Genomic DNA, 139,074 nt, shown 5'->3' with positions numbered 1-139,074 from the left:
TAGCAAAGTTTCCTCTTAGGAGAGAAAAAGGAGGAAAAGTGGGTGGAAAATCACACAAATATTGACACTCAGATTCTGATGAGTCTTTTAAATATGAAGGTAAGAAAGATCTACGAAGGTCATGTATGAACTATACACGGTAGTGGGGTCCTATTATTTTCACGGGATAACTGCTGGGGATGAGAGACTGTACCCCCAAGTCATCACAACCGAGGATTAGAATTTGGTGCACCAGCCCGCCATATATAGAATGAGTAGTATGCATATATCCTATGCAAAGCATTCAACCTAACAGAAGGAGTTACAGCAATTACCTGAATGAGATGGTTGCCCTGGAAGCCCCTTTTAAATAGAAGTAGGTTTAAGCTGTGTCAGATGTAGTTCTATGTTGACTGACGATTCACAGGTCTTTGGATGCAGAGTATAGGTACAGATCTTAACAGATAAAGTCAACCCTGAATGCAATAAACTGAAATGGATAGAACATCACTGTGGTTTAAATTAATAATTTGTTGAAAGTCTGGTTTTGCTTATGTTTCAAGCTTTTGACTCTGCCTCCCCTTTTGCCTTTGAAGTTAAGGTTCATTGTACACTGATCTTTGTTTTCTCCCAAGTACTTTTATCCTCTGCCCCAGGCCATCCCATGTACATGGGAGGAGACCTGTGCAAAAGACTTTTTTAAAATCTCTCCTTAAAATTAACTTCTGCTATGAATCTTTTGAGCAATGGTATGCTGTTACCACTTGCTGTGCTGCATATGGCATTTGCCTTGTTGCTCCTTGCTTTTCCCACCACATGTACATTTATTTTTGGCTCAAGCTCTGCCCTGTAAGAATAAAGGAGCCTGATGTGCCAGAAGGTGTTACTGTGGTGAGACCAGCTTTGCTTCTGTAGGCCTCTGCAGCTGCCTGGGGATGTAAAAGCAGAAGGTGCTTGGGAAAGTGGTGTTTCAGGGCAAAGACAGGCCTCTGAGGTGTTGTTGGGACAGTGACTCCACCAGTTCCTTTTATGATATTGGAGAACAAAAATGAATTGATGTCAGATCCTGAGAATTTCCCACCCTGGTGTCTGATTCTCTCTGTACTTCACTTTCTAAAGACTTGTTTTATTTGGCCTGTTTGGACTATAGTGTAGCTCATGCAGTAGTTTGTATGTAGATGTATGGATAGTCTTGTGGCATAACATCTATTGGCAGTCCATACCCTGCTGAATTAAACCTGTGCTCTGGAGAGACCAATCCAGGATTAGGCACTGTGAGCAAAAGTCTTTTCTCACAGCAGTGGAGCTAGTGCCGCCGAGCTGTTACATCCACACATCACTGCTTGGGGATATTAAGCTGACTCCAAGAGTAGTACAGATGTTTAGCAAGGTGTTGCGCATTTCCAGAGCCAACGTCACCTCTACCAGCTCAGGAATGTCTGCATTTTGTTGCTGCACACCAGAGACATGGCCTCAGATTCCTATGGGCAGAATTCACTTTCAGTCTGTAACTCTCTGTGAGCAAACTTTGGACATAAAAGCGAGCGTTGCAGGCAGAAGACAAAGATGTCAAAGACCACCCACTGAAACGAATGACCTGGCTCTGGCCTGGGCCCCAGGATTACATCATCCTCCCAAGCTGAACATGGCAATTACTTTGTGATGCCTACCCACAACAGAAGAAAAAGCCAAAAGGTTATGTGTTCTTGGGATCTGATGAAAAAAGAAACAATAAGTGCAGTGATTTTAAAAGTAGGCACAGTGCATTTATCCAAATTGGACAAATCAGGGTACTAAGACTTGCTTGCTTTTGCAAGAATGCCTCCAGCTAATGACTACCAGCCATTGGGATCAGTTTTGTGTCTTGTCCAAAATACAATGTGTTGAACAATCATACCATGGGCCGCCTCCGCCCTCTGTCTGGGTTGGCCCACTGCCACTGTCTTCAGTTGTACAGTGCCAGCTCATACCAGCTGGGACTCTAGACTATCATTTGCTTATTCATCAGATTCCAAGGGAAAAATATAAATACTACTTAGCTCTCTTACTGCTCCCTACAGAAAAACTGAGGGGTCTCATCTTCATTTAAATAGAAGGGAAAAGTCAAATATTGTTAAAGGTAAAGTCTCGAAATTTTGGTGTCTCAAGTAAAAGGGCAAAAAGCTGATGTTGTCCCACTAAAATTGATAGGAACATTATCACTGACTGGTGGATGTAGGATGAATCCCCAAACTGAAATAAAGGCCCTTTATGAAAGTAGAATAGTTTTCAGAGGAATTCAGCATTTCATTGCTTCTAAGAGTGTTAGCAATATATTATTTTTGTGATTGTAAATGAAGGCAGCAGCCAGTTTGGGTCCTTACCATATACAGAAATATCTGTTGAAAGAACTTGCAAAATGCTCAGCCTTTCTCAAAAGCAGTTGCTTTGTAGTGGAAGAGCTGTGGCCAGAAGCAGAAAGCAGCACCCTCTACTATTGCCCCTGCACTGCCCAGGAAGCCACATTGAGTCTCCGGTTGGTTAGACTGCCTGCCGGGGTCCCAGCACAGCCAAGAGCAGTCTTACAACACTGTACCATTCAGAGGCTCCGACTCTGAACTGGGACTTTGCTGGCATTTAGCCATGCCAGGACAGCTAGAGGAATCCTAGCCTAGACTTCCATCGAGTAATTTCTCTATTCCAGCTTTTCCACCAGTTGGCTGTATCATTTGAGCTTACAGAACAAAAATGTTGTATACTGTATACATCAGTCAAAAGCATAGCACAGAATATCTTTTGTCCCAGGTTGCAAGCAAGTTTTAAGTTGTTTTTCATGCTACTTACTTAGATGGATAAAAATCTTACCCTTCAGGAGAACAAAACCAGAGCAAAGTCACTGTATACCCGAGCAGATGTAGGTAAATATGAGTCTGCTTTGTGTTGCGCAATGATTTAGTGCCATCTACAGTGTGAAACGGGTCTCAAAGACCAAAAGCTGTCAGAGGCTTAAATTACACGCAAAGCAAAACAGCATGCACAAAAAATTACCTTATGATTTTAAAACAAATAAATTATAAAAAGCCAGAAGAAATTAAATTAAAAGCTTGGTGTGTATTAAAATAGCAACAGAAGATTTAATGTTGTTCAGTAAGATTTGTGCTTTTGAATAGGCTTGATTCCAACATAGATTGATGTATTCATATATTATGTTGGGTTTTTTTTCCCAGCTCATTTATTTTTGCTATTGTTGATCAAACTGAGCTTGAAGTAAATGACAAATTAAAAAGTCACCTGGTGCCCTTCTTAATAAGGTTTACACAACAGCATGCCATACCTTCTCTGGGTCCCCTGGTGTCATTGGTATGACTTACCTAGACTGCAGGAGGAGAGAATCAGGCCTCTGTTAAGTAAATTCCGTTTTGCGGAGTTTTCCTTGTTAGTGCAGTCATTCAAAACCTAGAAGCATGTCGCCCTTTTTGAAGTGCTGTGTTCTTGACCAAAGCACAAGAACATTTTATTGCCCTGAACTTGTCCACCTAGGAAGTTCTCTCCATTATCTCCTCTCTTATGTGCTTTGTTCAGGCAGTAAATCAAAAGGTGTTTTTTTTTATTTTTCCACATGATAAACTGAATCATTCACTCATTTCTCCCCTTGTACAGTCTCGCAGTGAGAGGGCTGAGCCTAGTTGCTCTTCAGCCTTTATATGTCATAAATACAATTTGGGATGGAGAATGAGTTTCTGATAATTGGATATGAACTCATCCTAAACTCTTACACAAATTGGCAGTCGGGCTCTGAGTCGTTGCAAGGGCAGCTTCCCAAGTTCTGCAGTACCTGAGTGCCCAAGTGGAACCTCTGAGAGACACTGATAGAGAATGACTTTTCTATTTGCCATTAATGATATTTCTAAAATTAAATGGATTTGAGATTACGAATTGAAGCCGCAGGCTCTGATCTCAAGATCCCTCACAACCTTCCTCACTGCTCTCCTCTCTCTCCTCTTCTTTGCTTGTATTCCTCCTCAGTATTTACTAGTCTTTGCAATTAGATCCATTGTTTTCTTATGTCAGTGATATTATATTTATTGTTCCTAGGGTAATACACTGACAAAATGAAGAACGTATTTTCTCCTTGTGTATACACACTCTGCAGAGCAGGCTTATTAAATGTTGAAGCAATACTTGCAGTAATATGACACACCAGCCTTTCTTTCTGGCAAATTCATAAACAATTAGAAATACCAGTTTTCGTGTATTAGTAGGGACATTGCTAGGTCCATGCAGAGAGCCCACACCAATCGCGAAAGCCTCGTTGATGCCATCAAACGTCAGTACTTAACCAAGGTATCTTTGTTAGGAGCACAGCCACTCTTAAAAGTCGGTAGAGGAAGACAGGCATCTGCGTGGTAGATTCAGATCTTAGGTGCACATTGGTAGGACGGGAAGATCTATACAATGAAGAAATCAAAAACAACAATAGAAGGAATCTATGGTGTCCACACTCCTAACTTGGATACCTCAATAAAGTCTGGCGGATGAACTCACTGGAGACTGGAGTTGCGAGGAAGGACGCTACTTTTTTTTTTCAGAATAAAAATAGGTGTAGAATTATGAACAAGAAATTTATTAAAATAAGGATTTTGTTAAAGAAATGCCTGCCTTCAGTTTTTCTTCTGCACAGAAACAACCTGTAGGATATCAAATACTGGGTAAATGCTTAAGGCAAAAGGATGTCTATAGTTAGCTTGTAAAAGGTTTGTTTATTCAAAATGTAATGATGACTTGAGTGTTATTAAGCCTGCTTTGGCAATGCTCTTGAGCAACATGTATTCTGGATTATAAACGTGCAGCATCCGATTCCAGCATTTGGTTCCTTTCTCTTACATACTTGTGTGATTCAGGAGCAATTTCACTGAAGTTAATGAGCTTTTTCGCTTTAAAACGGGAGTGAGGCTCAGCTCTGCAGTCCTCCGGCGGCAGCGTTTGCACTGGAAAGTCCCAAAAAGCCCAGGTCGTGGCTCGACGAGACCCAGGTTGCCCTGTGTGTAGGGGTACTGTGCTCATGTTTAGGATTTTGCTAGCAGTCAGTTTGGCCAAGTCCCATTGCTGCATTCAGGAAAACCACTTCCAGCCTTTTTTCCCCACAGTGCTTCTAAGAGCCTGTGCAGTTTAAACATGCATTCCAATAAGGTTCAGAACAAAAAGGTCATGAATTTATGTTAAAACACATCTAGATTGTATCTATCCTAGAAACAGACATTAGAATAGTTTCTATTTGCAAACTGGGAAGTGTGTTGTTCTGTATCTGAAGAAGTGGGTAAGAGGAGAATCACCACCATATTTCTATATTCTACTATGCTTGTTATTGGTCTGCAATTTATGGAAAAATAGAATATTCCTCATATCAGGCACATTTATAACTATGAAGTGTATTTAATTTTACTGAAGGCAGGTTTTCTGATGTTTCCAAGCAGTAGAAATGGAATTGGTTTTCTTCCAAATATAAAACCTATGGCAAGAAAGTTACAACATTAGAAATTGGCCCTGCTATAATTTTTCTCATTAAAATAAATTTAAAAAAAAACCTTCCAAAAAACCAAGGTTATTGTGGTTACTTCTTTTTCAAACTAGATACTTAAGTTTCACCATAGTTCTACTGGTTAAATACCACCATCAGTACAACTGTCCTAAATTTACATTGCTGTAAGACTTCTGTTTTGAATTCCTCTGTATCTTGATGCATCTTTAGTCTTTTACGACAGTGATAGTTCAGAAACTAGTTCACTCTGACTGAAATGTTTTCATCTGTGAAAAAGCAAAGACAATCAGAAATAGTCTTTCAAAGATAATATCAAGGGTTTTATTTGTGAAAGTATTACTATAGATAGACCAGAAAAAAAAAAGTGGTTCAAAATTCTCTCCCCAATGATGTCATTGTTCATTACATTTTATCAGGACTGAAAAAACTGTAGATCTGTAGATTAGTGATAAGGAGTCCTGAAGACTAATTTTCCGAGATGTCGCAACGTGTCGTAGTTCGGTATGTAATCTAATAAAGCATTTCACCTACTGCAGAATAGGCGAGGTGGCTGTAGCATGTTGCGATTTCAAACTAGAATGATGTGACTGTTGTGTGCAACCTGCAGGCCAAGGGAGGAGAGATGGTCTGGAGGGTGTCCATCTTCCACTCAGCTGGGGACACTGCCTTTTCTGGCTCTTGCATGGGGTTCTCGCACAAGCCTGGAGAATCTAGGTGATCTTTCTGTGTCATAATTTCCTGACAGTAAGCAATAGCGACCTTTCCATTCTCTTTAAAATAAAGATTTCCATTTCAGTGTACAAGGAGGGTTAAAAATTCTCTGTGCCACAGGCTTGGTTTCCTCTGAAACTGAGTACCATGGAAAATACAAACCAGCATTAACCTCCTGTACGCCCACCTCAACTTTTTAAATAAAATAAACAAGCGGTCTCGTGCTGACATAAAACTGCTCAAACAGCCTTACACTGTTATCTACAATTTTCCCCTGGGAGCAGATGAGGGAGACAATGAACTACAACATCAGAAGGTCGGTGCTGTCACTGCGTACGTTAATTGAAAGTGCTTTGCTCTGGCACTGACGGGGATGTTATAACCTGTATCACTGTAGCAGTGGCTAGAGAATCTGCCCTCTCGGCTAAGATGTGAGGCAATGGTACTAGCTGATGAACATACAAGAAGGGATCTCAGTAACTCACAATTAAATGATTCCAGTGGTAGCAGTCTAAAGAGCAAACACTCTTCAAAGCAGAGCTCTGAAAGAGAGAAAGAGCAAGGAACCATCCTGTGGGATCCGAAATGTTGGGAAAAATACAGAATGTATTTTTAAGGTAGCAGAGAAGAAGCAAGCTGCTGGATAAACTGTGCCAGGAGAGCTTTGAAATCCTCCTGCCGCCCTGAAGGGACCAATACCAAACCTAGGAACAGCAAAAGGCTTTTCAAATCTAAATTTAATGTGAGAAAACGCCTAGTGTTCAGAAGCAGCATATAAGTAGTGTCTGGAGGGCTGGAAATGCAAGTATAGGTGAAGCTGGAGCAGGCTAAGCATCCCCATCTTAGTATATGGGTACTAAGAGACATAGAGTGAGGAGCAAAAAGGCCAGAGCTGAGCCAAGAACAGCTGAGCCTTTTTGGGGGGAGTTTGACAAATACAGTTCACTGCTGTGTAAAAATACATGGTCTGGCTGTAAATGCCAGGGTGCAGCACTACTGTGAGCAGAGGGCCATGGCAATGGGGAAGATTGGCTTGGACTTTACAGCTGAGTAGCTGGAAGGTTTGCTAGAAGAATAAGATTATGTCTCATTTTCTAGTGAATGTGCAGAAAGCTGGAAAATAATTGCCAAGCATGGTAAGATTAACAAGAGCCACTGTTGCTGTTGTCGGACAGTGTTTGATTTCATTTTAATACAAGAATTCATGCTAGTGAAGTCTGTGCAGATGATAGCCAGAAGATGAAAGGAGAATCTCGGTAGAACTTTATGAAGTTTCTAATTCCTCACAGCTGTAGAGAGAAATAAAGTTCACGTAGAAAGCATGAAATCCAAAAGCTAAATACCTGAAAACAAATAGAAGAACCTGAAAACTGTTATTTTAAAATATCATATATCTAGGACGATGTCCTGGTGTTAGATGGTCTGTCTCAGGAAGTTTGGTTGCTTAGGGTTATCTACTGCAAGTTTAGCTACTATTGCCACAGCTGATGAATGCAAATCAGTCTTTTGCTCTCTAGTTACTTTAAACGCCTCTCAAACATACTTATTTCTGGACAAATTCTGTACTTGTTACAGCCAGGTAGGATATTTAGTGAACGAGGAGGATTTACAGGAAAAAAAACTTGTTTTCTCTTCCTCCATAAAATTGGGCAAGTAAATTTACCGAGATAACAAAACCACAGAACTGGTAAAATACATGCCAGACATGTCTGTTTAATCACTGATCCACTATTGTTTGTTTGTGTAGACCACTAACTCTTTGCTCTTCACACCTTGCTAACGTATTCTGCACGTTGTCAAAAACCCTCAAGCTGAGGCTCTCACCACCACCACGACGTTGCAGGCTGTCTTGGAAGTGAGCTTGGAGGATGTACTGACGAGAAGCCTAGAAAAAGATGCCATAGTTGTTTGCTTCAGGCTTTTGGTAATTAAAGGCAGAAGAAAGCACAGAAGAAATTAATGAAATGACTGCCAGATGTCTGATTGCTATTGGTGAAAGCTGCCTAGTTATAAACCAGGCCCAGTCTGCAAGTTGAGTTGCTAAATTAGCATGGTGGTGGTCCTGGGCTAATAGCTCCTGAGCTTGGGCTTAGCACTACAGCACCATAACTCTCCAGTATCCATCCAGCTCTGCAAGCCGAGGAGTGGACACATCCCTCTCTGCGCCTGCCCAGCTACTTCTGTTTTTAAGTAATCTCCTACCAGTAATGCTAACATTTTTCTTCCTTTGTCTGTCACCCTGTCACACATTCTGCTTTGATGCTGGACCCAGGCAGGTGGCTTGACCTTACCTGATCCTCTGTCCCTGCTGTGGCTGGCTGCTCTCCCAGCAGGCTGCTTCACAGCTGCTTTGTACACCCGGATTACCGATGTTTTGGGTGGGATGTGGAGGAAGGAGATATTCTCTGCAGTGGGGGGCAGGGAAGTATTTTAGTTGAGGTACTGGTCATTTACTGGTCAGACCATTTTGTGGATGAAAGTGGTAAGTGAACTGCAAGTGTGGGCAAATGGGAATTTCAGAATGTATAACTGGGGGTGCAAATAATTTGTGTGGAGAGGCACATGCATATGAATACAGGGAAGAGAAGACGGTTAAGGCTCTAGTAGATGGGAGGACAGACACTTTTCTCCATTTTGCCTCACTACCATCAGCAGAGACAGACTCCTCCCATCTGCTGGGCTCAGCAGCATCACTCCGTGAGCCGGTGGGAGGTGGCTGCATCATCCCAAGGTGCTCCATTCCCAGAGAGCAGGAACATACACACACTCCTCCTGGTGCTGACCCAAGGACAGCAGCTACCCAGTATATTTTGGTTTGTATTGGTGCTTCTTGCACCCAACTTAAAAATGAAGTGACTTGACTGTCAAGCAGAAGGACTCCTTGCCTTCATTGAGAAGAATTCAGCATCCTACAGGCTTTGAGCAATAGAAAATAGCAAAGGACTGGGAAGCTCCTCGCAGCAGTAGTTACTGGCTGGTCAGGATACCCCAGCCGTGCTCTCCCCTCACTGGGATAAAACGATGGGTCCTATAGTGCGCCACGGATCCCAACTCTTCCGCTTCAGGTCTGCCGGTTGGAGCAGCCGCCGCATCCGCAGCTCCCCACCTGAGGAAAAAGTGGGACTGGTGGTGAGTTCTGTCTTTGTGCCCTCACTTTTCCTCTCCTCACCCACAGCTTGGCTGTGAGCCCCAGTCTTCTCAGGAAGAGCTTCCTCTTGCTGTTCTTTCCCGTATAGACAATATAGGTTTTCTTCAACACAACTAGAAGCCAGCCCTTCCCAGGAACTCCCCTCCACTCCTCGTAGAAGTTCATCTCTTCCCACCTCCTAGATGGCAAATTTGTTCCTGAGAGGAAGGGAATGCTCTCACAGCATTCTATAGAGACATGCGTCACAAATTCCCATTTCTCTGGAGTGCTCTTTTAATGAGCTTTGATTATACTCCCCAGCACAAGTGCTCTACTATGTGATTATAGAAGACACATAACTAAACTTTTAGCAGGAACTCTCTCCTCTATTATATCAGCTCACACTGTTAGTTGAATACCCAAAGTTCTTGTATATGATTAGTGGTGAGCTGCACCACTGTAACTATTAAGAAAATAATACTGTTTCTATAAAGACTTTATTCATAAAAAGCTTAAGAAATAGGCACAAAATGTACTGACTACGTAGGAAAATGAGAAATTTGCTATCTCTTTTAATGTGTCTTTTAAATGTGGCTATGCATGGCATGGAGTAAGATAATTTTTTTCCAACTGCCATGGATTACTGGTGCTTCTAGTCCAAACGTGTAAAATAATCCTCTGTGGATTATTTTTCCTTTAGAATCTGTCACGTTTCTGGGATTATAGCTGCAGAAGTTCTATAATATCACATAATTTGGTTGGCAATAGACTGCTTACCCTGGGAGCATTCCAGTTTGTTTAGCTTTTTTTAACCTTATTTCCTTTAATTTAGGAGACAATCATTGGATTCTCAGTATTTTCACTAGCAGTTCTTGGACCGGCTGGATGGTTCCTGTGCCACCTTTCAAGCTATAAAAAGAAATAGAAAACATCCCTTCAAAATTAAGGTCGGGAGGCTGCAATAATCTGTAATACTCCTAACTTGGACTCTCTTGAAAGGGAGATCACAGGGGCTTGAGGGCCAGTTTTTAAAACAAAATGATTGAACCATGAGTTCAGGTTTTCTGTATGTCACATTGCTTCCATATGGAAAAAAAAAAAAGTCCAGATAGATGGAGTATATGGCTAACTGAAGCTCACACACTGTCGTCAGTCCTGTGGGACAGGTCCCAGGTCAGAAAGCTTTTGCAGGTAGTGTAGAACTGGACCCAGATATAAATGGTGTAGTGATGCAAAATAGTGGTAGGTCTACTCCTCCATTTTCTGATGCAGTTGGGCCAGTCTGCATGGACCCGTCTGAATCTGTCATCAGGTACCATCAAAACTTTAAACTAAATAAATGGGAGAAAATACAGAAAAAAAAAATTTATAGTACTTTCATTTATACTCATCAGAGTAAAAAATACAGAGTAAAAAATACAGAATATTAACCTTTTGTGATGCTTAAGTAGTAGTTGTGATGCTTAACTATTAGTAGAATATGATTTATAATTATACAAAAAACCCAAGAATTTAAGATTATTTTCTTGAAAGTTTATCGTTAACCTTTACTTGTGTTCTTTTGATGTGTTCCCCCACCTAATCTACTTTTCCACCAGAATAAATGTTTTTCTGCAGGTCATGATTGTCAGATATTTCAATTTATTTTCCATTTTTAGATTAAAATTTGTGACATTTGAGAGATTTTCCCATGGTTGCTATTTGTAATGAATGCTATGATAAATACTTTGAAGTCTAGACTGTATCTGAAATAAGTACAATAAATAATACTTGTTATGCCATGTTATATGTGTTATAAAGGAATGTCTTCTAATGATTTCATGTCTGTCTTCAAAAAATGCAGAATATTAACCTTCTGTGATGCTTAAGTAGTAGTTGTGATACTTAAGTATTAGTAGTACATGATTTGTAATTCCATCAAATAATTTGTAATGCCTAAGATCAAAACAGATTCTGAAAGTAGGGCTGTGAATGTGTAAAAGTGTCCGTTCTTGCTGTACTTCTAAAGTATGATTTTCAAATAAATTGTCTGAGTTCCCTTCAGTCTCTTAACCACAACCAAAGTTTTCAGAGTGAGAACAGAGGCACCCTGATTGTTTCAAGAAAGTGGTATTGGTTTATTTTTTCCAAAAAACTATAGCTTTGTCACTGAATTGAACAGCCTGATCTGAAAGCCCGGTTACCTATGTGGAAAGTTTCCCACAGATTTTGAGGAGTTTTGGATAGGCGCCTACATTCCTGGTATCCAGAGAACAACTCATGCCAGTAACTGAAATGTAGCTGGGCAAATACTCTGTGAAACTCTGCTCCTGCACACCGTGAGCACATCCACTGAAAGCAATAAGGCTGTTTTGCAGAATCTTTTGTAAAAACCGGTTTTGAACATTTCAGTGTGCCTGCTTGTCCTGCATCTGATTTTGTCATCCATCTCTCACCTAGTAATAACTAAATAAATCAGTAAGATATGACATTTCAGTTGTTGTACTTCTCCTCTTAAATTATGGCAATAAATAATAAGATTGCCTGGTTATAATGCGTACTCGGGGTATATGAGTGAAGCACTGAGAAGTGTACTCGATGAAATGCAGTAAAAAAGTCATTTGGTGTTTAATATCTGGCAATATAGATATATAGGGATGTTTATATTGAAGCAGGGATAGTTTGTAGAAACTACTTACCTAAAGGACTATTTGAAATGCAAATGTTTTTCATAAATACTATTTTTTTTCAGATTTCCAGTCCACTTGAAGCATTTCTTCCTAAAAGTAATATGGATTACATTTTACAGGTGTTTTAAAATACTGTTGTTTTCATGTAGCTCTCTTTACTGATGGATTGCAAATGGATCTTTAACCCTGAGACTGGAAGCTCTGGGGAATGTGGTGCACAGAAAACCAAGATGTAAAGGACGGAAGCCAGGTCATTGCAGGCACCTTTATTGCTGTTAGTGTGATATGAGTGAGCTAATAAGCTTTACCAAGTGCAAGAGTTTTTATTTTCTGGCCTAAACCAGCCAGAGTTCAGCCAGGGCTGGGCTGATAAATGCAGCCAGTGGTGCCTGGGGCCCCAGCTCCACCAGCTGGTTTTTCTGAGGCTTCCTGCAGTTCCTGGAGCCGTTTGGTCAAAATGGTTGGCGAGTTAGGCATGTCAGCAGCAACGACCCTACTTGCAGCCCAATGGGTACCACAGTGCCAGGGCTCCCTGTTAGCTCAGGGCTCCCCGAGCGGTGCTGAGCTTTGCGTGCAGGCATCAGCAGAGCCCTTTGCAAAGACAGGCAAGAGCCACCCTCCTGTAATTCTACAGATGGGGAATACCAAACATGAAACGCCTGCCTGAGATCAGGCAGGAGGCTAGGAGGAGGTGGAAACCGACTGTTGGAGGAAGGTTCTCTGCTGTGTTTCTCATCGTGTATCTACATCAATGGTTTGCATTTCTTGCAGATGTGCCAAAGCTGGCTTTAAGCTGGCTACAGGTAGCAGCACAGGTAACACATATATGCCTAAGTGCAAGTGGCTGAAGCTTGTCCTTCCACAGTAACATAAGTAACGGCCATTCCAGCTAAGGCAAAAGGGCTTGTATTGAATTAAACTTCGGAGTATTTACATGGTTTGTGATTAATAGTTACATGCCGCAGTACCTATTTATGTTAAAATACTCATTATAGCTCTGAGTATGTAGAAGGAGAAGTGGCCATGGTGCCTTTCAGCCACTATATTGCCTCTTCTCAAGAGTGGATGCTCTGGTTGAGCTCACAATTTAAGAGACCTAGTAGTATTCAGCTTATGGCCCATACACACACTGGGTCTGCAAAAAGTAGCTGGGGAATACTAACCAATTGTCAGTAGGCTTAAATTTGCTACAGATAGGGCAACACATCCACTTGACAATTTGTAAGGGTCTGCAGATGAGAAAAATATCAACATTCCTGTGTAAAGTGCAGCAGCTTTCCTACAGGCTGCTCTAAGGGTGCCCTGGTTCTGTCAATTTAGTTCACTTTGTGTTTCACACCAAGGATCCAGCCTCTGATAGTCCACACTGCAGTTCATCTTACATAGCTCCTGGACTCCTAGGTGGAGCAAACCAATTTGGAGGAGAGACTAGCTAGCTTACTGGCTGCTAGGAAGGTAGCCTTCAAGCACGTGAGCAAGGTCGGTCAACTTTAGTTGTTACTGAGCCAGGACCTGTGGCCCGGCATGGGTCACAAACATGGTACACACGCAGTAAAATGCCAAGGACCTTAGTACTGTTGCATGTTGTGTGCTTTCTCCTCACCTCCTTCATGGAAAATCTCATGCCTTCTTTTGCTCGCTGTGACTGTTTTTGCACAGCAGAGGCCTTTCCCAAACATTTTTACTTCGGTGTAGAAATATTAAAGCAAAATAAAAATTTCTTGTCTTCCATGTTCACGTCTTAGCCTTTGCGACATGATAGGTTTAAGAAGGCAGTTTTTTGACACCTATCATTCTAATTCCTAAAACATTACTAACACTATAACGTGCTTTTACTTTAGCCGTGTAGGTAGTTGGTATAGTCAATTCTGCACAAGTCTGAGATTAAAGGTAACAAAAACATTCAGGTTATTGGGGGGAGTTCTAATTCAGCCAGGGTGATGCTAATTTTCACAAACATGGCATGGTAGCTGTCACAAATACTGTGCTTCTTCGAGCTAGTAAAGCCAGTCTCTGATTTTATAATAGTCCTAGTACATGCTCATCAGGTTTGTGCTAGTTCTCTATGCAGGTCACCATTTCTTTCTCAAAACTCCACTGCTATGGCAACAAATTAAGTATTTTGTTCACTTAGAGACTAATGAGATTACTCTAGAAGAGAAATTGAGGGCATTTATCAGAGGGGTTTTTTTACAGTGACAGATACTGACAAATGTAATAATAAGGCTAACGTCTACAGAGTTAATTGAAGTCATTGTCAGAATAAGAAGAAAATTACAGATTTGTAAATACAACCAAATAACTACTGTATTTCCTAATGATGTTTTTTTCCCTAAAATCTTAATTATTCTAAATTGGGGAAGGAAAGAATAAATATTAACATCACAAGCTGGCTACTCTGTTGGGATCACAGTACTAGCAATGAGACTCAGAGCTCTTTACTGCTCAGTCTCTCACTTTAAATCAACCCAAGCCAGTGATGACTGAAAGGCATTTGTCACATGCCAGATGGCATAACTGATATGGGTTGGTGGCTTCAGCCAAACTTCTGATCACACCATAATCTCTTCTGCCATGACTGCCAACATCTATTATTCTATTCTATTCTATTCTATTCTATTCTATTCTATTCTATTCTATTCTATTCTATTCTATTCTATTCTATTCTTCTGTTCTGTTTTGTTCTGTTCTGTTCTAATTCTATTCCATTCCATTCTATCCTATTCTATTCTCTACCCTATCCTAATTTCTATCCTACTGTACTCTATACTTTCCTCCTCAGAACAGCTACACTCCTGTCCTGCCACAGCAAAGTCCCGTTGATTTTTTTTATGTACATACTGCTGTATGATAGTAACACCAAAGGCAAGTTAGGAAGTTTTCCTTGCATTTTTGTCTCAGCACAGACTGGATATTCTTCTCCTGGGAAGAAATTATTTTCCTGCAGACTATCAGCACAAGACTATACAAGCTGTCAGTAATACTGTGTTACTTTTGTGCATAGAAATTATTATCTGTGAGCAAGAAGAGGTGCTTTTCCTGTTCACTGTCTCTTAGCTGATGCTGGTTAACCCAGGTGTCTGAGCCCTGAGGAACAGCTCCAGAAATCATCCTGTGTCAACCAGAATACATGCTGTAGCATATCTGAGTGCAGCCTAATGGTTCAGTTTAATCCCAGATAGACATTTTCCTCAAGCGATTATCTATTTGACCATCATTCATGAGATTAATGCTTATAGAGAGCAAAGATTTAGGGACAAATTAAATTTAATGGGGTCTAACTATTGCTGTCAAATGCACATGTCTGAGCCTGAGGGACTCTTTCTGCTGTTTGAATCTGACAGGGAGGAGATCAGTCCCTCCATAGGTCCTGTTCAGGGGCTCCAGTCCCGTACCAAGCACCTTGCGTCTGGGTTAGGTTAGCCTGGGGGTAGCGGTAGATACCCAGAGAGCAACATGTGGATTGAGAAGTCCTGAGTGCCAGAGAAGCTCACCCTCTCCTGCCACTGCTCCAGCTGACTTGTTATGTTTGGCTTTTCTTACTGGGATTACCGCTGGCTCATCAGTCAGACTCTGCTCTCCCTTGCCTCCTTCATATCATGGCAGAGCCTTCAATTCAGATATAAGCCTATAGTGATTAAAGCAAGAGTTTGAGACATTCCAAGCATTTTCCCAGCTCTGCTGCATGGTTAAAATCCCTATCACAATGCAGTTAATGATAAGCTCCTGCCAGAAATTGTGAGCATGTTTCAAAAAAGAGAGACATTAGCTTAAAATAAAGTAAGTTGAAAGTTGGCTGGTTTTTAGTTGTTTTATGGTTTGTTTTTTTTTTTTTTTTAAACTTACAAAGCATTTAGGTCCTTGCCTCTCATTTAGACATTGAAATCTTCATTTATTTCAAACATTGTTTATATTGCATTTGAGTCTCTGAATGTGTCAGGCAAGAACTAACTTTTATTTAAAATTCAAATACAGACTCATGTAATTACCTGACTGTGGAAGCTGAGCCTTTAAGGAAAACACCATGGGAATGTATCAAGAGTTGGTAACAGTGAACATCTCTGTATACAAACATGTGCATACATGGGCAGAAAATTTTTTTATGTATGTATACATTCACTTTAATTTATGAACAATGTAAGAAATTTTCTGTACATGATTCAAGGTAGGAGAGCTTAGGATTTTGTATTTTTCAGAAAGGATTACCTTTCTAAAAGTAGATTTGTTAATGCTTGGGGATTAAAAACAAATAAACAATATTAGATTTTGTGTCTCTGTTCAGAGCTGAATACTTGAAAATGTAATTCAAGGTGACAACAGTCACATGAATAGTGAGTTCAGCTCTGGGTGACTTCTTTTCTTCTTACAGTATATTTCATTAATTTATTCTTAAATTATGTTGTAATTGCAATTCACACTGTTATGGCAGACAAAGTTTAGTTAAAAACCAGCACAAACCACACAGTATGCTCCCCATCCCTTTCAAACCTTATCTACCTTATCCTGCAAAACCCACGGCAGAAGGAAATACGAGAATTTTGTCTCTTCAGTCAGTGAAATAGAGAATGTGGTTTATAACTAATTCCTCTGTAAGAGGTAGGTATATTTTGTAGCTCTCTTGAATATACTTTTTCACCTTAATATCCAGACATCCAGCTGACTCATTTTCCAGGATCACCTCCTTCAAGCACTAGAATGGTCTCTCCCAACATGGCGGAAGTCAAGCACAGGTCACAGGAGGCTTGCATGGATGAACAAAGTGTTCCTGACAAAAGTCAAACATAAAAAGGAAGTGTACAAGAGGTGAAAGCAGGAGCAGGTGACCTATGAGGAACATAGAAACACTGGCCGAGTGTGCAGGGATGGGGTTAGGAAAAGCAAGGCCTGCCAGGAATTGAATCTGTTGAGGGAACATGAAAAGCAATGCGAAGGGATTCTACAGGGACATCAGCAGCAAAAGGAAGGCTAGGGAAAATGTGGGTCCATTGCTGAATGGGGCAGGGGACCTGCTGATGAAGGACATGAAAAAGGCTGAAGTGCTCAATGATGTCTTCTTTACTTTGGTCTTTGCTGGTAGGACCTGCCTTCAGCCAGGCCCCTGAGGCCAGTGGGAGATCGTGGAACAAGGAAGACTTAGAAGACTTACCTGTCAGTAGAGGACGATCAGGTACGGGAACATTTAAACAAACCAGACGTACACAAGTCCACGGGACGTGGTAGGATGCACACACAAGTGCTGAGGGAGTTGGCCAATGTCATTGTAAGACTGCTTTTGATTATTTTTAAAAGTCCAAGGCAACTGGGAGACAGTCCTGAGAAACAGAAGAAAGCAAATGTCACTCCTGTTTTCAAGAAGCACAAGCAGGAGGATCCAGGAAACTATAGGCCAGTCAGCCTCACCTTGATCCCTGGGAAGATGATGGAGCAAATAATCCTGGAAACCAATTCCAAACACATTAAGGACAAGAAGGTGTGTTGTAGAAGTCACTTTTTAACTCAGATAAGAATCCAAAGACCTGTTGAAGCCTGAGACTGCAAGCTGTGAACTTTCACCTAGGTATGCTGATTGTGTGCTGAAGTCTTACTTAGCCACATGAAGGAAGGCCCTGAAACCGGTGCAACCCAGGAAGATAAGGAAGGTAAGGGAGCTGAAACCACCGGCAGAAGCTGCAACTATTCAAGATAAGAAAAGGAATGTCCTGCCTGGAGACTGGGAAAGGATCCAATGAGGAACAAGAAGACCCCAGACCCAAATATTACTATTGGACCAAACCCTCGTGTGAGGGGAGGGGAACTTAGACTGTAAGGGTATAATTGCCCAGGGATTTCTTTGTTCGGGGTCCCTCTCCGGAGGCACCCAGCTCGAGCTGCTCTTCACCGCTGTACCGCTCAATAAATTCCCCTGGCGCACATCATGTCGGAGGCTCTGCTTCGGGGAAACCTAGGGTCGAGCCTGAGGGGAGAGGAAGCGCCCGAGGGTGAGCGCGTGTGTGCGAGTGAAGAGCCGAAAAGGGGCGCGCGTCAGCTCAGTGGAGCTGCCCGCTGCGGAGGGACCCCGGTCCGAGCAGTGAAAGTCTGGGGTGGTGTGCGCGACTCCCTGAATGGTGTGTGAATGCTCAGGCGGCTGCTGCTCCTTTAACAGGTGATTGGGAGTAGTCGGTGTGGATTTACAAAGGGAAAATCATGCCTGACCAACCTGATAGCCTTCTATGACAAAAAGACTAACTTGGTGGATGAGGGGAGAGCAGTAGATGTTTATCTTTACTTTAGCAAGACTTGCATCACTGTTTCCCATAACATCAGCTTTAACAAGCTGATGAAGTATGGACTAGATAAGTTGACAATGATGTGAATTGAGAAGTGGCCAAACAAACTGCCAGGCTCAAAGGGTTGTGATCAGTGGCACAAAGTCCAGCTGGAAACCAGTCACTAATGCTGTACTGCAGGGGTCAATACTGGGGCCAGTACTGTTCCACATCTTTGTCAGTGACCCGGATGATGGGAAACCCTCTGCAAATATGCAGATGGCACAAAACTGGGAGGAGCAGTGGATACACTAGATGGTTGTGCCGCCGTTCAGATGGATCTTGAGAGGCAGGAGAAATGGGCCAACAGGAATCTCATGAAGTTCAACAGATGAAAATTCAAGTCCTGCACCTCAGGAGGAATAACCTAAGCACCAGTACAGGTTAGGGGCTGACCAGCTGGAAAGCAGCTCTGCAGAGAAGGACCTGGGGGTCCTGGTAGACACCAAGTTGACTGTGAGTTAGCAACGAGCCTTTGTAGCAAAAAGGCCAACAGGATCCTGGGCTGCACTAGGAAGAGGATGGCCAGCTGGTCAAGGGAGGTCATTATTTCCCTCTACCCAGCACTGGTGGGACCCCATCTGGAGTGCTGTGTCTTGTTCTGGGCTCACCACTACAAGAAAGATACAGACATATTGGAGTGAGTCAAGGGAAGGGCTAGATGATGAAGAGACTGGAGCATCTGTCATATGAGGAGAGGCTGAGAGAGCTGGGATTGCTTAGCCTCAGCAAGAAAAGGCCTGGGGGGGGGTGTCTTGTCAATGTGTGTGAACAGCTGACGGGAGGGAGTAAGAAGACGGAGCCAGACTTTTCTCAGTGGCACTCAGTGACAGGACAGCGGCAATGGGCACAAACTGAAATACAGGAAATTCCACTTAAATGTAAGAAAAAACTTTTCTACTGTGAGGATGGTCAAACCTTGGAACAGGTTGCTTAGAGAGGTTGTGGGGTCTCCATCCTTGCAGATATTCAAAACCTGACTGGACATGGCCCTGAGCAATCTGCTCTAGTTGACCTTGCTTTGAGCAGGGAAGTTGGAGTAGACAAGCTCCAGAGGTTCCTTCCATCCTCAGTGATTCTATGATTCTGTGAAATTTCCACTCATGAACTCAGAAAAGTACCATTTGTTCTTTTTGGTTTTCATCAGTTGGTATGTAAGTTTTCCATTCCCCATTCATTTCTTGTTAAAAATACGTCTTGCATTAATGACTTCTGGACTTTCAGATGCCTGTAGCTTTTATGTGTTCTCTTAACTGAGTGCATGCAGAGGTAAAAAGCATACGGACATAAACCTTAGCTGCTTAAATATGTTTCTAGTGGAGCACTGTACCCATTTTATTTGGCAAATTCATGAGGCTCTTGCTGAGAAATGGTGACTTCTATTCAGCACAGAGACTTGAGAAATTAATTCCCAGAGTGCCATGTTCCTTTATTTGCTCCTTTATGACATTTGTTCACAATTTAAAGCACAAGTCTCTGTACTTAATTAACAAACTAGGCAAATCTATCCGATTGTTTGACCAAATAACAGATGACTTGTATCAGGATTTATTTGGGGCTCAGGCATTGTTCAGGCATGCAGAAGGATTCATAATCAATAAATTGCTTTCTATATACCTGAATTGCATGCTGAACTGTATAGGACCTTGTTGAGTAAATGCAGGCATAGCTGCAATTTTCAAGCACTTAAACCAAAGAAGAAATTTTACCTGAGAAATGGAATTCATATTTTCCCAGTGTATTCCTGCTTTATCAACCTGAGTGTTTTTAGTAGACTCACCACTGCAGTATGTGAACACTTGGTATATTTTAAAGGATACCTATGGGAGCTCAGTTCCTCTCAGTGCACAGTTCCCTAGTGTTCTGTAATGAGCAATAAAGCAATTCAGATTGATTTGTTGCATCAACAGACAGAAATTCAAGATAAAGACGAGACCTGCCTTCAACAGCTTATTTCAGTGAGGTCTGAAAGCCATTTGTCTGTATTTTCGTCACTTATGTTCTATGTTGTGAGACCTAGGGTTGGGGGAAGTGGGGCTTGTAGCCCCACATGACATCCCTGGGCACTTCATTAAATTAAATAAATAGAAAAACTCTCACTGACTTCCGTAGGATCGGATAGCACATGTCAGTTTCTAATAAAAAAATAAACTTAAATGTTTACTCTTAAATGTTTAAATGTAAAAGAGTAAACTTAAATGTTCAGGCAGCAACCTATGGGATCTTGCAGTGAGCCCAACAGGAAGAAGGAGCAAATCACATATGGGAATGGGCCAGTGCTGTTTGCTTTTGTGAAGAAGTACTGCTCAAGGAAATGGAGGCGACTCCTCTCCCAGTTAACTCATGCCTTTCAGTTGCTGATCAGTCCCACTATAGCAATTTCAGCTTGTTCTGCTAGCCAGTGGTAGTGGTTTAAGTTGGCTCCTCTCTCTCTTTGGGGCTGGCAAGCAGCAGGGAGTGTGGAAAGAACTATTGCCTCAAGGAAATGCATTAAGAGCTCTATTTTGGACGTAATTAAGTGGTGTTGGAGAAACATTGCGCATTCCGTATTTTTAGAAGATTGCTTTGAGAGAAAAAGCCAGCCTGTTAAATGCCAGTGAACAGCATCTGCCCCATCACCGCAGTTCCCGGCATGGAATGTGCATCATCCCCAAATCAGGGCAGCAGTAATTTGGATGCACTACCTTGCATGATGAATAATAAAACATACCTATTTTCCTCCACCTCCACAGCACGGCTGTCTCTGGCTGCCGCAGGCCTACTCGTCTAACGCAGCCCAGCCTTTTGAGGAGAGTATGTTGCAACTGGCTTTTTATCTATAAACATCAAGGCTCCCATGCCCTGGCTGATGAAATACTACTGCTTCCACATACCATTCTCAGAAGCGCAAGGATGTGAAAACCCGTTGTGGAAAGTTTCAGAGAAGAGACTCATAGCTAGCTGTTCATTTCTGAGACCTGGTAAGGCCAGGGCAGGACACTGGGGAAGCTGACAGGGCACGTAGTGGTAAAACAATTTCTCTTGGAGAAAATGAATAGCGATTTAAATTATGTTTTTATTACTGTACTCCCACCACGACTGGTCCTTCCATCCCGCTTTTGTCCGACGGCGCCTGGGGCAGTAACCACAGCTGGGAACTGGTGACAGAGAGGGGACGTCAGGGCTGGGCTCAGCCCTCCGCTGCCCGGGGCAGGGCAGGGCAGGGCAGGGCCGTCCCCGAGGCGCTTGGCACACCACGGCCACAAGCGGGGACACTCGGCCCCAGGCGCCTGGCTGAGGTGCACAGCGGCAGCCCAGGGGGCCGAGGGGAGGAGAAGCAGTGAAAGAAACAACATTCCTGTTTCAAGCAAAGAACAGAACGGAGTGTACAGACACAGCCCACGAACAGCCCCTGACAGGACTGCCGCCATCGCTGGCTCCCCCTCTCGCACACCCCCGCAGCGGCAGGGCGGCGGCCGGGCCCGCGCACCACCGGCCCCCTCGGCAGCCCCAAACACCCTCGAAGCCCCGGGGGGCACCGCCGGGGGCCGGGGCGGGGCGGGGGGAGGCCGTCAAAATCTTCCGGCCCGGCAGCTGCCGGCCCAGCGCTGCGGCAAGCGCGGTGCTTCGGCAGGATAACGTCCCGGCCTGGGGCGGGTGCTTCAGGGCTGCCGGGGGCGGGCGGGCGGGCCTGCCGCCGCCTCATCCCTTGGGAGGCCGCCCCCGCTCCGCAGCGGGCCCCGGGCGCCAGACGCGCTTTCCCTTTAAGAGTCCGTTCCCGCCCAGCCCCGCCCGCCCGCCGCTCCCCGGCCCGCAGCCCTGCGGCAGCGGCACCGGCGCTGAGGCGAAGCGGTCGCCGTCGCCTTCACCGCGGCCGGGGGCAGGCGCTCCGCGGCGGCTGAGGGGCAGAGCGGGGCGGCAGCATGTCCACCAAGGCGGAGCAGTGTGAGTGGCGGGGCCAGGCGCCGCGGGCCGGGGCCTGTCCGAGGGGAGCGGGGGGCGGGCGGGCGGCCGGGGGCGCCTTCCCGCCGATGGCGCTGCCTTGCTGCCGGCTGTCAGTCGCCCCGGCGGGGCAGCGCCGCCCGGCCTCCCCGCGTTGTGTGGCGTCCGCGTAGCAGGTGGTGCGGGGGGGGGGCTGCCCGCATTCTGGCTCTTTCTGTCTCAGCCGCCGCCGAGCGGTTGGCGGCGGCGGCCCTCGGGGCACCTCCCGCCTCGGGGCCGTCTCCCGCCGGCGCGGTGGCCCTTCTGGAGAGGCGGCGTGCTTGTGCAAAGGCAGCGCCGGGGCCCTGAGGGGATGAAATGAGGGATCAGGGGATGTGAGTTAAGACGGAGACCGCCGGCTTGGCCCTCGCCCCCCCGGCGTGAGGGTCCAGCCTGCCTCGTCTGCCGGTGCTGCGCCCTGTCCCACAGGAGGTACCCACCTGAGAGCTGGAGATCCGACTGTAGAGACCAGAGGTGACCCATGCGTTGCCATCTTGAAGGTGGTCTTGCTGTGAGATAGAGAAGGGAGGTGTGCTGTCATTCTTGCCCGTGCTGCTCACCTTTTGAGTGAAGGTAGGCTGGGCGTTACTGTCTTGCCTACACGCTGCCTGCCACAGCCCGCAGAGGCTCCCAGCAGGAGCCCCCGGGCGCTGACACCCCTGCCCGGGGCCTGGCCTGCCTCCTCGCAGCCGCCGGCGTTTTAACCACCGTTTTAACCACCATGTCGGCTGGATCGGATCGGAGCAAGATCAGATGACATGGTGGTTGGGACGTCAGCGGCTGGGCCATGCTAGTGTTCCCCACTGTTGTCACTGCTGATAACAACTGGTGTGTCTGCAAGAGCCCTGGTGGGAGGCTAAAAGAAAAATACCAAGGTCGTCGAGCTTGTCGCCCATATCAAAGCTGCTTTCTTTCCTGATACAGTGTCATGGTTGTGAGCCAGGCAGTCTGTGACCAGTAGGTTGGACTGATTGTTATGATGACATGATGTGATCTGACACTTCACGTGCTGAGACTTGCTGTCTCTTTCCTCCAGGTCACTGGGAAGGATCCTTGTATTTATATATGCCTGTGCTGAACTGATCTAAGGAAAATAATACTTGTATTTTTTTCCTTTAGGGTTTACTGCTTATTTACAGTGATGGATGATGTTGCTATTAAAGTAGTATGTGGATACTAATTTATTGCTGTAGGGATGCACTTCTGGCCTCATAGAGACACAATGTTCTGACTGTGCAACAGCCCTGAAGTGTGCAGTGTTTGGATCTGTACCGTTCTGTTCTTTCTGCCTTCCCCACCCCCCACCTGAGTTCTGTAATTGTTTCTTCTTTCTTGTGATACTTATAAATTGATTATGCTTCTTTCACACTGGCGTTTGGAAGAATTTCTGCGGCCTTTTGTCCCAACACTGCCTTTGGCATTTTCTTCCTTTTCTAGTCTGCCTTCTCTGTTCCTCCATTCCTAATGCTTTTGGTCTGCTCTGTTTGAGCTTCTCTTTCATATTTTCTCCTTGGCTGTTTTTTCTTTTCATCCTTTTGTACTGTTCAAGACACTGCATCTTGCCCTGCTATGTCCCCGTTGCTCTCTATTTTAAGATTCACTTGGGGTCCAGGTTTCAGATCTTTCCTCCTCCAAATGTTCTTTTTCATGATGCTTCAGGTAGAGTATTTGGTTAATGGACATATCCTGTGTGTTCTAACCTACTGAATGTATTTTGTTTACCAAGGTTGTTCCCCCGACTAGTTCTTATGGCATTACCAAATGTCTTTGTCTTTACATAACTTGAAGATTCCCTCACCTGCAGTTTTTGACAAATGGTGATGGACTCCGACAAGGATTATATTGATGTGCATACATCACTATTAGGCAAACCTTCAAACCCCAACTGTTGCTGTTGTTGCTTCTGCCCTCATTGACTGACAGGCAAGAACCAGAATGTCTCGGAAAGGAGTCAAGTCACAGGTCATAATGAATCCCGATGTACCAAGAACAGCAGCAAAACACTACAAATGAGGAAACAGACTGATCAGAACAGAAGAGGCACTGGTCTAAACATGATTCTGTGGCCACCCCACAGCTCTTTGACAGGTTGTATGAACAACAGGTAAAATGGTGGCAATCTGGGAAATCGTCTCGAGAAGCCTCCCTTTTTTGTGACCGCATGCATCTCGTATCTCATACCAGCAGCATTGACAGTGACTTTCATCATTTGACTCATCATGGCGTGCCTGAGGTGTTCTATTGTATTCAAAGAAAATTAGTTCTTTTTCACCTTAAATAGCAGTAACTGGTGTTTAGTTGTGGTAAGTAATGTCTTGGGAATGCCTGATGCCCACTGTAGTCTTCTCCAGGACAGTGGTGAAACCAAGACCATCTTTAAAGACTTCTAATGGTTTTACTCTTGATTCAGTCAATGCTCACAAGGGGGTTAGGGAGTTTAGTTAGGCCTGTGTAGATCCCAGAGAGGTATCCAGCAAAGCACTGTGGAATAACTTTTTTCTTTTTTTTTTCTTTTTTAAATTTGTTTTATGTGATGACCCTATGACAATGGCTAAGTACTTCCACAGAGTGACATCTCTTTTTGAAATGTATCTCTGGGTGCTCAGAAGCTCAGAAAATTGGGTCAGTCACACACTTCTGTATCTTGAAAGCTGGCAAAGTTTTGCACTAGGGCTTTCCTTCAGAAGGTTCTTTTTGTTCTGGGAGGCTGTGCTGAAATTGTCAGTGTTCTGGGAAACACAACTGAAAGGTGAGGTTAAAACCTTTAGCCTAAAGGTAATGTTACTATTTAGGCTTTCTAAATAAGTTTTCTGTTTGGTATTTTGCTAATACAACTGTATGACAATGCTGATTAACAGAAATAAATAGATTTAAAAAAAAAAAAGTGGTTCTAGATATCCTGTACGCTTTATTGAAAGTAAGTAGTGTAGAGAGGCAGACAGTTCTCTGAAATACATCTAGATCTGAGGCAGACAGTTCTCTGAAATACATCTAGACCTGAATTCTGACATCATCTTTGGCATTTTGTTAATCCAATTCACTTACAGATATCTGACAGTAAACCATGGCAGCCACAGTAAACTGTGCATCTTGCTGTGAACTGTTCTTTGTTGACTACTGTGAAATGTGGTCTGTTTTCTTCGCAAATATGCCTGGCTTTATACTCTTTTTTTTTTTTTTTTCCCCCCTTCCCCCAGCAAGAGAAAGTAGCATCACAAAATACATTTATGAAGTAATTCTTTTCTTAATCTAACCTAATCTAGATTAGTTTATATAGGGGTCTTCATGACAGTAAAAAAAACCCCAACCAAACAAAAAGTGTCTATCTTTAAATAATCTCATAAATTGACCTGCAAATCTGGGACTGAAACTGAGGTAGTGGGCAGAAAGAATGAGATGTGGGACGAGGAGAGCAAAACAGGTCTTGGACTGCTAAAATAAACTTCTGTAACCTGGAGTGAAACACATCATGACCAAATGTTACTACCCTGGTGGTTTTTGGGGGTGGGTAGGAAGCTAGTTATGGCTGGTCTCACAGAGACAGGGGCAGCCTACTGCAGAGCCCTGTTCATATGCCACAGGCCTATGTGGTGATCTGAAAGGCTCCGATCTTGCTCCTAGCTATACTGAGGCAATCTGAGTCCACGTGACAGAACTTCTGTTTTCACTTCTTTGGGGGGAAGAAAAGTAGTGCTTGATTTTAATTATCCATTAACATCACCTTAAAATAAATCTGTGAAGTAAACCACTTAAAAGTGAGGAAATACAATTAAAGTTGCTTCTGCATCATTAGTTTATTACTTTTGCATATGCATTATGACAGTGTCCCTAATTGCGTTTTTACTCCCTGTTTTCCCATAGATCTCAGCCCTATCCAGTCCTATGATGGGCTTTCTCCCTGTGATGAAGCAGGGTAATATCGTGAGGGGAGACTTTTGTCTGTAGAAGCTTCACTTGCTGCAGAAATTGGGAGGGCATGGTCAGTACAGCAGGAAGCAGGAGGAAGGATGATCATGATGAGGGTGCTGGAAGACTGGGTTTCTTGCCATGCAATTCAAGCAAACAGAGTTCTTTGCTTGATGATTATTTGAGTGTTCCTCATTTTACGGATAACTGACTTGAAATTGTCAAACCTCGTTTGTTGTGTGACTGAGCACTCACAGATGCTTTTGTTTACTGGACGTGAAAGTTCAGTACATACTGCTATCTATTCTGGCAAAGCGTCTCTCAATATCTCAAGCTGAGCCTCCAAGAGCAGTTGCAGACACTTTGCTCTTGGTGTCTGTCCTTCAGCCTTTTTCTGTAATATGGATACAATGTCACCCCTTCTCATTCAACTTGTCAATGATATAGACAGAAGTCAGAATGCTCATGAAATGTTCAGATACAGCAGCAGCGAGAGGCATAGGGGTGTCTCTTGGGAAGTTAGTGCCCTTCTGTTCAGCGGAGGACTTAATGGTATTCATTCTTTAATAAATGCCATTTGACAATGAGAATAAAAGAAAGTATTGACTAATTGCTTGTTTGGGAAGCACGATTTATCTTCTACGCTGAAGGAGCCCTGTAGGGGAAGAAGGTATATCTTGGTGTAGTGAAAGACTGTCATAATCCATATGCTCAAGGGCTGAAGTCATTCAGAAGAATCTTCCCTTTTAACTGCCTATTACACAGTCTTGGTGCACTTTTAACATGATTAAGAGTTCCCAGCCAGCTCTGCTTTCACTGAGGCTGTGTCTGCACAGAGTGACACTATGAACGACTGCTGAGCAGTGTAGCTGGAAGCGCAGTTGACCTGGTGCAGCCCTCTGCCACAGCCAACGCACTCTCTTTCTCAGCAGAATTGATTAGTCTGAGCAGAGCAAAAAAAGAGTTGAGAGTGTGCTCAGGTATCTCTGCATGAGACTGTCTTGTGCCATGTAGGCATTGTAAGGCATTGCAGCTATGGTGGGTAATCACTTTTTCCCAATACTCAACAAGGATCTCTATTAGAAAATAAACCCACTATTATTTCGAAAACAAACAGAAAAAAGGTTTCAATAAAGGTGTAGAGCTCCTGCTGCTCTTTGAAGTCCCCTCACCTGCTTGATCAGACTTCCTAAGACACTTAAATAAACAGTACAGCTCTTTTCATATCTTTAGTTCATTGTATAAAGTAAATATATGGCCTAAAGTAAATCACGTAAGCTCTCTCTGTCTTAGCTTATATCTCTGCTTTGGCTGTAAAAATATTTATCTGTCTCACATGAACCTCCTGTGATCCAATGACTCATTCATTATAAATGAATCTTGAGATCCTTAGAGACAGAGAAGGAGTGCAGGGTTGTTTGTTTTTTTTTTTTTTTCTGTTTATTGGTGTTGTTTTTTTAATTTGCTAGCATTAAGCTGGTCTAATACAGATGCAAGCATTCATTCTGTGCCTTGCCCTTGGCACTCTTGTGCTGGAGTGTTCAATTTATTCAGTCAAAATAGAAGGAATGTAGAGACTTTTCTGGTTTTTACAGTTTAGTTCTTAAATAAAAAAATAATCAGCAATGGTAGGAACAGATGTGATTCTGTCAAAGTCTGCAAAAAAACTAAATGAAAGTTTTTGTGTTTGTTTTTTGTCTTCTATGTAGTTGCTTCTAAAATCCGTTACCTTCAGGAATACCACAACCGGGTTCTCCACAACATTTACCCTGTGCCCTCTGGAACTGACATTGCAAATACTCTGAAATACTTTTCTCAGACGTTATTGAGGTAAGTTTTAACTAACGCTCTTGAAGAAAAAAAGAGCTAGAGAATTATAGGGGGTATTGATTGACTTTGAATTGATTGCAAGATTTAATGGGTCAATGCTCAGCCAAAAAGAGTCAGAGCATAATTTAAGAAAGGAATGGTATGAATTAATCTCTTCAGTGGCTGTTGCCCAATTTGCCCAGTTGAGCTGCTTATTGAGTGGCTGATTCTAAAATAAACTTGGTTGATTACACATTTGCTTGGCCCTCCTAAGTCTTAGCTGAACGCATAGACATGCTGAACTTGTGAAGAAAGGAGTTTGTGACCTGTAGAGTTTTAGATGTGTATACTCATGACCTCCTTGACAGTCCTGGTGCCTCAGGATCCTAGAGCAATGAGCCAGATGAGCAGAACTAGGTTCTTACTGTGCCGTAGTTCAGCTGGCTGTCAGGTTTGGGTTCTGGTTCAGTCCCTTATAACAATACGAGTAGACACAAAGTTTGTGTACAGATCTGGATTTGGATGGCAACAACAGGTTGGAATTGTTCTGACCTGGGGTTTTGATTTAGTCCAGTACTTAGTAATAATACATAGTACTAAGTACCATATGATTACAGAATACATTTTGATGATAGGATATGAAAAATTGTGAGACTTAATTAGGAATGACAGACGTTCCATAGTGCTACCTAGTGGATTCATATTTTCAAATTGTTTTTAAAATGGCTTTTGACAGTGAAGAGGTGATCTTGTCTGCCCGGGTTTTGGCTGGCACTAGTTTTCACATCCAGGAAAATGCAGTTAAAACTGCATTTCTATGCATAGCTTCCTGATCTATACATGGAAGGGTTGTCCCTGCTGTCAGAAGCTAGTTTGGAAATAGAGCTGTTAGCCTTATTTCATGAGGAAGCATTACAAAATACAATTAACCCATGTATTTGTACACATGCCCCTGATGATGTATACAAGTTGAGAAGCAAGAATTTAAACTTGAGAGAATGACAGTAGTTCATTCTAACATTCATTTAAAGCAGGTGGGATGTATCAAAATTCTTGACCTTGTTTATAAGAAGGAAAGATACATAGACGGAAATAGTCATGATCAGTGGAACACCTGTTCACTGCAGACTTAAAAACCTGTTTTGAAAATTTCAAGAGTAGAATTGTTTAACCACTGTGAAATTTGTTTCCCTCATCATTTAGAGTGTTGAAGAAACTTATGGCAACCAGTAGGGCTTTTTTTAAGATTAATAAATTAAATTTTGTCTTATTATATTGCAGCAGTGGGGGAAAAAAAGGTTCAAAGAGTCACTGAAAATACCTCTGAAATGTGGCTCTGTTCCCACATCAGGCTGTTCTGATGGATTATTTGCACAACACACACACTTAAATCACATTTAATTAAGGTTCTGTATGACGAAACAGCCTCTGCTTAAATGCTGTAGGCCTTTAAGCTGTTAAAGTGAGAAAGTTGAACTTGATTCTGAATTACCAAGTGCTATAATGAGATCCGTTTCTTTTTGGGAGGAAGTCCATTGGGACAGGATGGATTTAGAGTCTACTGCTTAAAGAAAGTGTCTTTATACCACCCTGTTGTCTTCATCTTTCTAAGCAGTACAGCTGCCATGTCCTGTGTGACAAATTCTTCACACTCGATGAGCAGTGATGTTTCTGGGCTTACTGAAAAAGCTTTATACTTACCAAATATGAGAGCAGATAAGAAAGCGGGGCAGCAATTGCACAATTGAGGAACACCATTTCTTTATTTCATGTTCAGAATGGGACTGAACCAAAATCCTCTTGTTGATAATGCTGAACTGCATGGGGCAGAAGTGATACTCATATCTGATATGCAGGTCTACACAAATGGCTTTGTCCTTCATCATCTGGGATCTGATCATCCTCAGAGCTAAAAGGGCACCAGAAATTGGAGCCAGAACTTGGATCTAAATTTAAGTGGACTGAGCTCTGATACTCAGCAAGATCAAATCCACGTTCTGAATCCCCGTAACTGGGGAATTTGAGCTGTGGGTCAAAGCCTGAGTGCTATGGTTGAACTAGTATAAGTTTATACACTTACTTACTGATACTAAGAAAGAAGCTGGATAAAAAAGCAAAACAAAACACACCCTGTATTTAAGTGTGGCAGATGGAAAGAAGGAAACTCCCACCCACTGTGTGCAGATCTCTGCAAGATTTACCCTAAAACTAAACAGACTGGTTAAGAACCTTTCTGAAGAGCGTGTTCAGAAATTTCTTTGAATATTTTGCATGCTGAGTCTTCTTTCTGCCTCCTACACTGAGACTCCATTGTGCAAGATTTAACATCAATGGTAGAAGTACATGGTGGAGAATAGTCTTTCTAGCTTGAGACAGAGCATATGCAATGAATTTGGGCTGCTAAGAGAATACTGATCAAACAGTAGCAAAAATGCCCATTGATTTCTGGAGATTTTGGATCTGGTCTTCAAAATAGTTCGCTTGTGATCATCTACTATTTTAGAATCACTTTAAAAAATATTTCCCAGTTTGATGTGTACTCTCTTTGCAGCTGAATTTTTTAGGATAAACATTTCTTGATGAACGTATGTAGTCAAAGGAATAATGGAGGAATAGTGATTAGTCAGAGAAATTCCATATGATGATTGGGTTTTACAGGTGTAGCTTTTACAGTTTATTATACTTTTTACCTATCTATTTTATGGACACGTTGACTGTGTTCTTTTCAGTGGGGCATGCCTGCTGTTTTGGATCACATTCATATCTGGTGTCATTCGGCTAGCTATAGTTGGATCACACAAGGGATTAATTTGCTCCTTTGCTCTGTACATAGCCTCAATAAATCACAAGCTCAGGGGTGGGGGGAACAGATGTGGAATGGCTGAAAAAATTAAATTCCTTATTTCTATGAACAAACATCACATAAAATCACCGTACACAATGCATAGCACATTGGTTCATTTAGTTCTTCCTTAATTTTCTCTTTGGGCAAAAGCATTTCTTTACATTACAGCATGAATTTGTTTCATGCCCTGCTCATTTTCAGTGTTTTCTCCCTCATTTGAGGAATGATCTAAGACTTAATAAACATCTTGCAGAACAGCTCATTCTTTCATATTTTCTTGGAGAAAATTCTCCATATGTATTTCTACGGAAAATGTCTTACATAATGAATAGTTATAAATGCCCAGTGGCTAATTAATGGTCAAGCTTCTTTTTCTGCCTTGGCGAGATGCAATTCTCTTGTAGGCATTTTAGGAAACCTTTCCTGGAAGGCAGTAATTTTGGGATAGATTTGCAGCAAAGATGTACCAATCTTGAAACAAGCCCTAATAGCTTTCTCACTTGTCATGGCGCAAGTTCCGTATGGAGTTACGATCTGCAGACACTGCAAGTTCTCAGTACTTGAACAGAAACAGGAGCAAACTGCAATTATTGTATCTTGGTTTTAGGGGACTTCCTAGATTTTTAGTTTTGACTCTTCTGTTTATTGCTTTTAAAACGCATGGGTCAGGCAAAAGCCTGGGTATGAAAGTTGGTTTTTTTTTTTTCTAAATTTGGCATGGTTGCAGCTGGAATTTAGATACGGTCTTGTTGCTGTTCCTGAAGTGAACAGAAGGATGCCCCAACCAAGATACAACACGCTGTGCTTTGGCCTCTAATCCATAGACGGGCCGTAGCTCAGTGTTTAAAGGAAGGGAAGCCTATAGTGTAAGTTCTCCATCACTGCCTTACACTTTCCAAAGCAAGGATTAATTAATAAAGTAATATCCTTTCTGGAAATAACCATGCTCGAGGTGATGTGTTGGCAAGTAAAGGGATGGGTAATTGGTATCATCTCTTGGTAGACAGGGAAGGAATAGAATTTAGTACCTTCATATCTTTAAACATGAGCTGCAAAGTATGGCAAATGAACATCAAGCAAATTAAAACGAATCACCACTCTGATCACTTGTTTTTAAAGTCATGCTAGATCTTAGGCGATTTTCTGATACAATTTCATAAACACTGTCATGACAGTCACCACGTTTTCTTGTACTGGACATTGGGTAACAGAAACCAAAATAATCTGCCAAATATGTAAGGCAGAATAAAAAAGGAAAAAAAGAAAAAGTCTGTAGTTTCTTAAAATAGCCTATATCTGTCATCTCTGACTGCAAGTGTGATGTGATAGTAGCCACTTGGCATAGAACTGTGCTTGTAGAAGTGTTTTATATATATAGCAAATGAATGACACCTTCTCTTATAAGCACCTTAGCAAGAGTTTAGCTTACTTGTGTGAATTGTTGAATTGATTTGTGAGGTAAGATAGATCTGTGCTAAGGTGATTATACGATAGGGATTTCTGTACTGTTAAAGAGGACAGAGGTTTCCAGAAGTGCTCCCTCTTGACATAACTCTGCTCTTCATTAGTCAGTGGAAATTTTAATGCCGCTGACTTGTCTTTTATAAGTTTTAACACTGACTTTGGGAACAGAGTTAAACCAACAGCAACTGCTTTTGGAAATCCCAACCACTGAGAGGTACAAAACGTGCTTTAAAAATAAAAGCATTGTGTGTGGTTTAATATATTTAAAAGGTGTATTATATTTTATAGGCACATATGAAGATTATGAGCTAACCCTATAATTGCCTGATAACTAAAATATAACACTGCTTAAGTGACAATTTATTTCTATTTAAAATAGTGTTTTTTTTTTTTTATAAATTAGATTAACATGTTTATAACCATGTTTACAACATTCTTAAAAAAACATAACAAGCTGGTTGACGTATAGCCTCTATTTTGATTCCCACTAAATCCTTTTTATTTTTTGAAATTATCTCTCCTTTAGTTTATAGTGAGTTTTGTTGAATAATAACGTAAGTAACAGCAGGAATGTATGGTAACATACTGTCTGATCTGCAGTTACATAATTGGTCTTGCTTGCTTAGCCCTTAGATTTTTTGAAAGTAACTATTTACCCAAGGAGTGTTTGTATTCATAAAGTAAAATGTTTCCTCCCTAAACATGGGCAAAATTAAAAACACACATAAACAACCATTATCATTAGCTCACAAACATATGCTAAAGACCATCTACTATATATTATTTTATAACTTTTCCAAATGTAGTTTAGTTAACATTTTAGAAATATTATATTATTTCTAAATCCATGTGCCTGTTTAAACTTCATTATCTCAAATGATACTGAGTGAGTGGTCATGAAACAGTATCATAAAATACATACAGACATTATTTTAATGCAATAAACATGTGATTTTTAAGACTATCTTAACAAACACACATGTTTATTCTTTGCTAAAACATGTTTCTGCAAGTGCCACACCTATATTTTGCATGTTTTCAGTCAGTTGGTTCAAACGATTATAGGGGGGGAAAAATAAATTTCTCAAAATCCTCAAAATGTCAGAGCAAAATACCAGCCTATTTTGACACAGCTATTTTTCCATAGCAAACACTTTTAATTCTCAGAATTTTTCTTAACTGTGAAACATGGGTAGGGCACTGAAACATGCATTTTTATATTTTTGCTCCTTATGAACCAGATAACACATGAGATGCAATGAAATTTTCCTAGATGATAATTTTTAATTCTCTTACTTTGAAGCATGAAAGTGAATCGTTGCTAGATTTGTAGACACACTGGTTTCGGTAGCGATTGCATCTTATGTGGGATGTATCTGGTGTTTTATTATTTGTTTTATAGTGTCATTTCAATGTAATGTGCTGTTCTTTGTGTCTTTGTTGTCTCTTTTTTTTCTTTGTCCCCCCAACAGCATTTTGTCCCGCACAGGGAAGAAGGAGAATCAAGATGCCTCCAATTTGACAGTGCCCATGACCATGTGTCTTTTTCCTGTGCCATTCCCACTCACCCCATCTCTAAGACCACAGGTCAGTTCCATCAACCCTACTGTTACTCGCTCCCTCCTTTACAGCGTCCTGCGAGATGCTCCATCTGAACGTGGCCAGCAAAGTCGTGATGCTCAGTTATCAGACTACCCATCTTTGGACTATCAAGGACTTTACGTGACACTGGTGACACTGCTGGATCTAGTTCCCTTGCTACAACATGGTCAACATGGTAAGCAGGCCCTTGAACCCTTCCAGTACACTTAACGCCAGTGCTGTGAATCCATGAATGATGCATAAATGCATTAGAAGAGATGGGCCTAAACTGACCTGGATCTGGAATTCAAATCTCCTGGGATGCGTTTATATCCAAGTGTTTGGTTTGACTTTCTTAAATAAAATACGTTTTTTTGCTAACTGGATTTGGGTTTGAATTCTGCAGTTGTCTGATTTTTAGTGATATGCTGGTGGTATGTAACTAAAATACAACAGTATGTAACAAAAATAATACAGATGGGTCTAAAAAAACCTGGATTTTGAATTTGAATCTGCTGGGATATCTTCAGACTGGTCTTTTTGGGGTGGCTCTTTAAAAAGGCACAAATTGCTTGCAAATGTATATCTGGCCTATAACGAATATGCAGATTGAGTGTTTTGGTGAAGGTCCATCTCTAAATAGAACATGGTATGCATTTAATTGAAGAAAAAACCATGGTAATGGTGATCTGAGATGGCTTTAAAATATTCCTGGGTAAAAAGATAGCAATATCTCTGTCCGACTTACAGAAAAGCAGTATTTTCATATGTTTGAATTAGTTAATCACAAGATTTTTTTGTGACTGTGTTGTATTTATATTGTTTTCCCTCAAGTTCTGCATAATGTCTGGCTTATTAGTCTGTGGCTTTCCATAGTGGGATTCAGGAGCCCAGTGTTCTCCCTATGTTCCATAAGAGAAATACTAATTTTCACCATGGTATGAGGGTGCATTACTTATATGGTTCAGTATAGGAAGATTGTTGCCAATCTGTTACACTGCTGAAGTTCTTTAGGAGGAAAGTTGTTTCTGTTAAATGCTGAATTCCTTTTGAGTTGGCAGCAGCATGTTTTGACTCAAAGACGACTGCACTAGGAAATGGTATGATCTTGCAAGAGGGGGACTCCTAGCAAATTATAGAATCGCCGACTTAACTTCAATTTCTGGAAATGGTGGAGTTAATTATCAAAGCAATCTTTTTCTGAATAGATAACATGGTGATAATTAACAACCAATGGAGACCTGTAAAGAACAAATAACACTGAGCAAACATGATTTCCTTTTATGGCAGCACAATGGCTCTCCTGGCGGGGTTTTCCTGTCCTTAGTCAGGCTTTTGTTGCTGTGTCACTTGACATCCTAATAGGCAATCTGGGACATATGGTCCCCACTTGAGTGAGGAAAACACTGCAGGAGTAATTACCAGTGGCTCTTGTCAGCTGGAAGGGTATACCAAGTGGGAATCTTACAGGAGTCTGTGCTGGGTCTAGTGTTATTAAATATTTTAATTTTTTTACTTGTCTGATAGAAATGAGAGAGCACTTTGATTTGCAGGGGTTATCAAGATGGTGAATAGCATGTCCTTTGTGTGAAAGATATCCAATTCAAACCAATTTTGGCAAATTGCATTCTGTTTTGAAACATCTTCAAAGGAGAAACGTAAAATACTATGTTTAAGCAGGAGAAATCAAAGGCAGAAATGAAATGGGGAAATACTAGCTTGAAAGCTGTACTGGAGAGATCTGGGTGTTACAGTAGATCAGAGGCAGACCATAAGTCACTAATGTATTAATATTATTCTAGTAATATGTAAACAGGTGTTTTGTGTATGAGACACCCAGAGCATTTTGTTTATCATTCAAGTAGCCCTAGCAAGGCCTCAGCTGGAGATGGACAAATTTGCAAAAATAATTTGAAATTTGAAAATTTGTCCATCTGGCTTCAAGAAAGACATGGACCATTTGGGAGGAGTCCAGGAAAAAGAGATAAGAATGATTTGAGATCTAGAAAATGTGAACAGTGAGGAAAAATGGAAAGAATTTGGTTTGTCTAGCTTAGAGAAAAATGGAAGGGAGAAATGGTTATCATATACTAATACGTAAAGGTAGCTGCGAGGACAAGTAAACTAAACCAAACTGTTTGTGGTTACAGTTGATCAGGAGAAGAAGTTATAGGCTTAAACTGCAGCAATGGAAATTAAAAAAAAAAAAAACACAACCTTTTTATGATAAAGATGGTTAAGCACTAGGATGAATTGCCGGGAGGAGGAGTGAACTGTCTTGCAGACGTTTAAGAACAGTTTAGATAAATATCTGCCAAGTTCACTTAGTTGATTTGATTGACTCATGTTTGGGGCAAGGGGAGGTCACTTGCTATTTTCTGTGGTTCTGTGTACAGCGAATTACATTTTGCAATACAACTTGTTGTTTATTTCTCCCTCAGCTTAGCCTTTGATTAAAATAAACATACTTTTTTTTATCAGAACAATCAATGTTGTTTGGGTAAGTACAACTGGTGTGCTAGGCGGTCCTGAGCTTTGGTCCAATCAGATTATAAAAAAACTCTCAATGCTTAGCTGGTAAATATGTATTGCAAGAGAGAAACACTCTCTAGCATTAAAGGTCTGGTTAGACCCTTGCATAGAAGACTTGCCAGGAACACTGGAATGGAGTGCTAATTTTAATTCTTACTGTGGCTCATAATGTTTACAGCTACAGATCTCTGAGCCCTTTACAGAGGCAGTTTTACATCATCCTGGTTGTACAGATGAGACTGAAAGCCTGTGTAACATACTTAAGGTTACAGAGTGAATAACAAAAGGAGTCCCTGTCATGCAGGGGAAAGGCCTTATGATGTATTGGGATCATCACACAGGTTCAAACTTGGGGTTCATTGAGTGCTGTAACCTTTCTCAGAGGGCTATCGGCCCCAGCTCAATTCCTCATTTGAAAGAGGGTATAAAGATGCCACAGTGCCCAGATACACAATAGCCTATCCCTCCCCTTGGATCTTACAGTGTTGCAAATGTCTTAAGTATCCCTTCCAAACAGTTGTAGTATAATTAATTAGAGCAAGTAAGTATGGAAATTCTTGATAAATATTCCTTTCCTTTTAAGCCTTGGCCATTTTTGGCCTTAATGGCTTCTCAGGAAAAGAAGACCCATAGTTTAATCACATGTTGTTTGAAAAATACAGTGATGCTTCCTGTAGTCTCTATGTGGGGGGTACTTTGCAGCTCTCTTGAGGGTAATTAAGATCAAAATCTTATTTTTCTATGGCTGATAAAGACTAGAATGCTTTTCGCAAAAGCAGGCCTTTCAATACCAAAGTGCATATAAAATTCTGATAACATCTCTGCTTAAATGCAGGCCACTCTATGTTAATCACTGTATGATTAAAATCAACATTGATGTTAATCAATGATTTTACTGACTGTAGTATTTGTATTCCCTCCAAACTCTTCTGAGTACTGTTGAGCAGCTGTTTCCTCTGTTTTAGGAGAGGCTTAAAAATGATGGGTGAAGTCTCGTCTATAGTGATTAACTTCCCAAATTACTTTGAGGGGAATTTAAATGTAATTTTTTAAATAGTTTTGTGAACTAAAAAGTACATAATCATAATTATTTTTCCATTCTAATTATTCTGTATTTATTTCATTTTATTCAACAGATCTTGGGCAATCAATTTTTTACACTACTACATGCTTACTTCCTTTTCTCAATGATGATATTTTGAGTACTTTACCCTATACAATGATTTCAACACTAGCTACCTTTCCTCCATTTCTGCACAAGGATATTATAGAGTATCTCAGCACATCTTTTCTACCTATGGCTATATGTAAGTAGAACTCATTCTAGTATTGTTATGTCTCAGAAAACATGGTGCACTGCTATAGTAGTATCAGACTGTAGGAGTCAAAAGTTTGATCTGTCATAGAATTGTGACGGGACATCAATCTACTGTGTGTATATATGTAAAGTAATTCCATGTGATTATATTTCAAAGGGAAATAACTCTATAATTTTTATTTATTTATTATGCTCTGCTACTGTGTGAATTCTTCCTTCATTCAAAGGGTGAAGTTTAGCTTCTTCAAGAAATACACTGTTTTCAGACTCTTAGAACTTTCAGTGCCAGCAGTGGGAGTTTTGAATACAGAATCAATGGACAAACTGCTCCTGAAACAAAAGATGGTTAGTTGCAATAGCAACATGCGTGACTTTTGCATCTGGACTAAATCTGGATGTACAAGAATGACTCTTCTCAATGTAATGATGTGATGAATTTCTGATTTTTCTCCCTCCCTCTCTTCTCGGCATTTTCTCTTTAAGTTCTGTACTAAATAGCTGTGCCTGTAATGTCTCCAATCCATAAGTGTTAAGACTGAGTCTGACAGTGCCTGCCCTTTTTTATCTTTCTTTCTTTTTTCTTTCCCCCCTCGAGGGTGTCACATGATTACATAATTTCATAATCCCTGCAGAATGTGAATCCTGAGGTGTGTTCTGAATACTTGTCTATGTACCTGATAAAAATCTTGATGGAATTTCAGTAGCAGTGAGAAATTTAACCATGTTCTGCAGATGGAAGCATTAGGATCAATATTAAACGTCAGTTTTAACCAGCAAGCCTTTTACTGTGCGGGTAAACACTGGAACCATTTGCCAGAGAGACTGCAGATTCTCCATCCTAGCAGATGCTCAAAACACAACTGGACAAGGTCCTGAGTACCTGCTCTAGTTGGCCTTTCTTTGAACAGGGCGGTTGGACAAGACGATCTCCAGAGGTCCCTTCTAACATCCACCATCCCGTGATTCTGTGAGAATGTCTCCTTCTTATCTATATTCCAGACCTTTATGGAAAAACATGAACAACTTTGTACAGAGATCAACACGGATGTCATTTAAGCATATAGAAGATGATGTTAGAACATGCGAAGAAGCATGGTCCAGTGTGTTGAGATTAAGATTTTATGAAAATTTATCAGCTACATTTTCTGGCTCTTCCAGTCAATGATCTTGGAGAAATCCCTTAACTCTTCTGTACCTCAGTTTCCCCATGTAAAATAGTCCCTTGTAAGACATTGCCATGATGTTACCTTTGACAGGTCTAATAACCATATGCAAATGAAAACCGCTAAGATATATTTCATACATATGTGCAATAGGTCCTCTTTGGGTTAAGACCAGAATGTTGCATTAAACTCCTTTTTCTTCCGTCACTGTTACCTGTTAAAGAACAGCTGATTTAGGTGACTTACCCTTTCCTGTTTATCTTCAGATTTGTAAAACTTCTCCAAAACAACTGATTGAGCCAAACCCTTGGCTTACTTAAATAAATACTATTCCCCAACTGCCCTTGGCGGAGATTGCATCCATGTAGAGCGTGGGAGCAACCTTTGTCATGCTGCCTTTTTCCTGAAACAGTTTTGGTTAGATCTCTCTATGAAACCAGTCTGCTGCTCTTTGAATTTGGCTTCTAGTACTGTGCCCTACTTTTCTGCTGATGGCCAGATTTTAATTGCCAGGTTAGAGCTGCTGAGCATTTTGCAATTTAAATCCATACAAATAGACCTTGCTGTAATAATTTGGGGGCTCTTAGATGTGTGGATGAGATCCAAAAAAGAATGAATAAAGTGCAATAAAAAGTCTTTCCCCACCGGGAATGATCTTGCCCTTTACAAGATGAGTGCAGAACCTTTCCTTCCCCTAGTGTTCAGCTTTGACTCAAACCGAAAGGGAGAATGCCAGAGATTGTGTAAGCAGCTGGAGAGCCAGATGGGAGGGATGAAAGCATCTCACTGAACTGGTAGCGACCGTTCTGTGCTTCTGTCCCAAATGCGTGGTGTTTGGGTCCCAGCAGTCAGGCTTGGGAAGGTACTGTGAGTGAGGATGGGGAAGATATATGCCACATCTCTGTGTAGGAGGTTGTCTTCAAAGCCATATTGCCATGTTATAGTTCAGCAAATAAACAGCTACACTCTGCAGGGTTTTTCCAAGTATACCATTTAATAGTAACCACTTCGTAGGAGACCAGAAGGAACTCTAGCCACTTTATGTGCAAAGTCAAAGCTACAACAGCGTAGCTACACTTCAGTGCTACTGTTTATCGTTATCTTAAGGGGACTCATTTTTCCGGTATGTAGCTATAACTTGAGCTCATACCATGTGGTCCCTGAGAAGTAATCCGTGCCATACGCCAACAACCAGCAGCTACCACCAGCCCCAACCGTTCACCAGTATACCTCAACAGCAGGCTTTCCATTTTTTCTTGTTTTTTTACCCTCCACTTCCTCCTTACCTTTTCCTACAATCCAAGCCCCAGGTGCACTTGACTCTACAAGTGACATTGTTTTGACCAGTCTGGGGGTTCCGAAGTAGAGTGCCTGAGAAGATTGCTGTCTTTGGTTAATGCAGCTCTGAGAATGAAATCTTACTGATCTGGAAAACCAGGTGTGAGCTCTGTGAAGCAATACAATATTCTTAGTCATCTTTCTCTTCCAGCAGAAAAGGGGTTTCACCCCCTCTAATACAGAACGTTTCTGGTTTTTTAGTTTTGTTTTTTTTTTAATGACATGGTACCTTAGGAATTTTATTTACATCAGTTGGAATCAGTTACATGCTATTCTTACCTAATTTTCCTTGTTACACAATAGAAAATGTTTTCTTTTTTTTTTTTTTTCCTTTCTTTCAAGTGGGATCCTCAAAAAGGGAAGGTGTTCCAGCACATGTCAATCTATCTGCATCATCAATGCTAATGATTGCGATGCAGTACACGTCAAACCCGGGTATGTGTAAACATGCAACATGGTATCATTCTCTCTAAAACTAAGTACTGTGTCAAATGCAATCAGAAAAGTTCAGATGATGGGAAAAATCTGTCTCACCATCCAACACAGGATGAAAAATAAGTGATTTTAGTCAAAACTGGAATTTCTGAGCATCATGCTTGAAGTAATCATTATATAGATAAGAGATCTCATTGTGATGAAGAAATAGAGTTTGGCCCAGGATTGGAGACTCTGATCTACTCTTGCTTGATATCAGAAAATAGAGTTGATGTACAACATCAGTGTTGGAGAGAAATCACCACTAACTTTGACTATAGAAATTCATAGTAACAGTTTGTCTTATACTATGATTCACATCCCACCAAGTTCACAACTGATACTATTTTTTAAAGAAGACAGGTAATGCTGGCTGAAGGCTCAACAGAACTATAATGAATTTAAATGTAATTACAAGTATTTAAACACAAGGCCATTGTCTCTCACTGTGGGGCAGTCCCAGTTAAATCAGTGGGATCACATAACCAAATCAAAGCAAAATTTAACGTGAGGGAGCTGTTACATTACATGATGGTCACCTATCTCCCGTTTTACGTAGATGGGTAAATGGTGTGTGTGTGGAGGAACCCCACTCTGCAGTATGTGCGTGAGAAGTGTCACATCATGCTAATGTAGTTCACAGCAGTAAATAAAAGCAGCACACCATTTTTAAAAGCTACTTGCACAAGTTAGATTTTTTTCATGAAATGTTCTGGTTTTGTTTGTGAATTCTATGTTCCAGCCATCTGAGGAAAATGTTGCCCTGTGGTTTTTGAGAAGTCAGACATGTAAAGTAGTTCATTTGGCTCTCATGTTTGATGCAGAGTGGCTCCCATAGCCTTTGGTATATGCAAGAATAATGTATTGTTACATGTGACTTCCATTACTGCCTCAAGATGAATGATATGATACCCATTTACAGCTTTACATTGTGCCAGAGGGACAAAGTTTAAGTGAATTAGCAGGTATTCTTAAACTAGATGTGTTTGAAAAAGATCTCTGTTGCTGTGCAAAAAGCTATACACTCATAATACTGATTATCTTACTGCATTCCTTGACAGAAACAAGTTACTAATATTTACGTTCTAACCTTTTGTGATGACTCTCAGGGCAATGATTCTTCAGCAAACCCTTTGAAATAAAAAGTAATTAAATGAGATAAAGAGTTTTGGACAGACAAAGCAAAGCCAATCGGCTAATTACATCACTTCTGTAACTTGAGTTTCCATTTCAGTATTATGTCGATACTGTCTTTTCTCTCTCAGTGTATCACTGCCAATTATTGGAATGCCTCATGAAATATAAGCAAGAAGTATGGAAAGTAAGTTTATGATCATATCTATTTTGTGGAAATAACTGTATTTGGATAGTAATGAAAACCAGATGGTTTGAAAATTGAACCGACTGTGTGCCAAGAAGTTATAAATGATCTTTATATCCAATCCTCCTTCTGGATTATGGAGAGGAAGGTCCTTCTGATTTTTAGTTTACAGAAGCAGCTCCATATTTTGTAGAACAGAGCTCAGTTTCCTAAATACTGTGTGGTTGTGGCTCCATTTAACAGAAATTTTAATAATGACCAATCTTCTCAGTTCATGTAGGACTGAACTTTCATGAGGACTATTTGAGAGTATTGTCTTAGCCTGAATCTGATCTGGATCCAGTTATTTATCTATATTACACCTCTTTGCTCCATGGCTAGACAGAGGCTTCATTTGCTATATGTTAGTATACTATGTGGGGTGGGTGGTAGTTGTTGGATGCTCCCATCAAATGCAGAAGCCAATTGTGAACATGTTGTTGAAGTTAGTCATCTAATCTGCTTGTAAGAGCATACAAAGGATGTTTGGTAGGGCATGAAATGTGTATGTTTTGTGTGTTCAGGTATCTTTGAACACAAGTAATATATATTGAATTGTGGGTTTTTTACCTTGCGAAATAAACGTTTTGTATGTGTCTTTCCTTAGGATTTGCTATATGTGATAGCCTATGGACCATCTCAAGTTAAACCTCCAGCAGTACAAATGTTATTTCACTATTGGCCCAATTTAAAACCCCCTGGGGCAATCAGTGAGTACAGAGGACTGCAGTACACAGGTCAGTGCAGCTGTTTTTGAATATGCCAAAATAAATATAAATGAAATGATGAGAAGTGTGTTAATGTCACATGTTTACAGTCTGATGATGTATTTTGAAATCTTTTGTTTGATAAGTTGGTACTTTGATAAGTATATAAAATATCCATTTCTCTGTATTTTCAAAAGATGTTATGAAAATTAAAAACGGTGATCATGGCTAGTAAATATATTGTGTTACTCCCGATACGAACTAAACCAGAACAGAAGAAATAAATACAGTGTTCCAAATGGTCTGTGAAACTGCCGCCTCGGCCTCACAAGGGTTCTGGCTTATTTGTGCCAGCTGCTATCACTGCTGCTGTTGCTAAGACTCCTTACCTGGCTGTTACTGTCGAAAAAAGTCAGGTGATGTCAGGTGCAGTCAGTATAATGGATAGGTTCTCGACGTTGACTATATGGTGAAAATGAGAGACAAAGTCAGCAATGCAGCTGGAGCTGAGTCGGCGGATGGTTCAAAGTCCTCTGTCCTCCAGAGTCCCCAGTGATACTGATGGGATTGTGCTTCTATAGCTGGGACTGTCCAGCAGCAATTCATGACTTGCTTTTCCTGCTTGCCTGTCTCAACCTGTTTCAAATAATCTCTGTCATATGGGATATGTTTTGTTCACTTTTAAAATTTCTGGACCGGAATGAGACATTTTAAATAACAAAAATGAAGGATTGGAAGAGACCTTAGAAGACCCCCTAGACCAACTCAGGTACATCCTGAATGTTCCTGATACATGTGTGTCTTATCTGTTCTAAAGCCTTCCCTTGAAGGGTTGATAGATTTTCTTGACTTTTAAAGAAATCATTCTTCTTGTACTGCTGTGCATCGCTTCTTTCATGCAAGCAGGTCTGTAAACTAAGCGTGATATTCCATCTGAACCGTTACTAGCACTGGGTAGACTGGAAAAATTTTCCTATATATAAATTTTCTGTTAATATATCCCAGAATGCGATGAGTATTATCTGCAGTTGCATGGCATTTTGACTGGGGAGCATCCCGTATAGCATCCAAGTAATGCCACTTGAACATAATTTTGTTGTTTACTTCTTGTCATTACAAAACTAAGCCTCCTTCTGTGGCTGGACTATTTTTCCTTTATCATAGCTGTGTTTTCATTTTGCCTGGGAATGTTACTGAATTTACTCAGCTACTCCTACCGTCCTGCTCCTGGAGTGGAAGGATAATTAATTAATTCAAGGTGTTGGTGAGATCAGGAAGGGTCTACACCAGGGATGTCTGCATCTTACTTTTTCCATTTCTTCGCTGAGTTCATGGTTCATTTCATAATTATATCCCAAACAAGTCAGTAGGCATATATATTCTAGGTTGTTTATTTTAATTATTAGGCTTCCTGAGGAATGGCTAGGTCTTCTCTCGTATTTGTATAGTACTTAGTACAAGAGGATCTTGTTCTTAATTGATACCACTAGACACAAAGAATATAAATATATTTTCTCCATTTATTAATTAGCTGTGTTTTGGTTTTGCAGCCTGGAATCCTATTCATTGCCAGCACATTGAATGTCATAATGCGATTAACAAACCAGCTGTGAAGGTACTGCTGTTTATTCAGGGGTCAAACCCAACTATCTGGGGGAAGGGAGGTTGCACTTTAACCCCAGCCATATGCTCTGGTTGTGTGCAGGTGACCAAGAGCAGGAGCTAAGGGAACAGGAAAGCCTGTTGAGACCAAGGGGGCCAAGACTTTGTGAACATGTTCTTTGGCTGCCTAAAGCAAGATGGGATATTTCCTCCAACTACTGTGGGCCAAGTCTTGTTATTAAACATGAGGGTGGTTGCAGAGCACTTTATAAAATTCTAAGCTGGCTCCTGGCTAATCCATGTAAATATTTTCCTGAACACATATATGTGTGTAAATATGTGCACAAATAGTACTATATACAGGAAACATTGTGTCAATTACATAGGTACCTATTCACCTTGGTATCTTGACTGGGGTCATACAATGCACCTGATTGTGATCCTTCGCTTGGAACGTGTCCTAAAGCAAATAGCAACAGAGCTTTACTTACCTCTTCCACAGCCCTCTTTGAGGGAGGTAAATGATATCTTTCCTGTTTATACCCAGGTTAACAAAGTAAAATGGCTTGACCAGGATCATAGTGCAATTTGATGACAGACGCAAGAACAGCATCCCAAGTGCAGAGCATGCTACAGTTAGGTGTACTAATTAATTAGACTTGTATCTAGTTAAATATGTAGATACAGCCAATTTTCCTGGCCTGAATTCTTATACTAACGTAATTACATTGGCCAAACAATTCTTCAGTGAGCCTTTTCCACAGGCTGTGATACTGATAGGGCATAATGGTGACACCTATCTCACAAGTCCTGCAAGGGACCACTTTCCTGCCCACTCCAATCATTCTCCATGATCCCTTTTCATAGGAAAAAAAGCTGGAAGGTGCTGCTTCATGTTGCAGTGGTCACTAGATTCAGACTAATCACTGAGTAGAGCAAAATATCAATGAAACTTAGAGTTCCAAGCTTTGCAGATGAAATACCTGAATATTTTTGAATGATCTCTTAGCTTAACTTTGACAGAACCAGTCTTGATCATCACTCAGAAAAATGCAGCCTGTTGTCTCTTGGATAGATGAATGTAAATTTGGTTAACAAAGATGAGAAACATTCAAAGAGGCATTTGTCTTTATAAATAAGATCTTGCACTTGCATGGAGTAAAAAACATTTTGATTTAAGTGGTTAAGATATTATGCATACATACTACTGTTCAGCTTTTCCTTAAATAGTACAAAACACTTAAACAAATGTGTATGTAACTGGCTGTTAACTGTAACTGTAACTCTTTTCTGTAACTGGCTAATGTGGAAGGATAAAAGCTAATGCAAGACAAAGTTTGGACCTATGCTGCCAAGGGAACTCTGGGTCCATAGTCTTCGTTCTGTCACTGGAATTGTGCTGTATAGTTAACAACTATGATGACTGAAAATTAGATTTTGCTGGAAGAGGTGTTACTGAGTGAGAAAAATCTAGACTTTTACATTACCTTGTCCTAAGCAATGGATCCTCTGATTGTCTCTTTGGAAAAAAATAAAAAGTAAGTAAGTGTCATGACTATGCAATGTAAATGTGTAACACAAAATATACTTGTCTTTAAGAGAGTGATAATACTGATAATGAAATATGTTCTGTTGTCTTCCCATAAGCTCTCGTTTTCAGTTACATCCCTCTCTTTGTTAGAAATAATTTGAGATCCTGTACTGCCAGATGCTGAGTACCATCTTTCAGAATACTAAATGTTCTCAACACATATCAAAGCTGTGTTATATTGTATGTCCTAGCATTAATGTGTTGAACTTTCTCAGTGAACTTTAATGAACAGATGTGTTAATTCTTTTCCTTCTCTGTGTTTCAGATGTGCATTGACCCATCCTTGTCTGTGGCTTTGGGTGATAAGCCACCTCCCCTATATCTTTGTGAAGAATGCAGCCAGAGAATTGCAGGGTAGGTAAACTAAGAGCTGGAAAATGATCAGGTATAGTCAGACTCTAGAGTTCAGAACTCTGGAGTTATGTTTTATTTCAGTATGATTAGCATATAATTTATATAGATAACCCTGTTGACATATATGGAGCACACTAGCACTCAATATGAATAAGGATTACAGAAATTTACCCCACATGATAGGCATTTGCATTTAGCTTGAACAGTAGTGAGTTTTAAAGTTAAGATCTCTGAATGAGTGGGATGCATTGATTGTGATAGGGGAATCTTAGTAATTTACAAGCTTTTGCTTATGAAACATTTTTTCTCCTCATCCTTTAGCTGTCATTAAAAGCAGGACATTACAATGAAAACTCTTTCACAGAGACTTCATTACTTTTCTGTAACATGTATTTCAGATTATTCTCTAGGGTATACTGTGAAGCAACAGAGTAAAGAATTTAAATTGGTCCAGGCTTGTCCAGTACCTGGAAGGAATACAGCCTGAGATGAATTAACAGCACTTATTCTTCTTTTTCCTTTTGTTTTTATTTTTTAAAAATGGCTAATTTGGTTTGCATTACTTTACAAGATCTACTAACACTAGAGTTCCAATCATTAGTTCAAATGGACAAGGTTACAGGTAGTTCAGAAGCTACATGGGTTTTTTTGTCCCCAGTTTAAGACACATTTATATCACACCAACTGTAGGAAAAGCAATTACATCTCACCTTAGATTAGTCATCATTGATCTAAAACTGCAGGAAAAAGTAACTGAATTTGGTAGAAGCATAGCTTCTAATGAGACTCACAGAAAATGGTACTGGTACATCTTTTTTTTCCTATGTTCGTCTGTTTTTCTTCACTATCGTTTCTTAGCCATCAGACTTTCAGAGCACACGCTATTTTAATTTGATAAATATATACCTTAAAAGTAATTTTTTGAAAGCCTTGAACATGGTGGACCAACATCAGCAGAGTGGTAATTTGCAATAAGACAGGCACAACAAAGAGAGGTAATGTAAAGCAGCCTGCAATTTATAAAACCACATTTGTAAAAAAGCAGCTTCAGACTAATGTTAGTCCTACCACATTAATTTAGATGAATTTCCTCTGTGCAAAAATAAATGCATATATAAATAAAAAATGGAAAGCTAATTAGATATACAATTTTTATAGGGATCACAGTGAATGGTTGATTGATGTTCTTCTACCACAAGGTAAGAGGTATTTTAAGGGTAGGTACGAACTAATTGTAATTGTACAACCCTATGCTTACTGATACTTCTGCATAATGTATTACTTGAAATGCTGCATTCTATTCTAAAGGAATCTTTTAGAATTTTAAAGTAGCTTGTACTTAATACTGCTATGTTCTATAAGTACAATGAAAAATTGACTAATCCTCTATCTGAAATAGTATGCAACTCTTTATTTGTGAGGAAACAGGGACAATTGAACAGAATTTCAAATCTTGAAGCATCCACAGTTGGGGCCAAGTTTTTTAAAAGTTTTTGTGTCCCACACTGGTGTCCAACAGAAGGAGCTAGTTCTTCCAGTAACCTGGAGCTGATTCAAAAGCTCTTAAAGCTTCTGAAAATCTATTCTATGAACAGGAGGCTGTAAAGGATATCAGAAAAGGACATAAAATATTTTTCAACTATCCATTCATAGATCCAATCATTGTCCTTTGGCCAGTGAGAGAGCCTGGTATTCTATTATCTACCAGAATGCAGACAAAGCTTGTTGACAGACTAATCCAGAATTTTCTGGGTTTACAAGGACAGTGACGTATTCTCTAAAATAACCCTTTCAAGGACAGAACAAAGACACTCCCTCTCTCTTGGTTCTGCGAACTGAAAATTCTTAGGCAGTGGAGATTTTTTTGCTGTCTCCTTTTAGTTGAAATCTAATCCAGATGAGGAATGTTTTATTTACTTAAGGGAAGTACATCTTTTCACTCAGCCACCTATATTTACTGAATCAGATGTTGCCAGGGCAACAGACTGAACAGCTACTGCTTACAGGTTGAACCTGCAAACATTTTGCTATAGAGATATGGGCCACAGACATAGTGGCTGCTTCTACATTGTTCATCCATATTCACTAATCTTTCACCCTGCAAGCTTTCACAGGCAGTGTAGGCACATCTGAGCCATGTCTCCTACAGCATGCCACAGCAGTGTGCCTACAGTTGTACTTTCACAAGTCTGTCCGTGAGGCAGAAGCATAGGCAGAAGGTGGATGGGATGCAGAGCACACCACACAATGCACCAAGGCTGTTCTTTCATTTCAGTGTAGAAATAGCCAGTAGGCCTAAGTATACAGTGTCCTACCTCATGCAGTCCAACAGGCTTAGAGGTTTCAATAATATCTGGAATGTCAAGTTTAGCCTCAGAGACTTCCTTGCAGCAAGTCCATTTTCCCATGGCTGCCATAGTAAAACAGAAGGATCATCATTCTGTGTTGATGTTTTGTATGCCTTCCCCTTACAGCTGAAATTTCTGCTATATGTCAGAAGAAGGTAAGATTCAGCCATCTGTGTGATGGGGCATGATTTGATGTTGTGTGTAGTGTCATTCCATTACTATGTGGTGCGTTCTTTTTTGTACCATTCCAAATTTTCACAATTTATCCATGAATGCATTTGTTGGTGGATGGGAATGATTCAGCAGCAAGGTTTCTTTTTGTTAAAACTGCTGATGTTTGATTTGAGTTGTAGGTTTTTGTTGAAGTGGCAATTAGTAAACAATTCAATTATGCAGTTGAGCTCAGTTTTTATTCTATAACTCTGCTTATGAAGAATGTAGAGCAAGAGATTGATTTTAAATCTAAGTGTTTATATCTTCTCATCTCCTTGAAGCCTTGGATTAATCCTAAATTGGAAAAAAATCCTACTGTAAACTGTATATTTTTAAAAATAGATGGACTGAAAATCTTCAGTGCTTTGCTCTAAAAAGATGGCTGACAAAAAGAATCTGCTTGCAATACATACCAGCTAGTGTGTTTTAATAACATTTTAATAATGAGGAATACAGCGTATAACATACTCTAGATCTCATGTGGTAAAGAAAGCTTTTATGTTGGGCTGGATTACCAGGTGGCAAAAGTCAGGGTAGCACATATTTTGGAGGCATGGACGGTTACCTATGATAAGGTAGATCCTTACGTAGCGTAAACTGATGTGGCACAATTGATTACACTCCTAAGGATCTGCCTGTTGCTACACGTAACTTAGAAAGACATTCTGAAGTATAAGCAGGGGTTAAGAGAACTACTGTAAATTTTAGAGATTGCTCCAAGGTAGAAGGTTGAGGTTGATGACTTAAATGTTGGTTTGGTCTGCTCCAGAAGAAAAGCAACCGTGACATTTAAGTCCAGGCCCAGCATTTAGGCCTGAGCTCATCTTTCTGGAAGTTCAGTGACACTTGGCATCAGGAGTTAGTGTGCAGTTGTGCTTATATATAGTGATTTTGGAAAGGACCAATACTTGAGCCAGTTCCCCAGTGCTGACTCTCATCCCTGTTTTCAGTTCCACTTCCTGATACTCGTGGCCTGATAAAATCTTTTTTATTTTCCAGAACTGTAGTTCACATGTCAGAAGAGCTGTTGTCACATGCTTCTCAGCGGGCTGCTGTGGCCGCCATGGCAACAGGCCAGTGCGATATTGCAAAAGATGCCATTCGAATCATCACAGCAGTGAGGTTGGGGCAGCTGCAGAAACCCATCTTTATCAGACCTCACCACCCCCTATCAATACCCGGGAGTGTGGGGCAGAGGAACTTGTGTGTACTGTGGAAGCTGTGATCAGGTAATATGGCAGCTTATGAGGCATCAATATGTAAAGCAGCATCAGGCTTTCATGTAAATATTGCCTACAAATCTTGTGCAAGTTGATTTTAGTTTCACCAGGATAAGTTCAGAGCAGGGGCGCTGAACTCCTGCTGCATTAGCAGAGTACCGATCAGCTGTGAGTGTTGTCCTCATGAAAGAAATCAGCCTTGAATCTTTGAATTTGATGTTATTTTATTACTGTTCTCAGGAAAATAATGAATCAGATGCCTTAACCTCTAGTTATTCTTGATCAGATACCGGTATCCAGTGCAGGAAAGCTGCACTGACTGACCACAAGCTTGTTTTATAGCTTGCTGAAGGAAGCAGAGTTTCATGCTGAGCAGAGGGAGTATGAACTCAATCGCAGGAGGCAGATGGGCCTCTCCTCGTCCCATCACTCCCTGGACAACACAGACTTTGATAATAAAGATGATGACAAGCATGACCAACGCCTCCTGAGCCAGTTTGGAATCTGGTTCTTGGTAAGAAATTCCTGCTCTCTTCTCACTCCTCTTGCTTCCCTCTCCTTTTCTTTCTGAAGCCTTGATTTTATCTCTTTTTTCCTACTTGTCTTTAGTTGAGTACTTTTCTGATTTGTAAGCAAAAAGGAGTTCTGTGAAGCTGTCAGGCTTGGAGATTTCAGAACTAGTTTGGGTGGAGCTGCTCACTGCCTTCTGAGTCCTGTATAGAGTGTACAACAGAATTATTCACCCTCTCAGGTTTTTTATTGACTTTCTGTGTGCCATCGTCTTCTGCTCACAGGTGCCCCCTGCTGAGTGCCATTATTTTAACCTTAAAAGGCAATCCCCTAAAGATCTTTCACCTTCCATCTTTCAACATCACTCTCTGGAAACTCAGCTTTCTCTCTTACCTCTGAATAGGCTGGAGGAGTCTTAGCGGGCTCCTTTTCCTTCCTGCCTTCAAATTGGTAAAGTGGGATCAGTTCCAGTCATTGTACTGCAGCTAATTCACCCAGGGTGGGTTGACAGAGTGAAGCCTTGCTGGTTCTACCCCTCACAGTAGCTAGCAGAGATTATTCCAAAATAGCAGGGCTGCTGCTGGCTAGTTCGAGAGCAGGCCAGGCTGGAGCCTGATAGATCCTCAGAAATTGGGTTCTGCAATTCCCCTTAAGGAGAATTCTCCTTCTCAGGCTCTTTCCAATTCACCTTGAGCTCTCAGGCTCTCTCCTCCTCTGTCACCCAGTGACAAGTGGGGAATAGTAGGACCCCTCATCCATCATCTAAACAGAGATGGTGGCAGGTCTAGAATCCCATAATGCCAACAAAGCTGCTTTGCTCTTGCAAGGGACTACATGAGTAAGCTTATATTCTGCTGGTATCCTGTGGGTTTTGTTGTTTAATGTTCTTTTTGACTTAAAGCCTTTTATTTTTTTTATTTTTTTTTTTTATTGTGCCATATTCATCTATTCTGTTTCAAATGGTGTTTTGTAAAGACTGAAGGCCTACATTTCCAGAAGCAGAATTGAAGTCAGAACAGAACAGGTTTTGTTACACTGTACATGCCTCATCCTAGACACTGAGAGTCTATCTTTCTATGGTAGGGAGGGGGAGCTCACTGACTTCATTCTATTCTAATAAAATCTCTTGATCTCTCTCTAGTGAGTATTGGCAGAGATGACAGCACAGATTATGAGAAATAGTGGGTTGCTGTTTTCTTTCATAAAATGAATACCTTTCATCTAGAAACTGGACAGAGCTCAAGAGTTCCTATTAGAAAGGCTTCCAGCTGATACTGCCTTTGAGTTAACACTCAACTGAGACAAGCACCAGGAAGCAAACACCTTAACTTCAACCTGCAATGAAGTAGAACAATGAAGACTGTACTTTGAATTGGCAAGGGTGTTGTTAGCTGCCTCATCCCAAGAAAAAACATGGTGGAAAAGCACTTGTAAGATGGGTTCTGGTCTTCTCTGGGAAGCAGTGCTGTCAGCTGGTTCCCCAGAAATGACATGAATGTTTCTCCTTTGTTCACTTGCTGCAAGGCAGCAGTCACTGGTTTCAGGTTGCTAAGTGCTGAGAGTACAACTTGCACTAGGAAGTGGCAACAAACAGCTGATAGGTGGTTAAAGGAGCTTCCTAAATCTCCTGTCATCTGTTATTTTCCATTCTTTGGATTCAGGGCACCAACCTGACTTGAAACTGTCTCCTGTCCCCAGAAGATTCCAAGAGCTCAAATAGCAGGTAATTAAGGGCTTAGCAGTGTGCCTGCTCTGTGAACTGGGGTATAGACTTGGTCTCAGATTTGGGACAGTTTTACAGTGTAGACATAGTTTTAGAAAGAGAGAGTTTGGAGAAGGGGAGAAGAATACTAATTATTATGTGAGAATTTTTGAGGACTTAAAACTCATATTCCCACCCCAAGTGAGGACAAAACATCAAAACTGGAATCCTTTTACAAAGCAAAACTCACTTATTATATTAAGTAGACATCTTCTTTCAGACTTTTTGAAACTTTTCATTTGGTTTGTCTTTTTTCTTGTACATTTTATATATACGTGTGTATGTGTGTCATGTATTTTACCAGGCATTGCATTACCTTTTGAAATGAAAAGTCATTTTAAAGTTCAAACCAAAAGGTTTCAGTTCATCAAAGCATTCTGTATTGGTATTTTCAGTGTTGAAACTAAGAAACAAAAAATTCAGTGCTTGTGTTTTTTTTTCCCTCTTACTGTTATTTTCTGGTTTGGAAATGTTTTGTCAATTGCCCTGTGCCAAACTCTACTTAAAACTGATCAGCTCATTTGTCTTCTATGTAATCTGCATCCTCCTATCTTTGAGAATATGTAAAATATAGTAGGCAAACAATTTGCCACGTTTAATTCTAGAAATGAAACTTGATTTGTGTTTCTGTCTTCTAGGTGAGCCTTTGCACTCCGAGTGAGAATACACCTACGGAGAGTTTAGCAAGGCTGGTTAGCATGGTATTCCAGTGGTTTCACTCTACAGCTTACATGATGGACGATGAAGTTGGTAGCCTGGTTGAAAAGCTCAAACCCCAGTTTGTTACTAAATGGTTGAAGACTGTTTGTGATGTCCGATTTGATGTCATGGTTATGTGCCTCCTTCCTAAACCAATGGAGTTTGCCAGGGTAAGAATAATTTATCCGAAGGTTCCTTTATTTGCCACAGAGATTAAAGTCTTAAGTATAAAGACCATTTCTCCCCCAGCTCTGTCAAGGCAAAAGAAATCTCAGTGGTTGAGGGAGCAGTGGAGTTCAGGAACTTTTCATAGCATTTTTAGTTCTACTGTGTTAGAGAGCAGGGATTATTTACAGTAATATGAAGACGGGTTGGAAGAATATTATAGGTATTGAAAGATACTGTACATTTTTGATAGCTGCACATTTCCATTATGCTGCTGAAGCACCCAAGCATATCTTTAGACAAAGGTATCGTTTGCTCGCAGATATAAGCCTGTCCTTCACTAGTCTGCTTTACTCATGTTTCTCTGTTCTTTGCATATTTCATCTCTGCAGCTGTGAATTAAGGTTCATGAAATCACACAGTTGTAACTGAAAGGAGCTCTGAGAATACTGGTGCCCTATAGCTTCAGATACCTAATTTAGGTGACTCAGTTAAGAGATTAGTCTGCCATGGTTCGCCTTATTGTGGATGGAGAGAAAGAGACTTATCTGGAAGGTCATTCAGGGTGCCTAAGTGAGACCGTTGTTGGAATCGTTTCTAGAAAGAGTCAGAGTCTTTCTGTCCATTAATTATGCAGGACTTGCCACCTAACCTGGATAGTGAAGACAGGCAACAAAGTCGGGCATGTGACTATTCCTCTATAGAAAATAAAACATCAGCATGAAAATAGGAACTTTGTGAGGGGTTTAAGATTTTTTCTTCATTTATTACTGCCAGGTGTACCACGTGTTCTTTTGTAAGACTTTCATTTTGTGATCCTCTTATGTAAAATGTCCAGGGGACATGTTGGTTTTGTTTCCTAAAATTAAGTGGCTAGATTAGGAAAGGCCATAAAGACTTGACGAGATATATTACATCATCAGGGATGAAGTGTGCATCCGTAGATTTTTCATTACCTAATATGTGGGATTTGCTGTACGTGTGCAGACCAGCATGTGTATGTGTCTTACTCTGAACCATCGCTCTGAAGATACACCTGGCTGTGGAAGGGTTGGAGGGCAGCTGAGGAAATTTAAGAGGTGGATGGATGGATGAATTGAATGTTAGAACTGAAGAAAGGAGATCAGGGCTTTGAGACTAAAGGGGAAAGGAAGGACTGAACCTCATGCTGTAATCTGTTATGGATCTTTTTCTTGTCTTGGATCCAGCCCCTTTTTTTGATTTTTATTATCCCACTGCAATACTTCAGACTAGACTGACAACTTGCCAGATTTGCAAGGGTTCACTAGAACATGAAGACAAACAGCCATGAAATCAGCTGTGATGAATGGAGAAAAAAATAGTTTGTTGGCTGAGATTACCAGTAGTTGCTGCCAGAACAGCAGGCATCTCTAGAGCCATTAGCCAGGAACAGCAGATGTGAGCTGAGGTCAGTTAGAATAATTAATCTCTGTAGGCCAGTTACTTATTTACTTAGACATATATTTTTTGGCTTCCATCACTTAGAACCTTCCCTCAAAAAAACCTAAACCAAACAACCACAAAAGGACACCTGGTACAGACCAAGTTTTTAAAAATAAAGATGCAGCACTGTAACAAGTTGCCCAGAGCAAATAATTGAAGGTGCAAGTTTGACCAAACAAATCTGTCCCTTGCTGAGAACTGTAAACAATGAGAGGTTACTCTGCGTCATGGCCTGGAAGTGAGCAAACTTCAGCTAAATCTTGAACAGTGCTTTTATGTACTGTGGTCAAATGACAGAAGAAAAAAACAATGCAATCCCCATGGCTGAATTCTAAATTCAGGCTGGAAGGTGCTGATGATCACCCCCCACAATTTCTTGGCTGCAACACACTGAGCAAATTTATGGTGCTGGGCAAGTTACAGGGACTAGAAATACCATTCATCAGTATGATTCCTGGAAATACCCACAGGTTGGTGGATACTGGGACAAATCGTGTAGTGCTGTGACCCAATTAAAAGAAGGGCTGAATCGAATCCTTTGCTTGATTCCATACAATGTGATAAACCAGTCGGTGTGGGAATGTATCATGCCAGAATGGTTGGAAGCTATAAGGACAGAAGTGCCTGATAATCAACTGAAGGAGTTCCGGGAAGTGTTGAGGTATGTAGACATATGTAGGAACCATTCTATTGTTGCTTATGTTGATCATTGAGGCTTTTAGCACAATAAGATGGTGCCAGCAAATAAAAATGCCTGTGTGCAATAGACAGTACTGAGTGAATGCTTCTGAATTTTTTATGACTTATATTTAGACTAAAGCACTCGAGCTTTGGGAAAATTTCCTTCTATTGCTCCTGATATCCTCGAATCTGTATCAAGAGCAAACTACATGGATGCTTCTTTGATGTGAGCAAGGCACATTTTCAGTGGCTTCCTGCAGCATGGTGGAAGAAGCATCTTTCTTCTCCTGGCCAGCTGTTGATGAGAAATAGTGGGGATTGGTAGAGCTGGCACTGGAAGAGTGATGATTTGTATTGATTTACTTAATATCTTCCCCTGTTGAGCAAAGAAAACACCAGAATAAGAATGGTGGCTGTCTGAGTCATAATTTCATGTCTGCTGTATGCCTTTGACAATAAAACTTCACATTGCCTTTTAACTGATGAAAAGGCTCTGAAACTGACTGTAAGTTTATATTTGTAGGTATCGATGTAAACTTTTTTAGTGTAAACATGGAATAGTGGAGGAGTGGTGAGATAAGAAATGCTGGTAGTAAGATTGCCTTTTGACCAGTTTTCTGTTATATCTCACACAGTGTGTGCCATGGTAACTCAGTGACGCTGTATTTTTTTTTCTGCTTTTCAGCAAAATGTTTGACATTGAACTTTGTCCTCTCCCTTTCTCCATGGAGGAGATGTTTGGCTTCATTAGCTGTCGATTCACAGGGTATCCATCCTCTGTGCAAGAGCAAGCATTGCTTTGGCTGCATGTAAGTGTCCTCTCTTGACAAGTCATGCTGAAGCAGCTTATGATTTTGGAAAAGAAAAAAAAAAGGGGGTGGTGGGGGGGAAAGAAACCACTTTTCCAAGGATCATGGAACCTTTCTGCCCTTTGCGTAGCCCCAGTGTAAGGATGGTTGGTAGACAGATCCCGGGAAGCTTTATGTTACTAGGCCATCATGGGCAGTATAATGGAAGCCTGGAAATTCATTTTACCTTTGAATGTCAGTTGTGTCTTTAGGGCCATTCAGCTGTCTGACTTTTTGTCAGCAGTAGGTTTTAGTTTCTGCAGAATTTGATCTGTAGATTCCAAAATTAATTCCAGACTCCAGAAGCAGCTGTAGTTGTTCCTGCATACAAAGATCTGGATTAGACTAGCTCTGTACCCATCAAGCTTTCTGCTACTCTGGCCTTTTTGTGCTATATTTGCACACAAAGCTGGCATCCACCCAGTGTTCATATTCAAAAGCTACAGGGACAATCGTGTCAGCCGGGGGCAGTGAATTCAAAACGGTATAAAATCTTCCACAGCACCTCAGAATAATACCTGTATTCTTCATTATCACTTCTTTTCTGCTGAGGGTTATTTTGGTTAAGCCTCTGCAAAGACCAATTTACCTGATGACTGTATCAATTTTCAGGTATGCAGGGTTTTCAAATAAAGTATGAATTTTTTAGACAATTCTTGACCTAATAACAGTTAATGACAAGTATGAGTGAGCTCATATTTGTCTGAGTGTTGGTGAAAAAATAGATAATGAATATTCCCTTACTGATTTGCAGATAACTGTCCTGTCACTATGTTGACACCTGTAGGCAACCATTCTGACTAGGTTCTTAGAATTAATACAGGAATTCAGTTTTAAGTAATAATAAGTATAGTAAATAGTTATTCATCCAAGTATTGGTAATACTTTTGGTTTACAGAAATACTTTCCTGGAACAACCTCGCATCTCTGTCTGTTTGTGCATAAAACTGATCTCAAGGCACACCAAGTGGATGCCAACAAATATTTTGAAAATACCCTTTTTTTGCCAGTTCTCTTTTGCCCTGATTCTAACAGAAATCTAAGCTCACAGCTCACCTCATTGAATCCCAAAATTAAATGCATGGAGCTTGCTGAACTGAGGATCATATGATAAAGGTGCTTATAAAGTGGCGGGCATTTTTGGTCAAACTTGAAACTCATGCTTTTTTATTGTCTTTCCTCAGGTGTTATCTGAACTAGACATTGTTGTTCCTCTTCAGTTACTAATCAGCATGTTTTCTGATGGAGTTAATTCTGTAAAAGAGTTAGCAAATCAAAGAAAATCGAGAGTCAGTGAACTGGCAGGAAACCTTGCAGCTCGGAGGGTAACAGTTATTTATCCTGCTTATTTTTTTGCTTAGAACAGTTTTCCTGATAGAATGCATGTGAAGAATTAAAAACACTATAAATTTTGAAAATGGAAGAAAATTGGCATGACTTCTTCAGTTAATACCACTCTGTTACATGGTCAGTATAAAGATAATGCAGATAGGAACTGCAGAAAAACTGCAGTTTTTCCTTAGTGAACTGGTTTGTTTGGGCTACATTTGGAGTGTTCTTGGTATCTTTTCCAACCATTTTCATTCTCTGCACCTTCTACTAATAACCATCAACAACAAGTTGTTAGGGACAACTGGTCACCCAGAGTGAGCTTTTGTATTCTAGTGCAAATTTGGTGGGCCTAGGTGTGTTTTAGTAGGGTGACAGAGCAGAATTTATTTCTGTTGCCCTGCATTTTTCTTCCCCATCCAAGAGATGCAAAAATTTATCTAAAGTTGTCTGTCAAAGGCTTATGGTCTAGAAGAAAACTTGTACAAATCTGTAGGCACTACACATACTTGGACTGATGTGACTAACTTCCCAGTAATCTTGGACGAAGTGCTTCAAGGACAGCAGGAACAAGAGTGCTTGAAAGGTCAGATCTTTAGATTTAAGGAACTACACCATCTAGGCAGTTGATGATTCCTTACATGTGGTCTGCCTGTCTTCTGATGTAGCTCTGCAGAGAGCACTCCAACACCTAGCCGATGACCACTTTAAACTAAGCATAAAAAATGGACAAACTTACTGTCTGGTCTTTCAGGCCATAGCTGGCCTAAAAATAGACCTTATGTGTCATCTAACTGCAACACTTAGGGGTTCTCAGGGTGTTTAGGTGGCCAACTGTGGTGTGGACATAAATCAATACAGACATGCACATCTTGTTCCCATTGTGTCTAGTTCATTTCCAGCTACCTGTATCCTTGGTATAGCCTCACTTAGGCTGTTCTCTTGAGATAGCCTCCTTTATTAGCCTCCTACTATTGAAGTTCGTGTCCCTGGATCGTGGAGCGGATCATTGTAACCTGATGGCCACTTTACTGCCTGCACCAATTTTCTGTTTGGTTTATGATGTTAAAATTACTCCTTAGTAGGAATAAGATAATGGATGTCAGCCACTTATCTTAAGAGAATGTATAAATCTGTTCAGAATATGATTCCTGTACTTCTAGCATATTTTATCATTTAATGGCATTAAGGGACACGGGTAGATTTTGCAAAAACACTACAGAAGGGGACAGTAAAGCTGTCAAAGTTCTTGCCATTTTCTGCAATTTCGTATAGAATGAGATTGCTTAAATGCCTAACAGTCATTTGGACATGTTGATTCTCTATGTCTTCAGGTAAGCGTTGCTTCTGACCCTGGGCGCAGAGTTCAGCACAACATGCTGAGTCCTTTCCCAAGCCCCTTCCAGAGCCCATTTCGGAGTCCAATTGGTAGTCCTTTTCACAGCCCTTTCAAGAACTTTGGTCACCCCAGTGGAAAGACAATTGATTTTGACTGTGAAGATGATGAAATGAATCTTAATTGCTTCATTCTGATGTTTGATCTCATCTTGAAGCAGGTACTTGCAGAAGAAAAACACCCATATTGAGGGTACATTGGAGTTCCGTAGTCACTTTTGGCTCTCCTTTAATCCTGTATTGAGTCCTTTTCTGCAAAGGGACTGGCATGAAGTGTAAGGCATTTAAATCCTTCTACAGATGTCATCTGCCTTTACCCATATGGGAGTTATAGGTTCATGTTTAATGAAGAGAAGTTAGAAACCTCCACATTTGTGTTAGATAACTCATATGAGTGAAAGGAACTTCTCCTTGGAGATGTGTTTATTTCTACAGACTAGAAGCAGAGGCTTGTTGATAGGCTTAGATTAAATGCATAATTTTTGGATAGCTAGTTTTAGACATTGTGAATCCAAGGCCAAGTGTTTTGGATAACTGTCTCCAGGTAAAATTCATGGATCCTGGGCTTGACATTGTCTATTTACTCTAGCTCTTCAAGCTTGGGCCTCAATACCAGTGGCAATTTAAAATTGTGAGTTCCAGTTTATCTCAAACTCTTCCCAGTACTGTAATATAACACTAGCAGAAATGTAGGAATAGGCAGAATCGTTAGTGCTCTGGCTTTTAAATAAATAATAAATCCTTACTCTTTTCACTCTCTTTCAGATGGAACTCCAGGATGATGGTGTCACTTTGGGCTTAGAGAACAGCATTTCAAAAGATATAATATCCATCATAAACAATGTGTTCCAGGCACCCTGGGGTGGTTCTCACACCTGTCAGAAAGATGAAAAAGCAGTTGAATGTGGTCTGTGTCAGTCCAGCATTCTGTGTTACCAGCTGGGTTTTGAGCTCCTGGAACAGCTTGCTCCAAAAGAAGAAATCAGGCTTGTGGTAAGTAGAGCAGGAAAGGGCCTGTATTATTGGTGTGCTGAAACTCCTCTTCTTCGTTGTTCTCGTCACATTGTGCACAAGGGAGCAAAGCTGCACTGGCCTTTGGCATGGAGGATTTGAGAAGCTGAAGCAAAATGCCATTGAATTTTAAAATTTCCTAAGTTTGAATTGATTCAAAGAACCCAGGGAAGATGACAATATTCATCCAGCATGAACTCTTCCCCCATCAACACTGAAGAGCTGATACTCCTATGATACTGTGTCTTAAATAAAATGTGAAATGTTAATACTTAGTGTTTTTCACCTTCTTTTAAAAGCTAAGAGTGAGTATTTTGAAATGATTAATGATTTTGAGTGAATCAGTTGTCAAGTGAGCAAGCCTTAGTTGGTGCTTGATTTTTGAAAATGCTGAGCACTGTTGAAAGACAGAATATACTTCAGGTTGAGTATCCAACTTTATCAGACACAGATATGTACTCACCAATCCCTAGTCATCATTAAAGTCCTCCAGCTTTGCAGAAGAATTGAAGCATTGCCTGTGGTGTGATGAATTTATTTTAAGCTGTATGTCTATTATACGTAACTGTTCCATCTGATAATTCAGAAGACAGCATTGTTCCCCTTATTTTGAGGGCTCATTTGCTGTGGCATGGTAGTGGCAGGATGTTTATTAGTAATTTTTTTTCGGTAGTGGGCATAGTGATGCCTTTTGATATGTAAAAGTTTCGGAATTCCGTTTGGATGTGTATGCTAATACACATTAGTATTACACACAAGTAGGTACTGTGCATGTGGTATTCAGTAACTTGTACTAGAAAAATCATCTCATGCCCTTTCGGTTCAGATGCTCACCTCAACCAAAAAATAGCAAGTGGTGAAGTCTTTTGAGTGCTGGGGCTCGGTACCATTTCTATGATCTACCTTGCAATTTGTAACAAAGTTCACAATGGCAACCTGTGATCCTGAGCTCCTGGCCACAGGCAGAAGTAACTCCAGCCTGGTCCTTTTTTCAGTGTAGAAGTGATTGAGGTAGCTCCTGCCTCTATGCCTGTAATGCTACAGGAAACATGCCCTGCTCTTGTCTGTTACTTCGCTGAGGCAAGGATGACAAGTTTGGTGAAACCACAGCACTCTGATTGGATCCACTTCATCTCCAATATGGATATACAGTTTCTGTTAAGTGGTATCACTTACCTCCACAGTTGAAACATAGTCTTCTTGTCGGTATGCATTTGCTGATGCAGATTTTTAGATAGGCAGGTGATTTCAATGCACAAGTGTACACGGAACTAGACAGTGTCTGCCTCATTTGAGCTCAGCTTATCACACCAAATATAACTTAAACAGCAGGATATGGCCTCATGTATTTAGATAACATCAAAAAATGAATTTAACTTATTATATTCTTAAAGGAGCCCACAGATAACCTCGAGGATAGTCTTCTGTATACTAGACCTGAGTTTATTATAGGAACTGAAGGAGAAGAGGAAGACAAATTGGCACCAAAACATGGAGAAAACCCGGGAAATCACACAGAGATCACAGAAAATGCTGGTAGGTGGAGGGTGAGAAGGTTGAGTATTTCAGTAGGACTTTAAATGAAACGCTTCTACTCATACAGAATAGAAGGTTCTGAAGCAGTCTGTCAAGTCCAACAATGCACAGTCACTTTTTCCTCATGCATTTAATTCTTTCAACATATTAATTAAATAGGAAGGCTGTATTTATGTTGATAGCAAGTGTGACTGTCTCTCAAAAAAGTGTTAGAAGAAACCTTGGCTTTTTGAACATATAAAATAACAAAACCATTACATGCCAAATTCTGTGCTGTTGTAACTTTACTGACTGCAGGGTTACTGTGGCTAGAATTAATTTCTGTCTCATCACTTTGACATTCTTTAGTTTCATTTTGAATCCACAGATGAGAGAACTTTAACAACATTTTATGTAACTTACATTTTTAACAGCGATAAAGAATGACCCAGAAAGAAAATTTTGTTATCAGCAACTTCCAGTTACCTTGAAGCTCATATACACTATATTGCAGGTAACATTGATTACTTGTTTGTTTAATCTGAATTTTTGGTTAAGTGGTGTCATTGTGTTGAGAGTAGTACATCTGCTTCCACAGGAAATGTCAAGATTTGAAGAACCAGACATTCTTTTTAACATGCTGAACTGTCTGAAGATCCTGTGTCTTCATGGGGAATGCCTATATATAGCAAGAAAGGACCATCCACAATTTCTTGCCTATATTCAAGATCACATGCTAATTGCAAGGTAGGTTTTTATTGCACATTTTGTCTTCATACTTTATTGGTTCTCCAACTGTACATTCATTGTTGGCATCAAAGAATTTGCAGGTTTAGTATGGAAAATTAACAACAGATGGTAGGGAAGTGTGGAAAGGTTAAGTTACTGTATAAGGGTACATTGCACGGCTAATTAAGAAGTTGTAAATGAAGCCAAGGTACCCTGCATTGTCCATCATGGCTATTCTGTCATGCACCACTTGTTTTGCAGGGAGTCAGAGTTTCTCATATTGAATAATAGCATTGTCTGAGACTGAGGTATCTCCCCTGACTCTACAAAATAAAATAAAGGAGGATGTAGAGGCAGGCACACAGTCTATAAGGCTCTAGCATTAAAGCCGAGAGAACAACAGTATTGCAACTTATTTTTAAGAGATAAAGGAAGTTTTTTCATTTAGAATCAGGTGAATTGGATTGAAGTCTCTGCATTTTAAGATTCTCTTTGGAGAAAGAGACTTTTGCAGAAACTCACTGAATAAACATCAGCATATGATGTTCTGAAATAAAGTGCTTACAGCTACTCTGGATCAAACTCATTGAGCATCTTGTGAGACTGTAGGGCTTTAGCAGACTAGACGAACTGTCCTGAATCTAAATACCAGCAAACTCTGAACACACGACATCTTAGCCATTCATGGATGCACAGGATTCGTGGTGCCAAGACAGTTCATGTGGCTTATGCGCCAAAGCTGGTTGTGCTGAAACTGCTAATTCATAGCATACATTGTGTTCCATGGCGGCTGTGCCTTGAATTAGGCAAACTCTTGTCAAATCTGAAGTGTTTCAATGTAAGGAATATTTGAACCTGGATTTTCAAGAAAAACTGCTGTAGTTGAAGATTTGCAAGTAGCTCCGTTCTACCAGCAGCTCTGTAGTATTCACATAAATGGCTCATAGAGATTTTCATGCAAAGTGCATTCCCACCAACAATTCAGTGTAGACATTTAGAAGAAAGGATGTCAAGGGAATGTTTTTATAAGCAGGCTTGCTCTTTTTGGTCTTTGCAGCTTATGGGGAGTTGTGAAGTCTGAGTTCTCACAGCTTTCTTCCCTGGCAGTCCCACTTCTTCTTCACGCACTTTCGCTTCCCCATGGAGCTGACATTTTCTGGACAATCATAAACAGCAATTTCAACAGCAAAGATTGGAAGATGAGATTTGAAGCAGGTAGGCCTGAGAAATGTACACTATTTGCTCTTTGTTGCTTCACTGAAGAGGTTGAGCTTTCTCTGCTGTAACTGAGGAAACTTATAATAGATGATTATCTTTTTGCTGCTTTGGGGAGTTTTGGAGACAGTGTGGTGCAAAGTAATGGCACAACAATGCAGGAGAATAGAGGAGAACATGAGACATTTTGGATAATCAAAGTAAAATCAAAATTACAACACTTGCCAGATATTTTTCGTTACTTTCTCAGATGTGCATATTTCTAGGAGAGGTATATTAATCAGGACATAAAGAAGCCATTGCCTAAATTAATATGCATATTTTCTTTGTCTGGGGGCATGGCTGCTACAGTGGAGAAGGTGGCTGTGTTGTGCAGATTTTTGGATATTCACTCTGTGACAAAAAATCACCTGCTGAAGTACTCTTTGGCTCATGCATTCTGCTGTTTCCTGACTGCTGTGGAAGATGTCAACCCAGCAGTAGCTACAAGAGCTGGGCTATTACTTGACACCATAAAGAGGCCAGCTTTACAGGTAGGTTCGTTGTATGGGAAAAAATATATTCAAACAGGAATCTGGGTTTTCACCCGAAGTTCAAAGCGGTTCAGGCATATAGCATCATGGTCACTGCTAATACCTCTTTAGGCAAACGTTACGGGTCTTGGTAATTGACATATGCACAAAACAGCCAAGGGAAATGATACTGCCCTGGCCCCAACTTAGAATCATAGAATCTTTTAGGTTGGAAAAGACCTTTAAGATCATCGAGTCCAACTGTAAAAACTTTGATGACTACAAAGGATTACTATTGCATTTGAACTGCTATCATAGAAAGCTGTAAATGTTTTTTATTATTTTAAAATTTATTGACATCTTTCAATTTAAAAAAAATAAATTTCTAAGTCTTATGACACTCTGCTGAGCCGACAGTGAGAAAATATATTCAAGCAAAACCAAACATGGTCTTGATCTTTTCAAGATTTACTTAGGCATGTAATTTTAAGCATGTGAGAGACCCTGCCAATCAGAATTCTCATGATTAAAACTAAGCAGATATGAAAGTGTATCAGAGCCTATGTATACAAGCAGGACAAAAAAAAAAAATCTCATAGTACACAACTCAGTTCTGGTTCTCTGGAGAATAGAATGAATGTGTATTTTTAAAAGTTCGGTGTTGCTGCCTATAAAAAGCTGTTAATACTTGCTAGTTTTCTTCCATATAGTGCCTTTTCAAAATAGTTTCCAGAGAACTTGAAATCACTGAGTTCATTGAGACTGTTACCACTATACTGCACTTTCATATTTAATGTGTGGGTTTTCTTCTCAAACATAAGTCTTGACACTACACCCAGAATTCTAGTGCAAATAAAATACAGAAGCATTTTGAGGCAAAGTGCTTCTGATACACTTCACCACATACTCTTTCTTCCTGTGTTTGGGCTTGGTGATTCATTCTTTTTGTAATTAAGGGCTTGATTCAGTTGCCTAAATATAAGCTTTTTCTCAGGCAGGGGTGTGTGAAGAGAATACTTTGATATTGTGTACCAAATGTGCAGTAGGACAGAACTTTGCCTATACCTTTGTATTCCTCAAAATCTTAGCAAATTCTCCATTCTAAATATGATGTTCATTTATTTCCTTACTTACCTTACTTTTCCATTGGTATCAGTAGCATTAGTTCTGATTTAAAGGACTTGGTAGGAAAAATGAGCTAAACCTTTATCCTGTACAAATGAACAGGAGTAGTTGTGAGCTTTGACCTCCCTTTGCTTTAAAAAATGCTTAAAGTTTTCACATCTCAGTTCTGTGTTGTTTTTTTTTTTCCCCCTCTATAGGGTCTCTGCCTCTGCCTTGATTTCCAGTTTGACACAGTTGTCAAGGACAGGCCCACAATTCTTAGTAAGCTTTTGCTACTTCATTTTCTAAAAGCGGATATTCCAGCTTTGAGCTGGGAGTTCTTTGTGAATCGCTTTGAGACCCTGTCTCTGGAAGCACAGCTTCATCTGGACTGCAACAAAGAATTCCCTTTCCCAACAAGTAAGCAGAGTCCAAATCAATGTGATCACCTTTTATCAGCTTCTGGAATTTCAGCTGCCTGCAAGGGTCTAGCAGAGATCTAGGTCTCACCTGTATAAATTCTCTGAAATTAAGTAATCTTTCAGGCCAAAAGAGAGTAATTCGAAGTGAGCATTTTTTGCCTGCCTGAATACAGATTAGGCTATATTCTGTTGCACCTTTGGGCGTCATGTTTTACACTCACTAGGATGTGATTGCCAGCCTTGGTTGAAGTGCAGTCTGGTTCTGTGATCAGCTGCAACCTGCATTAACCCACTTGTTCTTTTGTAGATGTTCTTATGCTATCGGCATTGCTATTCTCAAAGGCCTAGGTCATGCCTGACCCTGTTCTGTAGTGGGCTGTACAAAGACAGCCCTAGGAGCTGTATGACCCTCAAAAAACAAACAAATATATGGGGCACAGCACACGAGGTACATGGACTCTTATAGCTGGTGCTCAGTTAACTATTCCTGCAGTGACAAATGTTCGTAAAGTTTGTCCTGTTCGTACCTGGTTTCTTGATGAGACCCCATGTGTCTTTCCATTCACTAGGTGGGGCTAAAAAATAATCTGTGCATGATTGTTTAACATGCTGAGTAACTGAAAACTTCCTTACCCAAGTGGTGGCCCATGAGGCAGATCTATTTCCATCTGGTTTCCTTGGAGGAGGTGGGGACAGCTGTTTAGACAGCGTGTACTCCCTCAGCAGCCTAATGCCTCCTCCTACACTTGCATGGAGCCCAGCGCCTAAAAAAGACCAGGGGCTGCTGCTGCATCCACACAGGAGATGAGTGGAACTGCAAACATATTTTCTTCTCCATATATGAGTAGCTTGACCCAAAGCTGGGACCTGGCTGCTGTGGCCTGAGGAGGGAGTCTTGGCACTAATTTCTAGCACCTCTGGCTGCAAATGTAGGGTCATATCTTTAAATATGAATATTTAGGAGTGATGTAAAATTCAAAATATGCAAAAGATATTTTTCAGGTTTCTTTTTAACCTTTCTCTTTGCCTTTTCAAAGTGGTGCAAAGGATGGGCTCACCAGCTTTAGTTGCTCAGATAATTAAACTCAAAGGGTTTGAATGCACTATAGACATGAGTATGGAAAAGTATTGGTGACCCCATTAAGATATGCAGTGATACTGCTGGTAACACCACTGTAAACGCATAATCACACTCACAGATTTTTGGAAGCGCTGTTCGAATCCAGGATGATAGGTGTAGGCAGGACAGGAGGTCAGTGAGGCAAAACTAGAGGCCACATTTGGGTATGAGTGCACTAAACGTGATCCATACTCATGAGATTCCTACCGTTTTAAATAGAGGGCACCTCATATTCCCTTAGCCTGAAGTTCAGGTTTTGGTTTCAAGAACCTGTTTTTGTCCAATCTGTAAAGAAAGAAGTAACAGCATAATTTTTTAAACATAGTTATGCCATTCGGGGTTTTATGGATTTCAGAATGAGAGCATGCAAATGAGTACCTTGCAGATGGACCCCTTGAGCCCATATGAAGCTTTCCTGACTTGAGTGGGACCTGGGGCCCAGTTGCATTTGGCACTTGGCAGCAGTAGGGCCTCACCATGCTGTGGAATGAATCCTAACTTGGTCAATTGCATTTGCAAAGCTATCACTGCTGTCCGGACAAATGTCGCCAACCTCAGTGATGCAGCAATGTGGAAGATCAAGAGGGCTCGTTTCGCACGTAATCGTCAGAAGAGTGTGCGTTCCCTGAGGGACAGTGTGAAGGGACCAGTGGAGTCAAAGAGAGCGCTCTCCCTTCCAGAAACCTTAACCACCAAAATTCGTTGAGTATCTATTTATATTTTTGTGACACGCCTGTATCTTCTCCCTTAGGATCGTATCCTATTGCTGGGTACACATCGGAATTGTCAATATTTATCCAACTGGGATAGCAAAATTAGGTTTCTGACTGATTTGGGCATTATTCAGATAATGACAAGTTAGTGAGTTCGACAAAGAACATCATAGACAAACATTATGTCTATGCTGTGTTTGTTTAAAATGCCAGAACAAAATGCTCCAAGACTAGTTTGTGGATAGATCTTAATTTTTATTTGTGGCTGATACACAGTAGTTTTGTCTAAAATAGATAAAGTGTTTACAGAAAAATTCCTGTGTTATTAATTTATTTATTAATTGTGGTTATTAATCAGTGTATGCAGCATATGCTAGACATCTTAAAAACAACTGTTAATGTCTCAAATGAGCTTTTGGATATCTTCAGAATTCCTTTGTTAAGAAAACAATGTCCATGCAACACATCCTTCCTGCTAGCTTGTATAGGAGGACCTAGGTGCTGGAAATCCATAGGCCTATGTGGAGCACTGTACAGGTATCTTTCCAAGCAGAAATAAAGCTTACCCATTCTCATTTAGAGAATTTTACAAACACAGATTAGTCTTTATATTCAAATTGGACCTCTCACATTGCTCCTGCCCATATAATAGGAACTGATAAACAAACCTGGGTGCTGGTGAACTGTTAAGTTAAAAGGTAATTTCTTTTCTCCAAAACAAATACCACCATATTTTGGGACTCTTAGGTAATCCTTCTTGACTGATTTCTGATCCTGCATAGGGGCTCCGGTGTGGTGACTCTTGTACCAGCAAAACTGAACAATGGAGAAAACTAGAGGTATTGAACATGGTGCACAAAATCTGTAGGGCACAGAAGTGACACGTTTCGAACGGTTACACTCACTGCCTGACAACAGTGCATGACTAAATGGACATAAATATGCTAACACTGAATATATGCCGAAGTATAAGATGTCAGTACTGTCTTTTTAAACAGAGTTGCTCGTTTTTATTTTTTTTTTTTTAAGCTGTGAGCTTGACCAGACATGAGCAGTCTGCTCCAGCACTTGGAGGAACATCAGAGCAAACACCAGGTGGGTTTGACAAGGGGGGTGTTTTGATGGAACAGGAAAAGGAAGGCACTAGTGCTAGCTTTCTTGCTGACTTGAGATAAACTTATGCAAGATGGAAGTTGTCTAAAAGGCACAGTGAATCACATCTCAGCATGGTTCCTAAAGCTATAAATTGAAGTTTTGCTCTTGATCTGTACTGAAAACTGCCCCCAGTTGTAAATAGTACTTTGGGGCTGGGAGGAGGTTATTCAGAGGCAGTCAGATGTGTGGGCACTGCCTTACCCGCCTGTGTTTCATTGCCCACAGGAACAAGTAAATCTGGCCTCATGGGTCACCTGTGTTCAGCCTGATCTTTGACCTTCGGGATTTAGAGACAGCAGACAGAATGCTTTTGATTGTTGGTACTGTAAATTACACTTGTCTCCTTTGTATGCTTATAGACATCTAAAGTCCCTTATTTTATATTTACTGACATTTTGTAAAGATGTCACCCTTCTGTCAGGCATTTGTAGAATAGCTAGCTCAGCAGGGTCCACATAGTCTCTAAATAATTGTGACTACTGACAGGTCTTGCTCTGAGTCCTGTGTAGACTGACCATTTCGAAGCGAAAAATCTCAGATTCAGATTTTTCATATTCCTTCTTCAAGACCTGCAGTATTTCCAGCAGACTCAAATTCAGAATTAGAACAGATGAGCTTACTGAGTAATCAGCTGAAAGGAAAATACCTTGCCAGCGTGGGCGCTGACTAAGCTGTGAAATGGACTAGGAGAGCTTCTGAATTAGCAGTATATAGCCCTATCTATAGCCCAGTGAGAGCTGGAAATCAACCCGTTCCTTGCAGAACATGTGTGTCACAGGCTGTCAGAGGCTAATAGAAGGAACAAGTGAAATAATGGTGCGATGAACAGATGTGTCAGTGAATGATCTTCATTTAATGGCACCATTCATTCACCGGCTGTATACTGGGCTTAGAGAAACTTGTCACAGAAGGAGTGTCAGTCTCACAGTAGGCATTGTTAGCCATTGTGGTGGTGTTAGATGTATTTTGGTATTTCAGAGCTTCAGTTTCCAGGCTCAGGTAATCACCTAAGCTGCAAATTCATGTTCCACTAAAGATGTATATATAAAAAGTTGCACGTAGCTACTAATCACTGACATGAAGAAAAGTCTGTTAATACGATTCAAAATTATCACAAATGCTTTGGAAACTAGGAGACAAATGAGTGTCCCTCTCCACCTGCCCAGTATTTATGTCTTTCTAAAATCTTAATTTTTTGTAAAATTTTTTTTTAAGGTTTGACTCATAGTTTCTAACACTTTGCATTCGCAGTACTGAGCATATGTGATTCGTCTAAGGAACTAACTGACTCCTAAACATAGGCTGTACATCTGCTGTAGAAAAACATTTATTTTATACATACCACTCGAATCAACCAGCCCTCATGCTCATCCGTTCTTTCTAGATCTAAAACTGTAATCCTTGCACAGTTCAAATGGAAGCTGAATTCAATGTGTGTTCTGTATGGATTAAACACCAGGATCATGTATTTGTTCATCTACCCTCTACAATACCCTGGACTGTCACTTCCAGAGTTTCGTTGATAGGCACAGGGATCACAATTGGGATGAAGCACGATATAATTGTGATCTGATGTTTTATGTTATATTGTGATATACCTTAAAGTAATTTGAAGAGGGGTCTGATATAAGGGACACACGAATAAAGAGGTGAATCTGTGGGCATAAGGCTAGACTGAATTCAGGAATGGTGGCTGCAAATTAACTAGCAGGCTGTGTGTTTGGTGATGTGAGAAGGTTTTCCCGGGGCGGTGTTGGTGGTGTATGTATATACCTTGTATGTAGGCACACACACACATGCACACAAACTGTATATGTATGCGCATGCATTTTGAGGGGTAGAAGCCACCATAGCCACTGTAAAGGCAGGGGTGCCTTCGTTTTGCATTCTTAGCTTGAATCTAAACAGCCTGATTTGGTACAGGATGCCCTATATCATGTGTTAATGAAATGAAAGTTAAATTCAAGCTTGGTGGAACTTAAGACCCATTTCAGACAGGAGAGGAAGGTTTTCTGGACTCCGAAAGTCTATTGCCTAAATGGGATTGTAGGGCTTTTGTAGTTTTAAACAAGCAGTTCTCCATTGCTGGTTCATTGCAGGTTTCTGCATTAGAAATAAAACCAGGAGGTGACTGACATTTCCTAGACTTGATCCTTACTAGAGCTATGACAAACTACTCAGGGTGAAGCTCTGTTCACTCTGTCCTGCTGTATAGTTTTCAGTGAGGGCAAAGTACGAGAAATGAGATTTTAATGCTTCAAAAAGTGTAATAATATTTCTGGAAAGTAAAATGTCAGGAGAAGTCCTGGAAAGTGTCTGTTAACTGGTGTTAGTATTACGAACTCGTGGCAAAATTGAGTGTTTTATCACTGAGCTTCTAAGTTATGTTGTTCAGCAAGTGAAAGTAAAATAGGTTAATCTTTTCAGATTAATTACTGATTGAGTTCTGTTTGGAGAATGAGGATTTATTTAAAGCCCCACGATCCTTTGACTCATTCCATCTTATCTACTTCTTTGTTTTATAGAAAATCTCACAATATGTAATAGAGATAAAAATAAGTAGGGCTGAAGAAAACAGTCTAATATAATCTTTATGAAAATGGTGTCTTTTTGATGCAATTTCATGGAAAATTTTAACCTGAGTATAATAGTTGAAAGATTATTTCTCAGTTGATGTCCACAAAGCTAAATTTATTTTCCATATACTTTTTTAACATGCTTCTGAAAACGGAACTTGCTGTATTTCTCATTCTGATTATTTCAGAATTTATTGTTTTCTTTTTGCATCTGCAAATCTTGGTCCAGCAAAAGTTTGGATAGAGAATTTTCATTTTGAAGGAAGGTTTCTGTAAATAAAAAATCCCAGTGAAAACTGTTTGGAATAAAAAATGTTATATAATAGGAAGTTCATTATTTCTTTTTACCAAAATGAGATGAGTAAAGGAAAGTTATTCTTAATAGAAGTGATTCTGAAGATCCCCCCCCCCCCCCTAGTTTTCATTTTCAGCTGTCATAGAAACAGCAGCCTTCTCCCATGCTCAGCAAAACAGCCAGTCAAACAAAACTCTTTGCTCACCGACCAATAAAATGTAAAATATTTAAAATTATTAAAAAATGACAGTTTTGGAGTTTTGCTGGTGAAGAACCTAAAACAGATGCAGTTGTACCGGCAAAAGAGTCCCTTGTTAGAATAGCATATTACATTTGGAATATGGGTAAATTAGAATATTGAAATAATTTTCAGTATTTGCTATAAATATATAGCTATGAATTTACATAAACCCTAAGACATCTAAGTAACTCTAACAGACTAAGTGGATATTAGTTGCTGGCTAGTAACAGTAGCACAGACACGCAGGAGCAATTTTAAGATTATACTTTGAGCTAATCTTGCTTGCAGGGTCTGTCTTGCAAACTTCAACTGAAACTGTTCTTGCAAAAGTAAGTACTGTTTCTAATAGTTGAAAGGATTTATCCTTGAAATGAAAACAAGTAGATCATTTTCTAATTCTGCTTCATACCAGCTTGCTTTATCTCAGTTATTTGCTGCTAGACAGATTTTTAACCATGGATCAGAAAATACATCAGGACACATTTGAGTAACAGTTAATTTTAATTTTTAAGAGTTACAGTGTTTAATGAACAAACTAAAATTAATGGTGTAATAAAAACTTAATTTGCAAGTAGCACCCTCTTTTGATGCTGTCAAAACAATATTTTCTGTTCCCTTTGTTGATTATCCTAGTGGAAATAATTTTTATTTATTTTACATATAACGCATATTTTACATATAATAATTTTTTATTTATACAGAAGCATTTAATTTAAATTACTGTTTTAAAATAGAACATGTTGGAATAATATACTTTACTGTGCTTTAGCCATGCATTTATTCAGAATTATTTAATAAAAAGAATCTGATATACTGATGCGTGAAATAGCTGCTGCTTTTCATGAATTCAATCCCTAGTGTTAGTATAATGTAAATCTTTAGGAACTGCTAAGCACTAAAAAAAAGCCTTACAAATAGGGTGAAATAGAAGAGGGTAACTCCAAAGGCAATTACTAGAGAATTCTGGTAATGATAAATGGTCTTGAAAGTAACTGGAAATACCGTATTTAAAAAAAATATTGAAGTATGAAAATGAAAATACTTGCCCAGTTGCCAGTGTTATGTGCAGTGTGTCTGTTTTGCTTGGATGATAGTGATAGCCAGCAGCCAAGCTTCCTTGTGCTTTGTAAGTAGCCTCTCATCTTTCACATGATCATATTCCCACGCAAAGTATTATTTCCATTCAATGTTTATAAAACCAAGTCTTAGGCTTCTTCTCTGGGAAAAAGTCAGCAATGTTTTGACACAATACATAGTGTCCCAAAACCTAATATAGTGCCTGCATTTTGGCTCAAGTAATTTGAGGGAAATATGGACTCCATGGTGAAAGGGCAAGTCTTCATTGTTTGTTTAATCATTATTTGGTAGAATTTTCTCCATCTCCTGCTTTGCTGTTTTGTACATCCTCCACTGGCAAAGACTAATATCCACTAACTTTTGCTGAGGAAAGACTGAAAACTATGCCAGATGAGAATTTGATGGCAGTGGGACTTGATTCTCCTTTAATGCATAGATGTGAAGGAATAATAACACTCAGTTTGGCAGAAATGCACTGGAAGGGCAAGATAAGCAGCTCCGTTAAACATGGGAAAGCTGAGAAATGGAGTTCAGTGTACACAGTAGGTGTTAATGTGCTCTTGAGCCTGCGGCCATGGAGGAACGATGCCCTCAGAAACGCATGCCTACCTGCTGTGACTTCACCATGTGTATTTGGGCAGAAATGGAGCAATGAACTCTGGAAAAAAATTCTGGTGTATTCTGTATCCTGTTTACAGTCTTATCCAGTGTCTGATACCAATGTCTCTCTTGTGCCAATAGGACAGCACTCCCCAGAGAATGATAATACGATAAAAGACCTGCTGCCAGAGGATGCTGGGATCGATCACCAGACTGTCCACCAGCTCATTACTGTGCTAATGAAGTTCATGGCAAAGGATGAGAGCAGCGCCGAGTCGGACATCAGCAGTGCTAAAGCTTTCAACACAGTCAAGCGCCATCTGTACGTCCTGCTCGGTTATGATCAGCAGGAAGGATGCTTCATGATTGCACCACAAAAAATGCGTGTTTCAACCTGCTTTAATGCCTTCATTGCTGGAATAGCACAAGTAGGTGAAGGCACTTACTACTTTTTGCAGCTATTTCTTATTGCCTGTTGTTGAAATGGTGGTAGCACAGCCTTCTTTGTACCAAAATAATGGCTGAGTGTGGTAATCCTACTTAAACCTTCTTAACACCTCTTCAGTTGATGAAAGAATTTGGGAACAAGGATCGCTGCTTTTTCTTTACTCTCAGAAGGCTCCATGTAGCCTAATCAAGTGCTTTCTGTAGGTTCTTGCTTTGCAGTTAGAAAGTAAATAGTTAAATGGAAGTATGCTAATTTGTAGCTTCCTACTAGTACTCTAAACTTGCTGCATCATTGGCGTAGAGATAACAGTTTTGTGTGCGTGCAGGCACACAAATACTACTGTTGTCCTTAAATCAGGGTTCTTCACCAGGTGTGCGGAATGCCAGTTGACACACTGAGTCGAGATATTTGTCTTTATTGCCAGTCTGCAGATTGGGGTGCCAGGCATTTAACATCAGCCAGCACCTCTCCTAGAAACACATCGGGCCTTTTTATCCAAACGAAAACAAAGAAAAATTACATTAGAGTAACTGATTGGTCACTTATACAAACATTCATCTGCACATGTCCCAGTTTTAATTTAGCCCTAAGGAGGACCTACATTTACACATAAAATCTCCTCCTAGGGGTGTGGTTTTTAGTAATATAATTACCTAAGGTAACTAAAGGTTATACCTTCATCCTGTCAACTACCACGAAGTTACAGTTTGACTTTACACCCTGTTATGATTTCTGCTTAGACAATGGTTAACCTTGAGACAGGTAATTGCAGATCTTTGTTTTAGGAACTTTCTGTTCTCGTCGTCGTGGTTTCAGAGCAGACCCACTATGGTTGCCTTAACTCTCCAACATCACTACCACTGTATGACAAATTAGAGACTGCTCCAAACCTCTTTACCCTCGTTCCCTAGCCTTTGAATGCCTTACTTTCCTCACATGTCGTTTCCTCCTTTGCCATTCAGGAAGACCTGGGACCCACGTGCACTTGCTTGTTCCCCTTGCGTGAATGGTCTGTGAACTCTGACATTCTTCACTTTGCAGGAGGCTCACTGTCCTTCTTCCTTAGAGTGCACTGGGACTTTCTGTTCTCCCTTTCTTAGGGAGTGGTGCCACCATGGTGAACTTCTGTCTGTATTGCTATGATAAATGAGTGAGCACATCACTGCTTTGTGCCTTCTTTCTCCATCTTGTAAGGAGGACCGTACTTTCCTACCTCACAAGGCTCTTCTAAGGCTCAATTATTTCTTACTGATAGAGCAGTTGGTGATGCTAGGCTGAAAAACATTTCACAGTTGCAGGGTATTCTTATTATTTGCAATGAAGAGTCATCATCACTTCCACACTTTTTCCTTATCACAGTCTCTCATAAAGGATTACCGTAGGGGAGAGAGAGGGCTGTGCTTTCAGATCTCCTCCTGCCCCAGCTCTTAAAATGCCCACTGTAACCTTCAAACATTGCTCAAAGCTATCCTGGCCTCTTCTGTATCTGCAATTCTTATCAGGATTTTCTGGTTCGTACATTGGAATTAGTGATTTTTCAAAGTCAGTTATAATGTAGATACTTGGATAAACTTTCACAGTCATGGAGATGTCAGGTATCCATGTTTCAGCAGGCAAAATAGGTGTTAATGCAAACTGAGTAGCTGCAAATGCATCCTGATCCATTGTCTCGGAGCACCATTGCTGGGTGTTGTTAATTGTCTTTCACTTGTACAGTTTTAAGCTGAAGCATGTAAAAGGAGATGCAGGCCTGTTACTGTTGTATTGAGAGTCTGAAAGTGGCAGTTTAGATTACAGGGCAGTATCTTCCACATTTTTTTACATGTTTTCCAAGTTTGGATTCTCCAACTTCAGTGATCATAATTGACCTGCTTTTCAGAAGTACTACTTAATGCAACACTAAGTATCAGGCCCTGACTTTCCCCTTCTGCTTTTAAAATGTGTCAGGATAGCCGAATTCACCATTTCTGTTTGAAAAGCTTCATAGTTGAATCCTGGCTCCCCTGATGTCAAATGGAGTCTGAGAACTTCAATAGGCCAATATTTTTCTCCATGTAGTAGACATCAAAACTTTAATTTGTATTTTTGGGGGATTTTTTTCTTAGCTATAGGGCTGCTTTGTGTTGGGAATCTCCTTTGCTGCAAGAGAAATGCTATTTGCAATCCGAAGATGCGTTTACAGAATGAAAACTCAGTATGGAGCTCTTAAGAAATCTATTTCAGTTACACTCCCTCTCCTAGTCATAAATATTTGCTTTCCCCAATGAGCTCCACAAAGGTTGGGATTGGGCTGACTTGCTGGTTCATTGGTTTTGATTCCAAGCTGGATTGGAATGCTTAGTTCAAGAAAAAAAAATCAAATGTCTCTTAGTATTTTGCATCATGAAATCTGAGTATTTGAAATTCTTGAAAGCATAAAATGCCTTTTTCTCTCTCTAGCAGCAGAAGTGGGCAAGTTTCGGTGTTTGCAGTCAGTGCGGTTTTGCCCCGCATGGTGGCAATGTTGTACAAGGCTGTCGGAGTGGGGAATCCAGCAGTGGCAGGCTCTGCCCAGCATCCCAGGCTGAGCTCTGCTCAACATTTGCAGCATCATTTATTCCAGATCTTCCTGTGACAACTTAAAAAATGGGTCTGCTCAGCTTAGGACATGTCTGCATTACAGTATGTGCTGTGTTAAGGCAGGGCTCTGTCTTCCTTGTATGGATGAGTTTTTCCTAACCATGCTATATAACTGTATCTCACCCTGAGGGGACAAGGCATTGCAGGGTAGGACCATATTTGGTGATTATATATCATCTGTTCGACAGGCTAACCCTACATGGATAAACATGGGATTAATCTGTTTGGCTCTGTGCATGCAGCACAAAAATTTGAGACAGCTGCACATTGAACTAGTGAATTTTACAGGGAAAAACCTCTAGTCCACTTGTTCAGCAGGGAACTTGAGAGATGAGTTCTGTGTTTGTAAATTAGGCTCATCCCCTTGTTCTTATAAAAACAAAACCAAAAAAAGAAATACAGACCTGAAGGAAATGGGTGATGTGGGTGAAACAGATGTTTGTGTCTGTTTAGATGTACAGGTCTCCTGATAAAGCACTAAGTCCACTGAAACTGCAGGGATGCATTAGATCTTGGGGGATATGCTGGAGTTTGCTTGGCCTGCTGTTACACCTTCCTGGGTGTCAACCAGTATAGGCCAGCATCAGAGACAAGGACTTTGTGGATCCTTGTTATGATCTAGTTTAGCTGCTGATTTCAGGACATAAGCTATTTTTATTTAAAGCCATATGTTGCAAGACTGATGAGAAGATAATGAAAAATAGCAATGCAGTTTCAATCGAAAGCACAGTTGTGTCAGGGCAGTAAGAATATATGCCCGCACTGCACCTAAACATCAGAATTCAAATGTCTAGGATAGGCACCAAATAGCATGATGCTCATCAAAGGTCATGATGGAAGCAAGGCTTATGACTAGCAGTAGTAACAGCAACCTGTCTACAGCAACACCACCACTGAAAATTGATAAGCATTTTATTTAGAGCAAGATATTTTTCATTAGCTTTATTCTTGGATCCTTTAGGATTTACATGCTTAGACTTTCTGCATAGCATCGCAGACACAGTCTTACCTTTGCTACTATGAAGAGTGGAATTCTTGTCTCATTACCTGATTCCAGAACATGGGGCTTAAAAAAACCCAACAGCTAATGTTGCAAGCCTGATGAGAAAATAATGAAAACTGGCAATGCAGTGTTAATACAAAACCCCCAAATAGCCGAAATACACAACCCCTGCTCCGAAACCCACAATTGCATCTCATCTGTTAAACATGAGGTATACCTAATATGGTTTTGTCTGTTGAAACATGATCAACTTGTGCTATAATACAAGGCTATCCCAGCATAATATATTTTATGAACTTGCCAGCGTATATTAAAATTTAGACTCTGCAGTATGAAAGGCTTTCAGAACATATCTTCTTTTCTTTCATTTTACCTATTTAGCTAAAATGAGAACCTGGCAAGCTGGTAGAAAGTTTCTAACTGATAGTGAGGCTTCCTTAAAAATGTCTGTTTGTTTTCACTTAGCTAATACGGTTGAGGTATTAATTATTTTGCTTTTCAACATCAGTTGATTTGATTTTGGTGAGCTAACTCCTGTGCTGATGTTCTTTTCAGGTGATGGACTATAACATCAACCTGGGAAAACACCTTCTTCCCTTGGTGGTGCAGGTATTGAAATACTGCACTTGTCCTCAGCTAAGGCATTACTTTCAGCAGCCTCCTCGCTGCTCCCTCTGGTCCCTCAAACCTCACATTCGGCAGATGTGGTTAAAGTCTTTGCTGGTCATTCTCTATAAGGTGAGTGGTCTTAAAAAGACACTGCCCGCCTTAAAATTTACACTTCAATTTGAAATTTATTCCAGGGAACACCTAACTGTACTGCAGGTGAAAGGAACTGTAAAGAACACTTTGATTTGTTTACTCACTGTATTTAATTTCAATGTCTGAAGTAGTTAAGCTTTCATCTGTGCTACTGACCTATTACTTCTGCTGTCTACATTGTCTTTCACATGGTTACCTGAGAAAGAAAAATATGGATTTGAAAATAGGAAAATGCTATATAAAGTTCCAATGAATAGTATTTTGAGTAACTTAGAATTAGTTTTTAAAAAAATGAGTAACTTTAAATGAGGGGGTCCAGCTTAACAGCTTGTATTCTTTAGTTAAGTGATGCTTTTTAGGAATTGTTGTTAAAATGTAATGTGAATGGAACTGTGAATAGTTTTGATATGCTTAACAAATTTCTACTACGTCTATAGCACATACAAGGAAGGAGAGACACTAGAAATGAATGATAACAAGCTGATTGAAATCAAGGATTTGGAGAACAGTTCTGATGAGAGACTTTTTGCATTATTATTAATAGTTGTTTTTGTCATATGAAAGTCAAGGAAATAATATATTAAATCTTACTGATATAGGTTTTTTAAATTTTTTTAAATAATTCTGTGTGCAAAGCTGAAAACAGTCTTGATGTATTTAGAAATATATGATCAAAGGAAGGCAAAGGGCATCCAGCTGACAATATTCTTGTAATTTTTCTATTTTACTGCCTAAACGTTTATCCAAGAAGAAAAGTTAGTTTTTAAGCTGAAGTTTTTCTCTTTCACTGAACAGTACCCCTACAGAGACTGTGAAATCAGCAAGATTGTACTTCACCTAATCCACATCACAGTCAATACCCTCAACGCTCAATATCACAGCTGCAAGCCCCATGCAACTGCTGGTCCTTTGTATAGTGACAACAGTAACATAAGCCGATACAGTGAAAAGGAAAAAGGTACTTTTAACACTCTCATTTATATGTTAGTCATTGATTTAATTCATTAAGTCTTGCAGATGATGTAGAAATGGGTAAATATGGTCTGAATTTTAGAACATAATACTCAGAATTAAGTCCAAGGTGTAACTTATCTGACCAGCTATAGCCATCTACAGTAAAAGAAATTCACAATTTCTCTGTAGGCTAAGCATAGCACAGCAGTCTAACTTCTCTTGGAGGGAGTGTGCCTTATACTTAGTAGTTCAGTCACCATGCCTGGATAGTCCTTGACCTTTCTATGATAATATTAACTGATCATGCCCATGCATAAGGTGTGCAACCAGCCTGACACTGCATTCTGATTATATTTTATGATAATGTGGCATAGTAGCAAATATTTGACGTTGAAAAGAGAAAATGATGAATTCAGTCTATCGTTTGCTCTTCTCTGTAAAAAGAGCTGAAGTTGATTAGCTTACATGCAGACGTATATGATGTAGATGTCTAAAGGGGAAATAGAATGGTTCAACCCTTAGAGTCTGCATCTGATTGTTAACTCTGTATGTACTTGCTAGCTGTAACGGTGGCACTGTGATGGTGTGAACTGGTGTAAGGTTGGGACTTGAAATAACATGGTGTCACTGAGTGTAGTTCGTTACAATTGTGAAGTTTATTACGTGATAAGTATTTATGATCGAAGTTTAACAGGTTCTTTTGATGTTAATCTGTAGCTGCTTTTCAGCTATTTTGCCTTTTGGCTGCTTATTTGCTCTTTACATCCTCCTCCTCAAACAGTCTTCCTAGTGTGCAGCAAACTCTTCTAAAGAATACGAGACAAACTCTTTTTATGCATGTCAGTACCTTTTCCTCTTTTGCTGCTTGTTGCTCATAAGAAGATATCCAACAGAACAAGAACACAAAATTTTGTTCACCTGAACACCCTGTTACTCAGCTCTAGCAAATTAAAGCAACCTTAAAATGGACGTAAATGATGTATTGGATATTCTCACTCACTTGGATGTTTTGTATTGCCAGAGGAGGGCTAAGAGGGTTCAGGTAACTGTGGACTTACTATGAATTTGTCTTTGTCTTGAGCTGATTTAATGACTTAATTCATAATGACTTAAGAATGCTGAGAGTAGTAATAATACATTTATAAAAGGCATTCAGTTTCTGGATTGATTCTGAGACGTTTCTAAGACAAAGCAAGGTGCCTAAGTGCCCAGCTTGCTGTTCACAGTAAGTGCCAAGTTAGGTTTAGAAAACTTGGTGTTCCAATCCCATGTCCAACACTGATTTCCTGGGTGGCCTTGTGTCTCACTTTGTCATTGTTTCCCTATGTTTAAAGTAAGGAGAAAAATATTTACTTGCTTTCCAGAGCTGTTGTGAAGGGCTTTGGGCTGCTCAGAGGTAAAGGACCATAAATGGGCAAAGTTTACTCTGTAAATGCTGACTTAATCGTAGGGCTGATTCTCCTACTTTGCAGAAGTGCTGCAGAAAAAAGAGGATGTAGAAAAGTTTTCTTCCACCTGCAAGAAGCAGCCGATGTAATTCCATAAGGACTTGGAAAGTTGAAGCCTTTCCCACCATTTCTAAGGAGGCTTGTTAGTCTCTGGTTAGGTAGTGTGTGTGCTGCTGTCATCATCAAAGGTGGTGTTTAGATGATCAACAGATGAGGATTTCATTGTCAGGCAGCAAGAATCCCCGTGCTAAAGATGGTTTTTTCACACTATTGAACCTTTTCCCTAATTTTTCTGCCAAGCTTTGTTGTGGAGATGATGGCAAGTGTACAGACTGTTGTAGAGCTGGTGATAAATCTTGTGAGAAGAAGCATTTGTTGCCAAGGGGAAGAAGAAGTTAGACACATAGGGCATGACATTAAAAGTCATCTCCTCATTTGTTAAACCTAGTCCCTGTAGAAATTCTTACTCTCAACTTTGATTGATTTTTCTGGATTTATCATATCAATTAGGCATCTCATCCCTGATGCTTTTAGGTGGCAGTTCCATAGCTTTACATGCAGTAGAAACTTTCCTCCAATTTCGAAGCTGAAGATATTAATGACCAGTTTAAGTCCAGTTTTTGGCCATTCTAACTCTTTGGCTTACTTGCCTTTTCATTCCTAGACACCAAATGCATTTCCTCTCCATGTTTGCTTACTAGAATAAGCAAGGCAATTTTTTTGTTTCTTCTCTTGAGTGCTCTGTTTTCTGTATTGTCCCAGTAGTGTTTCTTATTTCCTTGGAGATGAATCACTAGACACGATAGATATGGATTTTTCCTTTTTTTATTTCTTTCTTATAGCCATTTCATACAGGTGATGTGGTTATTTTTTGATGGGTAAATAGATTTGGATCTTTTTTACTCTCTGCCATTTTCAACCAGCAAGTCTCAAATTAGAGCATAATGTTTTACTATTACTACTTAAATCAATAATTTCATAATTCATACTCTTAGGTCTTATTCTATTACTATTACCAGCTTCCCAAGATTATCCATTTCTTCTTTTTTCACTTTCCTATTTTCCTATTACTGACCTTGCAGTTCTTGTACTAATTTTGATCTTCTTCCATTTACCATTTCTCACTGAGCCCTACAGAAGTTATTTACTCAAGTCAGTATCCAGATATATTCTATATTTCTTCCATCTAAAGAATCTGTATTATTATTAGTAGGAAAGATCAGCTTAGAATGGTAAAAGCTTTGATATACTTTTGTTGCATTGTAACCCATTTTTCATTTATCTCTGTCCTTTCTGACCTTAATTCAAGATGTAACAAGAATGGCAAAGTTATACCTGGGATATAAATTTTCTTGCAAACTTCCGATGATTCTTCATTTTCCAATTCAAGTTTAATTGAAACTACCTGAGGTTTTGTTACACAGACAGCTTTTCATTCAAGGAATTGCACTCTCTTAAGAGTAATAAAGTTTTTTCTTTCTCCAGCAGAGGAAGACAGTGTTTTTGATGAATCTGATATTCATGATACACCAACTGGACCTTGCAATAAAGAATCTCAAACTTTCTTTGCAAGACTGAAAAGAATTGGTGGCAGCAAAATGGTGAAATATCAACCAGTTGAGATGAATGCTCAGAGAAGTATGAATTGTTTTGTTGGTATAAACTCACACAGAAATACAATTTCCTACTCTTAGTTTCAAGCTACCACCTTTCTTTGTAGAGTTTGTTGCACTGCCTAATTTGAATACAAGGACTCTGTCTGACTTTTGGGAACAGGTACTCCTCGTTTCCCTGAACGGATTCTCTTACAGGAGTCTCAAAGTAGGCACTCTAAAATAAAAATATATAAAATCAGCGATTGTTTTCTGAAACTTTAAGCTCTTTTGAATGTAAAAATGTTTAAGATATTTGTTGCAGTTTTCTTCCACCATTGGGCTGAAGGTTTTTACTTAAATTGATTTTTTCCCAGAAATTGATTTTTTTGATGAGGGTAAGCAAATTTGTTGTTGCTGCTGCAAATATTAGGGTTTTCCATTGGTAAAAAGGGTCATTTGGTGGTTTCAAAAGATAGGAAGGATTTTGTTTTCAAATTTAGGTTTCTGAAATGAATACCCTAAAAAAATTGAAGATATTTCCACCACCACCCACCTGCCTTTTTTTCTTTCAGGTGTTTGCATGGCGGGGGGAATGATTCTGACGAGAGCAAACATCTGCTTTAACTTTTCCACTGCTTTTTTTGCATGGTGAAATATATGTGGAGCATTTTGAAATATGGGGATAATAATGATCAGGAATATTCTGGTTTATGTGAAAATATGTCTTTCATAATAACAACAGTGATAACCTTTTAAAATTTTCTCAATTAATAATAAAATACCAGTGCAGTGGTATTACCAGCAAGTGTAACTGTCCTCACTTTACTCCTCCCTAGGACGAGGAGGTATGACTATGTGGTGTGATAGCTGCTAGACTCTGCTGGGGTCTAGGATCACTGGGGGAAAAATTCTCTGAACACCTGACTGATCTCAGGCTTGTGCTGCCGCATCCTCACTGCTCTTGCCACCCTTGCTTCTTGAATTAGAAGCATCCATTTTAAGCCCACTTTGCTGCAGTAAATAACATATAGATGTGCTCTGATACACACTGGTGTCCAAACGATGTCCACAATGCTGTAGTCCAAATTTATTTTGAAACCTCTTCAGAGTGGTTTCTGTAGCTCATTTCTTCTTTCATCTCTTATGCGTAATGTAGCCATCCCAAGTGTCTGTAGAAATTACTTGCCTGTGCTATCTTCTATTCAATGCATGAGGTTAAACAGTCTATCTTCAGGGTACATCTGTCCAGGACGAGTAGAATTTGGATAGAATTTAGATAAACCCTATTATCCAAATAGTAGGGTTTTTGGTGTTGTTCATCGTAAAAATCTGTAATGTAGCTCTGAGGTTAAAACAAAACTTAGACAATTTTGACTAATACTGCGTTTGTATTTGAAATGCCAGTCGCGTTGAATTGTGAGATAAAGATTAAGATATCTGCTGTAAGTCTCCAACTGAGGTAGTATTAGCTCTTTCTGTTTTAATCAGGTGAAATAGAGCTGGCTGAATATAGAGAGACGGGGGCCTTACAAGACAGTATTCTACGCTGTGTGAGAGAAGAAAGCATTCAGAAAAAAAAACTGCGCTCTCTAAAACAAAAATCTCTTGATATAGGGAATGCAGACTCCCTGTTGTTTTCATTAGATGAACATCGCAGGAAGTCCTGCATAGACCGGTGTGACTTAGAAAAACCACCTGTCCCTGCTGCTTACGCCATACACAGGCAGAGTGATTATGGACGATCTCGGCAGAATTCTTCTACTAAAGCTGAAAACATAGAAACACAAGAAAATCTTCCTCGTACAGAGAGTTTCCAGGAAACGAGAAGACCTGTCATACCAGAAGTTAGGTTAAACTGCATGGAAACCTATGAAGTGAAAGTGGACTCTCCAGTTAAACCTGCTGGTCCCAAGGAAGACTTAGATCTGATAGATTTGTCCTCTGACTCAACATCAGGTCCTGAAAAGCATTCAGTACTCTCCACTTCAGACAGTGACTCTTTAGTCTTTGAACCACTTCCTCCCCTTAGAATAGTGGAGAGCGATGAAGAAGAAGAAACAACAAACCAGCTGAATGATGAGGTCTCTGGCAAAACCACCGTGTCGTCTCCCTCAACTCCTATCAATGTCTCTGCACTCAGTCTCAGCACAACTCCTCTGGTCCAGTTCAGCATTGAAGATTGCTCCAAAGACTTTAGTTCTAAGGATACAAGCAACAATGCTTCAGCAGGAATAGAGGAGATCCTTTCCACTTCTCCGAAAGATCAAAAGGACTCTTCAGAGTTAGTTAAGCCGGAAGAACTTCAGGACATGTCCTGTGGGAACCCGCTAACACTGAAACAGAAAAGGGACCTGCTGCAGAAGTCCTTTGCCCTTCCAGAAATGTCCCTTGATGATAACTCAGAGCTCAGCGTGGAGGAAATTAGACCTAGTGGAGCAATTCCAAGCCCAAATGTAAAGACAGTCCTTATTAAAGTCCCTGAAGATTCCGAAAACCAAACAGAAAGTGATAAACTTGATACCAACACAGAGTCTGACACTGAACAAAACATGGAGCAGAAACAAGAAGAGGAGACTGAGGAGTCAGAATTTAAGATTCAGATTGTTCCTCGCCAGAGGAAGCAGAGGAAGATTGCTGTGAGTGCTATTCAGAGAGAATACCTGGACATTTCCTTTAACATCCTTGACAAGCTGGGAGAGCAGAAGGAGGCAGGTGAGCTCAATCACTGACCCAGTCAAAAGGCTCATTACTGCGTGAAGGTTTTAGTAACAGACCAGTGTAGGGAGAGATGTGTATATGTATAGGGAGCGATGTGTATGTATAGCATCTGATGTGGTCTGAGCTAGCTGAATGCTTTCAGGTGTTTGTTTCTCACAAGGAATGTACTAACCATACAGGTATTGTGCATGTGTGAGGACCCATTTGAAAAGGAAGCGGAGCTCAGTGACAAAAATATTGGTTCCAATATCCAAGTTAGGCAGTGAAACTCCGTGGCCTCTTTATGTGGGGAGTCAGAAGAATTGTCATACTTCTATGCCTTTTATCCTGCTAACCTAGTCCATGCTACACAGATTCTCTTTTGTGTGTAGTGATTTTTGGCCTTTATTTCTTCTGCAAGCATAAGGCAGTGGAAAGCAGACTGGATCATGAAGTGTAAAGCTGAGCAGGCTGTAGACTTCAGAACTAAGAGCACTTGGAATTAACCACAGTTTGCATTTAGGATCAGACAGTAATGCATATTATGTTTTTATACACTAAATTTTTTTTCAGGTAATTTCAATACAGGGTTTTGTTACTAAGTTTTTCAGGTGGAGAGAAAGTGTGTTTTAGCTGTTTCCTCAATTTCCAATTGGATGTGTCAAACAGTTTTAAAAACTGTATGCTGCTGCCTCTTCACTTCTGTGGCTGTTTTTTTTTCAGGATATTTCAGTTATTAGAATTTCACCAGTCTTTTTTAAAAATATTAATTAAAAAAGGAAAGAATCCTTCAGGCCACAGTTCTTTGTTGCCAGTGAAGTGAGGCGGGATATTTATGCATTCCTGACTGCACTTCTTTCTTAATTGCTTCAGAGGGAACCATAGTATAATCTCCTATTACGATATTCCACTTTTACAAGGAGAAATCATTCAGTGTGATCACAGTTATGCTGTTCCCATTATGTTTCAGGTCTATGGTCCCATTTATGGTTCCAGTAAGCTGAAGGACTGCTGGAGCTTTGTAAAAAAAGAGAGCTGAGTGCTTTTGAACTTTTCACATTGGTTCTTAGAGAAGAATGTTCATGAAAGAATTGTGCAATTAGACTCAAATGCTTTTTTGACCATTAGTAAGGGCCAGTTTTCATGCAGTAACTAGTAATCATCCTTGAAACTGCTTGGAAGGGCTGTCCCAGTTCTGAAACACCATGTGGAACCTATGATTATAGCATATATGATGGTCATTTGGCTGCATGCATCTAAGTATGTCATGCAAGGGGAGCATAAAACATTGACAATGACTCATTAAGTGCTCACTTACGTTACGGGTTGATACAGACAATTCAGATAACTAGGTAATTTAGTGACTTGGGTAGTTTAATGTATCTCTTATGTTCTGTTTTGTTTTGTTTAGCCTTATTGATTAGTTTATTTGAGAACATATGTGTTGTAATTCATTTAAGTAGGCTTAATATCGTCATCATAATGGGTTGATTATAATTTCAAAGTCTTATTCGAGCTTTTTCAGCCTATTATGCTTCCATATGTTTTAGAAGGGCATCTGATATAACTGATCTCTGAATTAAATATCCTAATGGGTTGTTTCTTCAAGTGCACGATGCTGGGTTACAGAGTTTCTTGCCTGAGACTTTTTACAGCACAGTTACATATTCATTTTTATAGGCTATGCTGAAACCAGCCATCAACACTTGAAAATGTCTTTGCTTTATTTTTCCCATATTGACAGTATCAGTTATCATAAAATAAAAACATTAGTTTTAATGGTTTATTTTTCTTTTTAATGATCGAATCTTAAACTCTGAATCTTTAGGATTAACTGCTAGATCAGCAACCTTTTGAATGAAAACTGATAATTTGTTGGAGATATAAGGCTTTTAAAAGATGCTAAGCTGTCACTTAAACTAGCTTTACGTCAGTGGTACCTCTCTTATTTCCATGTTGGTGGTTCTGATAATCACTCTTTGAGTGGGATCAAAATCAAACTCTATTGCATTTATTAGTTCTGGGCTCTAAAGAGCATAGGTAGAAATCTCCTTTAAAAAGTGATTTTAAGCAGTAGATCTCTGTGCCTCTAAAAATTCTTAGGACACACACACTGAATCCTTTTAAAACTGCTGGGAATGCCAGATGGTGAATGGATGACTGAAAAGATGTGAAAAAGGCATCCAGGGAGAAAACAGATGGAAAATATTTATTGATTCTAAATACTGAGAGTTTAAGCACAATTTTCATATGCAGATCCTGCTGCCAAAGGACTTTCAACACTGGAAATGCCAAGAGAGTCATCATCTGCACCAACTCTTGAAGCAGGTGTCCCGGAGACAAGTAGTCACTCTTCCATATCAAGTAAGTTTACCTCTGGTTGCGGATTAAATCTAAGTTGCTGTATTTGTGCGTCGGATGCATATCATGTACGGTAAATGCCTTCCCCTGAGTTTCTTTGAATCTTGGAAGCACAGCTGTGTTGAATATCATTAGATCTGTTAAATCTCTGATGGTCAGCAGTTTGAGCAGTTAGTGGCTGCAAGATTTTCTGTTGTGATATGGCAAATTTGACAAATGTGGTCATTTTTCACTCAATGTCTTGAATTAGAGTAGGTAGCAGCTAAAAGCAATATTTCACTAAAGCTGAATGTTTATTTTCCAGTGTGAGGAAGCATTGTCAACTGTCAGTGCACAGAAGCAGAGTATGAGAGCTCCACAGGGCTGTTATTATGGTCTTCAGTACATTTCTTGCTGTACCTTAGGAAAAACGTCTCTAGCAATTTTTGTAAAATGCCTTGAAATGCCACTTCCTCAGCTGCTCGCTGAAATGCAGTAACTGTTTATCTGAGACTCCCATACACATTTCAATGGAAAGTGAACTGGGTTGGTTTAAGTAGGCAGTGACACATGGCTTAACAGAGCAGATGTAGATAATATTGGAAGGTGGAGGCATCTTAGAACACTAACAAAATCCAGAATGGTGTGTCCATCTAAGTAATGTTAAGTAACACATCCAAAGGTTGATGGGGCAGGACTCTGACTAGTAGAAAAGGGAGGGGAAATGATGACCTGCTTTGATATCAGTGAGCTGCTAGATCAGCTCAACTGTCTTGCTGAACTGCAATTTCAGACTGCTATAGAAAAGTTAAATTTTAATTTCTGAAATTCAGCATCTGCTGATTTGATTGGAAGGGGTGTCTGGCCTATTAAAGGAAGATGTTATTTTAGACATGCTAGATGAGTACTCCAAATTAGAGGTTTCCTCCCCACAAGTGTCTCGTGTCATGTGCATCTTGTAGTCAGAGTACATCTGTTGGCCACCTAATGATACAGATGTTACTTCCTAAAGCAGCTAAAGAGGTGCTGGTTAAGACCTTTCTCTGTCTGGTTTCACTGAGTGCTAGGTGTTCCTGTAAATTCCAATATATGAAATTGGGAATAGTATCTATATGATATTGAGCCTACATTCCTTTGTAAATATTCGTTTTCTCTTTCTGTGTGCCCAGCTTCCAGCTGCAAAAAGGGATGTGAGTGCTTCCGTTGTGTCTCTTGTCCATTTAGACTGAAATATTGTTGACCACCTACTATGTGTCTTTGTGCTTTGCATAATAAGCCCTGATCAGGACTGTGAGCACAAGGCACTTCTGTAACACAAACAGATAACATTACTTGTGCAGCCAGTGCCTGGCTGCAGAAGGCATACATCATTAACTGTGATAGGAAGATTTTGCCTTTGGACTTCTCTTCTTGAGTAGAGAATTCCACAGCAATGAAGGCATGATTGACCAGAGCACTAGCTAACATATGAATGGCTCACCAGCTACTGTATGAAGGTTACTGATCTTCTCATAATTTTTAGGTTTCTTGTAGAAAATCTGATCAAGGAAAATTTCCCTCCCTGTGTCACTAGTCAGTCACAGTCATGAAAAGTCTTGTGCTGATCCACAGCAATCAGCCTGGCTCCAACCCTGTTCAAAGACTGGCACAGTTTTGGTTTTTAGATTTTTTTCTTAACTTATCAATATTTGAAATCATGGCTGTCCTTGAGAAATCAGGTAAATAACCCTGGAAATCCAAACCTGCTCAACAATAGCTTGATTATGTGAAATATGCATGAAATTTTTTTAATTACAATCGCAAAAGCTGTTACGAAAATTCAAAGAGATAATTTTCTATATTTTGACAGTCATCTGCACTCCAAGCAGTCTTGTCAGTTCTAACGTTAATTGCTGTTCTTTCATCAGGAAATTCTATGCTTGATAAAGAGATAAAGCATCTATTTAAAATCCTTGCCCTGGAAACGATGGAAATTCTATTTTTCTCCTAATTTGCTGTGAAAGGCAGCTGCAATATAACTTTTAAAAGTGAAACATGGAATGGGCTCTTGGTCTGGTTCAGTTCCAGAAGTTCGGTTATACAAGGACTGCTTTGCAGCAATGGTGGAGAAGTTTGTACTTAGACCAAAATAGAGTTTAAATGCACTCTGATACATTGAAAGGATATAATGAGGGAAAACTTAAAATACTTCACCTAATAAAATAATTTCAGTGTGCAGATTCCCACTGAAGTTATCATTATGTTTATTATTACTCAGAGCCTGTATTTGTTTTGTTAGGGAGTACTCTGCTTTCTCTGAATTTGAAACTCTCGGATAGAAACTGAGTAGAGCAAGTTTAGGAGAAGGCACTGAACCCCTCAGAGCTTTCTGAAAGTTGTAGTTTATCCCTTGTCTGTACTTCTTCATCACAGTTAATAATGTGAAATACTGGGTTTATTTTCAGAGCTTAGCTGAGTACTGTTTGGAATTTTAGAACGGAACTACCTGATACTATGTTAATACTCTTTTTAACGATGTTGAATGTAGCTGCAGATGAAAATAATCATTAGGAGAAGATTTTGTTTTGTTGCCCTTGCTTTAAGGCCCTGTTGAGGAAAGACTTAAACATATACTTAAGGCAACATTTTAAAAGGTTTCCTGCATGGAAATGCGTGTCAGCCATCTCACGTGCCTTGTTCAAACAGGGCCTTAAAACTCTGTCTTCATACTGTGAACAATGATTTTGGTTTCAGTGGTGGAAAGGTATTGCTCAGACTCAACTGTCAAAGCGAATGTATTATGTTCATTCAATTTGGATTTTCTTATGGATGGAGAAAAAAGTAAGAAAGTCAGGAGTTGTATATGATCTGTTTCTTCTTCCGTTTAAGCACTGAGAAAATACATGACCAAAAAAGTCTTAAATTTTAAATCCACAAATTTTTTGTGTGTGTGTGTGAGCATTATCCAGTGAGAGACATCTCTTAAAGCAAACAGTATCCATTTAAAGAAATATTGTAAATAGTCGGATGAGGAAAAAAATCAAATGCTTGCTGCTTGATAGCTCCATGTAAGAAGAATGGCAGTGAAGCTGTGAAAGGGACCCATCTTCAAAGGCGTGCTGGCTTCACACTTCAGAATAATGTCCAAGTGATATGCCCGAGTGGTGGGTATTTAGGAGGCCTGTTCAGTTTGCATCACCCATGAAGGGTGCTGGTGGTATACAGTCAGTGAATTTGTTTTCCTACGGTGAGCATGGACAGAGCAATCCTCCATAATTTGCTGGGAGGAAACCGAGTTTCATTCCTCAGTACATTGTGTGTGAGTGAGATTCAAGTATACATTTATCACCTGTCAGCATGGGAATTTTGGGGTAGTATCTTACACTTCACAGATGCCAAGTGTTTTGAAGAGCTCTCATGATATTTGCAGACAAAAAGGCACTGACAGTTGACACAGCGGATGAGATCCTGAGTCCAAGTCACTTATGACTGATGTCATTGGGGCCAGAATTGTACCCTGTGTAGTTGCGTGAGTGCATATTGACTTGGGCAAGATCCTTAGAGCAAGCAGTCATTGTCCTTTCAGTATTTATCTCATGCTGGCTTGTAAGATCAGGAAAAAAGACTAGTTTTACATGTTGTCTGAGCCCCTGAAATCCTTTTGCATTTCTGACTTGCAGCTCAGTTCAGACAAATGAAAAGAGGCTCTTTGGGAGCTCTGACAATGAACCAGCTAATGAAGAGGCAGCTGGAACACCAGTCTAGTGCTCCCCACAATATCAGCACTTGGGATACTGGTGAGCTGCATTTATTGTTCTTTATTTCTGTTTCCTAAACCAATTACTTTCTGTATCAATCCATGAAAAAAATGAGTATTTCTATTCTACCATTGCAGAACAGTAATCTGTCTCAAGTCGAAAGTGAAACTTCATAGTGAGTACCAGATTCTCACCTGGTATGAATTGGAATAGTTACGTATTTGGGAGGTAGTTCCTCTGGTACAGTGGTGTCCCCACAATTTTGCATATTACTTGGATTATTTCCTGGCCTCATTGAATGAAATGGAAGAATCACTGTTGATTTCATTAGGTATAGGATTTCATCCCTGGTGCATGGAATCATTTATTTGCATGTATGTTTGCAATGGTGTTGGTACACGAAGAAGTTGTGCCTTATACCAGCCAGTTTTATTTCTCTTTAGAGAAGTTTCTGCCAGCTCATTCTGAACACCTGAAGTTTCTGTTCACTCACTCACCTGTTTTTTCTCCCTTTGAGATGAATGCAAAGCAATGAAAACTGAATTAAGCACATAATTTCCTCATTACTCAAGTGGTTTATTTGTTTTTTTTCTTCTATAACAGATTTTCTGTTATGACCAAAATCATAGCAGATGTCACTAAACAATGAATTCATTCTGGTTTATCATAAATGCTAGATATTTTATTGCCCATCTTGATGTTAGTGACATTATGGAATCATGCTTCTTAGGAATTTATCAGCAGATCCAGATACATCCAGAGAAAGGAATGCTTAAAACGTTATATGGAACTTAGCATGCTGAATGAATGTCTCACCACCAGTTCTGGACAGCTGAGTTAAAATTTTTGCTTAATTCAGTCTTCAGCATCAAATTCCATCAAACTAAATCTTGTAGCTGAAGAATGACTAGTGGTATGGTATATAGTTCAGGATTATCCTTTCGATTCCAGTCTGCTGAGTAGCATGCTCAGCATGAGATCCTTAAATCATAAAGGTCAGAATTTGTCAATGATAACAATGTTTTTTTTGTCCTATCAGCAGGTAAGTTTATTTATTGAAGAGACTTAGCTGGTATCACCTAGTTCCTCAGGCAGAGGTTTAGAGGTGAAAAAGTTACTGCTTTCATTCTGCAAGAAGTAGTTAGCCTCTGTTCAAGAGGAACAAGTCAGCTCTCAAAACCACTTAGGAACTCTGTCGTGTTCATCTTTCCCACTAGCTTTCTTCACAACATCTATGACTTTTCCTGCCAACATTCGTTCCAGCTAAAGGCCTCCAAGCATGGAGATACAAAGTAAAATGTTATTTTCCGGAAAGCTTTGCAACTCTCAGTCTCTTTTTTAACCACTAGTTTCAAAGTAAAATTATTATTTGGACAGAAAACTTTTTTGTTTTTCAGGACAAATGCCCAGTGTGACTATTTGTCATTTCAATGTCACACCACAATTTTAAGACTTATTATACTCAGTTATAACAACTAGGAAGTAGTCTTATCCCACATAAGTATATGATGCGTGCTTGGTTCATGCTTTATTATTTTTTTTACTTTGTTAGGTATCATGTGTCTCTTTCATTTCATATTTCAAACCACTCAAGCTTGCTATCTGTAAAATAAAATCATTTTGTGTCTAGCTTCTGTCAGCACAAACTATACCTGACTTATAGTCTCCTGGTATTTCTAAACATTGCCTTTCTCTTTTTGTGACTTATATATTCCATATCTTGTTGAATCTTTATAGCTAGGCACTTCCTTTCTTGTTTAATGACACTTACTTTTCTAAAATGCCTTCTTTGGTATTAGGTTATCTGTGTCCTTTTTCCTTTGTGGACCTCTTTCATCTCCTTCTCCCTCCCCCCCCCCCCCCCCCCCCCCTTAAAAAATTAACTCTTTTCTTTGTTTTTTGAATAGCTGTTGTATTTGTTTTTCTCTTGTTTTAACTGTTTAAGACTTGTGGTGCTGGTGACAGATGCTGGATTCATAGTTTTGGAGACTGAAGTTCTATATTTATTCACAGAGCAGATACAGCATGGAAAGCGGCTGTGCAATGTCCCTGTTTGCCTAAACCCTGACTTGGAGGGACCACCACTAAGAATCAGAGGTTAGTTTAGTGTCTGTTTGACTTGATATCTCTGCTAAGACTGCCAGGAAGGTTTTTTGGTTAGTACCAAATGGTGCTGAATTTTATGTTCCATTCAGCTGTATTAAAGCTCTCAACTGTCCTTTAGAATGTAGGTTATTGAAAAATTATTAGACAAGACAGTTCATTCAAGACAGGGACAACTGATAAGAAGTACTGGCTTTCTGCTAGTACTTGTTTTGGCTGTCAACCTGGAAATAAAAGACTATGCAGAGTGTGGTTGAATCTCATTTCTTTATGAACTTCCTTATGAACAGCTGAAATACATCCAGACTTTCTTACAGCCTTGCAATGGGGCAGTGACCTACCTTCTTTGCCTAAATCATGTTTTTTTCCCTACTGTTCAGTGCACGAGAAAGGACATTTTTATTTTGAGTAGTTAAGTCTTATTCCAACATTGTAACCTGCATTATGACAGCCTTCAGCATTTGTGTGCTGCAATGGGACTTACATCTAGAGAACATGACAGTGAAAGGATCTTGATTCATTTGTGAGGGGGGAGAAAACTGGCTAGAAATACATGAAAATCTAGTCCTATTGCTTGCATTCTGGATAGTGTCCTACATTACTGAAGAGTATTCTGGACTTCCTGGAGTGTCTGCTCATATCCAGCAAAATCTCAGGACGATTATGAAGTACTCAACTCTGTATGTAAAAGAAATATTTCCTTCCATACTCAGTTGTAAAAAAATGAAGTTGTAAAAAATGGTTGTTTAAAACCTGTCTTATTCTTGTGAAATAAGCCCTCATCACTCCACATGTTTTGAATTCAGAAATTGTGGGAGCTTCTTAGAGTATTTTGCCTGAGAGCTGACACTAAATTTGCTTTTCCTGCAGTAACTGGGATTATCTTATCAGAAATTCCATCTGAACCTAGCTTCGGTGGAGAAGCTTTCTCCTGTTCCCATAGTGAAATATTATCAGAACAGGCTAATGTTAACATTAAATCTGAATCTGCAGATTGAAGCAACGAGCAGGAAAGTCAATAATGGATTACTTGATCTATGGTTGAATTGGCATCAAAAGGGCATTGGTACTCTTCTAAAAATTGGTTCACAAAATGAGCTTTTCATAGATTGGTCTTTAGAATGAGATGCCCTTGGGGACAGCTTATATACATAACGATGGTGTCTACCAGCTGAGCTCCCTGGATGCGGTATGGGAGCTGAACTGTATGGGAACAGGAGTAATGCTGTCTCTGTCATGTCAGCTACATGTGGCAACCAAAAGAGATATTTTTCTTTAAGAACTGAGTCTCTCTTTCTGTCTTAGAGACCTGGAGAACGAAACGGCTAGCTATTTAAATCATCATCACAAGGCATCTCAGATGAACGACATAGCTCGTACATCACAGTAGCTTTGATCCAAGTTTCTGATGGCTCATGAAATGAGTCTGATTATTCTTCTTGAGGTTTTCTTTGCAACCAGACTAGCTGGAGAGCTACCTCTTCTGTATGTTTTTTTCTGCAATTGCTGTTGTCTGCTTAATGAAAATAAAGGGGCCAAGGCGGGAAAACCACCATACTGGAGAGATGTTAGACTGTCAGACTGCCTTATATTGCTGTAATTCTGGAAAGCAGGACTCAGAGAAGCCAAGAGTTTGAATCTTCTGTTATACCTAACTTTTCCTATTAAAACAAGCATCCATCAGAAATTAGATGCACAAAAAGTGCCAAAGGCAAAGGGAAGCCCATATGTTGGCATGATCACAGTGGCTGTGCCCCCAGCTGAACAGCTCAGCTTTGGAGAATAAAGATGCTTGTGAAGACTTTCAACAGAAAGCATTTCTAATTATCAGCCTTCCAATATTCTCAATGTTTCTCAGCTCCTTATGAATTATTTCTTCTAACTGTCCCTTCCTGATTTCTCTCCTATGCCTCTGTTAGGGATGGTATGAATAGATTGATGATCTGGTGTTGAGATATATGAACTTATTTCCTTCTTCATGTCACCGAGAACTATGGGAAGGCAATTCTCCAGCAGTACATGGGAAGGCTGCAAATCTTCTGGTGTCCAGTCTCATAGCAGCTGTACAATCATTCTCTCTCCCTAAAAAATGAGTAGATACAATTACATCCATCTTCTTGGAATTTTTGTTCTTGGTTATCTTTTTCCCAACGATTTTTTTTTTATTATTATTGATAGTTCTAGGTAAAAGCAAGGAATGTGCTATATATCCTTTTGTAGACACACTTTATTTCTCATTTCTATGCACAGTAAAACCATTATGGCTCTTCTTTAGAAGTCTGCTTTTCAAGCAGTTTGGATTTATGTTTAGTGATTTTCTTTCCTTTTTTAATTTTTTTCCCCGTAACTGCCTTAAGGTGCCACAAAATCTAGCCTGCTGTCAGCACCCAGTATAGTCAGTATGTTTGTACCTGCACCAGAAGAATTTGCTGATGACCAGCCCACTGTGATGACTGACAAGTAAGTTCTTTTTCTGTTCTTTTCAAAGAACTAGTTGAACTTCAAACAGGTCAATTAAAGTATAGATATACTTTACAGAAATATAAAGTCCATGCTATCATTTATTTCTATGCTAAGTTTTTTAATTAATTTTTTACCCCAAGGTAAACATTTTCTAATCACTGCCAGGAAGATGTGCTTTTAATTCAGTAAGACCTGTGTGAGTTTGCACAGGAGAAATGATGACTCAGGTTATTGTGTGTGCACGGAGGGCAGGGGACACACCTTCCATCCTATTTAAATCAAGGGTTCCTTGTGATCCATCAGAAACCACTTTTGCCTTAGGAAAGAGAAAAGCTCTTTTTTAAAATTCCTTTGGGTTTCTGTTGAAATAGATTACATGTGATTACACATCAACAGTTACCAACATAGCATTTTTAATGCTGATACTCACTGATCCCGAAAGCTTTTGCAAACCTTAATTGGTTGGTTAAAATGCCTCTAAAGGAAGTGTTAAACCTAAGTGTACTCATTTAATGGAGAAGTAAAGCAGTCAGCAGGGGGCCATGCATCGATTTAGTCAAAAACTGGGAAGAGAAACTGTAAGTTCTTGCTTGTGCTTCTGCTCTCAGTCCAGTAGACAGACATGCCAGGATGATCACCAGAGAAAGACAGGGCCACTGTGCAGGCTGTGACTGAAAGTGGACCTTATTGTGTGACAAAGTGAAGCATCCCAAAAGTTAGGCTTACCTTTGGCACTTCCCTTGGCCATTTCACCAAAACTCTAGCACCGCCTATTAACATACAGACCAGCTGAGCTTGACTTTCATGACTTTGTTGGCATTTTTTCTTTCTGTTCAGTAACAAAGGCAAGAAAATTGCCTGTACAATTCCATTAAGTTAAAATATCACAATCTGTTGGAGTCATTAGCAACTGATTGATCAAATTAAGCAAACCTCCCTACTGGGCTGAGATAAGCCAGTTTCCCACATTGGTTTGCCTTTTTCGTAGGTTGTGAAAGCCTGTCTCATCTCTCCTAAATCTGACATCCCCTTTATAATTAGACATTACAGAGCCCTTTCAGAACTTCATCAGTTGTCTTTGAGCATTTCAGGAAGGATAAGTGACTCAGCAGCAAATCTGCCCTGGGAAAGGAGACTTCTCTGAAATCTAAGGTTCTGTGCCCCTGAGAGGTCCTTTCATTTCTTTCTTAATAGCTATAACTGCTGTGGGAATCAATCAGATCATTGTTTCCTAATTGTATAATTTGTTATTCATAATTCATGACTGACAGGAAGGACAATGTGAAATTGTTGCATCTCTCTAAGATCATCTATGAGAGTCATTATTTGTGTCTATGCTGCTAAATAGAAGAGTGCCAGGGACTTGAGCCCTCGCCTGAGCCCAAGTTGCATGAACTGGCTGGTGTTCACGTTGCTGAGGGTTAGTCTTCACTGCTGCAGATTTCTCTTGGATAGTACAAACTGAAGCAGTCCAATATAGAGTGAGGGAATTAGCTAGCAATTAGGAATGAAGGACCCAAAACAAGGCCTGCCCTGTGGCCCTCTCATTTGTCAGTGAAGAAACAGCCAGTGCAGCTAGTGAGGAGCTTTATTAATGTTTGAAAGCCATGGACTGTTATCAATTACAGAAAGATCACAATTACATTAACTTTCTAGATAAATTTTGAATAGAATGTACTAAATAATAGTACCTTAGAAAGGCATAATTATACACATACATGTATATAGTAATAGTTTGTTTTAAATTTGTTAATGTCAGTTTTTAAAACTGTTCTTTGCAGGTGCCATGACTGTGGGGCTATTCTTGAAGAATATGATGAAGAAACACTAGGCCTCGCCATAGTTGTGCTCTCAACCTTCATTCACCTTAGTCCAGACTTGGCTGCTCCTCTGCTGTTGGACATCATGCAGTCTGTAGGGAGGTAAATTCAGGACTTTCCTCTCTCCCATATGACTGAAAGACTTTTGTGCCTGGAATTAGGTTTACATAACCTTCAACATATTAAGTTATATATTTTAAAACTCTTAAGTGAATAACATCTGGTTCTGTCTGCTGCTTTGTTACTCGTCATTTTATCAATTTCTTACGTAACTTCTTCCACTGTCACTTCAATTTTGGGCAGCTTCTTTGACCTCTTTCCTTTTTACCCTCCAAAGGAAGGTTCCAGCTCGGGAATCTCCCCAGTTTGTCCCACTGTAAACAGTGATGTAAAGAATTAATTCAGTTTTTCTGCAGTACCCTTATATTCCTTGAGTGCCTTGTTACCTGAACAGCAGTTGATGCAGCATACTCTCTGGTGTGCTTCTTGATCCCATTTTATTTGAAGAAAAATTTACTGTTAGTTTTTATTTCTTCTGCTAGTTGCTCCGTGAACCGTTTTTTGGCCTGCCTTCTTGTGTTTTTTACATTAGGTTTGTCAGAACTTATGCTCTTTTCTGCTTTCATTTGAGTCATGACTTCAGCTTTTTGAAAGAAACCTTATTTTGTCTAATAACCTCCCTCACCTTTCCTTTCTTTTCTTGTCTTGAAGTCTTTCTTAACAAGTGGGGTACCTTGGCCCTGTGCTTCCAATGTAATGTTCTTAAACAACTTCTGTGCTTCTTGTAAAGACTGAATTCTCTTGGCTACCCCTTTTTGCTGCTTTGACGGAATATTTCACTTCTATTTAGTTCCTGCTTTAGAAGTTATGCACAAATGTGGTCAGCTTTTCTGAATTTTTTTGTTCCTGGAGGATTGTTGACTCCTAGGTATGATCATTCATTAGCATACCTGAAGCCCTTCAGGCTTTTCAACCATGTTTTGTATGCTAATTAAGACCAAGTAAAGAGTTGCATCTCCTTATGAGGGCTTCCTAACCAGCTGCTGCATGAGATTGACTCTGATAAGGTCTTAAACGTTTGGTGTCGTATTATTTTTCTCTTGTGACTTTTACGCAGTGTGCATGGGATAATTGAAGTGCGCCATTACTATGGTATCACTTATTGTTGTTGCTGCCTTGGCCACTGCCACAGCTTCCTGCCTAAGAGGTGGGAGGGATGCGTTGGGGGTGTTTCAGAATAAACTTCTGAGCAGCACTAGAAGTGCAGAAATGGTGTGCAGCTCTCCTTTTCCGTGTTGTTTTCAGTGACTGAAGTTAAAATCGCTTGACTGTGACTTCTGCAGGGGCACGGCTCTTCACAGCCCTGCCTCTCCACTACCTCCCAATTCCATTTAAACACAACAGCTATTCAAGTCCTCCATTTCCATTAATTGCAAGGCTGCAGTTCCCTGCTGTCGCTGCTAATGAACTCTGATGGAGGCAAAGTTTCTAATCCAGACAGATACTATCCATTCTGTGTGATTCTTGTAAATACAGCAGTACTACAGCCACAGAGAGTAAATCATTTGGAAGATAAATTATCAAGGGATGAGGGCCGAGTGGGCTACCTACTTCTGTGCTTTGAGGAGGAAATGCTGCATCTTTGGAGTGAGACAGCTGATTGTTTTAGAGCAGCAGATGGCATGCAACATGGGGTATTCCTGGTAAATATCCTGTGTTGTTCCTACTGGCTGTCATTTCTGACAAATTCTAAGTCCAGTAAGAGACTCCCCACAAAGGAATTATTTTGTATACAGGCAAAATAAGTAGCACATACAAGCAGAGAGGCATTCAGGTGCCTCATGTATATAACCTAAGTTGCTGTCTTTCATCAGGCAGTGCCGTATCATTACCTCCAAATACCCATCTGACAGCAGAGGTGAGAATGAATTAGACTTCTTGCATTTTTATTCTTAGAAAAAGAACTACTACTTTCATGCTTAGAAGAGGAAATAAGGAGTTAGGAAATCCAGGGTCTTTCAGAATACCTAAACAATACACAGAAGGATTTCCAAAAGTTATTTGTGTACCCAGAGGTACAGATAGGCATCTATTGGGATTTTCAGAAGAGAAAAAGTTCTGCGTTCAAGTTACTGACAATTAGAGATTGACATGTTTATAAGACTCTGGCACGCACTTAACTTTAGTTCCTGAATCAAGATTTTTGACTTGTTGATTCCTATTTCATTGATTTCCAGTGAGATTTAGGTTTCCAAGCATCAAAGCCCTCTTTGAAAATGGCATTTAGGCTCTTGAATTAGTGAGGAGCTTTGAAAAGCTTAACTTCTGTTCTTAATGTACAAATTTGAACACATCCATTTACTGTCTACTGTCCATTGGCTGTTCTGCTTTGTGGTCTGCAAAGTGGAGGTAATGATGGGGGTTCATGGCCTTTGTGCAACAAAATATTTAGAGTAGTAATGATAAATACATTCAAGCTGTAAATTTCAAAAAGTTTCAGATGTTCCCAAGTGTTTAGTGTAGTTCCTGTCTCACAAAGTTTTTCCAAAGTTAGAAACCAAATGTTTTGTTTATCATAAAAACCACACTTGCATTATTGCATTCAAAAGGAGAGAGAAACTTTGCATAGGACTTTGATTTCTTTTAGAAGAAGTATTTTATGCTGTTGTATTTCTGTGCTTCAGTAGGTTTTTGAAAATAAGTGTAATGTCCTCCATTGGGCATGTGATTAGTCTCGTTGCATTCTGCAGAAATCCTCATGTGCTTTAATGTAAACAGATGCTACAGTTATTCCAGAATCAAGGTCTTTATTGCTTGAAGGTGGCTTCAGACCTGTTTTCACCCAAAATTAGCTTTACACAGCAGAATTAATATGTTATATTTTAGTGTGAACTCCTCTTAACAACAGCGGAGTCAGGGGCTCTTACGAGTTTTTCTGATTCATGCTGGTTCAACGGAAGAGAATATAACCTTCAATCCCCTGCACCATCCAGCCTGAGATTATTGCACTGTTGAAAAGTATGCTGTGTTCCCAGCTTGTCATGCATCATTAATGAAAATCACCATCCATTTTGGTTTACACATGCATTCGACTGAGCTGCCTTAGGGTCCTTTTTGGATTTTGCAGTGGTGACTAGAGAGGAAACTGTCTTCAGAACAGAGGCTGACAGAGGATTGAGCAACAGCTAAATCCAGCCTAAAAGGATCATGAATCAAAGATAAACATTGAAGGCCAGATCATCAGCAGATGTAAATTAGCATAGCTCTATGAACTTTCCGTTTAGACTTATCAACTTATTCCAGCTGAAATACTGATGCACAGCAGATGAAAGTAAAAATTGCATGATAATTTGTATGTAAGAGATGCTTCCAGTGTACATCTTTATAATTGCTTTTTAATGGCTTTTAGTGTTAAGGGTGTATTGCTTTGATATTATAAGCCCTGATTCTATTCATTTACATGTCCTGGATATTGAAGTGCATGATTTTACTTCAGGATTGTGTTCAGTATTTTCATCACTAAATGCCCATATTTGGCTTCAAAGTCTATATTTAGGTACTAAAATAAATGACCCGATTTTTGAGAACCCAGTATTTCTCATCTGACTTTGTAAGAGCTCGTAGGTATTTAGTGTTTCTGAGATTAGGCCAGTTATTTACATGCCAAAATCTGGAACTAGAAGCCTCACTTCAGACTGCCAAGTAGAGAATTTTGGCTTAGTCTATGTTGCTGTGTTAATCAGAAACAATTCAGTCAGTAGGCAGCTTCTGGCAAACTTTTTTCTCCACATCCTTCTAGGTTAGCAATTATCCATGATGTGCATGTAAGGCAATAGCTTTACTTCATTATCTTCATGCTAGTACAGGGATGCAAGTAGAATTGTCTTTAGAGCTGTTAAGTATTTGTGAGACCACAAGACTGAATAGAGTTTATATGTCATGCAAACATGATTTGACTGAATTTTAGTGCTCTTCATGTCACCACTTTCTGGTGACATTTTAAATGTTCTCTAAAATTCTTGTTTATTATTAAAAAAAAAAAAAGATACTTTATTGTCTTACTGAAAAATGGAACACAAAAAAAGCATATGAGCTTCACTTATTTTTTTATTTTCATTCCAGGTTGGCATCAAGTACAAGTTTTTCTAATCAAGCAGAAAGGTATGGTAGCAAAGGATACCTTAGCCAAAATGAAACAATTGATCTAAAGCATCATCCTCCCTGGCCCTGAAAACAACTAAATTTAAGTTTCAAAAAATTTATTTAAGATTTGTGAGTAAGAGTAAAAACTGTCCTTTCCCAGTTGTTTCAAATATCTCATGTGTTCTGAAGATGAACAGGAACCCATATTCATATGTATTGAACCTGAAAAAACTCAGAATCAGACGTAACTTAAAGATGCTTTCTGGTTTCCACAATTTCAGTGCAGCTTTTTCTGGCTTGTTCTGTGTTTGGTATTTGTCTTGATAAACTATCTCCACACATTCAGTCAAGTGAATTATCCTTGGCCATGGAGAACCCCTGACAGTGATGTCTCATTATGTAAATCAGATGCTGAATAGGACAAATTCATTTTGAGAAGCTGTAAAAAATGTTAAGATGTGCAGTTTATGAGTAAATAGATAATACTTTAGTTTTTTAAGTGAAACCATTAATTTTATGAGTGACTAGGAACTACTTCATCTCTTGAAGGAAACTGCAAGAGGCAAATTAATATTATAATGTGTGTGTTTGCCTGTTCATGTGTTTTATGGTAAAGCCAAGAACCTCATCCTGTATCACTGAAATACACAAGGTGAGAGCAGGATTATATTTCAAACTCAGATGACTCACAAATAAGACTATGTGGAGAATCAGGAAAAATGCAACAATTTATTGAGACTTAAATACTTTAGGTATGTGTACATAACTTTTTCAGCTCTGCATAGTCAAGCTGAAGTCATAAAATCAACATGCTGAACTGTTTTTTGGGATCAGGACAGTTCTGCTTTTGACTGTCTCACTCATAACTGAACACTTCCGTAATTAAAAAGAATAGGATCGTCTTAATTTTCTCCCTGTAGTCAGCTTTGAGAAGTGTTTCATCTGCAAAGCAATTTCTTTCTTCTTCCTTTTCCCTCCCTTTGTTTCAGCATGATGATCCCTGGAAACGCTGCAGGTGTGGCCAAGCAGTTCCTCCGTTGTGTGTTCCATCAGCTGGCTCCCAACGGCATCTTCCCCCAGCTCTTCCAGAGCAATATTAAAGGTAATGTGTGGTACTTGAGTGCTTTCTGTCCCTTTCACTTACCTCTATGTGGACAGTCAGTGTGAAAATGTATTTCGAATTTCAGATGGAAGTTTTTTACGGACCTTGGCCACATCTCTTATGGACTTCAGTGAGCTGAGTTCCGTTGCTGCTCTGAGCCAGCTGTTAGAGGTATGTTGGCAATCAGCCCTGTTAATGGTGCTGGTTTTATTAGCATTATCAGGCATATTGGATCATTTCTTCTCATTCATTAAGAGTTCAAACTTGCATCACCAAAAGCAATGTGAATTTTTGTTTTGTCCTCCCTGCAAGCAGGATTAGGCTGTCCTCACCGTCTTCCTTCTGGGTTTTGCTCTCACTGATAGCTTTTTTTTTTCCTGCCCTCAGAGCAGCTCCTGGAGCTGTCCTGCACATTGGTAGTGTGGACCATCCCTTACCTCACCACTATTTCTGGTTTTCAGGAACATTTCTGCTTGTACATCTCAGTTCTCCCTCTCCCCTGTATCTGCTGACAGTTTCTCTAAGTAGTCCAAAGATTTATTGCCTGCCGTTCACTGAATGCCTTCTGTGCACGTGGCTTGTTTCTACTGTAACTTTTATCCTTCCACTAGCACTAGACACTTGCATGTATCCTGCTCTTCTTATAAGAACGTGGCAGTTGCTTCATACAAAGATTTTGACATCACTTTAAAACTGCTTATGTCTTTCCAGGCCTGACCCTAGTACACAAGCCAAAAAAGCATACATGGTCCACTGAACATTAATGAACATATCTTGTTTAAAACCCTCCAAAGGAAAACATGGGCAATCCACTGGTGAATACTTTACGAGTTCTGCTTTTTTTACTGCCATGCCAATCTAGGCAGGTTATAAGTTAGGACCCTGCTTATAACATTTTGGCTCAAAATCTCTTGGTCAATACTTTAGGCACTGAACTAGACTTAACTGTCACATACACAGTTCAAATTCCCTGCACAACATTTTATCAGTAGCATTATAGAAGAGGCAAGTAGTATTTGATCTGAGCAAATTAACCTCAGCGTTTCCAAATACTGTTTAAGGGACCATTTCTGCATGTGTACATTTGTTTACAGTTCTTGTTTTGTTTCCCAGGGTTTAAACAACAAAAAGAATTTACCAGCAGGGGGTGCGATGCTACGCTGTTTGGAAAATATTGCTACCTTTATGGAAGCCTTGCCGATGGATTCGCCCAGCAACCTCTGGACCACAATTAGTAATCAGTTTCAGACCTTCCTTACTAAGCTCCCTTGTGTTTTGCCACTTAAGGTATGATGTGTGGACATCTGAAACAAGCTATACTGCCATTGGTCAGGATGTACTGAAACCGTGGGAAAGCTCTGGATGAGAAATCAGAGCAGGTTGTTGTGAATATTTTCTAATGATTCAACTAATGTTTCCAGAGGACTGGATTTATTGTACATCTGATCCATCCCTTTAATTATATTTTCCATGGGTAACAATAACAACTCTGACCAGAGTACTCTTCACTTCTTTGTTGGCTTTTTTTCTCAATACTTTCCATGCCCTGTCTTTGTCAGATTAGAATACTGCATTTGAGAGAATCAGCATTTTGGCAATAAAAATGCATCTGGTTTTAACTGTTAAAACAAAATAGAACTCTCAAGAAGAGCAGCACCACCTTATTAATTTTCTAAAAGTACACAATAGTCAGACAGGCAGAGAGAACTGAGACTACTGGGAATTGAGCTTAGCCTGTTTGGCTGACCAGGTTGTAGTTCTGGCTGTAATCAGAATATAGTTGCAGAAACTGAATCTAGAAGCTTTGGGCTCTGATTTCTGAGTCCAGAGTCCTCTGAGAGGACATAGAGAGGGATCTTATTTCCTGGTGTGTACATTTCCAGATGTCTTTTCAGTAAACACCATAAAAACTTTTCTGAGTCTTTCCAGTAAACATGGGATTCTAATGCCCTTATTCTGACTTTATTTCCTATGGCATGAATGAGCCCAGTACTAATTTCTTCTGGGCAAAACAGCATTGCTCAGTATGAGCTGAGGGATCCAAAATCTAACTTCGTGACTTATAACATTGTCTTTTAAATTGGGGGTCACCACCAAATTACATGAATGCTATTAAATTCCTTGGCACTATTATGCAATAGTCAGATCTTGAAACTTCTTTAGGTTTTGGTAAATTGAGGCACCATCCTGCAGCACTTACTAAGCCAAACAGGCAATAACCATTCCCTTTGCGTACTAGCCATCCCAATCTGTTGCATCTTGTCTAATTGAAATAAATAAAAAGACATGAATTGGATCTTAGTAGTTCCAACTGCATATCTGCCATTCACAGAACATTTAGATGGAGTGTTTACTCTCATTTCCCTTTTATTCGTGGGAGTTATCATTAGTGATACAAGTAAAACAATTGCTTGCTCCTGATCCATGTCCTGTTCCTTTCTCTGGGGTCATAAATGACTCTGCTGTTCTAGATGTTTGCAGAAGGGATGAGGCAAGACAATGGATAGACCCTGAAAAGTCCCATTCACTGCTGCAACCTGTGTGATTTACACAGAAGAAAACTCAGTTACACCATAAGGAACAACTTTAGAGAGACTTCTGGAGCAGCTATTGCCAGGGCACATTGTGATGTTATGAGGTGTGAGTTGTAGCCCTGTCTTGGAGTGTGGGGGAAAATGTCATAGCCCAGGGCAACCACAGAAATATAACATGAGGTACCTGGTGTGCACCTCCTGCTAACCCACTTTCCCCCCCCCCCCCATCCATTTTTATTACAGTGAAAATGTATTTCTAGGAAATTTTTCTTATAAAAGGGTAAAGTTAACTTTTCTGAACTAGTACTGTAGTGAAATTTTCTCAAGGCCCATGCTGTGGTATGTTACCACTGAAGAGGTGCGATTGTGTGTTCTGGAATAAGCCAGTTTAGGCAAAGTAAGTAAAGATCAATCATCAGGGATCATTTTTCAGACTTCACCTATAACTTATTCATAGCTGCTACCACTAAAAGCAAGACATGCACAGAAAGGTACTAACTCTGGTTTTTTTTTCTTTTTTTTTCTTTTTCCTTTCCTGCCTTCAAATACGTTCACAGTGTTCTTTAGATTCTAGTTTAAGAATCATGATTTGCTTGTTGAAGATACCTACCACTAGTGCCACCAGGGTAAGTTCCAAGAAGACAAAGCTCTGTTGCTTCAGATTTAGCCAGCCTGTGCTATTCTATGAGTGTCTTCTTATCTCCTAGCTAGGAATGTATTATATAGAAGCATAAAATTGTGCAGTCTGATACTCTTTGGAGAATGAGAAGAGCTTTGGAATCTAGGTTACAGTAAAGTGTGGGTGAGATTACATTCCTGTGTGGGTGTGAATGTATATCTTCTTAAAGATTTGATGTTCTCTTTTTTTTTTTTTCCCCTGTTCTTTTTTTTCTTAAAAAAAATAAGTAATGAACTTCCTTAGAAGTTCTGCAGTACAATTCCACTGAGATCAATGAGGTTTTCCTGCATAAACACTACAGAATCTCTTCTGTCTCATAAGCACTGTGTCAGAGGTGAAACTATTTTCTAATTTTTTGCTTCTAATGTCTCATACAAGCATAAAGGCAGATGCTAGATAGAATAGCCATTTGACAGAAACAGTGTAAATCCCAGCAAGGTAGCCTCTGAGCTAAAAAGAATGCTGTTCATTCAGGCATTTCAGAGTTCGAATGCTTTTTTTTTTTTTTTACTGAGCAACCAGTTATTGATTTCTCTAAATCATGTCGTTGCAGAGTCTTCTGGAGCCTTTTTCAAAATTACTAAGCTTTGTAATTCAGAATGCTGTCTTCACTCTCGCCTACCTGGTGGAACTGTGTGGTTTATGCTACCGAGCCTTCACTAAGGTAACAATGAGACTGTATCTTCCTTTAGGGACAACTGAAAATAGGACAGGCAAAGTCCTTCTTCCCTCAAGTAGTATGTTTGTAAGTAAAGCTGAAATCAGTGTCAATTTTCAGACATGTCAACAGTTTTAATGTAGTTTGGCCAATCAAGTAGTGATCATGATTCAATGCCTTTTGATAGTACTGAGTTTCACATTCACAGTATAGACACAGATAAAAGAAACTGCTGAAAACATTGCTCAGAAAAGTATTTTGATGTGATATCATGACTTGGGTATTTTTTTTTCTTGTAGAGATGATATCTGGTATTCATGCATGACTTAAAATATCTGTACAGTCATATCTGTACATAAGTTTAGCCACGTACCTTGTGCAGTAAAAACTTAAATATTCCTGGTAGTGCCTTTTGAGAGCACAGCTGTGAGGGGAGGCAACAGATAGCTAAAAGTAAAGTGGAAGACTCCAAGTTAGGAGCTTCCCAGCTTAGATCCTATTCCATTCTGTATTAGGGATCTCACTTTGGCCTGCATGGCTGTAAGCTGTGTAGAAAAGAGAACAGTATGTGTGCACCTTTAAAAAGTTTTTAAGATTCCTGGATGAAAGCTATGGTGTACAAAAAACACTCAGTTATTATTCAAGTTCATTGTTGTAAATGATGGTGAGAAGTTGAACAACAACAAAACCCACAAAAACAATGAAACCTTTTACTAAGGCCCTATATGCGCCATTATGTAGATTGTTAAGGTATTGAGCAAAAATGTTGCTTCAGCCACTAAGTGCACAGTTTGCCATCCTTGATACGTTTGTCAAAACAGTAATTAATCTTCAGGAAATGTTCTCTTATAAGTAGCTACATGATTTTCTATATTGATAATATGCAACTGCAACATGCGTTGCTTCAGTCTTGGTAAGACTTAAAATATCACTGGACAAACAGAGAAGAAGTAATAAAAGCAGTGACACTCTCACAGAAAAACTGCACAAGAAAGTAAGAAAAACGTTTACCAGATGTAATGCTTTGAAGCATTAAATAGAAACTAGTAGTATGTTTAATTACAGCAAGCAAATACTACCTTTTTTGTCTCATTTGAAAGAGAAGAGTTTATAAAAGAAAAAAAATCCTGAATAAAGAAGAGACTGTCCAGCTTTTGGAAGTAATTTGAGTTAGATCTATAGTTAAGACTTTGGGCAAGGCAAAGTGAGAAAAATGTTAACTTAAAGTCCAACAGTGGGCTTTTTTCATTGAAACAAAAAAAGCCTCATTTAAAACTGAAGGAAAGACATTCCTCTTGCGTTTGTGGTCTGATAAGACTGTTTCATGTGTGCCTGCTAAAGCAAATTGTGAAATACAGGAAATGTTTCACTCCCCTCATGCTCTGCAGTTTCGGTTATTTCAAGAAAATTTTATTAAAACCATGGCATTAAAAAATCCCATGCTTTTCTTGCATGCTTCCTGGTTCAGTGTTCTATTAATATATTGAATACTTAATTGCACCCAGGAAGCTTGGATTATAGCACTTGGTAAAATCTCCTTCTTGATTTAGTTTCATGCAACCTGGTAACCCAGAAATGGAATCATTAGTGAATGGTCTCCTGCAATTTATAGCCACAAAATGCTCGATTTAGTGCAACTCCACACTACATTATCTTTGTTATTTCTGAAAGCCTACCATAATTTTGCATTAGAAATATCAAATTAATGACTGCCGTCACAGAAAAAACCAAATCAGTTGTGATGTCTGTGTTTCTCTACAGTGGAAATCACTGTAGCCAAGTGAGAGTGTTGTTCGTGATTGATAAAATACCATGTAGAAGTGAATTCCAGAAGGAATATAATTTGTGAACATTGAAACTATTCGGATTTAATTGCTTGTTTTGCAACTTCGAATGTGCTGGCTGGAACAAAACACCCAGTTTCAGCTAAGCTGTGGAGGATTCTTGTCTTTTCAAAGACCAAGCCACTCTGACATGCACTTTGTAGAGGTCAGTGCTGTACAACCACTCCAAATCTTTATTTATCTCCAACATTTTCCTAATACCCTGTGGCAGGAATATCTGAGTTCCTCTTGTCTTGGAGCCTGAAGACTCGCGTCAATCTGATATTTCCTTGTCTGACTTTCTGTTCCAGGTCAGCAATTTGATTTTTTCAGTGCCTTTGGAACTCCTAGTTGAGAGTAGCCTCTCTTCTGCGGATTGTAATCTTCTTATCTTTAGTTTTCCTTTCAAGTAACTTAAGGTCCTAAATGGACACTTTTTGAATTTCTTATCTCTTACAGCTGCAGAAGCTTGAACCTAAACTTAGCCTTTTGCTAGCGTTCTGTTGACTCTTATTAAGTAAATGCGGAATGCCACTGAATTGGACTTGACATCATTTTGCTATTGAATTTTTTTGAAGAATCTTGAAGTGGCTGATCTTCAGTATTTGTAATTACTGTAGTAGCAACAGAAATAAAATAAAGAATTTTGCTTTATACTGGCTTACTTGGAGGATAGCATACCACTTCATTAAAGAACCAAATTTACTATTCTTATTACTAAGTTTGGGCCCTGAGATACTGGTAGAAACAAACTTCAGTAGTTTCATGTTCTACACATAGACATCTGGCAAGTCACAGTTTGAAGGTTGCAAGGCATTTTTTTATAGGGATGCATAGGCTGGAGGAGAGGAAATGGCCTCCAGGACAAGAGGAAATGGCCTCAAGTTGTGCCAGGGGAGATTTAGATTAGATATTAGGGAAAATTTCTTCACAGAGAGAGTGGTTAGGCATTGGAACAGGCTACCCAGGGAAGTGGTGCAATCACAGTCCCTGGAAGTGTTCAAACAATGCGTGGATGTGGTGCTGAGGGACATGGTTTAGAGGTGGACTTGGCAGTTAGGTTAACGGTGGGACTCGATGATCTCAGAGGTCTTTTCCAACCTTAATGATTCTATGATTCTATAGACATTCTAGAGGGTTAATTCAGCTGAACAGAGGCTAAAGGGGTTGTATTCTTGACTCTTTGGTACCAGGTTTACACATGTGACTCCTTATTCTCATGGAACTAATACCCATTTACAGCTCTGTTGCAGAATATAAAGCTCTTAAAGTATGTATAAACCATGTTTATACGTATTTATCACCAGCAGAATGACAGGAATAAGTAGGCTGTGCTAGGAAGGCTACTCTCGGCTATTGACTTCAGTGTCATCACTCCTGATTTACAGTGCAGGAAGCAAGAGGTCAGATGTCAAAAAACATTTTGCTTGATTTTGCTTCATCTCTCTGCACTGCATGTGCTTAACAAACATTAAGAGTTTAGACTGTGAGATAGGAGTCTTCTTTGAGAAAGAGGTAGGTCACTATTATATTATCCTTAGAGCCAAGGAAAGCTGGGATTCACGAAGCCTATGCTTCCTTCCCAGTGTTCTGAAAAAGCAATTTATTATGGCCCAATTATATCCTGTGTAGCGTATGTGTTAGTCTGTAAAATAGCCGAATGCTTTTGAAAGAATTTTACCTCTCTTTTCCAGTATGTGCAGGCTACTGTACTGGGTTACTGATAGGAACTTCTGTCCAGTGTTCAGGGGATGTAATTGTCAACTGTCTGAGCATGGCACTGCATTATGTATGTGTCTCAAGACTGTGAAGGCATATGATGGTAGGAAGGGTCAGTCTTGCTGGTGAATTCTAGTCAGTAATCAGGGTCTATTTGCACCTTGAGTGTTGTGCACCGTTCTGGTTCCCCATTCCCAACAGAATATAGTAGGATTGGAGACAGTTCACATAACGGTAACAAGAATGATCAAACAGTGGGATGAGTTCCACATACAGAGCAACTAAGTTAGGGCTCTTCAATCTGAAAAAACAACAATTGACGGGAATGTGAGAGAGGTCTGTAAGGTCAAAAGTGACCCAGATAGGGATAGGCAGTTTCATGCCTTTCCAGTACAAGAACAAAAATATGTTAAGTTTGAAGGAACCAGTGTCAAAGCAAGTAAAGGGAAGTGGTTCTTCAACAGCGTGTGACTCCTTGCCAAGTACTGGGGGTGCTAAAAGTTGACATGGGTCCAAGAGGTCAATGGACACAAACGTGGAAGAGAAATCCACCGACAGTTATGAATTATATAGAAACCACACTGAGCTCAGAAGTTCCTTGATCAGAAAATAATTGGTGGCTAGGAGAGTAGTAGTGGGAATTATACATGCTTGACTTGTTTTTATTCTTCCTTTTGCGTCTGTTTATGGCCTTGTTGGAGGTAAGATACTGAGGACATTTGTTCTGATCTGACCTCTCCTGGATATTCTTGTATTATTCTTATCAGAGCACCACTCATACTTATCCCCTCAAGTAATAATTTCACAATACAGCTGAGCTGATCCAGTGTTTGCCGCTCCCATAAGGGAATGTTTTTTAGGTTTGTTTTCTTTTTTTATTGATGTTGGAGTGTTAGCTTCCTGCCTAGCCTGCAACAAAGTAGTCAGACAAGGACCACTGCAGTTTGGGGCCCATTCCATCAGCTAAATGTGTAATCTGTCTGCATAACCCATGTAAACGAAGATCAAAATAGGAGCTTGAAGTAAGGTCTCTTGATTCATAGACTAGCATCATAATGTCCATGAAAGACATACCATTCTGTTGTTTTGGCACCTTCTTCCAAATCAGGGGCAGATATTTAAAAGCTGTTTTCATTAAAAGGTATGTGGGTGCTGTGGGAGTGTGCTGGTTTTGGCTGGAATAGAGGTAATTATCCTCATAGTAGCTAGTATGGGGCTGTGTTTTGGACTTATGCTGAAAACAGTGTTGATAACACAGGGAAGTTTTTGTTATTGCTGAGCAGTGCTTACACAGAGTCAAGGCCTTTTCTGCCTCTCACCCCACCCCACCTGCGAGGAGGCTGGGGGGCACAAGAAGCTGGGAGGGGACACAGCTGGGACAGCTGACCCCAGCTGACCAAAGGGCTATTCCATACTGTATGATGTCATGCTCAGAAATAAAACTAGGGGGAAGGTTGGCCGGGGGCCCACTGCTCAGGGATCGGCTGGGCATCGGACGGTTGGTGGTGAGCAATTGTTTTCATTTGCATTACTTTTATTTCTTGGGGTTTATTTCTCTCTCTTTGTTATTTTCTTTTTCATTACAAATTATTATTATTATTATTATTATTATTATTATTATTATTATTATCATCATCATCATCATCATCATCATTATTATTATTGGCTTATTTATTTATTTATTTCAATTATTAAACTGTTCTTATCTCAACTGATGAGTTCTCTCACTTTTACCCTTCCAGTTCTCTTCCCCCCATCCTGCTCGGGGTGGGGAGTGAGCGAGTGGCTGTGTGGTGCTTAGTTGCTGACTGGGGTTAAACCACGGCAGGGAGGCACACACTGTTGCTGTGAGCTTTGTTTGGCAGTATGCTATGCAGATACAATGTGGTGACATCAGCTTTCTCAGGAGGAATGCTGGTGACTGGCTTCTTGGTTTGCTGCAACCAAAGCTCACTCTCACTTCCAGCTATTGCATCTCCTCCATCTCCTTCCCTTTTAGCTGCACTTGCTACTGTGTGCAGCTGGAGGTGGTCTTCAAACTGACCCTCACTAACTAAAATTCACAAGACTTCTCTGAGGAAGAGGCAAACATTTTTATGCCGTTTTGCAGATGTCACAGAGGAACTGAGGCCCTGACTGAGTAAAAAGTTCCACACGTTTAACTGAAGTGAGCAGGCAAGTGCATGAGATTTACGAGATGGAAGATACTAGGCTTTAAATCTTAAGCACACTTTGGATACGCTCTCTTTATTAGACAACATTATTTCGTCTCTAGTGGTCCTTTGAAAGAGAGCCCAGTGTAAGTCTTCCTGCTGATCAAAATTCTTGAGTTGCTGTGGTCAGGAGTAGGTTATAGATTTGTTCCACATTTTTATCTTATCCTCTAAAGTCAGAGAATGTCAAAATAAGATGTATAACAGGCTCATCTTATCTCTTGTACCTCCTTGCTGTCTCAGCTCTACAACTCTATTCTTAGGCTTCTGTGTTCTAATCTCCATTGGCTGATTTTCCCCAATGTTTTAAAATGTTTCTGTTGTAGCAGCCGTAGCCAAGATGGTTTTTATTGTGTAAGTAAGTGGAAAAGTACTGCTAGTCTAATGAACGAAAACAGATGTCCAAGCTGCCTTAGTGCAGGCACCCTTATTTTAAGGGGAATGACAACAGAAAAAAACGTATGGTAGAATGTCGACCATTTCTGGCAGGTTTAATGAAAGAATAATGCTAAATATTATTGCTAGTTTTGTTCTCCTGTGTCAATCCTTATTGCTTTCCTCTTTTCCCTTTATATGGAACTACTTAGTGAAAGCTATGCTGCATGCCTGGGCTTTGTAACTGGTTTATAAAATCTATCTGTATTTCACGTGTGAGATATTAAAATCTTGGATATAGTGCCTGATACAACGTCAAAGGAGAATTGCCCTCACTGATGTCTGCCTTTTTGTAAGACAGGAGCAACCAGTACACTTTTGTAACTTTTTTATTCTCAAACGTATCTTTATGGTTTACTAGTGGGTGTCAGTGAATTTCAGGACATTCATAATTCTGTGTTTTTCCGTTGTAGGAACGGGACAAATTCTACTTGACGCGCAGTGTCATATTGGAGTTACTGCAGGCACTCAAGTTAAAGTCACCCTTACCAGACATGAATCTGCTGCTGTTGGTGCAGGTACAGGAGATTCTCATGTAATTCTCATACTGATCCTGTCTCGGCCCAGATTCGGGAGGGAGGGGGAAGGCAAGTCCAACATGGTTGCAGAAAGTACCAGCAATGTCAGGGGAAGCAAGAATTTTTTGAATCAAAATCCAGTTATGTTTGTAACCATAGGTGCATACATTTAGACTCCTACACTAAAATTTAAGAAACTAAACTGGGAATCCGCAATTCCCAGGATGATAATGACCTGTACATCATTGCTGATGTACTGAGGGTCACAGAATATGTCTCGAGGTGGAAGGGACCCGTAAGGATCGAGTCCATTGAGCTTCGTACCATGTCCAATGGGGCAGCTGCCCCAGCTGCTGCCTCGTCTTCATATCATAGACCCAGAGCCAGTGAGCAGTTTGTGTGGGAAGGGGTGAACTCAGTTTCTGTCTATTCAGGCAGGCAGTAAGCTGTCTCCAGTCCCTGAAGGCGATTCTCTTTTAACACGGAATTTTCCAGCAAAGAATACATAGGCAATATTTCTGTTCCTTTCATTCTGTGGATGGCTGAGGTAGGAGTTAAGCTAGCTTATTCATAGGAAAATCTGAGGAAGTAAGATACAAACTTGTGAAAAATCTTTCTGTCTCCAAAATGCTGAGTGTGACACTGGCACCACAAGCTGTCCCACAAAAACAATTTACTGAAGCCCATCAATTTTAATCACAGGTAGCGGGTTCATTGTTTACAATGAGCTAACCATTATATGCATTTAGTAACCTTAAAGGACAGGGGACCAGCATTAACAGCACTCCATAAAGTTCAGGCAAGATGTTTGTTATGTAGATCATTCATAATGCTCCAAGCGTCACAGCTCCATTCACTCTTTCCCCTCCCGCTATGGGGCCAAAGCTTCATATAGCTTACTATGGGCTCATTTTCTTTTGAGTATTGGTACATTACTCATAGTAAATAAGTGGTTGCCAGTTGACAGAGAAATAATACTGACAAGTGAAATTATATAGCAGTTAGGATAACTCTGAAAACAATTATTATGCCATCAGTGTTAGGGGAAGAAGTTGAAGTGGGGAAGAATAACACTTGGGTCTTTTTCTTTTGATGGTAAAGGGTTATTTTTTTTAAATCCATTTTAATTTAAAAAGCAGAAATTTGCCTTTTTTTTTTTTTTTTTTAAGCCCAGATGTCTTTTTTTCAGTCCTAGCCAAGACTATCACATAACTTAACAACCACCAACCTCTGTCTGTCTTATGGGTGCAGTGATGCAGCTTGATACCATGTGCATTGGTGTTTGTTGACTTGAACTGACTTTTCCTGTGTTACTGTGCTGGTTTTGGCTGGGATAGAATTAATTTTCTTTATAGTAGCTAGTATGGGACTATGTTTTGGATTTGAGCTGAAAACAGTGTTGATAACACAGGGATGGTTTAGTTACTGCTGAGCAGTGCTTACACAGAGTCAAGGCCTTTTCTGCCTCTCACCCCACCCCACCAGCGAGCAGGCTGGGGGGCACAAGAAGCTGGGAGGGGACGCAGCTGGGACAGCTGACCCCAACTGGCCAAAGGGCTATTCCATACCATATGACGTCATGCTCAGCATATAGAGCTGGGGGAAGAAGAAGGAAGGGGAGGATGTTTGCAGTGATGGCGTTTGTCTTCCCAAGTAACCATTACGTGTGATGGAGCCCTGCTTTCCTGGAGATGGCTGAACACCTGCCTGCCCATGGGAAGTAGTGAATGAATTCCTTGTTTTACTTTGCTTGTGCGTGCGGCTTTTGCTTTCCCTATTAAACTGTCTTTATCTCAACCCCTGAGTTTTCTCACTTATACTCTTCTGATTCTCTCCCCCACCCCACCGGGGGGAGTGAGTGAGCAGTTGTGTGGTCCTTAGTTGCCAGCTGGGGTTAAACCACAACAATTACAGAATAGAGCAATTTTTCTGCATTGCATCATTGTATAGCTCAGTCCTATGGCTACCCCAAAGGGTGACAATCCCACAGTCTAGTCAATCCTGAATTCCTCATTTGAGAATGTGAGCATTCCACATCAGTTTTGGCAGTGGGATTTAACTGGTAAACACTCGTCCTTCACATTGAGTCAATCACCTGGTAGACACAGTAAGCAAAACTCTCTCTTACATTATCTTTATCTCATAAAGATAAAATGATAATTGACTGGGTTTTCATCCTAGCCGTGTTCCCATATGCTGTATTCACTTTGGGATGTATTCATACCTTACACAACAGCACCTAATGTGGATATAAATGCCTTTTATCATGTCTGCCTTTCAGAGGCTGATGAAGTGATTCATATTTCCTGCTATCCAAAGCAGCCAGCTTCTGTTTTTATGCAGTCAGTAGTAAAGAATAGGGGTTGTATTCAGACCATCTGCCATAGATGCCTACTGGAGGCATGATGACTACTTCTCCCATTGACTGTGTAAATTGGCAGCCCTCAGTAGTATGTGGTCTGAATCATTCAACAGCCTCCTGAATTTAAATACCATAGTAACCACTAAGCCCATCTTAAGCACCGTTGTAATTTAAGAAACCTACTAGTAAAAACACATATGTATCTGATTATTTTAATTTTTTTGGTATCATTAATAGAACAAAGTGATTGGTTCACCTCTTTACCACACAAAGCCACTACAATATTAATTCAAATTCTATGGTTTTGAATCCCTAAAGCTGTAGCAGGGTTAACACAGCACCAAATGGAAACGGTTTTAATTTCCAAGACAGTCATGTCCTCATGGATGTGTTAGGCTGTATACAAGATTCTGTACAGACAGTGCACACAGAATATAGAGATTCAGTCAAAATGTTCACAATAGCAAAGGAGCTCAGAGCATTTTAATGATAGATCAGTCGTGGGCTGACTAACAAAGGAATTCCTAGGAATGTACAGTTGACACCCACATTGATCCAGATTACATGGTGCCATCAATGTCACTGGTGACAGCAGTGCTAAGATGAGAGTTAACTTTATCCCACTTTACAAAGAATGAGAATTTTAACCAGATCACCCCAATCATTGCATAGGTGTCCTGAATGATAAAGGGTACAGAAAGTCTGTCTCCTTGATTTGTCCTAGCAAATGAAAGCCATCATGTACATGCTGCTGTTTCATGGGTTTCCATAGGAACTGCTTCTTCACCCAGCATTTTGTTTCCCAGTACTTTTATTCCACTCCCATTTCACCAGCACAGATCTTCAGGATTTCCATTGACTTCAAATTATATTAGTGTCTCATTAGGATTTGCTTGTTCAGTCAGGCTCTAAGGTTCAGTGTATCATCTGATCTGTTTTGTTTAGATGACTCCTATTTTGGGCTGGACCTTCAGCTAATATGTAAATTAGTGTATATCTAGTGGTTCCAGTTTATGTTTCTGTGAAGATCTGGTCTACAAATTACTGGATGGAAGGATTTAAAGTTGCATATAATATGTTTATAAGAATATATATTTTAAAAACTCTGATTGTGAATGGAGGTATAATATAGATAGATTATGGTATATAGATAATTCACTACAGTCAGCAGACATTCCCATTTAGACATTATTCTGCAGCTGTATCTCAGCAGACAATGCTAGCAAGAGGCATGGCAATTATTTGCTCCTTTCTCATCTTTTTGCAGTGTGGGGGTATTTTTCTTTCCTTTGTTCTTTACATACGGCTGACATTAAATCTCTTGTCAGTGACGTCTTAATGTATTACAGTATTTGTAGAGGGAGACAACATAAATGACAGTGAATTGGACTGGAAATGTAAGAAATTTTTCATTTTGAGTTTGGTTTCCCCATCCTCTTTTGACTGCATTGCAACTTTAGGAAGGATCCCTGGAACTGGCATTCTGATGATGAGATATATAAGCTAAAAAAGGCCTAATTATTCATTAGAAACGGAATGGAGATTGTCAGCTGTTTTTCACGTATAAATTAATATCTATTACTTAACCCAAACTCCTCTGTGCAAAAGATGTAGAAAGCTTACAGGAAGCCAGCAGAGGTTGCTTTGGATGCTGCTTCTTATTATTGTTCTTAAAAGAAAATGTTGTCTGAAATAAATGACATTTGTCTTTGGCAAGGGTTTTTTGTTGACTTATATGGTGAGTGTTGTACAATGTCTGTAGCAGTGCACTGAACTCACTGTTGGATGCTAAATATACTCAGCCAGATTCTTCAGGGAATTATGGTCCTTTTTTGCAGCTGATATAGTACAAGGGGACCCTAATCTACACACAAATGGTTGACTGAGAAATCCTTCACACAGGAAAATAACATATCTGTAGTCCGGCAGACCCAGGGTCAGCATTGCTCTTTCTGAGATAGGGTGCATTAGGAGAAAATCTGTCATCCATTTGCCTGAGTCCATTAATGGTCCTTCTTTTAAAAGAGAGGTGAAGAGTCATGGTTGCTGTCTGAACTAAGACTCAACTGTCTTTACTGGATTGATACAGTCCATATCCCTAAGGCTTTCATTTGCTTCCCATGTAATTATTAGAGCTGTGGTACAGAAGAGCACCAGGCCATCTCTCAACTGAAATATGAGTTAGACTCTTGTTTTATTTCCATTTGGCTTATTCTGGTGTAAAATAAATTCTAGCCAGAAGGAGAGTCAACTGGAGCCAGGCCTATGTCTGAGGATACCTAATTAGATGATTATTAATCTAAACTCAGGTATGTCTTTCTAGTATTTATCCCAAAGAACAGACTCTTCGTCAAGACATAAGTTGAGTAGTTTCCAAGTCTTGGTAGGAATTCTGAGTTCAGATTAAATCTGTCATTGAAAGGTAAAGCTCGTGGAAGTGTAACAGTAAATTCTAGGTCTGTAAAGGATATTTGGAGATATTTTCAAGAAGAGCGGTCAGTCACCAAGAGTACCGCTAACACACATGCATCAAACAATTGTAAAATGTATTGTGTAGTCAGTTTCTGTCTCAGTTGTGAAGGTACCACGGTATTCATTTTCAAGAAAGAAAATTAAGGCTTAGACCTTAGTTGGACAGTTGTTTTCTGTCTGCTCTTTCTTAGAAAGTACATTGCATCACAATGGACAGAAATTGCTCAAGTGCAAATACAATATTAGGACAAGTTGTAGGAACAAGCAAATCATCTGCAGGAGGGTGTCCAATGCATTATTGAAGCTTATAATGATTAAATAACAGTGTTAGCAGGTCTAATGTATGAATGATGTGGACATCAGAGATTTTGAGTCAAGGGGTTTGGAAATAAAAAGAAGTGCAAAAAACCCCCAAGGAAAATAAAAGCATAAGAAAAGCAGTTAGAGATATTCTACTATAACAGAATGATACTGACCTTCTCTCAGAAACAGCTTGTATTTTTGTAGTATTGTGGCCTGTATTATGCAGAGGTTATACCACACCATACCAGTATGTTCTCAACTTAAAAATTCATCATTGTAGAACTTAAGTGAAAGTGTTGTAATATCACAGTGAAGAACATGGCATGCTGCCTTATCATCCTCTATCATGATTTACTCTGTAATCAAACAGGAACACGTGATATATGCAAGGAATAGCAAAGATACATATTTTTGCTCATAAAGAAAGTCTGATTTATGATATAATTTTCTTCAAATTGCTTCTGCACAGCATATATTTGTTAATTAAGTACATTAAAGTCAGATTTTTTTTCATTAAAATTAGCTCATTTATAATGGTGTGTTAACTAGGTTGTTTATAAAGAAAGAGAGCTCTAAAGGCAAATTGCCATGAATAAAAGCAAGAAGAGATCTGAACTGATTTTAATAAAGTGCTGAATAACTTATTAGTGTCTTCAGGTTGCTCCAAAAATAATTAAAAAATGACTTGTCTTTAATTTCTTCTTAGTTTGTTTGTGCAGATGCTGGAACAAAACTAGCTGAGTCAACGATCTTGCATAAACAGATGATTGCCTCTATGCCTGGAGTAAGTACTGAATCGAACTCCATCTCTTAGTTTTGTTTTTTAAAAAATGCATCTTATTCAGCTCATTTTGCTTTGTTTTAGTGTTCCTTCCTTTTCGTTTCTCTTCTGGTTGGCAAGGTGTATTGCAGGCAGAGGTTAAGATGCTTCTTCCTTTTTATTAATGTTGGAAGAGTTCTGAACTTGATGCTGCTTCCCTTACTTTCACTGATAATCTTTAGTCATGTAACTGACTTTAGGTGGAGCCTGCGATCAAGAAGTCAATGTGTGGGGAACAGACCAGCTGAATGCCTCAAAAAATGGTAGCAGGGAAGAAAGCTACAAGCCATTGCCTCCGTTCTCACAAAAGATTATCTGGTTAAAGAAGGGAGTTAGTGGTATTTTTCTGGTAATGTATAAGGCATTCATCTCTATCCTGCAGATGAATGTAGCTAAATTGCCAATACTCATAATTGCCTAGGTGCTGAATATGCACCTGATGAATATGTGAGGAAGTAGCACGATTGGAGGTCTTGACTTGTTCCGTGACACATGTGACTGAGTACCCAAACAGATGGATGAGGGTTAGCCCAGGTCTGGTTCACAAGCTGAGGAAAACTCATTTCCCTATATGTGTGTCTCTGTCAGCTTTAGGAGTGACCTAACAGGATCTTTCCCATATATCTTCTGAAGTGTGTGATTTTTTTAATGCAAATCTTTAATAGCACTTTTCCTCCCAACAGAATATTTTAATTTATTCTTGCTTTAAATAGATAGACTAACGTTGGTGTTACAAGGTATGATAGGAAAGCGATCATTTCAGAAGAAATCATAGAGAATCAGACTGCCTGCTACTTGAATGAAACAGAATAGATGGTTGGAGAGAAGTTTTTTGCAACTTAGCGTTATTTTCAGAGATCTGAGTATAGCGTCTTTTGTAATTCTATTATTCAATATTTTAGAACCCATGTGGAATCCTTAGTTCATATAAACTGGATGGAGGATATGCTGACAGGGCTGCCAGTGACCTTGTTTTACTGTTTGTTATTCTGTTGAGGGAACTGACAGGCATAGCATTTGAAAAGCCAGAAGGTGGTATAGTGCAACACCGTGTAGACGGATATTAACATACAAAAATGAGAAGTGCCCAGGTCAGTTGCTTAAAAATAGAATGCTAGCAGTTTTTCAAATTTCAGCCACTAAAACTCAATTATGGCTTAATAATTTTGTGATCAAAACTAAATCTGGTTCATTTGTATACTCAAATAGGGTAATCAGCTTCTGTGCTTCAAAGTGTAGGTAATTAAATAGAGGTCAAAGAGGAGCAGTTTTCCCCTGTAAACTTTACTGCAATGTTTTGCCCTGAGCCTATGACTTTGGATACAGTAGTTTTTGGTGACTTCAGAAAGATACCTAATTAGATAATTTCTTCATTTAGCCCCAAAAGTTAAGCATTGCTTTTACTTGGCCCCTAAGAATGGAGTATTCATAGGTCCCCTTGAATTCAGCTAGCATTATCTTCACTTCAGACTATTAACATGTAAACAGGAGTTTATATGATACTTAGTGGGTCAGCTGTATCACCTTCTGAAAGCTTCTCTCCAGGGTTCTCTGGTCTGTTCAAAGCCTTTATTTAATCTGACAGCTTTGTTCCGTTGACTGCTTTGCGCACCTTGGGCGTATCTTGTACTAGCCAAAGGCCAGATTCGCAGTTCTTGCTGTGTTCTAGGAAAAGGATTATGAAAATTTGTAATGTGGGAATACCATAAGTACTACATTGAGTCCTTTTGTTTTTCCTTTGAGGTCGTTCACACAGGTCGCTTCTCAATGCTTACATCTTTATGGTCAAACTGGAGCAGTTCATGAAGTATTTAATTTATCCTTATAGTCCTTGCCTCCCCTTTTGAAAATTGCAACTAGCTAAGTGCCATTAGAATGGTGTATTTTGAATTATTTTGCTTCAGCAATATCCCAGAAACATTTGTTAGTTTAAAAAAAGAAAAAAAAGTAACACTTAATTTTCAGTGATGTTCATTTTAGTGGTGTTTACACATGAAATACCTGAAGCCAGTCATTTAAACTGTTTTTCCATCATGATTAATGGGAACATAAGGGCATCTGTTCCTGTGACTGAATTTTGTTTTCTGGGATTGTAGCTGATTGGTTCCACTTGCAGAAATGTTCAGCTGCTTGAAGAACTGAGTTGTTAAACTCTCATTGACTTTTTAAGACTTTGATTCTGGACCACTGTAGATTTCAGGATGACATGACAAGGATATTCTTGAAAGTTTCATCAGTTAATCTTTTATTGCTGTCACAGGTAAGAGCATTTTATGGTGCATGAAGAAGCTACAGTGACTGGGCTCTCTTTTTATACTATCGTCAGATAAGAGGGCATATTACAGTAAGAAGAAAAACATCAAAGAATACCTATTCCTAATTAAAGTAATCTAACTAAGAAGTAAAATAAAGAATTTGAGACAGACAAATTGTGTTCTGGTGAACAAGAAACAAAGACAAAAACATGAAAATATTCAAAACCTGGTACTTAAACTTATTTCTTTTATGTTCTAGTGTGGAACAGCAGCAATGGAATGCATGAGGCAATATGTTGGGGAAGTGCTGGATTTCATTGCAGATATGCATACCTTAACCAAATTAAAGGTTGGTTCTGGGCATACATTGGTCTAAAGTGCATGTGCTTTTTTAACAAAAATATGTTTTCTGTAATGAACCTGCATGGGGGAAGTGGTTGGAAGTCTTTGAGGATGACTGACAGGTTTTTTCCTTCTTTTTTAAAAAACATTAGTACTGTTATAGATTAGACACTTCTGGTGGATCAGTAAAAAGTAGCTTATGCAGTGTTGAAATGGAGGCTGATTCAAATGTGGTGAGCACACAGTAAAAATGCAGGCTTGATGTTTCTGAAATGTTGATAACCTAATGATAAGCTTTTCTGAAATGTTGATGATAAGCTAAAGTCATATCAAAATCACTGTGAGAAGCAGTCATGTTTAATATAACCCACGGAAACATAAACCTCCTTGCCTGTACAACTAATTACACTCTTCTGGAGGAATCCTGTGTCTCTTATGGAATCTGGCAGTAGAGTTTTAGTCCTTGTACACCAGCAACTCGGTGATCCAAGGGGAAGTTTGTCAGCTGAAAGAGGTCATTTCATCACTGGGCACAGTCAAGTAGCTGCCAAGCTGCTTTTATGATACAGAAAAACAGCGCTGTCCTGTCCTGGCTAGTACAAATCATATTGCCATGGCGTACGTGCCTGGGCTTTGGCACATGTGGTCTTCTAGGGAAGTTCTTTGACCAAGCTCTTGCATTTGTTTCTAACCTCAAGAGCCACTGCGCTTCTATAACACAGAGTGCATCTGATAATAAAGGGTGTCGATGTCGGTTTTCCTGATAAATCAGTATAGTGTTTCCCTGAAAGGGCCCCTCTACTGCTGCACCAGTCCTCTGCTGAAAGTTACTGGAAAGGCACTGGCGTGTTTCATGCCACAAGTTCATGCAAGCATTCTGTGGCAGGCAAGACCGAATAAATGATAACCTGTAGTGGATTTCGATACTGGAGTTTATTTATGAAACAATGAGATGAGAACTTCTGCCCTGCTAGTTTCTCGCACACTCACTTGCTCATTGTCCGCCTGCCCCCTCCATCCCACCTCGTGCCCCAGAGGGGACGCCTTATTGCAAGTTAATAATACTTACCACGAAGGAAGAAGAATCCCAACTAAACTGAAACTCATGTCTCTTGAAACTCACAGTAACCTTGTTTTAGTGGACAAAATATCCCTTTTGTTAAATTCTTACCCTGTTGGCCATATGCCTTGAATCCCATTGAGTTTTTAAAAAATACTCTAATAAGGGAAGCGGCCTTTCGTGCTGGAGTAGAAATTTACTTCAAAGCACAAACTAATTAATCATTTTCAGCTGAATTGGATTGCCATCCCACTCTATCTTTTAAAGTTATTCACCCATTGCTCTTACAGTTCAGACTGCTTTCAGAATAGGTAGGCAAATGAGTCATGAATGAGGGAGAGAGACATCTGGTTTGCCAGTTCCACAGAAAAACATGAACTTATCTGAAACCAGGAATGGGGAAAATGTATTTATAAATACTTGCAGGTATCCTCTCTCCTGTGTAAAATATTTCTGTAGAAAGCTCTCTGCCATTTGCACTTTTTCCTTCTGCCTTTTCTCCCTTGAACTATAGCCTGATTTTTAGAAATGCTCTTACAATGCTTAAGTATGATAAGATGATAATTTCTAATGCTCAGTAGGATTATTTATTTATTAAATTTTTATACACGGATATAGGTAGTCCTAATGAACTAAAACTTTACCCAGTTCTTTACTTTTATGTTTTGAAATTAGATGAGAAGCTTCCCAAATGTGTAGTCTGGCATCAGAACCAGAAACCAGAAAATCAGAAATCAGAACCAAATGATCTACAGATGATCAACAAACCATGTTGTTTTGATTTAGCCATGTAATACATGAATCTGAGAACAAGATTAATGTAATAGGAGAGTCAAATATGACCATAATTTTATGTATTGTAAAGAATTAGCATTGGCTGTCTTTGGAAAATGAAAAGGCAGTTTTTATTTAACCTGACCAGATAGATAAACTTATTCCGTGGTTCCAACATAGTTGGGAAAATATTTGTAAGCGCTTCTAAGTTTACAAATAGCCAGAATGTTAAACAAATTCACAACATCTAGATTCAAATTCTTGTGAGCTCATTTAATATATTTACTTATGTTACTTGGGTTTTATTAACACAAGTGTTCCTACGAAGCAAGTCCTAAGATTATCCAGCTGTACAATTTCTTACTATGAGTATGTATTATCAACAGCATCTGGACTACCAAACTAACACAAAGAATTCTATATGATTTATACAGCCAATAACAATCCCAAAAGCAAAAGTTTAATTTTGGTTTTCAAATTTTGAAACTTCTACTCTCTGTAGAAATTCAGTGAACAGAAATAGTCAAAGTTGTTTATTCATTTCCAGTGTCTTATTTTTCATGTCTGAGAATAATTTCTTTGAAAGAGGTTAATTATTTTCAGTCGTACATATTAGCATTATAAAAAAGGTATAAATGTTAATTCTAAAGAGAATCACATCCCGGTTTATTGTTTCTGTTTGGTTTATTATCTTTTTTCCCTTTGGGATAGCATTTTAATTGGTAAAGCTCCGCAAGATTTTATTTAGAAAATTGCACCATTTTTTAAGAAGTATAATGTATCTGCCTGCATACCTGTCTATCCTTTTTACCTGCCTGTATAACAAAATTATCAGATATTCATGCTGGTACATTATTTTTTTCCTCTTGAAAGAGACTTCAAGTAAGTGATTTTTGAGAGCATAAGTTGCTGGGGTCAGATACTTATCCAGTATAAAATATTATTGATCCACTGATTTTTCTCCTGTTACAATAATTTAATAACTGATGACCTGGATTTTCTTGTGCAAAGCATATAGCTCTCCTTTAAGCAAGCAAATGCATGCAGCATGTGTTCTGTTAGTCTAGTAACAGAAGGTAATGCAAAGTTAGCTTAATTAGAAATATAGAAGTATCTCAAGAAGCACCAATGAAACATTCCTTAGAGCTGACAAAGCAGGATAATAAGTTATCTTTCCAGCATAAATATTTGCAAGTTTCTTGGTAAAAGGTTTAGCCCTTTTATTTCCAGGGCTTAAAGGAATTTGTAACAGCTGAATAGTGCAACATAGTCATATTGCTGGTGAATGAGTGACAGCTTTTTTCTGTACATGTAAATGGAATATTGCACAGAGAAGGCATTTCCTGCCCAGGTGCTTTCTTGTTAAATGGTTAAATTCTTTCATCTTCACTTAAGCTGTCTGGATGTGCAACCATTAGTTTGTATTCGTCAGTTGTTGAGTTTGATGATACAAAAGGTGCCTATACATTTTTGCACAATTCATATTTTGTGTGGGCTCTTGAAAACGTGGCCCTCTGTGGAAAGATCTGCATCATAAAGCTGTTACTAATATAGAGACTGGAGAATTTTTTAAAATCTGTTTCTGAGTTTTGCTCTGTAGTTTTGTAGACACAGTTAGAGACCCTGAGAAAGGAATTGAAGGGAAATGAAATAGAATATGCTGTTGCTTGGAAGAAGTTAGTTCAAGTGAAATACTCTCTTCGGAGTAGGAAATCAGATCTTTGCCTTGCAGAGTCACATGAAGACTTGTTCTCAGCCACTGCATGAAGACACGTTTGGTGGACATCTGAAAGTTGGTTTAGCTCAGATTGCTGCTATGGAAATCACACGGGGAAACCACAGAGACAACAAAGCTGTGATCCGATATTTGCCTTGGCTTTACCATCCTCCTTCTGCAATGCAACAAGGGTGAGAATGCTTTTCCACAAACAGGAATACTAAAATAAATTAGAAATCTTCACAGAATTCTGTGTTTATTGCCAGATTTCATAGATAAGACTTGCAGTAGGGAATGGCAGCCATGGGACATTGAAACAGCTGGTCAGCAGCTCCCTGATCCTTAAATGAGGAGTTCATCAAGGCAATATTTAAACTACATGCCAACGGGACAGGGGAGGTAACTCCATTGGCTTGACTGATGTTACCCTGCAAATTAACTTGATTCTCGATCTAGATACAGACAGTGAAAAGCACACAGGTACTTGACCAGTCCTAGAATTACAGAAAATATCTTGAGAATTATAGAGAATACAATAGGAAATGTCCTTTGAAATTATGGAGTACAAATGAGTGAGAACTGTAAGTGTAAGCGTATTGATATGATGATAAAAATAGTAACTTCATCTGGTTAAAGACAAGATGATTACACCAGAAAAGTGTTACTCCTTTTTAGATTATATAAGCACATTGCTTTACAATTAGACATTGCACTAGATAGTGGATGAATACTTAAGTGTCACAAAAAAGCATAGTCCCTGCCCTCAAAAGCATGCAGTCCAAATGTCCAAGGAGAGGCTAAGGAAAGTAGAAATTAACTCCACTTGGCCGATGGAGAAGTGGAACACAGTGGAAGTAAGGCATGGCGCCTGCCTCGGAGCTCTCTGTGGAATGAAGAATTTCCTGCCATCGCCCTGTCAGCCGTGTGCTGTCCAGGGGAGCTGAGAGGAGCATTTCCACTTGGGCAACCCTTCTCATCTGATGATTCCTGTGTGAAGAATCACTGTGTATGGAACCAGTGAATCTGTGAATGTTTTAGCCTTTTATAGAGACTGTTTCTTAGACCCTCCAAATATGTTCTGTTGGACTTGTTCATGTTGTTAATGGTACGTCAAGTCCACTAAGTTCTGTGTGGTTCTAGTCTTCCCATAAGCCGTACCAGTGATCTGTGCCTCCAGCACACTGAGACTGCATCTGCCTAGTGTGCATAAGGAGACTCCATATTTTGGGGAAAACCAGAAAACTTAGCATCATTGTAAAATCCACTCTTTCTTGACAGGCCCAAAGAGTTCATAGAATGTGTCTCACACATTCGTTTGCTGTCCTGGCTACTTCTGGGGTCTCTGACACACAATGTTGTCTGTCCAAATTCTCCATCATCTTGCATGCCTATTCCACTGGATGCGGGTTCACAAATTGCTGACCACCTTATTGTTATTCTGATTGGGTTTCCAGAGCAATCAAAGGTAAGGGATTCTGTGTTTTAAGTGGAGATGTGTTATATATTGGCCTTATTATTGGAAACATTTATTTCTTCGTAAGAAAAAAGGAGGGATAAAACCTTATTGAAACCTGTGATCTAGGGAAAGAAATCTCTGTAGTTCTTCATGCATAGAAAACTGGTGATGAAATCACTATAATTACATTTGAGATTCAACTATTTCAAAGTATCTCAGCACAGGAGTGAGGAAGGAAAAACTGAATTCCAAACTGAAGCTTTAGCAATGACCATCTCTGTAGCAAATCTCTAGAAAGTTATTTATTCTAGTTGTATAGTAGAATTGGATAACCTGTAAATAATGTTATGATCGAAAGTTAATTACAAACAGTGATGGTTCAAGCACAACTTTTTTCACAAGGTGCTCTGTGCAAAAAGAGTTATTGCAAATCATAAACCATTTGTGGCAGTAGTTTAACACAGATATAGCAGCACTCTGACACCAGCCAGGTCTTTATTAGCAACAAAAGCAGGATGATCACACATTCATCTTGTACGTGAAATCCCCCTTTCTTTCCCCTCACCCAGCCAAGACACTGGCGCTTCCCATTCATTTCTTTGGCCTTTTTTTGCTCTTTCAAATACCTCTTTCCAGTTACCAAGCAACCATTGCAATGTTTGGTGCAGTCATACTGCCACAGAGCATGAATCACTGTTGCACTTTGCAAACTGAGAAAACATCTCTGACCAGAAGCATCTTTCTCGTAATGAAGTAGTTAATGTCCAGCACTCCTGGCGGTTCAGATGCTGTGATATGTAACACATATTAGCAAAGAGCCATGCTTGAGTATGGAAAATGAATTCTCTGTTAGCTTTCCAAAACTCACTTTCCTTGACTGTGAGCAGTTCTGTCCCAGCATGGTAGAAATGGACAAATTAACAGAACAGATGTAAGATGATGTATTTTGTACGATAGCCTTCCTTTCAGGTGATCAGAATCTGAATGACTTACCCCAGCAACATCTTTGAAACGCAGTCGTACATGCCAGAGCCTCCAGGCCTTCCACAGATTGCACTGGAGTTTTCCATCAAGAAAGTCTCAGAACTAGTCCTGAGTAGCTGTTCTGCAAAACTAACCTTCTCTTTAAAGGGTCTGGCCTTAATGCCATACACGAACATTGCATGGGAGTGTGTATTTGCAAATGCAGTTTTTAGTCTGTAAATATAAACAGTTTTTAAACATGGAGAAGATGTTACCAAGTGTACTTGACTGGCTAGTTCCTAATGGGGGGGAAACGTGGGGAAGTGAAGGGCCAGACTGCACAGTGGGATGCATGACAGAGGAGTGCTTTGATGAAAGCCTCTGCACTGTGTCCCAATACACTTATTTAAATAAACATTTTCCTCTATTTTCTGTTTCTACAGACATCTGTTCTGCACATGTGTTCCCTCTTCCATGCATTTATATTTGCTCAGCTCTGGACAGTGTATTGTGAACAAACAGCAGTAGCTCCGACAGTCCAAAATCAGAACGAATTTAGCTTTACAGCAATCCTTACAGCCCTGGAGTTCTGGAGCCGAGTGACACCTAGCATCCTACAGCTAATGGCACATAACAAAGTGGTGAGTCAGGTGCTCTGTACAGATTTAGCACAGATTAAACTCAGAGGGCTTGGCTGTGTTTTGGTGTTTCAGTGGAATACATCGGACTATGAATAATGTCATAAAGCAACTTTGATGCTTTTGAGAAATTAAAAGGAAGGCTAATTACTAGTGGTTTAACCTCGCAGTGAGCCTGAAACAGGATCTAGCCAGGGTCTGCCTGAAACAGAATCAAGAGCTAGAGTCACTGCTTGTTGGATTAAGGGCTCCCTGCATCAGGTCTCATTTTATGTATCTTCCTGCTCTTCACAGTGTTCCTGTTGTTTCGCCTGGCTCTGCCTTACAGGAGCAACTAAGTGTTTTAGGATAATTCCGTGAATATTCATTTGAATATTTTTTAGCATGTGATGGTGAAAAAATACATAAATGCTGACACTTGACTACTCATAACCCATTGGTTACTCATCAAAAATAAGCTACATAAATATCTCTGGAAACATTTTTGAGTAATGAATGACTTGAAGGAGATATCTCTAGAGACAAGGTTTGAAAGGGAGATGTTCATTCTGTCCAGAAATTGCCCAGACCATTTTTTGGAAATAACTTTTAAGCATTTATTTATCTCAACTACTCACTGCTGTTGGAGCAGCTTTGTACAATATGAACCCAGAGGGGTCCCAGCAGCCTTCTCATAGGTGCTACCTTTGCTTCCCATTGACTAATGATTCTCTGCAGGATTAGGGTTTAGAGCTTGTTTCTGATGGGCAAGATGTATTGTGTTTTGCACGTCCCAGAAAGTCATGACAAGTCTGTCATGACTTGTCAAAACTTGTTAACTTTAACTGAGATGGTAACTAGTAGTTTTGGCTCTGGAGAACCTGATACAAGCTTTGAGTGAGAAAGATTCTTTATATGTGGGCCAGTCCTCTAAGTCAGGTGCTCTTAAGGTTTGGGATTTTCATTCTTTGGTTGGGTTTTTTTTCTTTTTTAAATGGAGACCTGCTATCTATATGGAAATTATTTTATGTAATTCCCTTTTCCCCATGTGAAACATCTTCCACCCCAGGCAGGTATGGACCTTTGCCCTTTCAATTGTAATTGCATGGGCTGCACTTGAATGTCTTTGAACCAGTTGCTATTCCCTTGTGTCTTGTCCATATCAGGCAAGGACCACCTAAAGCTGTCTTTGATGATATTGTAGCCTCTGATATCTAGTGAGATCTCTGTGGTTGACAAGCCACTGTTGGGAGCAGTAGTTAATGAAGCTCCATTTGAATGAAAGGGAAATCATAGAATCATAGAATGCTTTGGGATGGAAGGGACCTTTAAAGGTCATCTAGTCCATCCCCCCTGCAATTGGCAGGGACATCTACAGCTAGATTGGGTTGCTCAGAGCCCCATCCAGCCTGACCTTGATTGTTTCCAAGGATAGGACATCTACCACCTCTCTGGGAAACCTGTGCCGGTGGTTCATTACCTTCATTGTAAAAAATGTCTTCCTTATATCTAGTCTGAATCTACCCTCTTTTAGTTTAAAACCATTACCCCTTGTCCTATCGCTATTGGCCCTGCTAAAAAGTCTGTCCCCATCTTTCCTATAAGCCCCCTTTAAGTATTGAAAGGATGCAATAAGATCTCCCCGCAGCCTTCTCTTCTCCAGGCTGAACAACCCCAGCTCTTTCAGCCTTTCCTCATAGCAAAGGTGTTCCACCCCTCTGATCATTTTTGTGGCCCTCCTCTGGACCCTCTCCAACAGGTCTATGTCCTTCTTGTACTGAGGACTCCAGAGCTGGACACAGTACTCCAGGTGGGGTCTCACCAGAGCAGAATAGAGGGGCAGAATCACCTCCCTCAACCTGCTGGCCACGCTTCTTTTGGTGCGGCCCAGGATACGGTTGGCTTTCTGGGCTGCGAGAGCACATTGCCGGCTCATGTCCAGCTTTTCGTCTATCAGTACCCCCAAGTCCTTCTTGGCAGGGCTGCACTCAATCCCTTCATCCCCCAGCCTGTATTGATACCTGTATTGATATAGGATTGCCCCGGCCCAGGTGCAGGACCTTGCACTTGTCCTTGTTGAACCTTATGAGGTTCACACAGGCCCATTTCTCCAGCTTGTCCAGGTCCCTCTGGATGGCGTCCCATCCCTCAGGCGTGTCGACTGCACCACTCAGGTTGGTGTCATCTGCAAACTTGCTGAGGGTGCACTCGATCCCACTATGTCATTGATGAAGATATTGAACAGCACTGGCCCCAGTACGGACCCCTGAGGGACACCACTTGTCACTGTTCTCCATCTGAACATTGAGGCGTTGCGCAAGGCTTCTCACTAGCCAGTTGTTTAGTCAGACACAAAGGCTTCTTGTCAAGCCTTAGGACAAGAATATGACCTGGAAGTCCCTAGTTCCAATCCTTATTCTGAAAGTATCTCATTATGTGGCTTTAGTGCAAGTTATTAAACTCTCTGCCTCAGCTATTGCTCTGTGAAATGTAGATAATAATACTTGCCCGTCCCACAGGGGTGTTGTGAGGTTAATTAGTCAGTGTTTGTAAAGCGCTTTGAAGATGAAAAGCACTACGTAAAAGCTAAGTTTGTTATTATTGAGGGGAATTTACACATAGTTCAGACAGGCGCTGTAAATACTCACTGCTGGCTCAGGGTATTTGTCTTGTAGCTATGAATTTACACAATATAAAACATAAAATGCTGTCTACTACCAAATAACTGATATTCGCATCTGTCATAATTCATGGTACAAAATGAAAGAATTATGGACTAGCTGCCAGTTCAGAACAATAAATTGTCTTTTGATGGGGTGAAAAAAGATGGGTTCTGTGGGTATGTTAATTTTCAAAGATTGAGTAAATAAAAATATCAGTTTCTGACACTGATTGATGAGAACTACACAGCAAAGGCATGTAAAAGGATTTATGACATCTGAAGAGAACAAAGCTGAAGGCAACTTGTTTTGATGTGTGATACGAATTAAAATACATCAAGCACTTTGAAATATTTAACAGATAGGTGTTGCCACATCAGGGGAAAACTAAATAAAGAAAAATGTCCCTTATGTGCTCATGTAATATTTAATCTTATATGTCAGTGGTTAATAAATGCACATCTAGTGATTCAGTATAACTGCCAAGCAAATACAGGAAGATTCTTTTTTAGAGACTGTTGGCTTAGCTTACAAAACTGGTATGCTGGACACTAATTTGGTTTTATGCCTGTTTTTTTTTCAAGATGGTGGAAATGGTGTGCCTGCATGTGATTAGTTTAATGGAGGCTTTACAGGAATGCAACTCTACTATCTTTGTAAAGGTAGGTATACCAAACCATGAATATTTAGTTAATGATGTTGCCTGTCTATTGTGATTTCTAGACATACTGTCCTCTGCTTCCCCTCCCACTCAAAAAAAGAAAGTGGAAGAAGCTGAGGTTGAATGCTAATGCAGAAATAAAACCTAGTGAGCATAACAAAAAGTAAAATCTCTGGTAAGAAGTAAGACCAGACCATAATCTCAAATCCAAGTTCTGATTTTTTGTAAATGAACTTCTGATCTACTTCCTCTTTATATTGATGCAATGGTCTTATTCCTCTAATAGACTCAACTGGTGTCACTGACTTTGAGAACCTCTAGGTACTGTCTCAATTTTCAGCCATCCTTTAACTTTTAATCATCATATGTCCTTTGCAGATCACCTCACTGTTCTGATCCTCACATGCTTTTAGATTGATAACAAAAACTACGTGCCACAGTGGTTTTCTTCTTATTTTATGCCTACGTGTCTGAGTTACTTAAATATATTTTGATAGTGATTCTTCTTCCCCTAGGATGTGTAACAGGGTATTCTTTGGTTAGAGAATCAAATCCTGCATGCTCCATTCATGTAACATTCTCTTTTTGGAAATCAGTAGTCAGACTCCTGTGGGTCACCACAGCGTTTTCAGAACAGATTCCCAAAGGACTGGGGTAGGCTCACAAGCATAAATTGATTTTACTAGCCTTTTTTTACTTTTTTTCCCATTGCATTATTCTGAAGGGAGTTTTCACATAAAATATCAACAAATCAAGTAGTTAAACACACTCTGAATCTAACTGAAATATGTTAGTTTATATAGTGCTTCTGTTGCCATAAAGGGAACTTCTGACTGTTGTTTTACTCCAGTCTTTTATGGTCAAGCAGGAGTTGAAAATAAAGTAGCTAAAATTGAAGGTCTTGATGTCAACTGGCATGAAAGTATTCACACTCATCATAAAAATACAGATTTATAGTCAGTAATGCCTTGATTTCACTACAGAAACTCTGTCACTATGGGATGTTAAAGTGATCATGGCTGTCCCTGGAAGACATATGGGCTTCTCTTTCAGCCAGTCCAGGATGTGCAGAATTGGACAAGGATGAAGAATGGCTGTGAAAACAGAGGCCTTTAGGGCCAAATCCCTGTCACAATTAAAATGAATGCTTTCAGGGAGTTATATTTGAGAGTATATATCAATAATATGCTAAATCAGGTTAAAAGGACGTTGTTACTACAAAATCAAGCTCATAAACCTGTGAAATTCAGAGTTAAGGTGCTAAGCTTTCTTTCATGTTCAGTGGATGAGAGATGGAAGAGAAGAATCTGGGTGACCAAATCCCCTTTACTCAGCCCTAAAGTGAAATCCTGCAGGAACAATATACATACGTAATAGCATTATAGGATCCGTAGTCCCAGGTTACTAATTTTTTTCAAAACTAACTAATTGTAAGAATATTTATTGTAGGTCTGAAAAGTAAGTGTCATGATTTGGGGAAAGACTTACTGTATGTTTGAAGTCCTTCAAAGAGGCAGAAGTGTAAAGCTTATTCACACAGGAACCAGTGAGTGAGTGGCATCTCTATAATTAAAAAAAAAGATCAACTTTGAGACTGTCTCTTCTTCAATGGCATGAAGAAGATGGGAACTTTGTTACTCCTACTTCAGAAGTCTGCAAGCATGACAATTCTTTGAATGCTAGTTGACTGGGCAGTTTTTTGGTAGCTTGTTTTATTCTAGACAATCTTTTATTGCTCTGCCTTTGATAATCAAACAATTTAATCTTGTGCTTTAAAGCTTTTTTTTATTTTATTTTATTTTAGATGTAAGCCTGTCAAACAAGGTGTAGTTTTCACTGAAGGAAAGGCCATAGTGTAGTGAGAGAGGTTTTTTTAAACAGAACATTCTTAACACTCTTTCAGAGATTCATTCAGCAAAATTAATTTCCAATGACTTCCTCTTGCAAGTGAGCACAGTAGCACTGATAAATCCTGACCATTTATCATTCATATAATTATATTTACTGCAGTGTCTTTTATTCCATCTAAGGAATCAGATGTTGCAGAAACTTCATTTGTTGATGAAGTCATTGCATGATTCAATACCCACATATTTTTAATGCACCAGAAGGAGAAGGTGGTGCATGTCACATGATGCCAGGTGATTTATGGGACAGCTATCTTAGGTGTCCATTTTCTGTATGACAAGTGAGGGGAAAATATGTCCTAAAACAAGAGACAAAGAGAGGACATAAACAACTCAGCTCTCCTTCACTGAAAGAGCTTTCTTTATGCCCAAGATAAGCACTCCTTCATCTCCTCCTTGTGTTGGTGCTGTGAGGTTACCTCCTGGTACTGTGTTGGCTTTTTTGCTACTAAATTAAACACTGGTAGCATTGAGACATGTCTTGATTGCTTTGTATAGTCTTTGAGCCATTCCTTGTATTCTCAGAGGATATTTTTTTGGATCTGATGTTAGACTTTCTTTACCAATCTGGTGAGGAAAACAAAGTTTCTTTCCTGTGAAAACATTTCAACCATTATGTATTTATTTTTCCAAGTTGGAGTGAGAGAGAGATACGCATTTACGTAGATGCACGCATAGCCACATATATATTTAATTCATTGTATTTTCGTCTGAGGGGAAGTGTTCTGCTTTAGGAGGGCTGAAATGAAAGTGTTCAGCTTTCCTCCTGTTTTTCTGTGTCAAAGGAACTGGGAAACTAGCCATCTCAGGACAGCCATTGATGATGGACACCAGCTCCTTGCTGATCACAGCTCTCTGTCTGACCATCAGATGTATTTCTGAGGAATTTGGGAGCCTACAGTAGTGAAAGGAGCAGCTCAGCAAACCACAACGTCTTTTCCACAGACCCAGGGGTTTTAGGCAGCTTCAGCAGCTGCTGGGTAGACTTCTAGAGAACTGGGCAGGCAGCAGAGTTGGGGAGCCAGAAGAGCACAGTGTCCAACCTGTTTTCCAGGCTGGTTTCCATCAAAACTTGCACTAGAATGAACATAATTCTGTTAAAAATATAAACTCTAAAAAATTGACAGTGTCTGACAGCAGTCTGTTCTTCCAGCTGTTCTTTCTAACTAGCTTTATGTATTCTTCCTTTGTGAAGAAAAGGCTGGCTGGAAATTAGGTAATAAAACTCAAGTGTTTCAATAAAAATGTCTTCTTGTCTCATTCATCTAACGGGCAGCTGTAGGAGTGGAGGGTTTGCTTGCTTGTGCCTGCAGCAGAATGTTTTGTTTCCCTAAATGTGTCCAGACTCTGGAAGACAGAAGTGGCGCTGGAGGACAATGATCTGTATCTAACCTTAGACCTCTACAGTGTAGGTATCAATATGACCTAGTTTCCGTGAGTGCCCTTTATAGTCAGTGGAGATAAACAGGTATTTTTGGACATGATTCATCTTGATCTATTTTAGATATCTGCTTTGGGACAAGACAAACTGGATGTGAGAAGTGCTTGATTCTCTCAGCTGACTGTAAAAGATGTCCAGTGAATTGGTTCAGATGCAGAGGGGTACCCTGAGTTTTCTGCCTAGCTTCCCTCCTTGCTTCACATACTTCTGACACCACTCCTGTCACCACTGGCTAGTTCCATAGGAACTTCATTAAGGCTGGATGAAATTTTCAGTGACATTTTGTTGATGGCAGTGGGGCATGGAGCATGGCTTCTCAATATGCTTACCTGGTCTCTCCTCTCCAAAAAACACATCAGGACTTGTGGTCACTGGATCTCATTAAGCACTTCGTTAGTGTGAGAGCTCACAGAAGGATGCACAGAACTCGCATGTCTGCTGCATCTGGCTGCATTCCAGCTGTTTTGGCATTCATCTATTTGTAAATGCTGAGGTTTGAATATGGTTTTTCATGTGGTAGACTAAGTAATCAGTCCTGACAGAGCTGCATATGATTCTCCAGCAAAACAGCACTGAATTTGAAACAATTATTGTTCCTTGCACAAGGGAAACAGCACTTTATCTAATGTTGTCAATAGTGATTAGGTTTAACTTGCAGCTCCCGGTAGCATAACTGGCAAATTGCAAATTTTAATGCTATTTGGAGGAACATTTTAGAAGAATAACCTCAGTGGTTAAATTAATATTGGAGAACATGAATACTTTTGCTAGAAATGCCTCTCTGTCTTCCATAAGCTTGTCATGTTATACTTACTCAGAAATAAAAGTTCTCTGAAGAGCAGGAGACCGAAATAGATATCAGTCCAGTCGTGGGTGACAGATTCGCAGACCTCCTTGCCTTGTCATTCTGGATAGTTAGAGTTTTTACCTGTGCTCCCAGGCCTATAGGTCACATTCTGCAATGAAGCATTGATGTGACTAGCGGCTTATAAAATGCTGGTTATCATTTAAATATCTGGCCTATTATTAGGAACTTCTGCTGCATGTTTTTTCAGTTCTTGATGTATACCTTGCCATGCAGAATGTTTACTGTATTTATTCCAGTATTGCTCACCTGCACATACAGAAACACCCTCACAAAGGAAATAAGAAGTGATTTCCTTTAACAAGTTTTTATTATGTACTCTCATCGTTGCCTTAAACAGGATATCAGTAATTGCTATTGGTGATTCATCAAGCTGCAAACGAGGGAAGCTGGCATCTTTACCTCTGAGAGTTACCTGCCCCAAAACATATGCATAATTTAAAAATAACCACATTTTCAGATTTGTGGTTCAGGCTATGTCCATTCGGACAGCTAAATGCATTAGATAGATACACTCTTCTCTGTCTCACAGTAACTGGAGCATGTTTACAGTCACTTGTATAATAACAATATATACCTCTCTTACAGCTCATACCAATGTGGTTGCCAATGATACAGTCAAATCTAAAGGTAAGTTATTTCTAGTACCTTATCCTTTTATTCTTAGTGTTACACATTTCTGTAAATTCTGAAAATAGGATCACTAGATGTGGTCTCCAGACTTAAAATAGATCACTGTAGCATATCCAGACGCACTGGATGGCTCAGCACTGAAGGTCTCAGGTATGAGCATACACAGAGCATCATCAGCTAGGATGCTTGTCCTGTAGTCAGCACTGCTCTAGCTTTCCCTTCTGAAACACTTTCCTCTAACCAGGTTCTGCAGCAGGGCCTTTCCTTCCTGTTTACTGAGATTGGTTGTGGTTTTCTTGATGTCTTAGGCTTGAGAGTCCCCTGGCAAATCAGGATTGGGACTCTTGACCCGGGAGATGGACTTTGGTTCTATAGCAGATATTGTGAGCCTGCTTGCTTGGGTGAAACTGTGCCAGCTGGCCCTGTTTGTGAGAGAGAGCAAGGTGGATCAGTGTGGGTTGCCAGTCAAGAGAATTTTGGTGATGAGAAGTGTTGGAGTTGGTCTCAGTATGGAGTTGTTTCTGTACATTTGCCTTTCATGGCAACACTACAGTGCAGGATGCGGAAGAAAGAAACGTGACACTGCAGCAGTGGAGGAACTTTCCCTGAGCAACAACCACTACCTTTCACAGTGCTGTATTAATGTATGTATTAAAGGAAAGAAACTGAATGTTTTGCATTATTTCAACAGCATTTATCTGCTGGACTCCAGCTACGCCTCCAAGCCATCCAGAGCAATGTCAACCATCACAGCCTAAGGATGTTACAGGGGTCAGGACAAATGAACAATAGCTCATCTGTGCTCCGCAAATGGCTACAGTGTACCCAATTTAAAATGGCTCAAGTGGAAATTCAGTCATCAGAAGCTGCATCTCAATTTTATCCTTTATGATTCATGTAATTTGTTCCAAATGTTCATTTTTAGCCTAGCAATAACAGGGTTAGAGCTGTAAAAGACCTTTTGTATAAATCAATATACAGAGTATATACTGTATCTATACTTTTTAGCCTAGGACAGATGGTGGAAAAGCTTATAATGGGTGAAGCTAAGAGCCTGATCCTGCCAGTCTTTAATTACCCTTACTCAGGATCAACAGGTTCTCAAGTCTTCATTCACGAACATGTTTTTGCAGGATTGGACTCAAATCTATCACATTGTACATATCTCTCTGGTCATTGAAATATCTTGTTCTTAAATGTTTCTTTACATTATTTTTGAAGCTAAGACAAAAATCACTTTTCTTTAACTTCTATTTTTTTTAAAAATAGAATTGTGGGTATTCACAAACATATGGAAGTGCTATGTTGCTATTTTTTGACAATAACAAAAGAAAACAGGGTTTCTAGGAACCTTTATAGGAGTTTTGGGGGGGGCTGTCTTTTTTTTTTTTAGATTCACAGCTGGCAATGCAATAAAACCTGTCACTATAAAACAGTGATGTTCTAATGAGGCTTTTTGTCATCATCTTCTGGGAAAACAGCAGCTTGTAAGGAGAGTTATTATAAAGTGCACTTAGAAATTAGGTTGTTAAACTGTGCCAATTCATTTGTCTTTTTCTCAGTACTGTTTTCCAAAACTGCCAAGTCTGATTTATTATTTTTTGAAATATTGCTTTTACTTCATTGATTCTGTGCTGCTCTTGTTTGTAGGTTTCATAGAAGCCTCTTTAATTTTGTGACTACTGTATTGTATTCTTCTGTCAATACTTGTATACAGTGCAATTAAAAATGGATATCCTAGACCTATTCTTATTGATGTCTACAGAAATTATGTTGCAGACTTCAAGACAAGCATGAGTGGACCTGAACTTTTGCATAATGTTATTTACAAATCACAGCTTTTGTACACTATGATGTTTAATAACAGATGGATTTTAATATCATTAAGGGACTCAGCCAAAGCCCATTGGAATCTAAGGAGACTCAATTAATTCAGTGGATTTTACATAAAATCTGGAGAGCACCATGATTTACCACTTCTTGTAGTTAATACTTAAATCTGTGCAATCACAGTTGCATTTTCTGTATTTATTTCTGTAATGCACTGATTAGAAGAATAGCAAACACACGTTTAAGTTGTGTATTAGAATGCTATTGAATTCCTAGTCTTTATTACCACTCTCAGAATCAAATTTTTTCCTCCTTGACTGCGTGGAAGTGGAAAGGCATACCTGTAAAGAACTGCCTGAGTACATTTCAGTTGTTGTGGAGGGTCAATCTTTCCTCAGTGCATTTACCAAAGAAAAAGTGGAAATGTTTGCAGATATGCCATTAAAGTACCATTATGCTTTAAAAAAACGAAACCCAAAAAAACTAACCAGCCAAATGAGACAGTAAAGCATGTGCTAGCTTGCTTAGAAGATGCCCCCCTCTGTGTTTTTAGTGGAAAGAAACTGCTTTGGCTTTCCTTCCTTCCCAGATTCTCACATTAATATAGTCTAAGCTTAAACTGGACCAGTCTATCCAAAAGAAAATCTGAGATTCATCATAAACTAGTTTTGCTTGTATTTGCTTGAGGTGAGTGACTTGCATCTGACTAAGCAAAGCTTTTGAGTTTCTGGAAAACATTTCTGTTGTGATGTGAAGATTATTAAGAGATCCACCAGATGATAATTTCTTAGTGTTTCAGGCATTGATTTTTGTCATGCTGAATTGAGATTACACAGACCTGCATGCATTGATAAGGGAGGGCTTCTTCCCAGATTTTCATAGTGCTAAGAG

The 139,074-nt window shown here is 39.7% G+C and overlaps 1 protein-coding gene across 3 annotated transcripts; it reads left to right on the top strand.

Moving 5' to 3' along the window:
- Positions 1-22,211: 22,211 nt before the first annotated feature.
- On the top strand, positions 22,212-137,245 carry UNC79 (unc-79 homolog, NALCN channel complex subunit; the record flags this gene model as incomplete). 3 transcript variants are annotated; one of them, XM_082316843.1, is made up of 52 exons in its annotated part: positions 22,212-22,233; positions 27,885-28,005; positions 33,766-34,070; positions 37,543-37,713; positions 40,568-40,660; positions 41,965-42,020; positions 42,667-42,796; positions 44,317-44,381; positions 46,225-46,313; positions 47,472-47,512; positions 48,788-48,816; positions 49,874-50,103; positions 50,437-50,608; positions 53,005-53,235; positions 55,165-55,355; positions 56,061-56,184; positions 57,408-57,548; positions 58,887-59,108; positions 59,713-59,940; positions 61,353-61,494; positions 61,908-61,987; positions 62,072-62,220; positions 63,260-63,417; positions 63,769-63,950; positions 65,252-65,453; positions 67,097-67,276; positions 68,318-68,383; positions 73,374-73,660; positions 77,858-78,040; positions 78,860-79,022; positions 81,955-82,104; positions 83,550-84,773; positions 87,015-87,122; positions 90,758-90,874; positions 92,849-92,932; positions 95,296-95,398; positions 97,183-97,323; positions 101,344-101,382; positions 102,354-102,466; positions 102,552-102,637; positions 103,580-103,753; positions 105,558-105,626; positions 106,233-106,343; positions 112,941-113,045; positions 118,889-118,966; positions 121,517-121,606; positions 125,166-125,341; positions 126,429-126,615; positions 128,013-128,210; positions 131,431-131,508; positions 136,309-136,350; positions 137,045-137,245. In XM_082316843.1, 52 exons carry the CDS (start codon positions 22,212-22,214, stop codon positions 137,243-137,245), a joined length of 8,127 nt encoding a protein of 2,708 aa, XP_082172969.1. The 3 variants fall into 3 exon arrangements, with proteins under 3 accessions (XP_082172969.1, XP_082172970.1, XP_082172971.1); XM_082316844.1 differs by lacking the exon at positions 68,318-68,383; XM_082316845.1 differs by lacking the exons at positions 22,212-22,233; positions 27,885-28,005; positions 33,766-34,070; positions 68,318-68,383; positions 81,955-82,104 and having other exon boundaries at positions 37,626-37,713.
- Between the last annotated feature and the right edge of the window lie 1,829 nt (positions 137,246-139,074).

Source organism: Platalea leucorodia, assembly GCF_965183815.1.
Source record: "Platalea leucorodia genome assembly, chromosome: 7".
NCBI lineage: Eukaryota > Metazoa > Chordata > Aves > Pelecaniformes > Threskiornithidae > Platalea > Platalea leucorodia.
This window is presented reverse-complemented; position numbering and strand designations above follow the sequence as displayed.